The 134,317-nt window shown below is 47.0% G+C and overlaps 2 protein-coding genes across 6 annotated transcripts; one reads left to right on the forward strand and one right to left on the reverse strand.

The window, feature by feature from the left end:
* The first annotated feature begins 364 nt into the window (after nucleotides 1-364).
* On the forward strand, nucleotides 365-41,832 carry SERBP1 (SERPINE1 mRNA binding protein 1). Of its 5 annotated transcripts, none has more exons than XM_040360744.1 (8): nucleotides 365-721; nucleotides 14,429-14,627; nucleotides 19,493-19,636; nucleotides 19,736-19,807; nucleotides 31,297-31,371; nucleotides 35,172-35,355; nucleotides 37,123-37,350; nucleotides 40,476-41,832. In XM_040360744.1, exons 1-8 carry the CDS (start codon nucleotides 469-471, stop codon nucleotides 40,530-40,532), a joined length of 1,212 nt encoding a protein of 403 aa, XP_040216678.1. In that variant the 5' UTR covers nucleotides 365-468; the 3' UTR covers nucleotides 40,533-41,832. The 5 variants fall into 5 exon arrangements, with proteins under 5 accessions (XP_040216678.1, XP_040216673.1, XP_040216675.1 ...); XM_040360739.1 differs by having other exon boundaries at nucleotides 366-721; nucleotides 19,724-19,807; nucleotides 35,172-35,394; XM_040360741.1 differs by having other exon boundaries at nucleotides 366-721; nucleotides 19,724-19,807; nucleotides 35,172-35,370.
* An 11,516-nt stretch (nucleotides 41,833-53,348) lies between these two features.
* IL12RB2 (interleukin 12 receptor subunit beta 2) lies at nucleotides 53,349-115,543 on the reverse strand. The gene is made up of 16 exons (XM_040360745.1): nucleotides 115,346-115,543; nucleotides 109,131-109,272; nucleotides 105,013-105,267; nucleotides 96,022-96,142; nucleotides 92,262-92,437; nucleotides 87,826-87,965; nucleotides 84,380-84,527; nucleotides 77,519-77,598; nucleotides 75,366-75,582; nucleotides 69,749-69,946; nucleotides 64,356-64,457; nucleotides 63,730-63,888; nucleotides 63,214-63,351; nucleotides 61,612-61,702; nucleotides 57,507-57,606; nucleotides 53,349-53,866 (listed from the first exon to the last, which is right to left on the reverse strand). Exons 2-16 carry the CDS (start codon nucleotides 109,204-109,206, stop codon nucleotides 53,423-53,425), a joined length of 2,445 nt encoding a protein of 814 aa, XP_040216679.1. The 5' UTR covers nucleotides 109,207-109,272; nucleotides 115,346-115,543; the 3' UTR covers nucleotides 53,349-53,422.
* Nucleotides 115,544-134,317: the final 18,774 nt, after the last annotated feature.

Genomic DNA, 134,317 nt, shown 5'->3' on the forward strand with positions numbered 1-134,317 from the left:
AGCACTATCAGGGCCTGTGCACACAGGAGTTTGTGTTGCGTTGGTGACATGTTGGCCTCATGACTTCCATAGTGACCTTGTCCCACCTCCACACTTGTTCCTGTCACCTCATGTCATGAGCTGAGGTACTTCTATATATTGGTTGGGAGGGGAGAGGGCTCCTGCCTGTCCTCCCCCCTCCCCCAATGTATCTCCTCAGCTTTCCCTCATGTCACTGACAGGCAGCACAACACACAGCGCACAATGCGGCCGCGGTGAACGCCGGGAGTTGTAGTGCGGGGCGCCGCCCACACCCACTGCGCGCACCTCTCCCCCGCCTACGACTCCCGTCACCCCCCGCGCGCCCATGTCCCGGATGTCCCCAGCGCCGGAAGAGAAGACAACCTCTTTCCCGGCCATCTTTCAAGCGAGCTGCGCGCTCCGGGCCCTCGCCGTAATCTGAGGACATCCGACAGGACAGGGGCCAAAATGCCCGGTCATCTGCAAGAAGGCTTCGGCTGCGTCGTCACTAATCGTTTCGACCAGCTATTCGATGATGAAACCGACCCGTTCGAGGTGCTGAAGGCGGCCGAGAACAAGAAGAAGGAGGCGGGGGGAGCCCAGGCCAAGACCGCCGCCCAGGCCGCCAAACAGCCCAAGAAGGAGTCCCAGAAGGACCGCAGGAACCCTCTGCCCGACAAGAAGGAGGAGGCCGTGCCGCCTGTGGCCCTCAAGAAAGAAGGTGAGCGGGAGGAGGGGCCCGCCTCGTGCCAAGGGCCACCGGGGTCCCGTGCTGTCCGGGGAGGGGGGGCCGAGGACTTCCTGACGCGAGACCCCCTTCGTGCTGGGGCCCCCTGGCGTTGTCTGGGGGATCCCCCTATACCCGCTGCACGTGTGGCCCCTCGTGTGTCCGAGGGCCACACTTCAGCACCACGTGCACCTCCTGAGTATAGCTGCACCCCAATGTGTGTTGTCCGTGGTGGGGCCCCTGGGCGCCCTGCCAGTGTGCACTGTCCATGGTGGGGCCCCTGGGCGCCCTGCCAGTGTTCACTGTCCATGGTGGGGCCCCTGGGCGCCCTGCCAGTGTGACCCTCTGTGCACAGTCCATAGTGACCCCTGGCACTTCAAGGGAACCCTTTCCCTGCTACACGTGTGTCCCCTTAATCCACCCCCCCCATGCTGAGGGCCCCATAGCACCATGTGGGGTCCCCTGGAAGCTGCTAGTGCCCCTTTGAATATAGCTGCACCTGTGAGGTACTGTCCATAGTGGGGCCCCTAGCACTACAAAGGGAACCTTTCCCTGCTGTCCATGTATCCCCCTTAATTTAGCCTCTGTCCCCCCCCCACCCAATGTCTTGCCCCCAGGCTGAGGGCCACATATCAGAACCATGTGCACCCCCTGGTGGTGAGGCCCCTAGCACTATAAGGGGAACCTCCCCCTGCACACACATGTCCCCAAAATCCAGCCCCCCCATGTCTTGACTCCAAGCTGAGAGCCTATAGGGGAACACTTCCCCCTGCTGCACATGTACCCCCTTAATTTATTGCCCCACCCATGTCTTGATCACAGGCTGAGGGCCACATATCAGAACCATGTGCACCCCCCTGATGGTGAGGCCCCTGGCACTATAAGAGGAACATTCTGCTGCACATGTGTCCCCTTAATCCAGCCCCCCAATGTCTTGACCATGTGTACCCCCTGATGGTGGGGCCCTGGCACTATAAGGGGAACCTTCTGCTGCACATGTGTCCCCTTAATCCAGCCCCCCCCCCGTGTCTTGACCATGTGTACCCCCCGATGGTGAGGCCCCTGGCACTATAAGGGGAACCTTCTCCTGCTGCACATGTGTCCCCTTAATCCAGCCCCCCCCCAATGTCTTGACCATGTGTACCCCCCGATGGTGGGGCCCTGGCACTATAAGGGGAACCTTCTCCTGCTGCACATGTGTCCCCTTAATCCACCCCCAATGTCTTGACCCCAGGCTGAGGTCCTATAAGGGGAACCGTTCCCACTGCTGCACATGTACCCCCTTAATTTAGCCCCCCATGTCTTAATCACAGGCTGAGGTCCACATATCGGGACATGTGCACCCCCCGATGTTGGGGCCTCTGGCACTCCTTTCCCCTGCTGCAAATGTATCCCCTTAATCCACCTCCGATGGTGAGGTTTCTGGAAGCTCTGCTGTGCCCCTCTGGGTATAGATGCACCCCTGTGTGCTCTGTCCATAGTGGGGCCCCTGGAAGCTCCACTCACGCCCCATGGCTTGGAGAACTTCATAGACCAGAGACCACCTAGTACCAGTTTGCCCTTCTAAATATAGGCTGCTAATAAAACAAGAAACTCCAACTTATCTTGATGTCAACTTTATTGTCAGAAGGGTCAGACAGATGCAGGCGATGGTAGACGTGTTTCACAGGCGATGGCTTGCTTGTTCACCTGCCATACCCTATGGCTTGGAGGGCTTTCTAGGCCAGTGTGCCCCTCTAAATAAAGATGCACCTCAGTCTCCATGGTGGGGCAATGTAAGCCCTGCAAACACCCTACGACTTGCAGGACTTCCTAGATAAGAGATCACCTAGGACCGGTGTGCCCCTCTGAACAAAGCTGCTCACATTTAAAGGCACGACGCAGGGAAGATCCCCTGGTGTCAGTGTGCCCCTCTGTGCGCAATCTCTATGGTGGGGCCCCCTGTAAGCTCTGCTCACACCCTACTGCTTGGAGGACTTCCTTAATCGTGTGCCCCTCTGTGGGGCACCTGCAATCTGCTCACACGTAAAGGCCTAGATGCAGGAAAGATCCCCTGGTGTCAGTGTGCCCCTTGGAATATAGTGACACCTCTGTTCACATTCTACCTAGAGCAGGGGAGACAAGTGTGCGCCCCTCTGAACATGTCAGCCATCTCTATGGGCCGCTGAGTTGCGCTTCCACCCAAAGGCTTGGAGTGCTTACTACAAGATCCATTAGTGGCAGTGTGCCCCTCTGAATATAGCTGCATCTGTGTCTTGTGCTCACAGTGCAGAGGTCCTCTAGTGCCCGTGTGCCCCTCTGAATAAAGCTGCTGTGCTTTGTTTCTGTAGTGACATCATGGCCCTGTAGTACACAGGCCCGGGTCTGTCTATGTAAGTTACTATTATAGGTTGTCTCTTAGTTGTGCTCATGATGGGGGGGGATACTAAATGTGGATGTGCATTTGTTATCAATGTACTGGGGGCTCTCTTGCTTGTACTCATGCTGTGGGGGAGGGGTTCACTGAATGTATGCAGCACTTTTATAGTGTCACCATATTGGGGTCCTAGTTCCCTGTACTCATTCTGTGGGGGGAGGGGTTTACTGAATGTATGCAGCACTTTTGGTGTCACCATATTGGGGTCCTTGTTCCTGGGACTTATGCTATGGGGGAGGGGTAGTGAATAGGAGTGCATCTCTATCAGTTGTATTCATGCTCTGGGGGGAGGGGTAGTAGTAGCCCAATATCGGTGCTCTGGTGGAGCTTTGACAACCCCCTTCCCCTCCCCCATGCTAATTGAGGGAACTCCTCCATTGCTTTGAGTTGGGTGTCCGATTAAATGTATGCATGTTGAGGCTCTCCTCCCATCCCCCGAAGGTGGTGGGGAGGGGGGTGGTAATGGGATGCTGCTATCTTTTGGCAATAGAAAAGCCTGGCATGGTAGAAATGAGAACTGCCCTTGTCATCGTTCCATTCTAGATGATACCATGCTGATCCTTGGGGGGGGGGGGGGGGGGGGGGGGGTTACTATAGTGAGAGTCGCTGACCCAAAATAAATGAGACACTGAAGTCCATTCTAGATAACGCAGACTTTTTGCAGGTCAGCAACTCGCTGATTGGTGAAGCTGTAGGGTCAGCAAACTACTATGAAGTAGATAATGGCAGTTGTCTGATGCTGGGGGGAGGGGTCCATTAAAGCCTTATCAGAATTCTACACCCTGTATAAGGTCACACCTGTTTGGCTCCTCAATACTTCTCTGCCAGAAGTTTTAGTTCAGTGTCGGCTCTACAGCCTCAGGGACTTTCCCGAAGTAAAGTGCTTATTGTGGCCCTATGGATTTCCAGTAGCTCCACCCACTGTCAGTTCTACTTTCACTTAGAGGGGGGTGTTTTCTACAGCAGAGGCCTGCATTCAAATTTGTTTCTTGTATCTGTTTGAGGGACCCCCTCATGGCTCCCCACTGGTGGGGCCCACAGACCTCATGCATGTTTTTGTATTTCAAAGCTTCTAACTTCAGCTTGTTCAATTAAACTTTGATAATGAAACCTGGAAGCTGATTGTTTTCTAGGCAGAAGTCCGCCTGATTTTGCACTCTCCAGTTTTAGTAAATAAACCTTGTTGTGTGTCCCATGTAATGTCTAATTGTTGGGTTGTAAACGGCTGACCCTGGGGAAAGGGACACCCCCCACACACATGTATCCAGACCCCCTTTTATATGTCCTCTGTGGCCTATACAGGTGATCAGTTGTTTTTAGCATCAGTGTCTTGGTAGTTTATGGCATTGCTGTGGTCAGCATGGAATGGGGTAAGTATATTCCAGAAGTGAGGATTAGTGTAGGACAGTGGTCTCCAAACTGTGGGCTTGGGGCTGGATGCAGCCCTTTGCTTTTTAAAGAGGAGGTCCACCTTAAAAAGAAAAACAAATACATAAACATGCTCTTTAAAAAATGTTAAACATTTAAAAAAATATATATTTACCCAAAATGCCTGTTGCTAGGCAGTTTTCTTAATCTGCCACTTCCTATGCCGCGACACTCTTCCACCTTTGTCTTCTGGGACCGACACAGGTCCCAGTAGACAGCTGCCTATTTACAAAGTGCCGCGTGACTCGTGTTTTGGGAAACGGACAGTGAAGCCGCAAGCCTCCACTGCCCGTTTCCCTTGGCGAGGATGGCGGCGCCGGCACGCGATCCGAAGAATGGATTGGCCTCGGGGGGGGGGGGGGGCGACATCGCGGGCGCCCAGGACAGGTAAATGTCCTTATTAAAAGTTAGCTGTTACAGTGTTTGTAGCTGCTGATTTATATATAAATAAAAATTGCGGCTGGAACACCGCTTTAATCTGGCCTTTGAGGCATTATTGCAGCCACTGACCCCAACAATGGGGCACTATTCCTCCCAACAACAAACTATTTCTCCCCCTGATACCAAAGATTGGGCATTGTTTACTCCCACGGGCCACAGTCCAGCCCGCTAAAGTCTGAAGGACAGTAAACTGGCCCTTTCTGTAGAAAGTGTGGAGACCCCTGGTGTAGGAGTTGGGATGGGTTCTCGTCAGAAGTCTAATATGAATGAAGTTTGCCCCGCTGTCACCCATTGTATACATTGTACAAAGTGCCCTCTGGGGCATGAACCTCTACAGTGCATAACACAGGATACAAAGTATTCCTCCAGAGTAACGGATCTCCTATAACACTGATGTGAGGTGGATAGTGATTGGTAGGACATTGTTAGTTCTGGAAGAATACTTTGTATCCAGTGTTATGCAGAGTGCAGGTTGATGTATAGAAGGACACAATGTTGTGCAGTAGATCAGGTGACACTTCAGTAGATGGGAGGATGTGATCGGTGAGCTTCTATTATATTCTAAGTAGGAAGATGTTGTGTACATTACCAGGGATGGGCACACAATCCTATACTGGATGAATTCTGTGTTATGCTTTGGGGGGTGGCGTGCATGGTATGTGTGGGATAAGCCAGGAGTCAGAAATTATAGTAAGAAAAATTGTGTTTTTGGTGCTCAGATACAGTGAATACACTTTAAGGCTCGCTACAATACAATCAACTCTGTGGTACCAAAACTACATAATAGGGGGCCCTACCTCAGCTAGCCTATGGGGGCCCTACCTCAGCTAGCCTATGGGGGCCCTACCTCAGCTAGCCTATGGGGGCCCTACCTCAGCTAGCCTATGGGGGCCCTACCTCAGCTAGCCTATGGGGGCCCTACCTCAGCTAGCCTATGGGGGCCCTACCTCAGCTAGCCTATGGGGGCCCTACCTCAGCTAGCCTATGGGGGCCCTACCTCAGCTAGCCTATGGGGGCCCTACCTCTACATACATGTTGACAGATGAATATCAGATTGTATAGTCGGTCTAAAAGCTATATTGTGCTGGATATGTTTCTACACCAAATGTAAGTATAGAGGAGAACCAAGCTCTTTGCCTGGAATATTAAAAATTAAATGTTTAGTACCTGCAAACTCCCCCATCCATGTCTCCGCGCTTTATTTTGATGAGAAAACATAACATTTCTGTCCGTGGCCATCTTAAATAAGGGCAAATAATCCATGTAGCATTTGCTTCCTGGAGCCCATCTGCCCTTAGCTCAAGCATGCAAGCAGGAGTGTTTGGCTAAAAAAAAAAACACTCCTCCCCCAAAATCTCCTGTGATGTGAGACGACATTTGCCTAGCCAAAAAACAGGAAGAAATTAAGAAAAAGTTGAAAACCAATATGATCTACTTTCCTATTTATTTACTAATGCTAGCAGCATGAAGAGTATAAACGTAAGCAATGTTGATTGGGAGAGTAAAGTTCCAGCCATGCATGGAGCAAATTTCTGCAGGGACTGTGGGATACACTTTGATCCATGAATGAGCTGTGAGGTTGTACAGAATTAGAATCTATTGTCCTATTTGATTCTCCATCAGTACTGTAGGCTATAGCAAGGAACATTGCATACACAAGAAAAGCAGTGTTCTGACTATGAGAGACTCTAATGGTTAATGACTGGCCTCCACTCCGGGTTCAAACGTCCCCTCACTCATCACAAACACTTGAATCGGAAGAACCGACACTCCGGAATCCATCCGCATGCTTTATTCAGATAAAACCAACTGCTACTTTGTAACTTGGTTTTATCTGAATAATGCCCCTTTCACACTTGTGTGACGTTTGACAGATTCCCAATGATAACCATTCATATCTGTGCAACTTCACAGTAGTCCCTGTACTGCTTTGGTCCATAGACCTCAAGTTTACACAGGCATTCCCTGAAATGTTGACAATGTGAAAGGAGCCTAAAGCATATAGATGGATTCCAAAGTGCTGGTTCTTCTTCCAATTCATAGTTTTTCCTTTAAAATAATAACAAACCTATTATACTTGCCTCACCAGCACTCCTGGCTACCCTGTCAAGTGCCCCCACAGCAGACTGCTTGCTCTATGGGGGCACCTGAGCCGCTGCTATTGTGTCCATTTAGACACAGTCGCGGTTAGGCCCCACTCCCTCTCTTGCTTGGCTGGCTGACTGACAGCAGGGGAAGCCAATGGCACTGCTGTTGTCTCAGCCAATCAGGAGAGAGTCTGAGGCATTCGTGCAACGTTACTGGATAGAGATGTGCTTGAGTATTTGGGGGGGCTGCTGCTGCATACAGAAGGTTTTTTATCTTTCTGTATAAAGCCCCTCCCTTTCACACTGAGGAGTTTTTCAGGCGGTACAGCGCTAAAAATAACGCTGCTATACCGCCTGAAAAACTCCTTCACTGCCTACTCAATGTGAAAGCCCGAGGGCCTTCACACTGAGGCGATGCGCTGGCGGGAGAGAAAAAAAATCACCTGTCAGCATCATATTTGGAGCGGTGAGAGGAGCGGCGTGTATACCACTCCTTCCCATTTAAAACTGGGAACCGCAGCTATACCGCCACCGCGGCTCCCGTCCCAGTCTGAAAGGGGCCTAAAGATAAAAAAAAAGTGTCTGCCTTTACAACCACTTTAACATTGAATGCGGCAGACCCCCGTGCGCCACGTAGTTGATGGTAGATCTCAGGGCCGCCACACACATCACAATCTGCTAAGCCTTGGTCGACACTGTCACGGCTTGTCATGAGAGTTCCATGTTGTATGACAAGTCACGCCCCATTAACAGCAATGGAACGTTCTAATTGGTGTGATTCAAGTCGCTCTGACTTAGAAAACATCCTGCACTACTTTTGGTGCAACTTCAACACAACTTGCTTTGACCTCTGATAAGTCACATGGAAGCGGCGATGATGGCTTGCAGGGATTTCAAAGTCATGGTAGTGTGAGCAGGGGGGGTGGTTCACACCGAGCCTGCACAGCGCGTACACGCATGCCCTGCAATTTCATTGTAAATGTGCTAAAAATCGCAACTGGCTTGCATGGTACAAAAGGTAGGTGATCCAGGGGTGTCATTTACTTTCTTTTGACACCCAGTGCAGATCACAAATAGCGTGCGCTTTGCATGCAGTCCGATTCGCTGGCCCCGGCCTGATGGCTTCCACCATTATGTAGTACAAGGCCGGGTCTGATTGTATTAGGAGGACCACCTACCTCATCTACCCAAAGTTGGTTATTTAGTTGATCGATTGCTGTAGCCATATTGCATTGTTTTTTTGCTGAATCTAAAGTAGATTGTATGGTTGGGCTGTAATGTGTATGGTCACCTAAAGAAGATTGTACAATCGGATAGCACTGTGTGTGGTATTGGGGGGGGGGGGTGATTGGCTATCGTGGGAAATGGTCAGGATGCATCAGGCTGTGGTGGGAGAGATTTGCACATGGTATGTGTGATGGGAAATCTAATATCGGAGTTGTCACCAGAACATAAATAGGAGTGGGATCTTCCAATAGGGATAATAATATTCCCTTCACTTGGGAAGAGTTCCCTTCTTCCTGTTGTGACTACAAGACCGGAAGTGAAGGGAAATCACCCCTGTGAGACAAAGGAGCAAAGCTGATGTGTTGCCACCATTCCAGACCTGACATGCAGGATCGCCCTCCATTGTATGCAGACATTGAATCCGGGGTTTTAGTGCGCAGCTGCGGTAAAGGGGGAAGGGAGCGTTTCCTATATCCGGTGTAGTTACCGATCGGACCCCGCATGTTGAGCGATGGCGGCCGCCTCGGTCGGTGTATTGCGATCCCCCTAGCACGTGTTCCCGCACACCGCCCCGCGTACCACGCTTGGATCGTGCGGCGCTTCCGGGAGAGGGCGCGGCGCCGGGCACGTGGTGCTGTCAACGGGGAGGGCGGAGCGAGGCTTATGGCGGGAGATGGGCCGCTTACCACGAGGTGGAGGAGGGGCCCGGCTTGTCATCCATCGCGGGAAGGGAGCCTCAGTACGGGGGAGGGGCTTGTTTATCTCGGCCATGTGACTCGTGCAGCGTCTCGCTGTGAAGGCGGCCTGTGCGCACATGTCTGTATGGAGTGTGCAGAGCATGCTGGGACTTGTAGTTCCACAGAGATATAGATATATGCATGTAGTGCTTAAATGAATACCATTGTAAATACAATGACTGCTCCCTTTTTACATATGAATGTCAGATCAGTTCTTGACTCAAGAGCTTACAGTTTAGTCTTAAAGTGACACAACCTTTTTTTTTTTTTTTTTTTTTTTTTATTTCATCCTTTGTATATTCTGATTACTGATAAGCAGCAGCTTTCTGTTTACATTCCCTCCAGCAATGACCTTTTCCACCATCACATCGGAGCAATGTGTCGGCATGCTTGTATTCTCCATGTAACACAGTGACAACGCAGAACAATTGGAGACTGGAATAGATTGTTGTCACCTTATATTAGGAAGTGTCTGAACAAGGCAGGACTATTGACCTTGAAACTCTTTCAATAATATATGAAAGCCTGTGATTAGGTCTAGTTATTGGGTATATAAATACTTAAAATTATTTATATATATATATATATATATATATCACACACACACACACATGTAAATATATATATATATATATATATATATATATATATATATATATATATATATATATATATATATATAGTGGCGAGGGGTTAAAACCTCAGTCAGGGTTTTACTGCTAGCAACAAATCATCCGGTGACCTGACCCTTTCCTCCAGGCTGGCAGTGCCAATAATGGTGCCCCATTACAGCTCAGAAGAGGTCAGCACTCAGCCAGTAGATCCCCATGCCTTTTTAATGAGGTCATATTGCAACAATAATTGCAGAATCCGTTTTTATAAACAGTCTCAGCCTGTCACCCTAATTATTATTATTATTATTATACAGGTTAAATATATATAACAGTTTAGTTTGCACAGTGTTTTTACAATATTAGGCTGGGTTCACATTGATGCGAATTGGATGCATTTTTCTCTGCATCCATTCCGCGTGACTGGCTCTCAATGGAGCCAGTGTTCTGTCGATTGGTGAAGATCATCGGATAATGCCTCCGATCTGCACATGTGCAGTACGCAACGTCGCTCCAGCTGACGTGACATCAACACTGCGCATGCACAGTTCATATGAGGCATTATACGACAATCGGCAGAGGCAGAATCCTCCACCTACCAGACCTGTCACCGATACATGGGCACTTCCTGTGCACAGAACGCTGCCCCGCTCTCTATTCTATAGATCACATGTACAGAGTTCACATCCTGCCCAGGCGGACTCTCCACGTGTTTGTAGGACTACAGGTCCCAGCATCCCTTGCCCCACTAGTATTGCTCATGCTGGGATTTGTAGTCCCTGAAGGTCAACTTCCTCTGCGAGACGAGAAGCATAGAGAACCCGGCAGGGGTGGATGTGGCCCTGTGCAGGGAGCGGGGCCCCACATTGGTGGTGGTTTTGTCATTGTGGATTTCCGTGCCTTGGCTGATCATTGCATGCATTCACCAGAAGCGGTCTGCCATGCAGAGAGTGGTGGGTAAAAGGTGTGAAATAGCCTGGCTGTGTTGGCAGTAAGGCTGGGGAAAAAAATCGATTTTGAATCAAGTTGCGAGGGCAAAAATCGATTCAGGTTTTGACCAAATAGATTTTTTTTTTATTTATCTCCCCCCCCCCCCCCCCCCCCATAGAACCGGCGCACCGGACTAGGCCGAAACCACGGCCTCGCCTAAAAAATCCTGCTTGCTGCTATCCTGGGAAAAGGCCGCAAGGTCAGACGCCGCTCGCAGCCTTTTCCCAGGATTGCTGCGGGCAGGATGTTTTAGGCGAGGCCGCAGCTTTGGCCTAGTTCGTGGCCGTTTTCCAGGATCGCAAAAGACTAGGCTGGAGCCGCGGCCTCGCTTAAAAACTTAGGACCGGCGCAGTGTCCATGAAGAAAAAAAACTTCTTTTTTTTTTTTTAAACCGCAGATTTTTTTGGGAGGCCAAAATTGCCCATCTCTAGTTGGCAGTGGCATCACTAGGGTTGGTGTCACCTGCTGTGGTGAAATTTTGGGAGAGGGGGGGGGGGGGTTTGGCACCAAATTTTACCACACCAGGTGACACCAACTCTAGTGATGCCACTGCCAGCTAGAGCTGGGCGATTTTGGCCCCCCAAAAAATCTGCGATTTAAAAAAAAAAAAAAAAAAAATCTTGATTCGTATCAAGGTTTTTTTTATGTTTGTTTTTTTCCCCTGATGGACACTGCGCCGGTCCTTAGGTTTTAGGCAAGGCTAAAGCTGCGGCCCCGGCCTAGTCCGTTGCGATCCTGGGAAAAGGCTGTGGACTGACGGCTAGTATGGGGAACTTCTCCCTGTACTGCTGTCACAGGGAGTGAGAGGATCGGGCAGCAGTTGCAGCATTGGGAACTGAAAGTGAGCGGATAAACATTTTAAATGGTCATTATAACAGGAATAGAGGGGAAATCTTCCGATGTGGACGCTGGCTCCTGTGACATCTGTGTTTAGAGTACTAAAAGGGAATTTTGGGACTTTTTATGAAGCCATATAAAGTCACAACTTGTTCTGTTTTCTTATCTGTCTTTAGAAGGGATTGTACTGTAAAGAGATCCTTTCACTTCCTGATGAGTCTACAAGACAGGAAGTGAGGAAAAGTCTCCCTAACAAGATAGAGATGGCAAAAATAAACGGACCGCTGTTTTAACACCCGCTCAGTCAGAAATTGGAAAAGTTTTTTTTTTTTTTTTTTTTTTTTTTTCTTCTTCGGATAATTTAAAGCCATTTACAGTACTCTTTGAGCTTGTGTTAATCTTGTGCTTTCTAAGAATGTCACAATGATTGTGTATTGCCAGTGACAGAACGCTTTCTCAATGCTGGAGAAGCAGTGATGGATTTACTATGCGGCTTGTTGGGCTGTCTCGGCGTCTAAACAGATGAAGAAGCCCCTGTCACTGTTTTCATGGGTGTGGTAGCCATTGTTCGCCGTATAACATGTCTGGTGTAATTGCCGGCTCTTTTTTTGTGGCCGCACCCAGGTATAAAAGTATAAAGCAGTAATTGTGAGCTGAGAAGGATGATACCTAATAAAGTTTAATTTCTTATTCACATTAAAGTTTTAGGGCTGTGGATGGAATTGGTTATTTGAGCTATAAATGGCATGCAGTAGCTGAAGCCGTGTTTGCCCCACTTTATGGCTCCCAGCAGCTGCTGTCAGAGCCGGTTCAGCAGTCGTAGTACCGAGTGTCTATTCTTGGTGTGTTGTGGGAGCTCAGGGTGTGCTGTCAATCACCAAGTCTTGCATGGTTTCCACCCTGGGGCCCTTTCAAGATGTTGGTGACCTTACTTTGCCCAAGTACCTCAGTATATTCAGCAGTGGGTCCCCGTTCTTTTGAGTCAAATGGCAGTCTGATTTTTGGATTCTATTTCCGGAAAGCCAACAGTAAAGCTAAACTTTTTGGTTTAAAACTTTACATTAAAGAGGAAGTAAACCCTGACGGGTTTTACTTGCTCGCTGCAAAGCCTGCAAATTAAAAGCATAATGGGTTAGTATGCATCTCATACTAGCCCATTATGTGCCACTTGCCTGAAAAAGAATCCAGCGATGTCCCCAGTGTAGGCAGCGTCCATCTTCTGGCCCCTCTTCCTTCTGGGCCACGGACTCTGGCGCTGTGGTTCGCTGGAGCCGTGTGACGTCACTCCCGCGCATGCGCACAGGAGCCGTGATTAACGGCACAGGCTAGGGAATAAATGGCACTTAGTTTTGTTTCTTCCTCGTGCATGCACTGTTGGAATTTTCGGCGGACTACAAGTGAAATATCTCCTAAACGGCGCAAGTTTCGGAGATATTTCCACTACCTATAGGCAAGCCTTATTCTAGGCTTACCTATAGGTAGAAGTCCAAAAAGTGGGTTTACAACTACTTTAGGAGGTTGTTTTACTAAAACTGGAGAGTGTAATCCCTGGGTCACACTCGAGTGTTTTGACATGGCAATGGCGCCGTCCTAATTGGTGCGACGCTGCACCGATTTCAAAAAGTCAATTCTGTACTACTTTTCGGCCCGCAATTTACATTGACATCTGTGCAGAAGCCTGCACAGATGTCGCTAAAATCGGGACTGACAAGCGGGAGTGAAATCGTGCGAGTTCAGCTGAACTCGCTCATTGTGGACCTGGGCTGAAATCTGGAGCAGCTGTGCATGGTAGCCAATCGGCTACCATGCACAGCTGCACCAGATTTTGCACTCTCTAGTTTTAGACCACTTTCACACTGAGGTGCTTTTTACACTAAAAAAAGCTCCTGAAAACTGCTTCCCTTTAATATCAATGGATGCTTTCACACTGGGGCGGTGCTCTGGCAGGACGGTGAAAAAAGTCCTGCAAGCAGCATGTTTGGAGCACTTAAAAAAGCTCCTCCAAAAACGCCCCTGTCCATTGAAATTAATTGGAAGCACCTGAAAAGTGCAGCAAAATTGTTTTTTTTTTTTTTTTTTTTAGTCACATGACCATAAAAAAAAGCCAAACAGCTAAACACCCCAAAAGTGCTGCAAAAACGTCCAATGTTTTATGCCCCATACTTCTAACATCTGTAAGAGCTTTAATAAAAAACTTACTGGGCCACTAGGTAAAAAAAAAATCGAAAAACGGATGTGGCCACCACATCTGAAGCCTCATACACACGATCAGACTTTTCCGTGGATGTTTGTCCAAAGGGCGTTGGCTGTGAACTTGTAAAGCATGGCAGGACTTTTTCAGCCAACTTTCACCAAATGGTGCATTTTTTTTTTTTTTTTTTTTTAAGCTCTTTACCACCACCCTTTGGGCAACTTCTGCTATTGTTTGATGTTTAGCATTGGTTCTGAGCATGCGTCTTTGTACTTTAGTCGATGAACTTATGTACACGCAATCGAATTTTGCTCCATCGGACATTTGTTGCCGGAAAAGTTTGTCTGTTTTCACAGCAAACATTTGTCCGATGAAAAACCAAAAAAAAAATTCTGCGGTGCAAATGGGATTTGCAGTTGCTGGCCTCCTGAAAATGCCTGGCTTTTTTTTTTGGTACTCGGGCAGCGTATACAAATCATAATAAAGTGGGAACTCCGAATCTGAATTCTTGTGTGCAGAGACTGTACTGGAGTCATGGGATGAGCAGGAAATTATACAACTGGGCTTTCATCAAACAGTAATCTTCCACTTTAGTTTGCATCTAATGCTTTGCTGATGGGCCCCTGGCTGCTCGTTACACCTGCTTGTTGAGAAGCATAATGTTCTTTTATCACATGCTCTATTTATGTCGGCTGCACCATTGACATTCTAAAACGTGCTGTTTTGTGTATGGCAGGAATCAGGAGGGTCGGTAGGAGACCTGACCAGCAGCAACAACCAACACCACCACCACAGCAGCCAACTTCACAGGCCCCCCTGGGCGAAGGGAAGCCCATCGACAGAAGGCAAACAGACAGGCGGCCTCCTCGTGAACGTCGTTTTGAGAAACCAGCTGAAGAGAAGGGTGAAGGAGGAGGGGAATTTCCTGTGGACAGGTAAGACTTGTGCTTCTGGTTAAAAAAAAAAAAAGTCAACACTGCTATATGAGTAAATGTCATAAAAGGTTAAAGGATACGTTCACTTTAAAAAAAAAAAAAAATGCATGTATTTGCAGGTTAAAAAAAAAGATCATTTACATTTTTTTTGAAAACCTGTAAAGCATGGCACCAGTGATCAGAAGATTGCTGTTGCCATGCTTTACAGGCTCCAAAAAAAATAGATGCACATTATTTTGTATTTATTTTTTTACCTGCAGATTGTTTGGTGCCATGCAGGTTTTCCTGCAGATCTTTCTGTACATCCCATATGGGCAGGCATGTACACTGACAGGGAGTATCAATGAACTACCATGGTGCTCCACAGCACTGAGATAATTCATTAACTACAAGCTGACAGCCGCAAAGAATGTCGGGGTTCATTTACACTCAGAGCTTTGTGAATGAATGACGCAACAGAGATTTAAAAGTGACCACTAGTATGGGGGAACTTCTCCCTATACCCTCATCACAGGGAAAGGTGTGCAGTGGCTGCAGTAGTGGGAACATGTAACCTGTTTCAAAGGTAAACTTATCCTTTATAAGTGAATTCTGCTTCAGGAAAATTATTTTTGTTTGTAGGGCTGCAACTAACGATTATTTTCATAATCGATTAGTTGACCGATTTTATTGTTTCGATTAATCGGATAATGGCCTTAAAAAAAAAAAAATAGCATTTTTTATTTTTTTTTGGTCCAATTTGTTGTTGGGCAGATTAAAAAACACAAATTTCCGCAAAAACACATTACATGCTTTTCTGCAGCTTCTCCATTGAAGTATATTGAACCAAAAAAACCAAAATGGCACCGTAGGCCGGTTCACACTGGGGCGACTTGGGATCCGACTTGAAGTCGCCTCAAGTCGTCCCAAGTCGCGCTGTCGAGAAAAACAATGCAAGTGAATGGCAGCGGTTTTAATACACACGACTCGAGTCGCTCCGACTTCAAAAGAAGTTCCTGTACTATTTCAATCCGACTTGTAGGCGATTTGTACCCATTGATTTCAATGGAAGTCGCCTCCAAGTCTGATCACTGTCTTAACTGAAGCGACTTTCCAGGAAGATGACATACATTTCTCAGGCAAACCTCTCCCTCCCCCTCCCTCCCCTAGAGCTGATTGTTGTTTGGCCACTGGAAAGTCTCCTGTCATGGAGACGACTTCAAGTCGTGTTGTAAATCGCCCCAGATCGCCCTGTGGTTCATGCTCAAGTCGTGTAGGAGTTGCCTCTGAAAGTCGCGCTGGAAGTCGTGTCGCCCTAGTGTGAACCGACTCTAAAAGTAATATTTAAAGTAGCGATTTGCTTTTTTGTACTATAAAGGGCTAATTTTAGTTTTTTTAACCCCATTATGTTACTGGCCGATTAATCGATTATGAAAATTGTAATCGATTAATTTCATAATCAAATAGTTTTTTTTCGGGCCCTATTTGCATAACATCTTAAAAGCTTTTAATCCGATATATTGTTTGAAAAATGTAGCATTAATGGTGTTTTTTTTTACTTGTGGCATAAAATCCTTCTTTTTTTTTTTTTTTGTTCATAAAATGCAGCCTAATGAATGTTCCTGTACATTATTTCACTTTGCCTCCCTAGCAGTAGTAGAGTATTGTATCGTGTTAGCCTTTGATTAATTCAGAATGTCTGGCATTTAAAAAAGTTAGCTAATATAGGATATTGCTTAAAGGAGAAGTATAGCCAAAGCTTGTTTGGCTGTACTTCTCCTTTGGATCACGGGAGTGCAGTTCATTCTGCACTTCTGTAAATCGGTTTCTGCAGAGAGCGGCCTGAAGTTTGTTGGCGGCTTCGCGACCATGGAGTCGGGATCCGCCCATATCCCTTGACTGACACCGCTATCTGCAAGCTGCTGAGAGCCTGAGCCAGCCGCTCTTGTCCCCTCCACAGCCCAGTGCTCCATTGAGCGAGGAGGGGCAGGGCAGACAGACTGTGAGAACTGAGCAATTGGCAGTGTTCGATCGCTTGGTTCTCAGTGTTGGAGGCACCAGGGGACAGATGCTGCATCCCCCTAGTTTTAAGTATGAAGAATCTTTAAAAAAAAAAAAAAAGTAAGCTTTTTAGGTGTGCCTTGGATCCCATTTCATCCTTTGACAATTGCATTATGAGTAAAGGAGCCTGGAAAGCTTGCATCTTTAGGTTGAATTATATTAAAATTTAATCGTTTTCAAGTAAAGCAATAGGAGGTACAGAATAAAGAAGGAAAAAGGGGGGGTGTGTGGGGAGAGATAAGGAGCAGTAGTAAACTAATACCACAAGACATTACGTAACATTGACATACAGTGGAACCATGGTTTAAGAGTAATGCGTTTAACGACTGTTTTGAGTAACGAGCATCCATACTCAGTTTCCGGACCTTTCCAAGGGTTTTACGAGTTTAGCCGAGCTGTCCCTGAGTTTTGCCAAGGCTCCCCGATACCCCCCCCCTAAGGCCACATGCGATATTGCATGCCATAGAAGTCCATGCGGAACTATTTATCTTTGTTTCCAATGACTTCTATGGGGAAACTCACTTTGATATGCGAGTGCTTCGGATTACAAGCATTCTCCTGGAAGGGATTATACTCGTAATCCAAGGTTCCGCTGTATACAAGTGTGAGCAACAGTGCTCAAAATTGCAATCCGTGCCAAAAACAGCCTTGATGCCTGTGTAAGCAGATGCAGAAGTTATTGAAAGCTTGCATCTTTAATAACTAAAGCGATCCAATGAAGGGTTTTGCTTCAAACTTTGCCGTCACACATGCCAAATTCACTATGTTTCCATAACACAATAGTTTTGTTCCTTTTAATCCTGTGGCAAGACTTCCAACACTGTCACAAATAATTGCGGCCTTGCATCGGCTGCAGTAATCTTATAGTGTGATGTAGCCGCAGCATTGGGCAATGCATTAATCGTCAAACCTCACACAGCACTACTCTGCTCGTTTTGTGCCTCGTAAATGCGTCATTAGGATTAGCCACCCCCACAAGTCTATAAATTAATCCCAGTGACATGCTTCTCCAGGAAGCCAAACGCAAGAGATCGAGGAAATGTTGTTTCATGAGAAACTTCCCAGGCTTCCAGATATGTTTTAGCACTGTATAGCCTGCCCAACATTGCCTAGTGAATTGGGGGTTTGGATCTGAACTCCCAGCAACATTAAATAATCAATTTGTTGAGGGAAGTGACTTATTTTAGGAACTATAAGAGACATTTGTTGGCAGTGGGGGAAAAAACAAACTCAAATACAAGCATATACCATCTCATGTTTCTCGTTTTCCCCCCATCGATACACAAAATAAAAATTTTCAATCAAACAATTTTGTTTTCAAGGAATACATCTTGAGACCCAGTGATGTCTGCTGGTCTGTGCTTCGAGTCTGATCAGAGGGGCCGGTAGGCTCCTGTAAGCGCAGCACCATGCATCCGATCTTTCATGATTGTTTGTTTTATGAAAGAGCATATGCCTGCCATCTCTTTAAAGATGGGTGCTGCAGACAAAAGCTGTGTAGTCTGTTAATCATTTGTCTGAGCATGGATGTCGAGCATTTGTTCTGAACTATATCACTCCATCAAATAATAGCTGACAGATGTGAGAAACAATGACCACATTGATCAGGCGAGGAGGAGATTGATGATTGAAGTGGTTAGGCAGGAAATTAAGGTTGGCTCGTGAATTCTGCTGCAGCTTCAAAGGGTTAGATTATGGAGACGAGTCAGTGGTGCTCCAGGTGAGCAGAGATGGGGAGAAAGAGGATACAAATCCATAAGAGATCCCCCTATGGCCCCTTTCACACGGACGTGACAGATGACAGGTCTGTCTCTGCACACTGTGCAGGGAACGACCTTTCAGAGTACCGCTCTCCCCTATGGGGGATTTGATGACGACGGACCGTAGAGTCCGTTGTCATCCGGTCCGCCCATATGAAAGGGGCCTTAAGGGGTAGTATTCAGTTGTACATATGGGAAAAGTGTAAGGTTGCTGGGTAACCCATCCTAGGGTCAATTAACCTATTGCATGTGGAGAATGACTGTCTCCAGGCAGTAAGTGTGGGTGGTAGGACTTGATGTTTGCCAGGGTTTTCCAGAAATGCTTGCATCATGCTAGGTTGCAATCGGATCCATTGAACAATTGTAAAAAAAAAAGATAAAGCCACAAAATAATTATAAAACAGAAAAAGGTTACATAGGTTGAAAAGACACAGGTCCATCTAGTTCAACCATTTAAAAAAAATAAAGTTCTTCCAAGTGGATTCTTCAAGAAGGTTGGTATTGATCATAAAAACGCCCCAACGTGTTTAATGGGCACTTTGTCAGGGAAAAAATGTACAGTACACTTCAATAGGTGGGGGGTCTGTGTGCGTTCCTTTAGCCCAGAGTATAGCTAAAGTATTTGTTTTTTTTTTTGTTACCAACCACCTTGAAGAATCCACTTGGCAGCGCCTTTTTCACTGAATGGCAGTCCCTGCAGATTGTAGAGGTGCAGGTTTGCAGGGCATGGAGAGTAATCGATTTCAACAAGGGAGAGGACTTGCTACAAGTGTGGAAAGAGAATGTTAAGATTGAGGCACAGCTTTATATCTAGCCTTTCAAAAATAGCTGTATTTTAAGAAAAATGGTACTGAAGGTTAAAACAAAAAAAAATGTACGCCTTACTCTATTCATTATAGTATGTGAATCGATTATTACAGTTGGCCCATTACCAGCAGGACAGTAAGTATCCAATGCATTTTTTGCAATGGGATTCTATTTTGCTTTTTTTTTTCTCTCTCAAATGGTAGAAGAGTAGCTTTAACAAATTTTTTGTATACAATTATTTTCATCTTTCCCCTCCAGGCCTATTGGCGAAAGACCTCCCCGTGGTCGTGGTGGCCCCGGTGGAAGGGGACGTGGCGGCCGTGGACGTGGCATAGGCAGAGGTGATGGCTTTGACTCTCGTGGCAAACGTGAATTTGACAGGCATAGCGGAAGCGACCGAGCGTAAGTGGATTTTGCTTTGTTTTTGTTTTGTTGTTCTGTTCCCGATACTCCTTCTCAAACACTGACAATGTAACTCATTTTTGTTAGTTCTTCTTTCAGTGGCCCGAAGCATGAAGACAAGAGGGGAGGCAGCGGATCTCACAACTGGGGCAATGTTAAGGATGAAATGAGGTTGGTTGTAGTGGCTTGCGGTTACCCTTTCTTCCTTCTGCTTTACACTGGGTGGAGATTTTTACGTTTTTGTAAAAATACTTTGGGGTTGCAGCAGGGGTAAAGAATAGACCAGTTTTGGTGTGGTGTGTGTTTTTTTTTTTTTGGTGTGTGGTGGTGGATAATTACCCTTACATAATTAAAGGGTCACTAAAGGAAAACACTTTTTTTGCTGAAATGACTGTTTACAGGGTATAGAGACATAATAGTTAACTGATTCCTTTTAAAAACTATTAAAAATAGATAAAAATCAATCATATAATGTGCCTCTAGTTTCACTTTCGTTTTTGCAGCTAGCTTAGTTTTTGCATGCAATTTAAAGTGGAGGTACACCCGGAAATAACGTTTTTTAACCTTAGATTGATGCTCATTTTGTCTAGGGGAATCGGCTAGTTGTTTTAAAATCGAAGCTGTACTTACCGTTGTAGAGAGCGATCTTCTCCGCCGCTTCTGGGTATGGGCTGCGGGAATGGGCGTTCCTATTTTGATTGACAGTCTTCCGTCGGTCGCATTCATCGCGTCACGATTTTCCGAAAGTAGCCGAACGTCGGTGCGCAGTATAGAGCCGCACCGACGTTCGGCTACTCGTGACGCGATGGATGCGACCATCGGAAGACTGTCAATCAAGAAGGAACACCCAGTCCCGAAGACCCATACCCGGAAGCGGCGGAGAAGATCGCTCTCTACAACGGTAAGTACAGCTTCGATTTTAAAACAACTAGCCGATTCCCCTAGACAAAATGAGCATCAATCTAAGGGTAAAACAGTTTTTATGGGTGAACTCCCGCTTTAATGCCTCTGTGCTGGACAGAGCCATAGAGAGTGATGGTTAGGAAAACAAAATTAGAATCTCCCAGTACTGTGGTGATCAGGAAACAGACAACCAGGAAGTGTCCAGAACAGAGCAGAATTACAGCAACATGAGAGCAAAAACGAACAATGAGGACATGAAACCAGGACTGCAGTAAGGTAAAGGAAGCTATTTAGCTAAAAATAAAAATTCCATTAGTGACCCTTTAAGTGTACGTTTTCGGTGGATTAGCTGCTATAACTATCACCAGGTTATGTTTTCACTTATAGTGGACCTTTCCCTAAAAATCGTCAGTTTGACTCTCTAAAAGAGATTCACTAGAACAGCTTTTCATATGAGCAATTAATAAAAATGATAATTGCATAGTACAGGTCCTGATTAGAAGCAGCAGTGTGCTTCTTGCTTGACAGTGCCTTAGGTGCACTCTGTTGTAGCATCATAGGACTATCATGAAGGGAGGGGTTGTCTAAGAATAGCTGTCGCCACTGAAGGCTGCATCCATCTTGGCATCTTCCTTCACGATCCGCGGACTTCGGCTGTGTGACTGCCTGGAGCGGCTGTTCCTTCAGAGCGCATGCGCAGGTGATGTCATCGTATAAAGTAAATATCTCCCAAATGGTGCAAGTTCCGGAGGTAAGCCTTACTATAGACTTGCCTATTGGTACAAACAATACATGGACATTTTGCTTCCTTTTAAGTGTAAGAAAAGCTGGAGATCTGCTTTAAAATAAGGCACATTGGGGGTTATTTAGGAAAGGCAAATCTACTTTGCACTACAAGTACAGTTGCTGTAAATGAGGGGAGGATCTGCTGATTTTATTACCCACTCACGTGCAAGCTGAAATGCTGCTTGTTTTCCTTGCATGCCCCCCTCTGATCTACAGCGCATGCACTTGTAGTGCAAAGTGGCTTTGCCTTTAGTAAATAACCCCCCATTGTTTGCTTATAGAAATGTTTAGGACTGGAGGCACACAATTGATCACAACAGGGGATCTGGCTTTAAGCACACCTATACTTCCACAATGGCACCATTTTTAATTTTTTTCCATTCAATATGTCCTACTGCAGAGCATATCTGCTGGAGGCTAGAAAGGCTCAAAATCACAGTGAGTGGGAAGTAGCCACAGTTGTGTATTAAATGAAACGTTATGAGAAAAACAAATGTAGGAGGCTTCAAGTGCTAACCCACCCTTCTCACAATGCTAGTCACCTGGCAGATGTGAATTTCTTGCTTTTAAAACAATGGCGTCACTGGCCCAGAACAAATATACTGATAAGGACTTCTGAATTTCTTTCATTTTAATACATTTTAGGCCAGTGGGTGAGCAGAACAGAGTACATAAAAAAGCAGTGCAGCACTATAAACAAAACACACAGAAAATAAAATAAAATGGCAAGTCCAAAAATTGATCAGAGTGAAGAAAGGGTTAAACTGACTCCTGGGACCTCACTGAGGTGTTCAGATGCAAACTCCTTAAACCACAGCAAAACGGGTATCCTTAAATAGAAGTACAAGCCGCTCACCTGAACGGATGGACCTGTGTGTGAGCAGCAGGTCAAATGCGCTGTCCCTCAAATGAGGGGGGGGGGGGGTGAAGTAAAGCAGTGCCTCCTCGAATGATCCCCTTCTCCAAAAGACTCCAGATGATGGATGGTCATCCGATAAGCTTTCACGTGGAATGGAGTCATAGAAAGGTATAAAGCAGACACATAGTGCTCTCCGTATGATCACAGTAACAATAAATTTATTAAAAAGATGGGGTACTCACAAATAAAGCACTATATCCTAGTGCAGGGGTCTCCAAACATTTTAAACAAAGGGCCGGATTCAGACTTTAGAAGGGCCGGATTGTGGCCAGCAGGATTAGAAATGGTCTTGGCATCAGTGGGAGTAAACATCACCACATTTGGTATGGGGGGGGGGGGGGAATAGTGCCCCATTGTTGGAAGAAAAGAGCCCTCATTATTTGTGATGGTGGGAGAAATGGTGCTCCATTTTTGGTGTCAGATGGCATTGTAGTGTCTTGTATCAGTAGGAGGAATAGTGCCCCAAGGGCCGGGTAAAGGCAAGCAAAGGGCCACATCCGGCCCTCGGGCCGCAGTTTGGAGACCACTGTCCTAGTGCATGGAAAATGAGCATATAACAATAAAAAGACCAGGTAGGTGGCGGTCCTGACATCGAATAAAAGCCCCCCGCACGTGTATCGTCCAAAGGCACAGGACTTCTTCAACGGATATGGGGGATTCAATATATATAACAGCAGGACCCAATTAGGTCAATTAGAAAACCCCCCCGCCCCCCCCCCCCCCCCCAAATAAGGGAACACCCATCTCGGAATGTTTTAAAAACAAGACCATCACAGCTATGATGGAGAACTACATAGTACAAACAGACTGACCACAAAAGTATCATACAACTGTAAGCAGAAAAACAATGTTCTAATGTACACAGACAGCCCTCAAGTAGTTAAAGTGAGCAGAACAGCCAAGAAAAACATCACTCCAGTATCTGTATGTTAGAGCTGACAGTAGGCTCTCTTGTAATAGCCATCAGAGCAACTTACTGGGATTCCCACCTCCTTCCACGGCTTTCCAGTCCCACTGGGAGACCCAAGCAACCAGCCGTTGCAATCGCCACCTGGCAGGACAGCCGAGCAAAGCCAGGATCAGTTTTGCTCGGCTGTTCATAATGGTATACTGGAAACGATGACATGACATCACTCTGCAAGCATCAGCGCCAGTTTTAAAAAATCTAAAGTACAGGTGTCAAACACAAGGCCCGCGGGCCGAATCCGGCCCTCCAGGCCATTTAATGTGGCCCTTGCAGCTACTGGTCCTCCTCCAGACCCTGTACTTTCTGCTTTTAAGCAATGTATCCCGTTTCTTCCCAGCAGCAGCATAAGGAAAGGGGTGTGCACTGTGATATAAGGGAGAGTGGGGGGGACTCAACTTCTGAAGGTGGGGTGGCTCTTGACATCTTATGTAAAGGGAAGGGGATGCGCTGGACATCTAATCTTACAGATACAACCGGCCCTTTTGAGGGAAATCATTATGCTAATGCGGCCCACGATGAAATTGAGTTTGACACCCCTGATCTAAAGCATTAAACGCTGATCTTGGTGTTTTTGAATGCTTTTAATTGCAGAGGATAGATTTGGAGTCGTAGAGACCCCAGATCTCTCCATAAAGAGTACCTGCCATGTGCCTATTGCTGTCACAAGGATGTTTACATTCAATAAAAGTGCTAAAAAAAAATTAAAGCAACAGTTTAAAAAAAATTGATTTAAATAAAAATTAAAGGGCCTCTGTCCTCTCATGCTCGCATGCACACAAACGGCGATCAATCCACATGCGAGTTATCACCGCGAATCTCCAATGATGGGCAGTAATTCTAGTACCAGACCTCACCTGTAAATCTAAAGTGGTAACCTGTAAAGGCTTTTTAAAGCCACAAACGACATACAATTTATGTAGTTTGTTGCTGTTGCACAGGGGTGCACAATTTTATCAAGCGGCTGGGGTGGGATGAGTTTTGGGGGAATCTGTTCTGTTTTTAGTCTTGCCGAGGGCAACACAAAAAAACAAAAAAAAACACTGATGGAAAGTAAAGAATCCATTGCCAGTATCTGAGCATTGCAGTTGGCCTTTCTATGTTGGTGGCATTTTTGCTCTGCTTGTGCCCTGTAGCATTCCATGTGTTTCTGCTGGTGTTGGTGGCACCCTGAAGTCTGCAGTGTTGGGCTGATAAGCACTGGCTGTGTAGCATGATAAGCTTTCCCCCCATATTAAGCCTGTTGAAGAGAATCTGTTGGCAGCTATAGACAAGTTATCTAGTATGAAAATATGGCTGTCTCTCTCTCCTGGTGAAGCATCCAGTGGAAAAAAAATTGTGTTCACTGTACTATTTAGTGTGATACAGAAACTCAATCACATCTGTATTGCACAATTATAAAGAAATATTTATGAAAGTCACATTATGCAATGACTTGGAAAGTAAATGGGCAGTGCTGGACCCTTTTGTGTCCTCTTAATGGTATTTATATCGGTAGTAGTATTAGTACAGGTTACCTGGTCACGGGGCTGGCAACTTTTACCCTCCAGAGGATTCCCATAGTATTCTTGGCTTGTAGAGCCTCGGCACAGATTACCAGTCCAAATGGTATTACTTCCATAAAGGGTCAGGTAGATGATCCAGAGGTAGCCAATGCATTTCAGGGGCCCACACTTGCCCCTTTCATCAGTGCTTATAGAGAAGCTCCAGTCTTCCCCCAATGTTTTTAAAGCTAGCTGCTACAAATACTGTAGCTGCTGACTTTTTTAATATAATTACATTTACTTGTCCACGGATCCAGTGGTGTCGGCTCCCGAGTCGATTCTTCAATCAGCTTTGGGTGCAGGCTCCGTCATCTTTACAATGCCACCAGGCTTCACAGCCCGTTTCCTACTGTGCTTGTGTGAGTTGCACTGTTTTCTGAATGGTCCCACCATCTTTTAGGACCTGTGTGTGTGCCAGAAGACAGCAGGGAGGGAGGAGGACGGGCCGGACATACTCTTGTATCGCTGTGGTGATCTTAATTGAAAGTGAGAGTGGTAAACCCCCCACCAAAGTGCCAAATGTGTCACTGGAGAGGGAGAGGGTGCAAACAAGCAGAGCTTCCCCTTTTGGGTGGAGCTCTGCTTTAAAGATAAGAGACAAAGTATATGCTAGACCAGCAGCTGATGAGTCCTGTGCATATCATACCGGTCAAACTACTGTTGGCCGGTATTTCTTGTGCAACATCACTGGATCAAAATGGTGGTGATGGGAGCAGCAGCACACAGAAGCATTTTTATCTTAAAGCGGGGGTTCACCCTAAACGATTTTCTAACATTACATCCAGCTCACTGTCTACATTGACAGTATGCCGTTTTTTTTTTTTTTGCTATACATGCCTCGTACAGCTGATTTCTTCCCCGGCTTCCAGGTCGGGACTCCCACGGGAGTGGGCGTTCCTATCCAGCAGGTGATTGACGTGATGATGAAAACGACCTCAACCCGTCGCATAAGGAGCGTCACGAGTTGCCGAACGTCGGTGCGCAGGCGCCGTATAGCGCCGACTCGCCGTTGGGCTTTTTTCGGCACTTCGTGACGCTCCTTATGCAACGGGTTGAGGTCGTTTTCGTCATCACGTCAATCACCTGCTGGATAGGAACGCCCACTCCCGCGGGAGTCCCGGCCCGGAAGCCGGGGAAGAAATTGGCTGTATGAGGTATGTACAGCAAAAACAAACGGCATACTGTCAATGTAGACAGTGAGCTGGATGTAATGTTAGAAAATCGTTTTTAGGGTGAACCCCCGCTTTAATGCCTTAAGATAAAAAAACCTGACTTTAGAATCACTTTGTCATCAGTGTTTACAGAAAAAAAGCACTGATGATTTAACACTATAGCCCCAATCTCCTGCCTCCTCCCCCCCCGGATGGACTAGAGCAGGGATATGTAATTAGCGGACTTCCAGCTGTTACAAAACTACAAGTCCCATCATGCCTCTGCCTCTGGGTGTCATGCTTGTGGCTGTCAGTCTTGCTATGCCTCATGGGACTTGTAGTTCTGCAACAGCTGGAGGTCTGCTAATGGCATATCCTTGGACTAGAGCAATTCTGGTTGGTCAGCGCCTGCACAGTGAGTCAGTCAGTCTGGTCCATCCTGGAAGCGATGCACAGAGAAGAGCAGGGATTTCAAATCCCCCTAGTCCACTGGATCAGCTGCATGGGATCTCGCTACCTATCAAGAGGCATGTACCATGGGGAAGGTTTAAAGTATTCCCCTTTTGCATTTCTTCTGTAAAGGTGAAAAAACTTGAGTCCATTAACATTGTTCCTATCTTTAAGCCCCAATGAAGTAGGACAATTTGTCCTGAAATGTTTGCTTCATCTTCTAACTGACCTTACATTGGAATAAAATTGTGTCTAGACTATTAGTCTGTGGTGTGGCACTTCAGTTATAGTAAAGCATATTTACCATTCACCTGTTCCCCAAAGAGCATGCACTCTCTTATCTGTCAGTCATACAGCTACTAGTGCCAGTTTATCGAGCAGTGTTTGGTTGGGTGTAAAGCACATAAAATGCAGGAATAAACTCTATGCAGGCAGTGAGTCTGGGAAGATGGGGAACCCAATGACTCAAGGCAATAGCGCTGCTCAAATAGCCCCTCTACTACCCATAGATTAAGGTCTCTTCTGTATAATGTGCATTTTTTTTTCTTTTATCTGCCGCATGAGCACAATTTATAAATTGGGAAGTAATGTGCTGCAATTGCACCACACCCAGAGTGTCATTCAGAGATAATTTCACATGAAGCAGTCGAGTAGATACTTTTCTGTAGTGTGTGTGTTTTTGGGAAGGTGCTGGACTTTGTTGGGATTGTCCTGTGGTTGTGATTGGCAGTTTTTTTGTATAGGTTGGTCTAGATCATGATCTTTTACAAATCGGGGGTAATTTCAAAATTAATTTTTAATGAATCCCTATATGGGGTTACCTTGAGGCTGGGTTCACACTGCCGTGGTGCGGAGCGGCTCAACGGCAGGGTTCCAGGGTGTCCTTTTTCGGACCTGAAATGCACCAGAAGACGCACAGGACTCCTGTGCAATTTGCACCACAGCCTTCTCCATTGAGAGTTAGTTGGTCAGTCTCCTGAAGTGGATGTGGAAATCCACATCCAATTGGCAATAGTGGGAACCCAGTCTCGGGCTGCATTCACACGAGAGTGGCAATTTACTGGCGTGTTTTTTTTTGTTTTGTTTTTAATTTTGAGTGTTTTTAGAAGTGTATTAACAACAAGTTTTTTAAGGCTTCATTCACAACTCGGCGTTTTGAATCGTGGGCAGATGTGTCGATTCCGCAATTTTATAGCGCACAGGTGTGAATGAGAAAATGCAGAATGCACATTTGAGGTTCAATTATTTTGGCATCTAAAATCGCGGCGCACCACATCGCATGAAGCTTGTCACCCCCAAGAAAATTCAGGAGCTACTTTTGGGTGACCTGCTTCATGAGATGCGGTTTGCAGCGTGACAGTCTCGGCAGAACCGCATCGTGATTTTAGGTGCCATTCATTTGGATGGCATCTTGAATGTGCCTGCTGCGATTTTCTGATTCCCCCCCGCGCGGAATTGTGGCAAATCTGCCCGTGTTTCAAAACGCTGAGGTGTGGATACAGTCTTGCCGTGTCAGGCGTTTTTGTTTAGCCAATAAAAAGCACTCATGGAGGAGAGTAGGGGTGGAGAGCTGCTGTTTGAGCAGAAAATTAGTGGCCAAACGCTCATGTCGCACATTTTCAGGCATTCCTATTGAAGTCTATGGGCCCAATCTGACAAAAAAAACTCAGTTTTTTGGACGGGCATTTTGCTTCAGACAGAACGCTCGGATGTGAACAGCGGCCATTAAAATGAATGGGATTTGACTTGAGTGTTTTCAGAGTTACAATCTGCAAGCAAAAAATCTCCTTGGGTGTGAACAGGGCCCCTCCGATGGCTGCATGTGAAAACGGATGCAGGAATAGATGGCAAGTCAGGGTCCGAATCTGCTGATTGGACAAGCGTTTGAACATCCACTCATGTGTTATCTATGCAATTTTAAACACTGCTATGGTGCTCAGACACACACACAGGGATGTCCTCTTTTCTCTACCTGACAACAAGAAACTATTTGGTAATCTGTTCATGCAGACAAAGGAATCTGTGGGCAGATCCCAACTTTATTGTTATGATCTTGCCCATGCCTGGACCGCCTCTGTGATGTCGGCAGACAGCGGACTTCAGCCCCCTGTCTGCTGAAAACGGGTCACAGGAGTGCAAATCGATCTGCACTCCTGTGATCCAGAGGAGTACAGCCAAATGAGATTTGGTTTTACTTCTCTTTTTAAAAATACATTGGGGTTGATTTACTAAAGGTAAATAGTCTGAACGGCAAGTGCAGTTGCTCTAGATCTGAAAGGAACAGGCAAGGAATAGATCAGGGATATTCAATTAGCGGACCTCCAGTTGTTGCAGAACTGCAAGTCCCATGAGGTATAGCAAGACTCGGACAGCCGCAAGCATGGCACCCAGAGGCATGATGGGACTTATAGTTTTGCAACATCTGGAGGTCCGCTAATTGCATATACCTGGATTAGATGATGGAACCAGCAGAGCCTCCTCTAGAGATTTAGAGCCACTACACATGAAACACAAGAGGGCCCTGCTCATTAGAGCTTACAATCTAATGACGAGACTGCAGTTTAACATTGCCAGTGGTGATCACATTGTGAATACCTATTCATAGCCTTTAAAAGGCTCCATAGCTATTCATAGCCCATAAAAGTGATTGGGATCTTGTTGACATGAAAGCTGATCGCCAGCTGTAAAAAAATCAATACCAAGCTCCCAGCAGCAGCCATGAGCTTGTTTTTAACCCTTGAATACAGGATGTTTAGAAATGCACCTTAGTAGACAAAGGAGGTCAAAGCCCAACTCCAGGAATTACAAAAAAAAACACTTCCCATTGCAGTGGGGGAGGGGGGTTGTTCGTTTAGGACAGGGGCCCCACTGCAAGGATTAAATGCTTATCACTAGAGTTTGAGGAGTAAAATGCACTACCACCTCTTCTAAAAGCACTTGTTGTGTCTGTTTAGTGGCACTCTGAGTTGTCGAAGAAGAGGAGATAAATGCACTGCTTTTGGGTGAAGAGTTGGCCACATGTGCCGTACTGCTTCAATCGGTGGTGTGACATTTTCTAGGCCAGCATTTTTAATTGCTAGTGCACAGGCCTGTAGGTTGCTTGAAGGTTGGGGGACTTGTATTGGTGGTTACAAACCTCATCAACAGTACATCAAATTTTCTTCATGAGCAAAAAGTTGTTCTGCTCTACCCTGGATGCCCATGATGCAGTTATGGTGGGAGTGCCTTACCCTTCCGCCTCTATTGGTATGAGACAGCTCCAGGAGCACCGTGTGTGAACATGAACCATTTTACCAGGGTCCTTCTTTCTTTTTTTCTTTTTTTTTTAATCGGATAATTTTTTTATTAACACGCAACCTTTTTTCCATTACACTACATGAAACAAATAAAGTATTAGTGGACACTTGGGTAACAATGTGGAATGACCGTAAATTCCAATCTGTCATTTTGTTCCTACAAATAATAAACATAACACTACATTCAGATACAAATATGATAGTATACTTGAGCAACTGTGAGTGTAGGTCTTTGATCCCAGGGTCCTTCTGAATGGATAGAGGACATGGCAGAAGGACATTCTAGGGCAGTGGTTCTCAACCTGGGGGTCGGGACCCCCTCGGGGGTCAAATTAAGATTTGCCAGGGGTCACCAAACCCCAGGCTGTTCCTGAAGCGCGCACCACTCTCCCAGCCTTTTCATGGCCGCCCACTCAGCCTATTTGCAGCTGCCCAGTTCACGGCATGGGTGGGGGCGGAGACTAGGGGTCAGCTGACTGGTGAGGAATGTGAAGTGGGAGGGGCTGGAGGAGACCCTATCTCCTAATTTCAGCATAGGGGGTCACTGCTGCGAGACACCACAAAGCCAGAGACACAGTGAGTTACATTGCCTGTGATTATATTTGCCATTAAAAATCCTCACTACAGTTCTCAGATCAGCAGATTTGATCAAGAACACCTAAATGGGCTGATCAGAACTCCCCCCAGCACTGCTAATTTTCCCATTCCCCCCACCCCTTTAACAAGGAGTAAGAGAAGGTATGAAAAGAGAGAATGAATACATGGAAGGGAGAGGATAGAGGGGGAGAAACAAAGAAAAAGGGAGAGAAAGAATAAGAGAGCGAGGAAGAAAGATGGATAAAGAGAGAGTTGGGGGAAAAAAACAAGAAATTGGGATAGCGAGAGATAAAGGGGAAAGAAAGGAGAACAAAGAGAAAGAGTAGTACATCCTAAAATTTGGAGTGGAAGGGACTCAGGGGGCGCTAAATGTCCGTGGGTTAGGGCTGCAAATTACTTGCCTTGGGTGCTGACAACCCACGCTACAAAAATAATTTTACTGTTGGGGGTCCCCACAACTTGGGAAATTTTATTAAGGGGTCACAGCACTAGAAAGGTTGAGAACCACTGTTCTAGGGGAAGGGGTTCTGCAAGGGTACCAACTCTGTACTTGCCAAATGCTGCAGAAATATCCCTCCACTGAACCTGGCTGCCACCATTTTAACTGGGCAGCTGAAGCTGCTCCCTGTTCACTTCCTGGATTTACAGACACACACCTCCAACCCTGCAGGTCTCATTGGCCCTCTTATGACTCATCCCCCCCTCCCTGGCAAAATTTGCAAGTGAGAGAGCTGTTCTTGATGTCACAAGCCTAGGCCAATGACCAGACAAATGGGAAGTGGGCTGTATAAGAGGTTTTACTGGCAGAAAAAAGAACTTTACTATACAAAGTTAAAACAAGGGCAGAAGATTTAATAGATGGAAAGTTGAAAAAAGGACTGAGAGTCTGCTTTAAGGTCTTGTGTGACCAGCTTTATTATGGCCAAATCAAAATACTGAAGCTCCTTTGTAGTCTTCTGGTCTGCCTATTACAGATGCAGAAAAAGCAATTTTTCTATTTTATTTAAAAAAATAAAAAAAAAATTGAAATTTCACCCCTTTAATTTTCAGCGAAATGGACCAGTCAACCGTCACTGAGGAACCAACTGAAACAGAGGATCAGCCCGTGGTGGACTCCGAGAACAAGTAAGTCTTAATGCTGAGATTTCATCTGCTTCTTAGGCAAAAAATAATTGCCATATGATGTTCAACTTGCAGGAATGTACTGATAAAGATTATATTATGGGCAAAACTTCGCTTTAAATCCAATAGATGAAAGGGGGTGGGCCAGGGACTGTTGGGCTGGGGAGGAAAGGGCTAGATCAGTATGGGTAGGAAAACTTGGGACGCCAGCTGGTATGAAACTACAAATCCTATGAGACATTGCAAGACTGACATCCACAGGCATTACTCCCAGAGGCATCAGCATGATGGTATTTGTTGTTCCATCACAACTGGAGTGCTGATGTTGCCCAAGTCTAGCCTAATCATGGATGTCCTCCAGCCAGGAAATTAAGTGGACTTTATCTGACTTGCTTCTAATGAAGCTCAGTGTCTAGTAATGCCAAAAAAAGTAATTTCAGTATGGGAGAAGAGCCTGAAAAACTGCAAGACTTGAGGTAAGGCTTACCTTGCCTAGCTCTGCACCTGTCTCCTGCCAGCTCTAACACTATGAACCGAGTAATCGAACGACACAAACTGCTCGGTTCTCACAGCGCCCTGAGCAGGAATCTGCTGACTGTCAGTCAGCAGCAGCTCTTTGGTTGGCCCCTCTCGCTCACTGGAGGGGGGCGGCAGTGGCCCGCTCAGACTCTCAGCAGCTCACTGAGCCAGGTTTCGGTCCAGGCATGTGAGTGAATCCCAACTTCATTGTTGCGATCTTGCCCGAGAATGGACTGGCTCTGTGATATCTGCCAACAGCAGGCTTCTGTGATCTGCACTCCTGTGATCCACAGGAGAAGTACAGCCAGATGAGCTTTGGTTGTACTTCTCCCTTTAAAGACATTGGGGTTGATTTACAAATAGTCTGTGCACCCACAGTTTCTCTAGATCTGAGTGGAACATACACGATAAACTGCATTTTTGCTTGCACATGATTAGATGATTGAAATCTGCCGCCCCCCCCCCCCCCCCCCCCTCATTGCTGCCCTAAACCGTCCTCATTGCTGCAGCGCTCCTTCTCCCACCCCCCCCCCCCTCATTGCTGCAGCGCTCCCTCTCACCCCTTCTCATTGCTGCTGCAGCGCTCCCTCTTATTGCTGCTGCAGCGCTCCCTCTCCCCCCTTCTCATTGCTGCTGCAGCGCTCCCTCTTCCCCCTTCTCATTGCTGCTGCAGCGCTCCCTCTTCCCCCTTCTCATTGCTGCTGCAGCGCTCCCTCTTCCCCCTTCTCATTGCTGCTGCAGCGCTCCCTCTTCCCCCTTCTCATTGCTGCTGCAGCGCTCCCTCTTCCCCCTTCTCATTGCTGCTGCAGCGCTCCCTCTCCCCCCCCCCCCCCTCGCTGCTGCAGCGCTCCCTCTCCCCCCCCCTCATTGCTGCTGCAGCGCTCCCTCTTCCCCCTTCTCATTGCTGCTGCAGCGCTCCCTCTCCCCCCTTCTCATTGCTGCTGCAGCGCTCCCTCTCCCCCCCCCCCCCCCTCGCTGCTGCAGCGCTCCCTCTCCCCCCCCCCCCCCCCCTCATTGCTGCTGCAGCGCTCCCTCTTCCCCCTTCTCATTGCTGCTGCAGCGCTCCCTCTCCCCCCTTCTCATTGCTGCTGCAGCGCTCCCTCTCCCCCTTCTCATTGCTGCTGCAGCGCTCCCTCTCCCCCCCCCCCCCTCGCTGCTGCAGCGCTCCCCCTCCCCCCCCCCCCTCATTGCTGCTGCAGCGCTCCCTCTCCCCCCTTCTCATTGCTGCTGCAGCGCTCCCTCTCCCCCCTTCTCATTGCTGCTGCAGCGCTCCCTCTCCCCCCCTTCTCATTGCTGCTGCAGCGCTCCCTCCCCCCCCCTTCTCATTGCTGCTGCAGCGCTCCCTCTCCCCCCCTTCTCATTGCTGCTGCAGCGCTCCCTCTCCCCCCCTTCTCATTGCTGCTGCAGCGCTCCCTCTCCCCCCCTTCTCATTGCTGCTGCAGCGCTCCCTCTCCCCCCCTTCTCATTGCTGCTGCAGCGCTCCCTCTCCCCCCCTTCTCATTGCTGCTGCAGCGCTCCCTCTCCCCCCCTTCTCATTGCTGCTGCAGCGCTCCCTCGTCCCCCTTCTCATTGCTGCTGCAGCGCTCCCTCTCCCCCCTTCTCATTGCTGCTGCAGCGCTCCCTCTCCCCCCTTCTCATTGTTGCTGCAGCGCTCCCTCTCCCCCCCCCCTCGCTGCTGCAGCGCTCCCTCTCCCCCCCCCCCCCCTCGCTGCTGCAGCGCTCCCTCTCCCCCCCCCCCCCCTCGCTGCTGCAGCGCTCCCTCTCCCCCCTTCTCATTGCTGCTGCAGCGCTCCCTCTCCCCCCTTCTCATTGCTGCTGCAGCGCTCCCTCTCCCCCCCCCCCTCATTGCTGCTGCAGCGCTCCCTCTTCCCCCTTCTCATTGCTGCTGCAGCGCTCCCTCTCCCCCCTTCTCATTGCTGCTGCAGCGCTCCCTCTTCCCCCTTCTCATTGCTGCTGCAGCGCTCCCTCTTCCCCCTTCTCATTGCTGCTGCAGCGCTCCCTCTCCCCCCTTCTCATTGCTGCTGCAGCGCTCCCTCTCCCCCCCCCCTCGCTGCTGCAGCGCTCCCTCTCCCCCCCCCCCCCTCATTGCTGCTGCAGCGCTCCCTCTTCCCCCTTCTCATTGCTGCTGCAGCGCTCCCTCTCCCCCCTTCTCATTGCTGCTGCAGCGCTCCCTCTTCCCCCTTCTCATTGCTGCTGCAGCGCTCCCTCTCCCCCCCCCCCTCGCTGCTGCAGCGCTCCCTCTCCCCCCCCCCCTCGCTGCTGCTGCAGCGCTCCCTCTCCCCCCCCCCCCTCGCTGCTGCTGCAGCGCTCCCTCTTCCCCCTTCTCATTGCTGCTGCAGCGCTCCCTCTCCCCCCCTTCTCATTGCTGCTGCAGCGCTCCCTCTCCCCCCCTTCTCATTGCTGCTGCAGCGCTCCCTCTCCCCCCTTCTCATTGCTGCTGCAGCGCTCCCTCTCCCCCCTTCTCATTGCTGCTGCAGCGCTCCCTCTCTCCCCTTCTCATTGCTGCTGCAGCGCTCCCTCTCCCCCCTTCTCATTGCTGCTGCAGCGCTCCCTCTCCCCCCCTTCTCATTGCTGCTGCAGCGCTCCCTCTCCCCCCCTTCTCATTGCTGCTGCAGCGCTCCCTCTCCCCCCCTTCTCATTGCTGCTGCAGCGCTCCCTCTCCCCCCCTTCTCATTGCTGCTGCAGCGCTCCCTCTCCCCCCCTTCTCATTGCTGCTGCAGCGCTCCCTCTCCCCCCCTTCTCATTGCTGCTGCAGCGCTCCCTCTCCCCCCCTTCTCATTGCTGCTGCAGCGCTCCCTCTCCCCCCTTCTCATTGCTGCTGCAGCGCTCCCTCTCCCCCCTTCTCATTGCTGCTGCAGCGCTCCCTCTCCCCCTTCTCATTGCTGCTGCAGCGCTCCCTCTCCCCCCTTCTCATTGCTTCTGCAGCGCTCCCTCTCCCCCCTTCTCATTGCTTCTGAAACGCTCCCTCTCCCCCCTTCTCATTGCTGCAGAGCACTCCCCTCACCCCCTCACTGCAAGGATTTAAATGCTTAACACTCCAGGATGAGGAGTAAGATGCAGTACCACCTCTTCCAAAAGCACTTGTTGTGTCTGTTTAGTGGCACTCTGAGTTGTCGAAGAAGAGGAGATAAATGCACTGCTTTTGGGTGAAGAGTTGGCGACATGTGCCGTACTGCTTCAATCGGTGGTGTGACATTTTCTAGGCCAGTATTTTTAATCTCTAGACAGATATCTTGTCTATAGTGTGTCCATTCTGTGCTTTAGCTGTGACTTTTGTGTTGAAGGGAAAATGAGGTGGAAGAAGGAGGACCCAAGGAAGAAGGACCCAAGGAAATGACCTTAGATGAATGGAAGGCAATGCAAGACAAAGCACGCGCCAAAGTTGAATTTAACATCCGAAAACCAAACGAAGGCGCTGACGGCCAGTGGAAAAAAGGTTTCGTTCTTCACAAATCTAAGAGTGAGGAGGTAATGAGCGAGGAGGTAATGATCTGTGCTACACATATGGTAGGCCTTCTGTTTTTTTATTACTTTGATTGCTGTGTGCTTACGGACAAGCTGCTCCGGAAGTCTGACATTCTGAAATGATTCTTCATAGGACTCAGGGCAGATTGCTACAATGCCAAAATGAAGCCGAATGAGATTCTAGCCAGGAGCAGCTTGTTCTAAATGCTTGCTTGTTTGTAGACATAGAAGATTTTGCATGAGGTGTCGGGCTTCCAATCTGCTTGTGCTATTCAGTTTAACCACTTGCCCACTGGGCACTTTCACCCCCTTCCTTCCCAGGCTAATTTTCAGCTTTCAGAGCTGTCGCATTTTGAATGACAATTGTGCGGTCATGCAACACTGTACCTAACATGAAATTTTAATCATTTTTTTCCCCCCACAAAGAGCTTTCTATTAGTGGTATTTCATCACCACTGGATTTTTTGCTAAACAAAAAACAGAAGATTTTGATTTTGATTTTTCATAGTTCGAAAATGTTAAATATATTTTCCCCCCTTAACTGGTGTGCACTGATGGGTGACACTGGTGGGCAAATGTTGGGACCGATGTCCCTTTAACAGAAGCTGTTTATCCGCTTTATTTTCTCCTCCCATTGTCGGCATGAGGGGGAGCCGATAACCTACTTCTGTTTACATCACGTGATCAGCTGTCATTGGCTGACAGCTGATTACCTGGTAAAGGGCCGCTGTGATTAGCCCTTTAGGCATCTTTCACACGATCGGCTGTTTCGATCCGCCTGTCTGTTTTTTTTTTTCTGTACGTTCCCATTGCAAGGATTTAAATGCTTAACACTTGATGAGTAATAAGATGCACCTCTTCTAAAAGCACTTGTTGTGTCTGTTTAGTGGCACTCTGAGTTGTCGAGGAAGAGGAGATAAATGCACTGCTTTTGGGTGAAGAGTTGGCGACGTGTGCCGTACTGCTTCAATCGGTGGTGTGACATTTTCTAGGCCAGTATTTTGTATGTCTAGACTGATATCTTGTCTATAGCAAGCCGTGTGCTATAGGGGCTCCCAAGCCAACGCTCTTGTTTCCAGTCACACATGGAGCTTGGCCCTGCTCTCTCCAGCTAATGAGGGGTAAGAACCGGGAGAGCTGCTGCTCTTGTGCACTTTTCTGGATCAAGATGGGGCTCAGGTAGATATTTGGGGGGAGGGGGTTTACCTTCATACATATACTGCAGTAAGGTAAAAAGAAAAACCTTTAGTCTTTACAGTTGGCACTATCCGATTTTGCATTTACAGAAGAAAACTGCTCAGATAAGTAGTCTTGTGATGGATTGCACATGGCAGGACATTGTTCATGCATAGGCGATCTGCCTACCTATAGACACAATGTAAAAGAGAAGTATAGAAAAGCTTGTTTGTACTTCTATGGGTCACAGGAGTGCAGCTCGTTTTGCTCTCCTGTGACCCGTTTTTAGCAGAGAGCGGACTGAAGTTCTCTGCTCGGGGAGCTGTCAGAACCGAGCCATCGTTGATGTTCGATTGGTTCTCGGTGATAGGGACGCCGTGGGACAGATGCAGCATCCGACCGATGCTGCATCCACTTGGGTAAGCATGATTCCCCCAAAAAAATAAAATCCCTTTACCTCTCTTGAATGGAATAGCCACTTATCAGAACCTCTTTCATAACCACTAACTGCTGAGACCAAATCTTACTCTAACCACATTGCAATGTACATTTTTTTGAGTAGATTGGATACATGACCACGTTTCGCTTTTCCAGGTTCACGCTGATACTGAAGGTTTGGATCACCATTTCCGTAAGCCTGCAAATGACATCACTTCCCAACTTGAGATTAATTTCGGAGATCTTGGCCGCCCCGGCCGCGGACGCGGTGGTGGAAGAGGTGGCCGCGGACGCGGTGGAAGGCCCAGCCGCGGCGGTAGAACCGATAAGGTCATTCAGCCGCCTGTGTGCTCGGACGTGGAGCCTGATCTGTGGAAACTAGAGGTAAATAAAAGATGCTTTATTACTTGCAAACTCATTGTATTCTCGCTGTCATTTCTTCTACTGCTGGGCAGAAAACTAAAGCATGCCCCTGACTGCTTTCCTCTATATTTCCACTTTTTCTTTGCTTATGTTGTCAAAATGCATAATATCTCACTTTTTTTTTTATTCTCTCAATTCTTTAATGTGTAATACATTTTTTGTTATATCTGCAATACCTAAACATTTTTCAATTTTTTTTACAAAAACCCACTGATCTTCCAGAAATCCTCAACTACGATCACACACAGTAATCTCCGCTTATATCTTCTGCTGCACTACAATTTATTTGCCCTTTGATATGGAGAGGGAGGTGTTCTGTAGTCCAGCAGAGAAGTCGTCTGACAAGCCTCTTTCACTGCAACTCAGGCAGTGTCTTGTCAGCCGAAACGGCAAGTTAGGAATCAATGGATTTCTGGCAGATCAGAAGGTATTTGCATTCACAGCATTTTTTAGAGACAGATTATTGGGGAAATATACATGTATAGTAGATGTACTGAATGTTTAAGACATTTGCTCAGATACTTTAAAAAATGTTTTTCATATACTGACCTACATCGCCTCCAGGCTTTGTTCCTGCTGGGACTTTTAGAACTTGGTCATGGCTGGGGTGTCCTATGGCTGGTATAATCCAATTGGTTCCTTTTCTCAGGAGCAGAATGCTTCTGTCTGTTGGTAGCAGCCACATGACCCTCCAGCAGAGGTTCTGAGTCGTAATACTGGAGTGGTGGTAGGGGAGCATGTCAAATCATTTTGATACGAAGGTCGTCATTGTTACAAATTATTTGATATTTTATAAAATCGTTCTCACTGCCATCATTGCAATGTTTGATGCATCTTGCCCATTGTGCTCCTCCACTCCCAGCTGCTATGTCCCTGTGCCTCTAAAGCCGGGTTCACATGTGTGGCTGCGGTTTGTAGTCCGGAGTCCAGTGCATTTCTGCTCACCTATTCAGGTGCAAATTGTTGCCTGAATTCGCACCTGAACCGGACCTAAAAACACACAGGACCCTTTTTTTTTAAAGCAAGCCACGGCTGTACAGGACCATTGAGCTTGCTCCTTTTGAGACCCATTCACATATGTGACTTGGATGCGGTTTAAAACGCATCCAATCCGCATATATGTGAAACAAGACTAAAGGGACACGTGATAGATGAACATATTACACAGGAGTGTCAGATGCTGAAGGTTTTGGAGGTTTTGCAAGTGAGCAAAGATAAAATGCAACTGAGGTGTCAATGGGAATTATTGATTGTGTTTCACAAGGCAGTTTTCTAACTTTTTTTTTTTCAGTCTGATGACCAAGTCTCTAAGGTCCCTTTCACATAAATGTTCCGATCTGGTCCACCTGTTTGTTTTTTTCAGGTGGGCCAGATCGGACCATCCATGGCTCTCAATGGAGTGGGTCTGCTGGCACCCGGGCTGCCAAAAACAGACGGATGAAATTCTGTTCCCTATCCATCTGGTGGGTTGGATGGAAATGCACAGGCAGTCCGTTTCCATCAGACCGCCCCTAGAGGAGAGTGGGCTGTGTTGACACGGACCTGTTATCCGCCTGCTCAGCGGAGTGATACCCCGCTGAGCAAGTGAATATGCTGGACTGAGTCCTCCACATGTGAAAGGGGCCTAGATGGTAAGCTGTATGTGACGGTAACAAAAGATTTGTTGACATGGAGGTCACAAACTCATTTAGGCTGCATTCACACCTTAGCGCGGCGTTTTGTACCGCGATTTGCCACGACAAATTGCAGCATTTTGTACCGCGATTTGCCGCGTCAAAACGCGTCGTTTTTTAACCTTGTTTTCGCTGGAGGGGTGATTTACACATTGTCGGCTATGCCGAACGCCGAAGCTGCCTGAAAAAAAAGGGTCAGGCACTTGTTTTGAGCTTCAGGCGTTCGGCGTGGAGATGTGAACCATCTCCATGGAGAACAATGTTAAATCACCCCTCCAGCGTATTTTAGGCTGCAATAGCGTTGGGCTTCAGGCGTTAAAACGCCTAGGTGTGAATGGAGCCTTATAGCAGGATTTGTATTAAATGACTGGCAGATTACTTTATAAAAAGTGCCATTTGGTTTGTCAGTTTGCTAGAAACATGCTCTGCTTTTATGGAACTGGGTTCAATTCTTGATTCAGTCTCATAATTGAAGAGGAATCCCCTCCATCCCCCAGCACAGTCACTTGGTGGCTAGCCCATCTGCCTTGCAGCACTGAGGTCTTTGGGTTGAATCCTGTCCAGGACATGATCTGCATAGTTTGGATATCCTTGTGCGTGGATTTCCTCCCACAGTCTAAAGTCAGTGATTAATTTTCTCCTCTCAGAATTGATCTTGGACAGGCCATACACGCGCAATTTTATTTCCCGCAGTCACGGGTTGCAAGAAAGTAATGCGCACGATTCCCCCATCAACAAAGACCGTTCTGACAGGGAAATCCCTCGTTCCGAGACACTGGGGCTGATTTACTAAAACTGGAGGGTGAAAAATCCTGGTGAAGTTCTGCATAGAAACCAATCGGCTTACAGGTTTTCGTGTCGAAGCTTAATTGAACAAGCTGAAGTTAGAAGCTGATTGGCCACCATGCACAGACAGCTGCACCAGATTTTTGCATTCTCCATGTTTAGTAAATCGCCCCCCATTGTCTGCTGCAGGTGGGGGAGGCCATGGAGAAGACCATGATTATCACTAGCGGGTAAAGCTAATTGTAAGAGAATCCGGCAGGCTGCTTGTACCCAAGTCGATCGATCAACTTGCTACTTTTAGCCTGCCCTTTAACCGGTTTGAATCTCAGCCGGTTCCTGCTGAACTGGCTGAGATTCGAACCATACATGGCCTTGGTGTGTGCATGCATGTGGGATGGGGATTGTGAGATACTGGGGGGCAGGTACCAATGTAAATGTACAGTATGTAAATGCTGCATAAATTGTTGTCACTATATACATGTCTGTAGTAAGCTGGGCCCTGACATGTAATGATAATGCTGATGTTTTTATATATTATTGCAGTCTATTAGGCCTATTTGCATTCGCTATGTGCTTTTGCTGTCCACAACCCAATTCTGTATAACCATTATTCCTTTGTTCCTGCAGTCAAGCGTCTCTGTTCCCGACGTAGACGACCCCGAGGCTTTCCCAGCTCTGTCGTAAACTGGATGTCTAAAGTCCACCCCTGGTGCCCTCGTGGCTCCCCTTTCTACGAGGCTTGCATGCTTAAGGATCCTAAACAACTACAAATTTAAGAGACTGTCGATCATACCATTCACACCTATGGACTGAATTTTATCTGTTTTAAACAAATGGACTTCTCTCGCTACACAGGAGCAACCATACGGTAGTTGAGTTTTGTATTTAGATACGTACTGGTAGCAAGGGACGTTTTCATAATTTTTTCCAGAGATTCAGCATTCTTCATGGATACTTTTTTTGTATGGCTGCTTGAAAATATGCGTTTCCGAACTTGAAATATAGGTGTGGACAGTGTGTACCAGTTAACGTTTTCACTTCATCTGTGTTTTTATTCCTAAACTTTATTTTTTTTTTCAGGCTTTAGTTTCTTGTATAACATAGAATGTATTTTTTATTTTATTTTTGGAATTGGTTTCAGTTTTAAGTCTTGTCACCTACCCGGCTTCTTTTTCTTACAAACCAAAAACGTATTGGCCGTTATAACTGATATACCTAATTTCAATTTGGGAAGGTCATTTATTTTTTAGCATTTAGCGGTTGGTACTGGTGATGGTGATCTTTAATATCCTTAATACCGGGGGTGGACAAATTCCTGTAGGATTCCAAGCACCACCCAATAACGGGCTTTCACCGATTTACCCACAGAAGAGGCTGAGAAAGCCCCCATTTGTAATCTGTAGGTGTTCTGGGGGGGGCCTGGCTTTTCCTAGGATTTGTCAACAAATTGCCAGCTTCCGTGCTTGCTTTCGTGTGGCGCAGTCCTGCAGCTTGTCCTTTTTTTTAATACTACTTTCTTTCTGCCGCCAATAGCTGTAAAATGCGAATCGTAACCAACAATGGAGCAGGACGAGCGTTGTAAAAGAAATGTTTTTACATTTTTATTTTTATTTTCGAAGATGGCCGCACCAATGATTCCTAACTGGCAGCCTGTAAACAATTCTTGCTGTTGTAAAAAAAAAATAAAGAAACGCTGCAGCCCTTGTATTAGGAAATGGGTTGTATGAGGAGCACTGGGGTGGAACGTTAATCCATTTAAGGCAGATTACGGGGCTTCACATTACAAATCCCAGCATGCCCTGGTAGAAAATGCAGTTCCCTCGTAACAGCTTTTGAGGGCACACTATTGCCTGGAGTGCTTGAAAGCCCTCTTTTAAAGTGGAATAACTTATATCATGTTAATGGTGGGAGGTGGGGGGGATTGTGTTTTTTGACATGGAACACCTCTCCTCCATATCAGTTTGAAATAAAAAAAAAAACACAATCTGATTTTTCTCCTTTTTTCGGTTTCACTGGTTGACAACTGAATGTTCCCTTTTGCAGGGGATATTACACAAGTCTTGCTCCCCTTAGGGTTTATTTTTTTATAGATTATTTAAATTGTTCCTACGATTTAAACAAAAAAACTGACCACTTTGAAAGCAAAAAAAAAAAAGATGCGACAGGATTATCTAAAGTTTAAAAAAAAAAATACACAAAAAGAATAAAAAAGAAAAGCATAAAAAAAAAAGTTGTCCACAGTGTTTGTTAGGATAAGATTGTCATTTTATTTAATATTCTTTTTACACTTTTTAGCAGGCTTTGAAATTTGTAGGTTCTTATCTAAGTAGGTAAATTGAAGACAAATATTATTGCCCTATTTTTATAAAAAAAAAAAAAACGTTGTACAGTCGACAAAATATCAAACTGGTGTGTACCGAGAAAAGGGAGGAGGGCTAGGCTGTCTGCTCCCGGCATACTTGTGGCGAGGGGGGGTACACTGTTAGTTGTACATGGTCTTTCCAGCATTGGCATGTCGGTAGCAATCTGTTCAATATTTTTTTTTTTTGACCGACCGGCCGTGATGAAATTATTTTGTATCAGATATAATTTACTTTGAATCTACAAACCAGATGTATTATAAACTTCTGCACATTAACCTTATAGATGAAATAAGCCTTCACGAAAAGGGAGGCAAGTTTTTCAGTGGTGTATGTCTTGTTTAGGGTAGGTTGGGGTATTTTTGGTGCAGTTAAGTAAAGATGTGCTCCCCCTGGGATAATAAAAGTACGCTTTGTAAGTAAGAAATGGATTCCAAAAATCTTCACCAAGAAGCTAAAAAAAAAAAAACGAGGTGGTTGATAATTCAGGTAACTGTTGCATTACTTGATTCAATGTGCATGCACTTCTGCTGGGTGACACGGCCATTATAAGCCTAAAATTCAAATTAAGATTTATGTAAGAGGGATCCTTTTACCAAAATGCATGTAGGACCGGTCTGCCGCCTTTGGAATGTTACTGAGACCAGGAGCTGGCGATGACGGCTCATCTCTGTGCTGGGGGGTACACAATGAGCACGCTTCCAGGACAAAACTACGACACCTGCATGGAATAAGGCCCATGGCTATGTTGACACATGGCCAAGGGAGAAGGGATTAGTGTAGGTAAAACCAAAATCTATCTGTTTGGCATCTTGTCTCACTGTATAATGTTGAAACGTGTTCACAAATAAGAAGAAAAAAAAAATCTTACCTGGAGATCCTGTCAGTAAAAATTTCCTGTTGCAGGTAGACAATGCTATACCACTGACCGCTCCTAAAATTGAGTTTAGAAGCTTTAGGGCTCTTTCACATGGGTGGGCCTGTTCAGGTCCGCCTGACAGTTTTTTTGGGCGGACCTGAAGGGGCGCTCCGTGCTCCTCCATGGAGCCGCGGATGTCAGCGATGACATCCGACCCGCTCCGATCCACCAAAGTGTGAAGGAGGAAAAACCTACTTTTCCATCAGTCTATCAGAACGGGTGAACACGGACCGATGGTCCGTGTTCATCCGATCCCCCCCATAGGGGAGAGCGGAGAAAAGACAGGGCGGTCCCTGCACAGTGTGCGGGGACTGCCCTGTCAGCGGTGATCATCGGAGCGATCCCCGCTGAGCATTACTGATCTGCCCCGTGTGAAAGGGGCCTTTGGGTTTTTATTTTTTAGCCATAGCTCTTAAACTCAACAAAAAAACTGTGTCAATGTACATATAGGCTTTTAGCAGAGTTTAGGTGCTGCCCCATTTTAAGTGAGCTTCAACCTCCCTCTCCTGCACACGGAAGAATCGCATTCAGGGTGGGAACCTTTTTGACCGTCGGCAAAAGCAAAATGTGAAAAACCATGCCGCGATTTTGATGCGGTAAATGTAGGCCAGTGTACATGAAGCCCAATGCAGGCCATACAATTTCACCCCATGCTGGTAATTTTTTTTTTCTTGTGCTCTTGTACATCTTTTATGATTGTTTGTTTGTCTCACACGATTCTCCCATAAACGAAAGCTTAGAATTTTTTTTGTTTTTCCAAACACTTCCAACACGTCTGATCACTCAAATTTGATGGTCGCATGAAAATAGTCTGTTGTTGTGGCCCCAGAATGGTGTAAAATTTTGAACGAAAATTCTTGGATAAGATTTTCGAAGGACAAGTTGTTTGCAATTCGACCCTTGTATGGCTGGCCTTAGAGCGCACACCGCTGCTTTTAATTGGCTGTTTACCAGTCCTTTGTAAGGGCACACATGGAAAAGTTGATGGTGCTGATTCCAAGGCAGTGGTTTACTTTTGTCGACTTGCAACAGGAAGTGCTATTACTGCCAGGATTTCTAGGTAAGAATCAAAGCAGAAATCCAGGAATTTGGAAACTTTGCAGAAAGTGCAGGCACCCTATGAGTTAAGTTTAATTGCATGTATGTCCCCTTGAGGGACTTTTCGCAATAAGCTTTTGACAGGTATATTGCGGAGTGCAAAAAGGATACACTGGACACTCAGGCAATGAGAGAGGATAGAAGCACGCAGAGCAGCGTTGCCTGCCCATTTACAGAAGCCTTTGTATTTTGTGAATGAGTTCACATAATACAAAGGCTTCTGTGAAGGGGCAGGCATAGCAGCTCTAGTGACTCGGCTCCTTGAAGTGGAAGGTAAACCCTTCTATCGGTTTCAGCCAAGGAAGCTACCACCTTGGCCTCTTTTTAATCTTCAACTGCCATGATGCGGCATATGTGGTCAGTTGGGATACCAGCCATTGGATGGTTTGACAGCACAACCAATGTGACAGCTACATTGCCAGCATGTGCTGGAAATGTATTTTTTACTTTAATCTATGGGTTTACGTCTGCTTTGAGGAACTGAGACCACAATGAGTGGTGTCAGAGCTCCAGAAGTGATCTTCCTGGAGTATAATAAACCTGTCGGATGGGAATATCGGAGATAAGTCCAGGAGGCGGCAGGCACTGCCTTAAACTTCAACTCCATGGTATGTCTGCGGATTTTATAAAGTACCTGAATTTCTAGAATCTGGCTTTAGGAAAACTATATACATTGAGTCATGATGCCATCAATATCTAAAAAAAATAGGTTTACTGGCACTTGGACACATGTGCAGTGCAAGGGTCTGCCTGCTTGCATGTATTATTAGGTAGAGGACCGTCACACTTTGCGTTGATGAGTTTAAAAGAGATTGTATAAATATTTTACAACAAAGGTGCATGGCCAGCTTTAGGGTGTCTATACAAAGCTGATAAGTTAAACTGATCTTCTCTTGTATTAATTTGGATGTAAAAGGATTTACTAGAGTAGTATAAGGTTCCCAATTTATCAAACGCAGTGTTTTTTGTTTTACATGCTGGAAAAGCGTTACGTGAAGTTTGCTCGAATGTTACAGGATCACATTAAGCAGCACATGGTTCAGGTGCGGAGTGACGACGCCGGTCACCCTGTTTTACTACAGGTCAGGAAGTTAGCTCCAGGAATTTTATCTCCCATCATTTTGGTTCTACGCTCCTGGAACATGTGTGCATTTTGTTTTCTTTGGTTTTATGGCCTGATGTAAAAAAACACACTGATCTGTGTGATGGCCGAAAGCTACAACAAATTCACTTGAACAATTTATTTTTATTTTTCCCTACCGTTTTTGAAGCCTGATAATCTCGGTGTGAAGATGAGAAACGCCCTCTCTGCAAATAAAATGTATTTGAATGGTGGGCAAAAAAAAACAAAACCCATCTGGCTCAGTCTGTGTTTCATAGTTGTAAATTTGCCTCTAAAGTCCATTATATGTGTGAACTGAAACTGTGAAGCCAATCTGTCTTTGGTGGATGCTTATTGAATTAAAGGTTAATTTTCATGCTCTCACCGGTCTCATGAGAGATACTGTTGGCAGCTTTTATTTTTACCTCTCAAAACAAGAAAACAATCTAACTTTCAGGGAAGGCTAAATAAAATAAAAATAGAATAAGCATCATGGGAAGGAAGAACCTCAAACTCAACACCGCAAGTACAATAGAGATACCGGAACATGCGGCACACTTCTAAACCCTCCAAATGTTGGCCTGGGTCCTCCTGTCAAGCAAAGCTCTTCCTAAGCCTACATTTAGGCCGGTGCTAATTGTATCATCGGGAATTGGGTTCCTGCTGCGGTTAAAGCGGATCTTCACTGTATCTGAGCAACAAAAAAACATGAATACATTTTTACAATTCAAAGCAAAATCCCATCCATTTATGTCTGATTTATTTTGTTGAGAATTCACTTTGAACCCCCCCCCCCCCCCCCCCCTAGCTTTTCTGGCCATCTTTGATTAATGTAGCATTTACTTCCTGGAAGCCATCTTTAGTGCATGCATGCAGGAGAGAGTAGGCTTAGCTGAGAAAACCCCCCCCTGAAGACTCCCTGGGGTGTATGACATCATTTGCCCAGGCAAGTAAACAGGAAGCAAGCTGAAGACAGAAAAAGTCCAGGTTCACACTTGTGAATTTGATGCGGGTGCATGGCATCCTAATTGTCAGGACAAGTCATTAGGGGGAGAGAGTACATGGAGTTCTCAAAAACATTTTTTCATAAGTGATCATTCTCTCTGTTCTCGGGTGCAGAAGAGCTGGGGAAGGAGGAATAGCAGTTCACTGAACTTTCCAGTGAATGGCTGTGCAGGAGGGGAGAGTACATGGAGTTCCCAACATAGAGAACTGACCACCGTGTGTTCCCCTGCCTGATGTGGTCAGTTTTTAATAGGAAAGCAGAGGGGACAGGCAGGAACATTGAGGATTTTACATAAAATAAGCAATACAAAGTGAACAGGAGACTTTCTCATACAAGTACATGGTACAGCAGTCACGGATCAGGGATATGAAATGCTGGGGATAACAAACAATCACTGGTGTGAATGTAGCTTAAAGGAAATGAAGCTTGTGCTGCCTCCTGCACATTCCCTTTGAACTGGTAAGACTGCTCCTTGTTGAGGATTGCTCAGGGATGGGATTTTAGCAGCAAACTCCACCACTTAGTGTAAAGTCTCATATACACGATCAGACTTCCATTGGACCTTTCTGTGGATTTTGCTCCGAAGGGTGTTGTCCGTGAACTTGGTATGCATACACACGGCAGGACTTTTTCAGCCCTCAAACATGAACGTAGTGACGTAATAGATGTACTACGTGACTTTTTTCTGTTCTTTACCGCCACCCTTTGGGCAACTTGTGCTATTGTTGTCTGATCTTTAGCATTGGTTCTGAGCATGCGTGTTTGGACTTTAGTCCGATGGACTTGTGTGTACGGGTCTTAAAGGGGTTGTAAAGGAAACCTTTTTTTTTTTCATAATAAGCATCCTTTACCTGCAGTGATTCCTCTTTTCACTTCCTCATTGTTCGTTGTTGCTCTATTTCTTCTCTGTTCTGTTCACTTCCTGATTGTTACTCACCACCGTGAAGGGAGGCTTTACTGCGGTGGTCAGTAACTTGCTCACCCCCTCCTGGGAACATCTGTGCGGCAGGACGCTCTCTATGTGTTAGAGACGTCAAGGAGGTGTGAATTACTGGGCGTGCCGCAATGCATACTGGAAAATATAGTTCTTACATGATCGAGCGCCGCAAACCAGGAAGTGAATGACAGAACAGAAACTAGAACGCCGGAGGTGATATGAAGGAATTTAATAGGTATTTACTCGTTTTTTGTTAACAGAATCGTTACACTATTCTGTCTGTCTACCTTGCAGACATTAATTTTAGGCAAACTTTTTCCTTTACAACTCCTTTAAGTATCAGAACTTGGCCTTGTATTTTGGAGGGTTTGGGAGGCTGTTATGTATGCACTAACCTGCAGCAAATTAGCAAAACAGATTTTTCTCTTCCTTTCATGGACGGACACAGCAGCCTTTGACCTTAGGGTTATGCACCTTCCTTCCAGGAGAGTTAGGCAGAAAAACATCACTTTAAATGTTAACAACACTTTCCTCATTACAGCTCCTCCCAGGGGGCATGGTCCCCTGGGTATAACCCACACTCTGCCTCAGCAGCTCCAGTTTTTTTTCTGCCTAATGTCAGGAGAGGACATGGCCTTCTGGAGTCCCTGTACTCTGGAATTTTTTTGCGATTTTTTTTTTTTGCGTTTGTTTTGTTCCTGCATTTTTTGAATCCTGAGACTCTTCTATCAACTGCCGACTGGGTGACAAGCTGGGTCTAGACTCTTGTAGTCCCCCCATGTTCGGCCATCGAGCGTGTGTCGGCCCCCAGCTCTGGGTCGTCCACGACAGGCCCCATTGCTCCAGGGGCGGCCGGGGAACTACATGTTCCAGGGCACACATATGACCGATCTCTATGGCCTTGTCACAGTGTGTCTGGCCGACAGCCATGCTGTTGAGTGGACGTTGGTTCTGTCCGGACTGCCTCCAGCCGGTGGTCGCAGGACGGGTAAGTAGGCCCCTTGCCCTGGCAAGGCGGTATGGCTGGTGCTTCCCTGGGGAGGTAGACTGAGGGTCCGCCCTGCTTTCCTCTCCCCCTTCCCCATGCTGGGTGGCGGCTGTGAGGGGGGGGCCCTCCTGGGGTCTTATCGCCACCAGGGACCGTGTGTTGCAGGGTGCTGTGAATTTTTTACATTTGGGGGTGCTGCTGTGTGTGGTGTTGTGTCACTGGGTTTTTAAACTGCGTTTGGCCGCCATTTTGCCGCGGATGCGGTTTACATGGTCGACAGCCATTTTCTTGTAGCCTGCATGGTGCTTTTTACCTCAGACGGCGGTCATCTTGGAAAAGTCTTGGCCTCTAGTGCCTGAAATAGCGCTGCTAAAGCCCGCAAATCATCCCTGAGGGACAGACAGCGCAGCCAGCACTTCTCAGCGTTTTCAGCTCACACTGCAACCGGGTGGGGTGGTGAGTTCCCTCGGGGCCCCTGCCTTCTGTTTCTGCAGCCGGGAGGTGACCGGTGGGTTGTTCTGCTTTGCAGTACTAGGGTGGCACAGCGGTGGGGCATCATGGAGCCTGAACCAGGAGCTTCTACCCCAGCAATGCCTGAGTTAACCCTTAGTGCCCCTGCTGCATCTGTTGAGGCAATGACGGCTGTCCTTGAGGCGTTTCTCGCCAGGATTGAAGCGACATGTGGCCAGAAGGGGGGTAAAAAGCGCCCCCTCTCTGAGCCTGCTTCTGGGGATGTCTTTGACACAGAATCACACCCTGCTATTGCTTCTGGCTCTGGTTCTGTCATGTCAGATGATGCGGACTTAACCCACGCGGACAGTGAGGATGACTCTGCTTCAGGGTCAGTGAATGATAAGGAATTTGTTGGAGCTCTTATTTCTGCGGTGCGTGATACTCAGAAACTTGAGGATTTGGCGGAGGCATCGGATGTGCCAGTCCCTTTTGAGTTCCGCAAGCCGCACCGCACAAGTGTTTCCTTGTATTCCATATTTGAACAAATTGTTATACAAGGAATGGGATACGCAGCAGAAAGTTTTTGCTCTTCCAAAATACTTTGCGACCCGTTATCCCTTTGAGGAGGACTTTTAAAAAAAAGTGTGTCTCTCCTCCGTCAGTGGACCCTCCCGTGTCGAGATTGAGCAAAGCCACCACGTTGCCGGTGGAAGGGGCTCCCGCCTTTAAGGACCCCCGTAGACAGGAAGGTGGAGGCTGTGGCCCGCTCCATGTTCACAGTAGTGGGGTCGGCAGTAAGACCGGTTTTGGCCGGGAATCTGGTGTCGTTGACACTGACCGAACGGGCAAAGTTTTTGCTACAGGAGCTGGAGGCGCAGGATGCTTCCGAGACCTGTAAAAACCTGGCTGGAGTTTGTCTGTGAGTCGGCCCTGAATACGCTCCCCTTGCTTTCAAGGGCCTACGTGGTGGTACTACGCCGCCTTGTGTGGCTGAAGTGCTGGTCTGCGGACCAGTCCTCCAAGAAGGCCTTGGAGGATTTACCCTTTAAGGGTGAATGGCTTTTTGGGGCGTCCCTGGATGACATCATAAAGGATGCCACAGGTGGTAAGAGCACACTGCTCCCCCAGTCTGGGAAGGGCAAGGAGCCTCGCCGTAAGTTTTCAAGGTGCTAAGACCCCCGCTGCAGGGCAGAAACGCACCTGGTACCGCAAGCCTGCTTCTGCATGAAGGTCTGCCCGTGTCTCGGGTGGCGGGCCGGCTTCGCGGCTCGGTGGAGGTCTCTTCTTTCCGACCGTTGGGTTTACGAAGTAGTTTCCTCGGGGTACAAGATGGAGTTTCTCTCTTGTCCACCGAACTGATTTTTTCCTTCCAACCTCCAGCTTCCTCTGGATCGCCGGAAGGATCTGTCGGGGGCTGTCCAGGATCTTCTGGTCAGGGGAGTGATTGTGCCAGTCCCCTCAACGAAATGGTTTCAGGGGTTTTACTTCAATCTGTTTGTAGTCCCCAAAAAGGAAGGGGTCTGTCCAATCCTGGACCTCAAGGCCCTCAATTGTTTTGTCAAAGTGCAAAAATTCGGGATGGAGTCGATTCGCTCGGTGATAGCAGCGCTCCATCAGAGGGACTTCATGGCGTCCTTGGATGTTCCCATATGCACAAAGCACCAGAGGTTTCTGCGCTTTGCGATCGGGGAGGACCATTTTCAATTTGTGGCCCTCCCGTTCGGCACCACAGGTTTTCACCAAAGTGCTCGCCCCGATACTAGCCCTGCTGAGGCAGCCCGGGATCGTTATCGGATATCTGGACGACCTTCTCCTGAGAGCTTCCTCAGGCTCAGAATTAGAAAAGGACGTGTCTATCACGTGTCAGCCTCTCTAAGAGTTTGGCTGGCTTCTGAATATCCAGAAGTCAGTGTTAGTTCCGGCTCAGCGACTGGAATACCTGGGGCTAGTCCTGGATTCTGCGGAGGCGAGAGTTTTTCTCCCAACAGAGAAACTTCAGACACTGCAATCAGCGGTGCATCAGTTGTCGACCTAGAAGTGGTCATCTCTTCGATTCTGCATGAGGGTTCTGGGTCTGATGGTGGCCTCTTTCGAGGCAGTTCCGTATGCCCAATTCCACACCCGAGTGTTACAGAAGGAAACTGTCACGTTGGCACAAGCTCCCTTCGTCTCTGGATTACCAGATTCAGTTGAGTCATCTGGTCAAGTCTTCCCTGGTGTGGTGGCTGACGTCTCCGGTGCTTCGGACCGGGATGTTGTTTCTGCCGTGCCATTGGACAGTGGTCACGACGGATGCCAGCTTCTCCGGTTGGGGGGGCACCCAGTCAGCCCAGGGGCGCTGGACTCAGGAGGAGGTCTCGCCTGCCAATCAATGTACTGGAGCTCCGAGCAATCAAGCTGTGCCTTGCCAGGTGGTCCCTGGATCTGCAGGGCTGACCGGTCAGGATCCAGTCCGACAACGCCACGGCCGTGGCATAGGTCAATCATCAGGGAGGCACACAGCTCAGCGACGGAGGTCGCGCACATCCTTCGGTGGGCTGAAAGGTCCGTTCCGGCTCTATTGGCCGTGTACATTCCGAGAGTACAGAATTGGCAAGCCGACTACCAAAGTCGCCAAACACTGGACTAAGGAAAGTGGTCGCTCCACCCGGAGGTGTTTCAGAGTCTGTGCTGAAAATGGGGCACTCCAGACGTGGACTTTCTAGCGTCCCGTCTCAAATCGGAAGGTGCCACGGTTCGTGGCCAGGTCGAAGGACCCGTGGGCGCATGCGTTGGTGGCACCTTGGGGGCCACTATCTCCTAATTTACGCCTTCCCTCCTCTGAAGCTTCTTCCTCGCCTGCTGTGCAGAGTCCAACAATCCCGATCGCCCCAGATTGGCCGTGCCGCTCCTGGTGGAGCCCCCTGAGAGAAGATCTTCTGTCGCAGGGTCCGATCTTCCACCCTGCTTTAACGGCGTGGCTGTTGGGAGTCAGGTGCTGAAGGACCGGGGCCTATCAGGCTCGGTAGTTTCTACCATGCTGCGTGCACGGAAGTCTACTTCAAGGAAGATTTACCATTGTACGTGGAAGGCCTACATCTCTGTGTGAGGAGATTAGATGGCACCCCCCCCCCCCCCGTACATATGTGGTGTCCCGGATTCTGCTGTTCTTACAGCGAGGAGTGGACCAGGGTCTCGCCTTGAGTATGGTTAAGAGTCAGATTTCGGCTCTAGCTGTCTACTTTCAGCGACCCTTGGCAGCGCACTCCTTGGTGCGTACGTTTGTGCAGGGGGTCCGGCATGTGGCTCCTCCTGTGCGCCATCCACTGCCCCCATGGGACTTGAATTGAGTTCTTTTGGCGGTTAAAGACGCTCCCTTTGAGGACATTCCAAAGATCCCTTTGTTGACTCTGTCCCAGAAGGTGGTTTTTCTGGTGCCAATTACATCGATCAGACGGGTGTCTGAACTGGCGGCCTTGTCCGGCAAGGCTCCTTACTTGGTCATCCATGAGGATAAGGTGGTGCTGCGGCCGCAGCCGTCTTGTCTCCCCAAGGTTGTTTCGACTTTCCACATTAATGAGGACATTGTGTTACCATCCTTATGTCCTCGGCCGAAGAACCCTAAGGAGGCCACTTTACATTCCCTGGATGTGGTTCGGGCCCTACGTGTGTACTTATCTGCTACGGCTCCGTTCCGGAAGTCTGACTCACTGTTCGTGTCGGTGAACGGTCCTAAAAAAGGTCTGGCGGTCTCGTCGGCCACCATTTCTAGGTGGATCAGACAGGTTGTGCTTCAGGCCTATGCCCTGAAGGGGCGGGCGCCTCCCTTTCAGGTTATGGCGCATTCGACCAGGGCGATCGGTGCCTTTTGGGCTTTCCGTCATCAAGCCTCTGTGTTACAGGTGTGTAAGGCAGCGACCTGGTCGTCAATCCACACCTCAAAATTTTACAAGGTGGATGTGAGTGCATCATCGGATGCCTCCTTCGGCCGCAAGGTGTTACAGGCGGCAGTTTAAGGTTGGAGTTCCTCCGTTGAGTAACTCCGGTTTTGTTTGGGGGTGTAGCTTGGTTTGCTGTGTTGTTTTCCCACCCCTCAAATTTTTTGATACTGCTTGGGGACGTCCCTAAGGTCAAAGAGAAAATAGGATTTTTGTACTCGCCGTAAAATCCATTTCTCTGAGTTCATGGATGGACACAGCACCCACCCCTCCTTTGTTTGTACTGCTTGTTACGAACTGGAGCTGAGGTTTGCTGAGGTAAGCTGAGCTGTTCTCTGGCCTTTTCCGTGTGTTCCCGAGGCTCTCAGGCGCCCCCCACCCTCTGGCCGCATGCGGTATTGCATGCCATTGAAGTCGATGCAGAACAAGTTATTTTCGTTTCCATTGACTTCAATGGGGAAACTTGCTTTGATATGCAAGTACTTTGGATTACGAGCATTCTCCTGGAATGGATTATGCTCGTAATCCTAGGTTCCACTGTACTAAAATGCTCCCTGATAACATTGCTTCAAATGAGACTGCAGAAAGCATAGGAGCTTGCTGGATTTCCGTCAGGATCAGTCTTTTTTTTTTTTTTGCACTTATCAATTGGACATAAGAAAACACTTAATGAACCAAAAGAGAGCAAATAAAAAAAGTTCACTGTTAGAGTTTACATGTAGTTTAAGGATTTTTTATGAAGTAATCCCTAAATAGCAATTAGAGTCTTTTTATAGTAAATTCATAAATCATCGTCAGGAAAAGTCAATCCTTACAGTGTCCAGTTTAATTGTTCCTGAAGCCATAACCCAGGAAGGCAGGTGGAACTGTGAGTGGAAGAGGTCCTCTTCACTCTTATCCTTGTACACAGTCAGAATGTTTTTGGGCAAATAGTCCACGGCAATAACGTGATTGACCAAGTAGTCCGATGTTTGCACCTTCGTCTCTCCTGTTGCTTGAAAGGCTATTGACTTGTACAGGTTCTGCTCTGCTTGATGCAAGCTGGGCTGTAGAATCTCTGTGTCTTCCTGAAGGTGGACATCTTTCTCCTGGTAACTTACAGTCTGTAGAGGGGTAATGGTGTATGTTGGGCAATAATGAAACTCCTCTTCACTGCTCAGCACCTCGATTTCCAACGTCTCTGCTTCATCACAGTCGGAGGTGCTGGAGGCATGGCTGGGGAAGCTCATGAGTTCATTCTAGAAAAGAGAGAAATATCAATTCCATTATTTTGGCTGTCAATTGACTTCAAACTTAGTACAAAGGTTTGTGGTGCTGATTTAAGTCCAGTAGACATGTGCGCCGTCAATAAATTTGTTTAATTTCGTTCCGTTCTGTTTCGTATTAGATGGAAATTCGTGTTCGAAATTCAATTTGGATTTGTTTCGTACGAAATGTGAATTTTCGTTGGATTCATTAACTTTTTCGTAACAATTACGAACATTCGTTATGATGAATTTAAAAAGCAAAAAATACCTTTCTCAATATGGCAGTCATCGACTCATTATGCTCATTATGAGGGACTCCGTTAACCGCTTAATCACCGCCCTATAGACGAAAGACGTCTACAAGGCGGTTCCTTAACTCTGGGAGGACGTCCATGGGGCGCGCACACGGGAATGTCTGTGACCGTCACGGATCACGGTAAATCGCCGCTGATGGCGGCGGTTTACCACGTGATCGCTCTGTCCAATGACGGAGCGATCACTTGTAAACAAACCGGCGTCATGTGATGATGCCGGTTCCTCACTCCCCTCTCTGTACCGAACGGTACAGTGTGAGAGGAGAGGGGAGGGAGCGGATGCAGCACGAGTGCTGTGGGCTGGATCTGTGACGAATGCAGTCACAGATCCAGCCATCCATCCATCCCTACATGTTCAGCTATCCCTGCCCATACTCTGCAATACCCCACAATACTCTGCAATACCCCACAATACTCTGCAATACCCCACACTACTCTGCAATACCCCACACTACTCTGCAATACCCTGCAATGTCGCCTATGGGGATTTTTAAGTAGCAAAGTTTGGCGCCATTTCACAAGCGTGTGCAATTTTGATGGGTGACATGTTGGGTATCTATTTACTCGGCGTAACTTCATCTTTGACATTATGCAAAAGAATGAAGAAAAAATACAAAATTTGCTAAATTTTATAACAGAAACAAAGATAAATTCATTTTTTTTCTACAGAATTTTCTGTCTTTTTTCTCTTATAGCGCAAAAAATAAAAAACTGATTAAATAGCACCAAAAGAAAGCTCTATTTGTGTGAAAAAAAGGACGAAAATTTCATTTGGGTACAATGTTGTATGACTAATTAATTGTCATTCAAATTGTGAGAGCACCGAAAGCTGAAAATTGGTCTGGTTATTAAGTGGGTTTACGTGCCTTAAGTGGTTAAGCCCCCGTTTTACTTACCTGACCCCTCGAAAGTCCCGTGCTCTGTCCCGAGATCCTCTTCGCCGCTCAGCCTGGCCGCTGATTGGCTAGAGCGGATGGATTGAGAGCAGCGCAGCCATTGGCTGGCGCTGCTGTCAATCACATCCAGTGATGCAGCAGGGCGGGGCCGAATGATACAGTGAGCGGCTTTGGCCGCTCACTGTATCACAGGAGCGTGCCTGCAAGGACTCATCACCATGCGAGCTTTCTTGCAAGAATGTGAAGAGTTCTTGCGGGGAGGACCAGAGACAGCCGCCGAGGGACCCCAGAAGATGTGGATCTGGGACACTCTGTGCAAAACCAACTGCACAGTGGAGGTAAGTATAACATGTTTGTTATTTTAAAGAAAATTTGTTTTTTTTTCCTTTAGTGACCCTTTAATTCGTATTCGAAATTCAATTTGGATCCGTACGAAAGTTCGTTAGGTTTGTAACAATTATGAACATTCATTATGAGGGGCTCCCACCATCCCTGTGCTGAGCTCATTATGAGGTGCTCCCACCATCCCTGTGCTGAGCTCATTATGAGGGGCTCCCACCATCCCTGCGCTGTGCTCATTATGAGGGGCTCCCACCATCCCTGCGCTGTGCTCATTATGAGGTGCTCCCACCATCCCTGTGCTGAGCTCATTATGAGGGGCTCCCACCATCCCTGCGCTGTGCTCATTATGAGGGGCTCCCACCATCCCTGCGCTGTGCTCATTATGAGGTGCTCCCACCATCCCTGCGCTGTGCTCATTATGAGAGGCATCCACCATCCCTGTGCTGTGCTCATTATGAGGGGCTCCCACCATCCCTGTGCTGTGCTCATTATGAGGGGCTCCCACCATCCCTGTGCTGTGCTCATTATGAGGGGCTCCCACCATCCCTGTGCTGTGCTCATTATGAGGGGCTCCCACCATCCCTGTGCTGTGCACATTATGAGGGGCTCCCACCATCCCTGTGCTGTGCTCATTATGAGGGGCTCCCACCATCCCTGTGCTGTGCTGACTTCCTGGGTTTTTAACTTCATCATAACGAATAATCGTAATTATTATGACAATAATAAAACAATATTAACAACATCCTTATTTTGTCCAATTCTGAATCTCCCATCGACTACCAGTTACCAGTCTGAGCAGTCTCCCACTCCCGAAACTAAATTTGTCAACGAAATTTCATATAAAATTCGTAAGAAATAGAAATTAGTATTTTGGATGCTTACGGATGTACGAATTTTTGGAAATTTGTACAAAACGAATCGCACATGTCTAAAGTGCAGCCTTATGTTAACCACTTGCCGACCCCGCTATAGCCGAACGATGGCTAAAGCGCGGCAGTCCAGTTCTGGGAGTCCATCATATGATGTCCTCCCGTGACGAGGCTGATCACAGATTGAGATGAAGAGCCAATCAGCGGCTCTTTACCACGTGATCAGCTGTGTCCAATCACAACTGCTCACAATGTAAACAGAAGCCTGCTTTTATGCCTCATACACACGATCAGTTTTCCGCTGGGAAAACCGAGAACCTGCTTGGTAGCTTTTTTCCCCTACATACGGCCGGTTTTTCTCGCGGAAAAACATCCGTGAGGGCTTTGGTCGGGTAATCCGGCCGTGTATTCATGCTCCCAGTGTCATCTTAAGAGCATTATAGGCCCCCGGGCAATACGGTGCACTGGGGCCCTGTCTACACGATCACGCACGAGAATTTACTGACAAAAATCATAAAATTTACTGGCAGAACCACATTTTTTACTGCCACTGCAAAAAAAGTAGACTGAGTTCCCCCTTGCATTGTAAGGGGGAATCCTGCAGACTCTGATGTAAAGGGGAACTCTGATGTGGGGGGCACTCTGGTGACCAGAGACGACCTTCCGTAGAGTAAATATACTAAGGTAAGGGGGTCACTAATATAGGAGGGGGATCCTTTATATCAGTGCCCCCTTACATTTTTGCATTCACTCCCCCCTTACATCAGCAACCCCCCCGCACTCGTGGAGGACCGTTTCTTCTCTGTGATTTCCGCAAACTGAGCATGGTCAGTTCTAACCCGTCACTCGCCACAATTTTTTACTGGGGTTGCTGGGCAGCCGGTGGGGCCCCCCAGGCAAGCAGGGCCCCCGGGCAACTGCCCAGCGTGCCCAATGGAAAAGATGGCCCTGCATGCTCCACCGTAGGCTTTCCCCATAGAAAAACTGCATACAGAAGGTTTTATTTTTGCCATCAAGCATAGAATGCATGAAGGTAAAAAACCTTGTGCCTTTACAACCACTTTAAAGAGCGGTAAGAGTGACAGCATAGGTTGCAGAATAGGCAAGTGTTATTTTCTTTCATTTCCAGTCTTTACTCTAGTGTCAATCACTTTAAAACCTGGTAATGTTCTAATGTGTGGAAAATCTCATGCATGTTCTCTGTACGCACCTTGTTGGAGATGCACTCCTTTGCCCACTCGCAATTGGCTGGATCGGGGATGGCTTTGGTGCATAAATTTGGTAGAATTTTTGAGAGCAACATAAGTAACCTGGAATAAAAAAATAAAATTACTATTAACTCCACAACCAACATTTATAAGATCTAAAAAGGTCACCGTAAAAAGTCAGGTGCCATCACACTTCAGCTGCCACAGCCAAATGGAAGATTGCCTTTAGTAAAATTTCACAGTGTAGAAATTACAATATATTGGGGGGTATTTACTAAAACTGGTGCACTCAGAATCTGGTGCAGTTGTACATACCGCGTTTCCCCTGAAAATAAGACCTATTGTGATTTTCTAGGATAATGCAATAAAAGCCCTACCCTGAAAATAAGCCCTAGTTAAAAGCCTTGTAAAATCATGTAATCCACGCTGTAAAAGGATTATATGATGTCCAGTGTGTCTTTTTGTAACATTATTGTAGAAAATACCTTATTTACAGTCCCGCTGGCCGCTCATATGACTCGCCGAAGCTCTCCTCCTCTCCTGCCACCTGACGTTAGCAGGCCATTCCCTCTGCAGTGCTCAGGGCGGGGCTGACGACAGCGGGGATCTCTGCCCCTCCCTCTGCAGTGCTTGGAGCGGGGCTGACGACAGCGGGGATCTCTGCCCCTCCCTCTGTAGTGCTTGGAGCGGGGCTGACGACAGCGGGGATCTCTGTCCCTCCCTCTGCAGTGCTTGGAGCGGGGCTGACGACAGCGGGGATCTCTGCCCCTCCCTCTGCAGTGCTTGGAGCGGGGCTGACGACAGCGGGGATCTCTGCCCCTCCCTCTGTAGTGCTTGGAGCGGGGCTGACGACAGCGGGGATCTCTGCCCCTCCCTCTGCAGTGCTTGGAGCGGGGCTGACGACAGCGGGGATCTCTGCCCCTCCCTCTGCAGTGCTTGGAGCGGGGCTGACGACAGCGGGGATCTCTGCCCCTCCCTCTGCAGTGCTTGGAGCGGGGCTGACGACAGCGAGGATCTCTGCCCCTCCCTCTGCAGTGCTTGGAGCGGGGCTGACGACAGCGGGGATCTCTGCCCCTCCCTCTGCAGTGCTTGGAGCGGGGCTGACGACAGCGGGGATCTCTGCCCCTCCCTCTGCAGTGCTTGGAGCGGGGCTGACGACAGCGGGGATCTCTGCCCCTCCCTCTGCAGTGCTTGGAGCGGGGCTGACGACAGCGAGGATCTCTGCCCCTCCCTCTGCAGTGCTTGGAGTGGGGCTGACGACAGCGGGGATCTCTGCCCCTCCCTCTGCAGTGCTTGGAGCGGGGCTGACGACAGCGTGGATCTCGGCCCCTCCCTCTGCAGTGCTTGGAGTGGGGCTGACGACAGTGGGGATCTTGGCCCCTCCCTCTGCAGTGCTCGGAGTGGGGCGCTCGGCCCCTCCCTCAGCAGTACTCGGAGCATGGCTAACGACAGCTGGGATCTCGGCCTCTCTCAGCAATTCTCGGAGCAGGGCTGACATCAGCGGGGATCTCGGCCCTTCTCTCAGCAATGCTCAAAACGAGGCATAAATAAGACATCCCCTGAAAATAAGCCCTAATGCGTTTTTTTGTAGTCAAAATTATTATAAGACCCAGTCTTATTTTCGGGGGGAAAACGATAGTAACCAGCTTCTAACTTCAATTAAGCTTTGCCAATAAAACCTGGAAGCTAATTGGTTACTATGCACAGCTGCACCAGATTTCATGTGAACCCGTTTTAATAAAATTCCCCCCACGGGATAGCCTCCTGATCATTGTAACAGCCAAATCAGTGATCACAATTTTGGGAAGCCCATGCAACATCTTGGGTTGCAATTTTTTTTTGTAAAAGGCCAGCAGGCGGGGGTTAAAGTGGATGTAAACCCTCACATATACCCAGTGAAGTGAACAGCCTCAGATGATACACAGGGATGAAACAAATCTCCCTACATAAGTTTTACATGTATATCTGCTATCTTCAGCTTTATATACTTAGCTAGATTCAGAGAGGGTGTCCTAACTTTGCGGCGGCGTAGCGTATCGTGTTTACACTATGCTGCCGTAAGTTAGCGAGGCAAGTACATGATTCACAAAGTACTTGCCTGCTAAGTTACGGCGGCGTAGCGTAAATTGGGCGGGCGTAATGGCGCCTAATTCAAATTTAGCTGCGGGGGCGTGTTTTATGTTAATGGGGCTTGACCTGACGTGATTGGCGTTTTTTTGGAACAGCGCATGCGCCGTCCGCCTACATATCCCAGTGTGCATTGCGGCAACATACGCCGCACGGGCCTATTGGTTTCGACGTGGACGTAAATGACGTAAATCCCTATTCACGGACGAATTACGTAAATGACGTAAAATTTTCGAATTTCGACGCGGGAACGGCGGCCATACTTTAACATTACTATTCCACCTATTTGATGGAATAACTTTAGGCCTGCTAATGCGTTACGTAAACGGCGTATCTGTACTGCGTCGGCCGGGCGTACGTTCGTGAATAGGCGTATCTAGTGATTTAAATATTCTACGCCGACCGCAATGGAAGCGCCACCTAGCGGCCAGCCTAAATATTGCACCCTAAGATAGGACGGCGCAAGCTGTCGTATCTTAGATAGGTTTAAGTGTATCTCTGTTTGAGAATACACTTAAACTTAGGTCGGCGCAGATTCCGAGTTAGGTCGGCGTATCTACTGATACGCCGGCCTAACTCTATGTGAATCTAGCTAACTGTTTAGAAAGTTCAGATCGTGTTAGAATTTTCTCTTCCTGTTCCAGCAGGAGAAGGAGAGTCTTGCCATACATTGTGAGACAGCTGATTGGCAGAAAGGCACACACCTCCTCTCCTCATAGGCAGAGACTGGCAGAGCTGTGCTGTCAATTGACTAGCTGTCAGCTAATCTATTTAGAGCACCCGCCCTGAGACAAATTTCAGGCTGGTTTTATCACGTGTCAGAGAATTTGTCAGAAGTTATCATGCTGATAATAGAAGAACGGAGCAGGAGAAAGCCATGGGTCTTAGGGCTTTGGAGAGAGATAAGAAAACACTGCAGATATATGTGCCCAGCTCAATTTTCAGGAATCGGGTTTACATCCACTTTAACCACTTCCGGACCGCCGCATGTACATATACGTCGGCAGAATGGCACGGACAGGCACATTGGCGTACCTGTACGTCCCTGCCTAGACGTGGGTTGGGGGTCCGATCGGGACCCCCCCGGTACATGCGGCAGTTCCCGTGGCTTCAGGAGCGATCCGGGATGAGGGCGCGGCTATTCGTTTCTAGCCGCCCCCTCGCGATCGCTCCCCGGAGCTGAAGAACGGGGGGAGCCGTATGTAAATACGGCTTCCCCGTGCCTTACTGTGGTGGCTGCATCGATCGAGTGTTCCCTTTATAGGGAGACTCGATCGATGACGTCAGACCTACAGCCACACCCCCCTACAGTTGTAAACACACACTAGGTGAACTCTAACTCCTTCAGCGCCCCCGTGGTTAACTCCCAAACTGCAACTGTCATTTTCACAATAAACAATGACAATGGTCCCAAAAATGTGTAAAAATTGTCCGAAGTGTCCGCCATAATGTCGCAGTCACGAAAAAAATCGCTGATCGCCGCCATTAGTAGTAAAAAAAAATTAAATAAATAAAACTATCCCCTATTTTGTAAACGCTATAAATTTTGCGCAAACCAATCGATAAACGCTTATTGCGATTTTTTTTTACCAAAAATAGGTAGAAGTATCGGCCTAAACTGAGGAAAAAATAAAAATTTATATATGTTTTTGGGGGATATTTATTATAGCAAAGAGTAAAAAATATTGCATTTTTTTTCAAAATTGTCGCTCTATTTTTGTTTATAGTGCAAAAAATAAAAACCGCCGAGGTGATCAAATACCACCAAAAGAAAGCTCTATTTGTGGGGAAAAAAGGACGCCAATTTTGTTTGGGAGCCACGTCGCACGACCGCGCAATTGTCAGTTAAAGCGACGCAGTGCCGAATTGTAAAAACCCCTTGGGTCATTTAGCAGCATATTGGTCCGGTCCTTAAGTGGTTAAGGAAAAACTGAAAGATAAGTATAAAAAAAAAAAAAAGAAATGCATATCAATGCCTACCTTTGCTTTACTCTTAGGAGAAGGAACAGAAAAGATGCTAATACAAGTACAGCAAGAAACGCGTAAACGATCACATATTCATCTTGCGGAACTGAAAAACAAAGAGAAAGCAGAATGTAATCTTCGATGTCACCACAGACATGAGATATCACAGCAACAGATTCCCATTAACTGGCTGCATACTTTATTTCAGGTCTGTGGTAGAAAAAGGAAGTAAAGTCAATGGATGAGCATGACAGCCAGAGAACAAAGTAAACAAATAGAAATGTCTGTACAGTATTTGTATTCAGTTAGGGAAACTCTCCGGATCGAGGATGTCCTTGGAAACTCAGAACAATTGGCAACTACTATGTCTTATCTCAGAGCAAGTGTTTAACCACTTAAGGACCGCCTCCTGCACATATACGTCGGCAGAATGGCACATGTACGTACAAGTACGTCCTGTACTAGTACCCAGCCGTGGGTGACGGGCTCCCGCGACCCAGTCCGAAGCTCCGGGACCCGCGGAACCGATCGCCGCTGGAGTCCCGCGATCGCTCCCCGGAGCTGAAGAACGGGGAGAGCCGTGTGTAAACACACCTTCCCCGTTCTTCACTGTGGTGGCAGCATCGATCGTGTGATCCCTTTTATAGGGAGACACAATCGATGACGTCACACCTACAGCCACACCCCGCTACAGTTGTAAACACATTTCAGGTCACACATAACCCCATCAGCGCCCCCTGTGGTTAACTCCCAAACTGCAACTGTCATTTTCACAGTAAACAATGCAATTTTTAATGCATTTTTTGCTGTGAAAATGAAAATGGTCCCAAAAATGTGTCAAAATTGTCCGATGTGTCCGCCATAATGTCGCAATCACGAAAAAAATTGCTGATCGTCGCCATTAGTAGTAAAACATTTTTTTTTATAAAAATGCAATAAAACTATCCCCTATTTTGTAAACGCAATACATTTTGTGCAAACCAATCGATAAACGCTTATTGCGATTTTTTTTACCAAAAATATGTAGAAGGATACGTATCGGCCTAAACTGAGGAAAAAAAAAGTTTTTTTTATATATTTTTGGGGGATATTTATTATAACAAAAAGTAAAAAATATTGCATTTTTTTCAAAATTGTCGCTCTATTTTTGTTTATAGCGCAAAAAATAAAAACAGCAAAGGTGATCAAATACCACCAAAAGAAAGCTCTATTTGTGGGGAAAAAGAGGACGTCAATTTTGTTTGGAAACCACGTTGCACGACCGCGCAATTGTCAGTTAAAGCGACGCAGTGCCGAATCGCAAAAAGGGGCAAGGTCCTTTAGCTGCATTTTGGTCTTAAGTGGTTAAAGTACACCAAACACCAGATCTACTTTTCCATGTGAAGTGTATGTATGCTAAGTAATTTGTAAAGCCGGGTACACACTACAAGTGGGTTGAATGAAAAAAAAAAAAAAACTCACAGCTCCGGTCGGAGCTGCTGTACTAACAACTCGATATTAGTACATCAATCTCCCCTGCTGAGCTATTGTGTCCTGACAGGGAGGACAGCCCCGCCCTTCGCCAGGGCCGGTGAGTGTATATCACCATTGGAATATTTTTTTCTAACATGTTCTTACCATCTACTGTAAAATACATTTCCTGTCTGGAGGTGGTCTCTCCGGCTCCATTGGAGTAGGTCATCCACAGCACATACTTCCCATTCATACTTCCCTTCTCAATCTCATACTGTTTATTCTGCGATTGATTGTACAATACTGAAAAAAAGTAAAAAATAATTTTAGACCTTCTTAACATTGCAAAATTCGATTTTTTTTATTTTTTATTCCTTGAACAGGTCCCTTATTCCTCCTTTTTATACAGTCTTCCATATTTGTGCAGCTGGGAGCCGCTGTTTTCTTCCTATAAAGAAATGGCTCTTGCGCTTGCGACACGTGGCGCCAGTATATGCCGTCTCCCTGGTGCCCTGGTGCCAAGGAACAGCGCATTTTTCCATAGGAACTGATGATGTCACTGAATATATTTGAAAGTGAGCAAGACAAAAGTACAAGGACAGCCTCTACCCTTTCCAGAGCTTTTGTCTCTGTAGGTCTTGGCCAATGGGTCACTTTGCCCAACCCCCGGCCTGTACTTACTTTTAACCTCTTTGGTCAAACTCGACGTTCGATCCTTCAGGTAGATGCTGTAATGACGGATACATCCCATTTGTTTTTCTGGTGGAATTCCCCTCCAGGTGACCAGTATGGGGCCATGTTTGTTTACATTGACGTCTATTTCTAGAGTAGCCTCAGGAGCTGGGGACAGACAGGAGGTGACAGGAGATAAGAGATCACAAAATATATGGACACCAATGACAATCAGAATGAAGGTTTATTTAAGAGCATCAGAGTGAGCCTGTAAAACTAAAATATTGGCTCCACCTGCCCAAAGTGGATACCTTGGGAGCAAATATAAAAGACTAATGCAGCTCTGTAATCATTAACCACTTCGCATTCCAGCCAATTTCTGGCACTTCGCTTCTACATGTAAAAAATTACTTAGAACCCCCAAACATTATACAGTGGAACCTTGGATTGAAAAAAAAAAACAGCTTATTTGCTTGCCCCTGATTGGATGATGGAAGTCAGCAGAGCTTTTGCTCATTTACTAAGCTCTGAAGCAACTGCCCTTTGCAAAATGCACAATCTATTTGCCTTAGGTAAACCAACCTCTCTATGTCTAGCATAACATATACAGTAGAGGATAGGATGAGAGGTGGTACCTTTTTCTTGTGTTGAGGCCATTATCATTCCAGGGACTCCCACTCTCCCTTCCTGCAGAAAGTAGACCCGGAACTGATAACATATGTAAGGCTTATAGTGTCCTGCATAAAGGAAAACTCTTGGTAAATTGCTTGAATAGATCTTTACTGGGCAATATGGCACATGTAACAGTTTATACTTAGAGTGTCACTAAACCACATCATAAAAACTATCAATTAATGGTGTAATTAGGGCTGTTACTGATTAAAATGTTCAATTAATCTTTTTTTTTTTAAATTGATTAATCGACTAATTTTGATTATTATAACCGTAATGTCCACACATCTCCCCCGTAATGTCCACATTTCCCTCGTAATATCCACATCTCCCCCGTAATGTCCACATCTCCCCCTAATGTCCACATCCCCCTCGTAATATTCACATCTCCCCCGTAATGTTCACATCTCCCCCCGTAATGTCCACATCTCCCCCGTAATATCCACATCTCCCCCGTAATGTCCACATCTCCCCCGTAATATCCACATCTCCCCCGTAATATCCACATCTCCCCCGTAATATCCACATCTCCCCCGTAATATCCACATCTCCCCCGTAATGTCCACATCTCCCCTGTAATAGCCACATCTCCCCCAGTAATGTTCACATCTCCCCCCGTAATGTCCACATCTCCCCCGTAATATCCACATCTCCCCCATAATATCCACATCTCCCCCGTAATATCCACATCTCCCCCGTAATATCCACATCTCCCCCGTAATATCCACATCTCCCCCGTAATGTCCACATCTCCCCTGTAATAGCCACATCTCCCCCAGTAATGTTCACATCTCCCCCCGTAATGTCCACATCTCCCCCGTAATATCCACATCTCCCTCCGTAATATCCACATCTCCCCCGTAATAGCCACATCTCCCCCAGTAATATCCACATCTCCCCAGTAATGTCTACATCTCCCCCGTAATAGCCACATCTCCCCCAGTAATATCCACATCTCCCCAGTAATGTCCACATTTCCCCCAGTAATGTCGACATCTCCCCCCGTAATGTTCACATCTCCCCCCGTAATGTCCACATCTCCCCCGTAATATCCACATCTCCCCCAGTAATGTCCACATCTCCCTCCGTAATATCCACATCTCCCCCGTAATATCCACATCTCCCCAGTAATGTCCACATCTCCCCCGTAATGTCCACATCTCCCCCAGTAATGTCCACATCTCCCCCGTAATGTCCACATCTCCCCCGTAATGTCCACATCTCCCCCGTAATGTCCACATCTCCCCCGTAATGTCCACATCTCCCCCAGTAATGTCCACATCTCCCCCGTAATGTCCACATCTCCCCCGTAATATCCACATCTCCCCCATAATATCCACATCTCCCCCGTAATATCCACATCTCCCCCGTAATATCCACATCTCCCCCAGTAATGTCCACATCTCCCTCCGTAATATCCACATCTCCCCCGTAATAGCCACATCTCCCCCAGTAATATCCACATCTCCCCCGTAATGTCTACATCTCCCCAGTAATCTCCACATCTCCCCCAGTAATCTCCACATCTCCCCCAGTACAGAGGCGTTGCTAGGGGGGTGCGGGCCGCACCGGGTGACACCCACTAGAGGGTTGACACCATCCCGATTTAAAAAAAAAAAAAAAAATTTTTTTTTTTTTAGCTGACATGTGTGGGGGGCCGCCCCCCCCCCGCGACTGCAGTGATGAGCGCCGCGGAATCGGAGCGCCGATCGCCGCGGTACAAGAGGAGGGGGGGTTGCGGGGTGACACCGCAGCACCATCCATCCCCTCCTCTCACAGCCACGGGCTGTTAGCGGTGCTCGGCAGTCGGCACACAGGCACAGCCCCCTCCTCTCTGTTTGTGTGTACAGAGGGGGAGGGGCCGAGGGGACCTTCTGTCCATGTGCTGTGGCGCTGCCTGCGATGATCTGAGGTACTGAATGCGAAGGGGGGGTGTTTGCACCTGGGGGGATTTCACTGAAGGGGGGGTGTTTGCACTGAGGGGGGGGGTTGTACTAAGGGGGTGTTTGCACTGAGGGGGTTTTCACTAAGGGGGGTTTGCACTGGGGGGTTGTACTAAGGGGGGGGGTTTGCACTGGGGGGTTGCACCGAGGGGGTTTGCACTGAGGGGGAGGTTGCACAAAGGGGGGGGTGTCTGCACTGAAGGGGGTCTGTGTAACATGCAGGGGTCCAGAGGTGCAGGTGGCTGTGTAATGTAAAAGGGGTGCAGTGATGCAGGGTGCTGTGTAATGTAAAAGGGTCCAGAGGTGCAGGGGGCTATGAGATGTAAAGGGGGCCAGTGATGCAGGGTGCTGTGTAATGTAAAGGGGTCCAGTGATGCAGGGTGCTTAGTAATGTAAAGGGGTCCAGAGGTGCAGGGTGCTGTGTAATGTAAAAGGGTCCAGACCAGAGGTGCAGTGTGCTGTGTAATGTAAAGGGGTGCAGAGGGCTGTGTAGTGTAAAAGGGTCCAGAGGTGCAGGGGGCTATGTGATGTAAAGGGGTGCAGAGGTGCAGGGGGTTGTGTAATGTATAGGGGTCCAGTGATGCAGGGTGCTATGAGATGTAAAGGGGTCCAGTGATGCAGGGTGCTGTGTAATGTAAAGGGGTCCAGTGATGCAGGGTGCTGTGTAATGTAAAGGGGTCCAGAGGTGCAGGGTGCTGTGTAATGTAAAAGGGTCCAGAGGTGAAGGGGTCTGTGAGATGTAAAGGGGTCCAGTGATACAGGGTGCTGTGTAATTTTAAAGGGGTCCAGAGGTGCAGGGGGCTGTGTAATGTAAAGGGGTCCAGTGATGCAGGGGGCTGTGTAATGTAAAGGGGTCCAGTGATGCAGGGTGCTGTGTAATGTAAAGGGGGCCAGTGATGCAGGGTGCTGTGTAATGTAAAGGGGGCCAGTGATGCAGGGTGCTGTGCAATGTAAAGTGATCCAAAGGGGCAGTTGTGGAGAGGGGTACACAGTAGTAACAAAAAGATACACATCTCCGGAGCGACTCTGGTGCGAATTTCACAGGAGTCCTGTGCGTCTTCTGGTCCATTTCAGGTCCGAATTCCGCCCAAAATTCATGCTGAAATTGGCCATGAAACGGTAAACGGGGACGCACCGGACCCTTGCTGTGAGCCACTCCGTGCGGCAGCGTACGCCCAGCCTAAAGCTGAATTCCAGGTATGGCCATTTTTACTTGAACCAATGTAAGTATATACCATACCAATGGGGTCTTTCACGAGACTTAGGTCTAGGTCCACAATATGTGCGTATACGTGTTCTCGTTATGGGTACAGCCGCCCGCTCATTTGCACGGGTTGCCGTACACGTGAGAAACGCAGGTAAAGAATTCCCAAACACCTTTTCTAAAAACTCACTGCATAGAACTGTGCTGCGCGGAACCACATGGTGCTGCGGCACCACGCAGTTTCAGCACATGGAATTGTGATGCTTTTTCCAATGCATAGGGGTGCCATTGAGAATAACGAGGAACCCTGCACATCTGCTAAAGAGGAGCGTGCTTTGCCTGCAGGTCGGGACCGCGCGCTATTTTGTACACGTTCCCAGCCTGCACTTATGTGTACCTGGATCCTGATGGGAAAGGGTCAACCCCTCCACACAAGTGATCATAGGATTTAGCCAAGAGGTAATTAAGGAAAGCCTGGTTGTCATTCCTGACCTCTCCTTCTAATAACTTTAGTTGCCAGCTGCCATGCTGAGTCTAGGGGCCAGATTCTGGTAGAGCGCCGCATCTTTGCGGCGGCGTAACGTATCTCATTTACGTTACGCCGCCGCAAGTTTTACGGGCAAGTGCTTGATTCACAAAGCACTTGCCTGTAAAGTTGCGGCGGCGTAACGTAAATCCTCCGGCGAAAGCCCGCCTAATCCAAATGATCCGGGTAGGGGGTGTGGATCATTTAAATTAGGCGCGTTCCCACGCCGAACGTACTGCGCATGCGCCGTCCCTAAAATTTCCCGATGTGCATTGCGCTAAATGACATCGCAAGGACGTCATTGGTTTCGACGTTAACGTAAATGGCGTCCAGCACCATTCACGGACGACTTACGCAAACAACGTAAATTTTCAAATTTCGACGCGGGAACGACGGCCATACTTAACATTGACTGCGCCTCATATACCCAGGGGCAACTTAACGCGTCGCAAATCTTACGTAAACATCGTAACTTCACTGCGTCGGTCGGGCGTACGTTTGGGAATTTGCGTATTTTGCTAATTTGCATACTCGATCGGGAAAACGACGTCGGCGACACCTAGCGGCGAAAAAAAAAATGCATTTAAGATCCGACAGCGTAAGAGCCTTACGCCTGTCGGATCTAATGGTTATCTATGCGTAACTGATTCTATGAATCAGGCGCATTGATACGACGGGCGGACTCAGAGATACGACGGCGTATCAGGCGATACGCCAGCGTATCTCTTTTGAGAATCTGGCCCTAGGTTTTCAGTGCTCTAAAATACTGACATAGACCAAGGCCCAGATTCTTAAAGGACTTACGACGGCGCAGCGCCATGTACGCCGTCGTAAGTCCTAATCTGGCCCGTCGTATCTATGCGACTGATTCTTAGAATCAGTTACGCATAGATATCCATTAGATCCGACAGGCGTAAGTCTCTTACGCCGTCGGATCGTAACTGCAATTTTATTTTTGCCCGCTAGGTGGCGCTTCCGTCGATTTCCGCGTCGAGTATGCAAATTAGCTAGATACGCGAATTCCCAAACGTACGCGCGGCCGACGCAGTAAAGTTACGACGTTTACGTTAGGCTTTTCCCGGTGTAATGTTGCCCCTGCTATATGGTGGCCTAAGTGCGGCGCAACAATGTTAAGTATGGCCGTCGTTCCCACGTTGAAATTTTAAAAAGTTACGTTGTTTGCGTAAGTCGTCAAGTGAATGGGGCTGGACGTCATTTACGTTCACATCGAAACCAATGACGTCCTTGCGACGTCATTTGGAGCAATGCACACTGGGATATTTTAGGGACGGCGCATGCGCAGTTCGTTCGGCGCAGGGACTCGCTTCATTTAAATGATACACGCCCCCTACCCGCCGAATTTGAATTCCGCCGCGTGATTTACGCTACGCCGCCGCAACTTTACAGGCAAGTGCTTTGTGAATAAAGCACTTGCCTGAAAAACTTGCGGCGGCGTAGCGTAAATCGGATACGCCGCGGCATAGATACGCCAGTCTACGAGAATCTGGCCCCAAGTACACAGATCAGGAGATAGGACTTCTTTTTTTGAGCTCAGGCACTTGGCCTGGGCTGGAACTGCATGGCAATAACCTCAATCCACTGCATGAGAATAGAATGTTGCATTCTCCCATTTACAGTATAGAAAGGGCTCCACCTAGTGGGCAAAAAATATACTGAATTCACCTGATAATGTTACTTTTTGTTCAAACTTGGGCACTTTCACCCAGTCGGTTTGGTTTAGCTTGTCCTCTGTAGGATCTTCCCATTCTACAATCTGATCCCAACCCAAATCTTCATTTCCTGTTGGCAGGTCCCAGGTGAGGGTTACACCGTTGCTTGCGCCATTAGTCGTGGCAACGACATTTATAGGCGGAAGTAAACCTAAAAGAAAGAATAAAAAGTCAGGCTTTGCACATTTCAAAAATGAAAACAACCGTGTTACACAAAGTAATTTAATTCCATTGGCCTGGATTCAAGAAGCAATTGCGCCTGTGTAACCATAATTTTCACAGCGCAATTGCTTACTTGCCCCGGCGTAACAAAAGCTCCTGATTCAGGAACCTCGTTACGCCGACTGCAGCCTAAGATATGCGCGGCATAAGGCTCTTATGCCCGCATATCTTATGCTGCATTCTTGCGATGGCCGCTAGGTGGCGTTCCCGTAGTGGTCAGCGTAGAGTACGCAAATTGCATACTCACGCCGATTCACAACCGTACGCGCGCCCGGCGTTCGCATTTTACGTCGTTTGCGTTCGTCGGTTTCTGCGTAAGGCTGCTCATGCTATTAGCAGGAGCAGCCAATGCTAAGTATACCCGTCGTTCCCGCGTCGCGATTTTTGAAAAGTACGTTGTTTGCGTAAGTGAATCGTGAATGGCACTGGACGCCATTTACGTTCACGTTGAAGCAAATGACGTCCTTGCGACGTCATTTACCGCAATGCACGTCGGGAAAGTTTCCCGACGGAGCATGCGCACTACGTTCGGCGCGGGAACGCGCCTAATTTAAATGATCCACGCTCCCTACGGGATCATTTAAATTACGCGCGCTTACGCCGGCCAGTTTTACGGAGCGCCCGTGCAAATTACGGAGCTACTGCTTCGTGAATGAAGCGTAGCGCAAGTAATTTACGGAGGCGTAGCGTAAAAACGGTACGCTGCGCCTCCGTAAGAGTGCGCAGCCCTACCTGAATCTACCCCATTGTGTTTTGTGAGTAAATTGAAAGGAGTAGTCGGTGATGCCAGCACATGCATGCCACAACCTGGAGCTGTGTCTGATAGAGGGATTAGAGTGTAAGAAAACTTTCTCACAAATGAAAGTAAGCAAGATAGGTGGACTAGACCTACTTAGCATGTAAGCAGATGGATGGTAATTTTTTTTTTTAATTCTCTTGTTTTTTTAGTCATATTTATGATTGGATTTCTGTGTTAGAATGTTGCACTGTTTAGTTGTAATTTTCCCTTGAGAAAATCACGTGACCTATGACGCAACGCATCGGGAGGAGCCAGTGATGTCACTCCGGTGCTCTGTTACACAGGAGGTGCAGTGAGGAGGAGTAAGCTGTCCACAAGCCTGATCGTTACTAAACGTTTAGACTATTCAACTTATGTGAGTGCATTAATCTATCATATAAGTCAATGTTGATCTATCAATCTTGCGCAATGTTATTTATCCTTTTCCATTTGAGAACCACTATACACGGAGAAGCTAAGAATTTATGAAAGACCATCCTCTGAATTCAGATCCGATCGTAACCTGTTTAGTTGAACAGTGAAATTTATTTGCTTTGCTTGGAAGGTGAGCGGGCAATCCACACACAGGTGGTGGTGAACTTTTATATATGTTTATGTTCACGGAGGAGTTTATTCACATTTTTTGATGTTTTACTCATGTATTTAAAAGGGCACTGTGCAATATTATTAATAGGTTGTTTTTAGCTCACTATTATATCTATAGATCTATTTAGTTGTGCTTGCCCTGCCGAGGTGGTACTCTCTGGGAGGTAAGGGTTAAATCTGCTAGCCAGGTTTTCCCGGGCTTTTTGGGGAAGTCCCACCCTCTGCTAGGGAAAACACATACAAAATTGAGGGAACCACCTCTTAGGGGCGCTGTAGTTAGTAAAACGACTGACGGTACGATTCCAGGTCTCCCAATTTAAGGGAGGTGGCCTATTAGTGGCCCTGCCGGGAGGTATCGGATTAACCATCGGGACCTTGCTTTGTGCACTGGTCCAAATCATTTGGTGGAGGGGGGATTATGGTGTGGGGTTGTTTTTTAGGGGGTGGGTTTGGCCCCTTAGTTCCAGTGAAGGGAACTCTTAAGGTGTCAGCATACCAAGACATTTTGGACAATTTCATGCTCCCAACTTTGTGGGAACAGTTTGGGGACGGCCCCTTCCTGTTCCAACATGACTGCACACCAGAGCACAAAGCAACATGCATGCTGCGACCTGGAGGTGTGTCTAATAGAGGATATTAAAGTGTAAGGAAACTTTCTCACAAGTGAAAGGAAGAGAGATAGGTGGACTAGACGTGGACTAGACCTACTTAGCATTAGATATGTGCATTCCCGTTCGTACGAATGTTATTTTCGTACGAAAATGTTCATTTTCGTACCCGCAGAATAATGTGTACATACGAAAAAATGAAAGCACCAAAATACGAAAACGACGGGATTACGAATGAGCCGCATAACGAACAACCGCAAATACGAATGAACGATCCGACGAAAATACGACAAAACGAAAACGGCAAAAGAACGAAAATGACATCTATAACAAAAGACTTGCATTCTGTATTTTGTTTGAATCCTTGTTCTGTTCGTATTTTGATTTTCAGTCGTATGTTCATATGACATCTAACAAAAGATTTTCATTCTGTATTTTGTTTGAATCCTTTTTCTGTTTGTATGTTCATATGACATCTTATAACAAAAGATTTGTATTCTGTATTCTGAATTCCTTCTTTCTGTTCGTAATTTGGTTTCAAAATACAGAATGCAAATCTTTTGTTATAAGATGTAATTTTCGTTTTTTTGAATGGACAGTGAGTGTAGTTAGTTAGTGAAGCAGCTTCTCTTTTGTGCTGAGTACAGTAAAGCCAAATAAACTTTTCTGTGGATTTTCGTCTGAAGGGAGATCAGTTGGCTAGACTTTTGAACCTGGAACCCAAAAATGGTTTTCTGATGGAGTTTAAAAACGAACGAACGTTCGGTAAAACGATCGTTTTTATGTTTGTTGTTAAAAAAGTCTGGCCAAGTGTATGGGGCTTAACAATAGTTAATATGGATGAGCCGCGTGTTGAAAGTGCCGCGAATCCCGCGATATATTTACGAAAGTACAAAATGACGAAAATTCACGAAAATTATTGTCTAACAAGTAACGAACATGAATTAAACAGAATAACGAACCATCCCGCATGTACGAAAATAAAACGGTAACCAAAATACGAAAAGCTCGGAATACGAAAAAAATCGCGTCTTACGAAAAACGAACGGGAACGAACAGGAAAACGGGCGTCTTACGAAAAACGAACGGGAACTAACCTACGGAACGATACGAAATAATTCTCTATTGTTTTTTTAGTGATTTTTATGATTAGAGTTCTGTGTTAGAATGTTGCACTGATTAGTTGTGCTTGTCCTGCCGAGGTGGTACTCTCTGGGAGGTAAGGGTTAACTCTGCTAGCCAGGTTTTCCCGGGCTTTTTGGGGAAGTACCACCCTCTGCTACGTTACACCGCCGCAAGTTTTCAGTTTTAGTGCCCGATCCACAAAGCATTTACCTAGCGGCGGTGTATCGTAAACACGTCCGGCGCAAGGCGGTCCAAATCGAATGGGGCGGATACCATTTAAATTAGGCGCGCTCCCGCGCCGGACCTACTGCGCATGCTCCGTTTCGAAATTCCCGCCATGCTTTGCGCGAACTGGCGTCATTTTTTCGATCGGCGACGTGCGTAGCGTACATCCGTATTCCCGGACGTCTTACGCAAACTACGTGAAATTTTAAATTTCGACGCGGAAACGACGGCCATACTTTATACAGCAATACGTTTGCTGTGTAAAGTTAAGGCACCCAAAACGACGACTAACTTTGCGACGGGAAACTAGACTAGCGGCGATGTAGCGGACGCGAAAAACCGTCGTGGATCGCTGTAACTAATAATTTGCATACCCGACGCTGGTTTACGACGCAAACTCCCCCCAGCGGCGGCCGCGGTACTGCATCCTAAGATCCGACAGTGTAAAACAATTACACCTGTTGGATCTTATGGATATCTATGCGTAACTGGTTCTATGAATCAGTCGCATAGATACTCTGAGAGATACGACGGAGTATCTCCGCTGTGAATCTGGCCCGGAGGGATTAAGCATTGGGACCTTGCTTTGTGCTCTGGTCCAAATCATTTGGTGGAGGGGGGATTATGGTGTGGGGTTGTTTTTCAGGGGTTGGGCTTGGCCCCTTAGTTCCAGTGAAGGGAACTCCTAAGGCGTCAGCATACCAAGACATTTTGGACAATTTCATGCTCCCAACTTTGTGGGAACAGTTTGTGGACGGCCCCTTCCTGTTCCTACATGACTGAGCACCAGTGCACAAAACAAGGTCCATAAAGACATGGATGAGTGATTTTGGGGTGGAGGAACTTGACTGGCCTGTGCAGAGTCCTGACCTAAACCAGATAGAACACCTTTGGGATAAATTAGAGTGGAGAATGTGAGCCAGACCTTCTCGTCCAACATCAGTGCCTGACCTCACAATTGCGCTTCTGGAAGAATGGTCAAACATTCCCATAGACACACTCCTAAACCTTGTGGACGGCCTTCCCAGAAGAGTTGAAGCTGTTATAGCTGCAAAGGGCGGAGCCAACTCAATATTGAACCCTACAGACTAAGACTGGGATGCCATTAAAGTTCATGTGCATTTAAAGACAATACTTTTGGTAATATAGTGTATGAAATTCATTGTTGGGAGTTTACATAGGCCCAGATTCTGAAAGGGCTTACGACGGCGCAACGCAATGTACGCCGTCGTAAGTCCTAATCTGGGCCGTCGTATCTATGCGATTGATTCTTAGAATCAGTTACGCATAGATAACCATTAGATCTGACAGGCGTAAGTCTCTTACTCTGTCGGATCTTAAATGCATTTTTTTTTTCGCTGCTAGGTGTCGCCTCCGACGTTTTCCCCCGTCGAGTATGCAAATTAGCAAAATACGCGAATTCCCGAACGTACGCGCGGTCGAAGCAGCGAAGTTACGACGTTTAGGTTAGATTTGCGACGCGTAAAGTTGCCCCTGCTATATGAGGGGCAACCAATGTTAAGTATGGCCGTCGTTCCGGCGTCGAAATTTAAAAATTTACGTCGTTTGTGTAAGTCGTCCGTGAATGGGGCTGGACGCCATTTACGTTCACGTCGAAACCAATGACGTCCTTGCGACGTCATTTAGCCCAATGCACGTCGGGAAATTTTAGGGACGGCGCATGCGCAGTACGTTCGGCGCGGGAACGCGCCTAATTTAAATGCTCTACGCCCCCTACCCGGCTCATTTGAATTAGGTGGGCTTGCGCCGGGGGATTTACGCTACGCCGCCGCAACTTTACAGGCAAGTTCTTTGTGAATAAAGCACTTGCCTGTAAAACTTGCGGCGGCGTAACGTAAATGACATACGTTACGCCGCCGCAGTTTTACGCCCATCTACGAGAATCTGGGTCACTGACTTTAAGCAATGCTCCAGCCTGGGGAGGGGAGAGGAGTACAGATGTCGCTGGGCGCACACAGGCACGTATTGCTGGGAACTGCAGTTACCTGAAAGGTCCCGACCAGTGACTCTGCTCAGTGTGGGAGTTGAGTTTCCTTTTGAGTTGTGCGCTGACACAGCAATGACGTACTCGCCCGCCTCAATGTCTTTGCTGAACCATGTGTCTGTGGTGTTGTGAATGGATGCCGGGCTGCTCTGATCCACCCGCTGAAATGCCACTTGATAAAACCGAATGTGACCTCTGACCTCTGAGGCATTCATACGCTGCAAAAAAAAACAAAAAAGAAACGTTTTAACCAAATGCTGCCTGTGGCAATTTTTTTTTATTTTTCACATCCATGTTAAAATCAGCATTTTTTTGCTAGAAAATTACTTGGAACTGCCGAATATTATATATTTTCTGAAAGCAGAGGCCCTGGAGGGGAAAATGCATTTGGTTATGTTGCACGATATTTGCACAGCCATTTACCAAATGCATATTTTTCCAGAACGATACGCTAAACTGAATTTCAGTGCACACAAACTTCAAATAATACTCAATTTTGGGGATGCATCGAGTAAATAGATACCAAACATGCAGGGCCACCATCATGGAATTATGGGGCCCCTTACGCAGCTTCAGGCATGGGCCTTTACAATGAATAGAAGAAATAAAGAAAAATATATATAAAAAAAGGGGGGGTAGCCATCCCTGGGGACCTCTGAGCCCTTTAATAAAAAAAAAAAAAAAAAAAATATATATATATATATATATATATATATATATATATATATATATATATATAGTATTTATCGGCGTATACCGCGCACTTTATGGCCCTGAAAATCAGGGCAAAATCGTGGGTGCGCAGTATACGCCGATACCGCTTTCCCGCGCCGAGTTTGAATACTGCGCCGACATATACCGAGCGCAGTACACTCGTGTACTGTCGGGCAGTCTCGGGTCCTCTCGCGCTGACGTCCTGGACGTACAGGATGTCAGCGCGAGAGTAGCCGAGCCTGCCCGACAATACACGAGTGTACTGCGCTCTGTATATGTCGGCGCAGTATTCAAATTCGGCGCGGGAAACGAGCGGGGAGGACGCGAGGACGCCGCAGAAGGACGCCGGACCCAACGAAGAGGACACCCGAAGCCGCAGACGGCTGCCGGACCCGACGAGGCCGCCGATAGACGCCGCGCAAGACACCAAAACTGTAAGTACAAAAAACATTTTTCCACAGGAATTCGGGGCAACTTTAGGGGTGCGCGCTATACGCGGGAGCGCGCTATACCCTGATAAATACGGTATATGTATAAATAAAATAAAAAATAGAAAAAGAAATTACAAAAAAGGGGGGTTGCCATCCGGGACCTCTGGGCCCTTTAATAAAAAATAAATAAAAATAAATATATATAAAAAATAAATAAAAATAAACATTTATAAAATAAAAAAAGGGGGGGGGGGTTGCCATCAAGGGCCCTGGGGACCTCTGGGGCCCTTTAATAAAAAAAAAAAATAGATAAACAAAAATAAAAAATAGATAAACAAAAATAAAAAATAGATAAACAAAAATAAAAAATAGATAAACAAAAATAAAAAATAAAAGAAATAACAAAATATATAAAAAAAAAATTGGTTTTTTTTTAATAAAAAAAGGGGGGTTGTCATCCAGGGCCCTGGGGATGTCCGGGGCCCTGGGGACCTCCGGACCCCTAAAAAAAAAATTGTCCCTTTAAAAAAAAAAAAAAAAATACAAATATATATTAAAAAAAAAATCTTTTTATAAAAAAAAAAAGGGGATTGCCATCTGGGGGCCTCCGGGCCCCTGGGTCCCTCCGGACCCCTTTTAAAGGGGGGTTGCCATCCAGGCTCCTTACAGGTGTACTGCCTGTACCCCCCGATGGCGGCCCTGTGGGGCCCCTTACACAGCTTCAGGCATGGGCCCCCTGGAGCAGAGAAGGGGCTGCCGCAAATTCAGAAGCGGGGGGTGCTGCCGCTAATTCAGAAAATTGAGATAGGGGGGATAAGGAAAAATATATATATATAAAAATAAATGGCCGGGCCATGTTTCATAGTTACGCCCCTACCTGACAGGTTTTGTTTATATAAATGTGGCCGTTCCGGATAAACCTGTTAGTTGTACCTGAGGGCAGGTTTAGGAGAATAAATCACTTTTCTAGTAGCAGTTCTGTACACTATGGAGCTGAGCCCCTCCTTACCTTCCAGTAAAGTGTGACAGTCCATGTTTTCTCTGTGATTTTGCACAATTTGTACCACACTTCTAGCTTTCCACGTGGCCCTAGATGAAAAGAAATAAGAGAAATGTGTATGCGGGGTTTAGAATGACCTCGGACGTCTATCAATGGGGTTTTAGTAACATACCACGCCGAGCTCAAGCAACAGGGTAGTGTGCATCGTGATATGTTGGGGTCTCTGGGTGTAAAGTAGATGGAAGCCCCGAGTGCCATTTCCTTTGCAAAAGCCCTTTATGTCACCAACAATTGGCATTTTTAAAAGAAATTACTTAATTTTACCTTTATTTTTATTCTTTGTTGTAAAAGAGCACTGCTGATCCTCTGCAGCACCTTTGCGGCTACTTCCTGCCTCCCTGCACCCCATTGAGTGCTGCATGGCATTTCTCAGGGCAGTTTACTGATAATGACAACATGTCTGTGTAATGCGTGCTGTAATGTCCCCTTGTAGTCTCCATCTAGGGCAGGGCTCGACAAATCCCGGGCGCCAGGTCGCCATGGCGACTAGAATTTTTTTTGGTGAGCTGGTGCCATCTGGTGGTGAGCCATTGGTATTACAAGTTATTACCACCAGATGTGTGAGCTGGCGCCATCTGGTGGTGGCCATTGGTATTACAAGTTAAGCATTACAAGTTAAACAGCAATTCTAATGTCATTTTTCACTGCCATCTTCTTCCCTCTAATTAGAACCCCCAAACATTATATATATTTTTTATCCTAACACCCTAGAGAATAAAATGGCGATTGTTGCAATACTTTCTGTCACGCCGTATTTGCGCAGCGGTCTTACAAGCGCACTTTTTTGGGAAAAAATTCCACTTTTTTTAATTAAAAAATAAGACAACAGTAAAGTTATCCCCATTTTTTTTATATTATGAAAGATAATGTTACGCCGAGTAAATTCATACCCAACATGTCACGCTTCAAAATTGCGTCCGCTCGTGGAATGCCGACAAACTTTTACCCTTTAAAATCTTCATAGGCGACGTTTAAAAAAATCTACAGGTTGCATGTTTTGAGTGACAGAGGAGGTCTAGAGCTAGAATTATTGCTCTCGCTCTACCAATCGCAGCGATACCTCACATGTGTGGTTTGAACACCGTTTACATATGCGGGCGCTGCTCACGTATGCGTTCACTTCGGGACGGGGTGCGTTTTCTGGCTCCTAACTTTTTTAGCTGACTCCTAGATTCCAAGCAAATTTGTCAAACCCTGACTCCATCAGAAGCCCGTGTGATGGGTGGCACCACAAGAGCACAACGGGGAGACAGGGACAGAGTGTGGTCACCCAATAACAGGAAGTATAACACCCGAAAGCCGAGGACACATATATGCGTACGCTCGGCGCGAAAGGGTTAAGGCTTACATGTAGGTGCTGCAAATATCTCCTAAACCTCCACGGTTTAGGAGATATTTACAATAAAGCCGTGTCTACGGCGCATGTGCACTTTAGAAAGGGCAGGTCGAGCCGTTTCTAAAGGGGTCATGCCGTGACTGGTGGCTCCCACGTGCATGCGTGGGCGTGGCGTCACGGGACTCCGGCCAGTCACAGAGCCGGAGTTTGCGCCCCCGAAAAGCAGAGGGGTGAAGATGGACGCTCGCTGCCAGTGGGGACAGCTGTGGCATCGCAGGCTTCGGTTTCAAGTAAGTGACACATAATGAGCTACTATGTGATGCATAGTAGCCCATTATGCTTTACCTTTGCAGGGAAATAAAGAGGAAGTAAAAGCCATCAGGGTTTACTTCCTCTTTAAAAGCGGAACTAAACCCTCCTACTGTTTTCAGCCAAGGCAGCTGCCACATAAACCTTTATTTCATCTTCAACTGCTATGTACTGCACATGTGATCAGTTACCACTTAAACACAAAGGGCCAGATTCACAGTGGACTTACGACGGCGTATCTCCACGTAAGTCGTAAGTCGTAAGTCCGAATCCGAGCCGTCGTATCTATGCGCCTGATTCTTAGAATCAGTTACGCATAGATTTGGCCAAGATACGAGCGGCGTAAGTCTCCTACGCCGTCGTATCTTGGGTGTATATTTACGCTGGCCGCAAGGGGGCGCTTCCGTAGATTTACGCGTCAAATATGTAAATTAGGTAGATACGCCGATTCACAAACGTACTTGCGCCCGCTACGCCGTTTACGTTAGGCTTACGTCCGGCGTAAAGTTACCCCTGCTATATGAGGCGCAGCCAATGCAAAGTATGGACGTCGGCAAGCGTATCTTTTTACTTCGTTTACGTAAGTCGTACGTGAATGGGGCTGTGCGTAGGTTACGTTCACGTCACAGGCATTGGGCCTGGCGTATCTGATGGAGTAAATTCGATGTGATATTGAGCATGCGCGGGCATGCGCCGTTCGCTAGGCGCGTCATTTACGTGGGGTCACGATTCATTTACATACAACACGCCCCCTACCAGCCTATTTTGAATTAGGCGGGCTTACGCCGGCCAATTTACGCTACGCCGCCGCAACTTACGGAACAAGTGCTTTGTGAATACGGTACTTGCCTGTCCAAGTTGCGGAGGCGTAGCGTAAATAGGATACGCTACGCCCGCACAAAGATGTCTCTATACCCTGTAAACAGTAATTTCAGCAAAAACAAGAGAGGAGAGGAGGTGAGCGCTGCGGGAAGGGAGAGACAGAGGAGCGGAGGGGGGGAGGCGGTCCGCTGTCACTGAAGCCGGCCCTCTGAGCCATCGGCCCGCCGGGAAACTCCCTGTAGTCCCAATGGCCAGTCCATCCCTGGTGAGAACCGACCCATCGGCGATGTTCGGTGGCTCAGTTCTCAGTCCAGAGATGCCGGGGGACAGCTGCAGCATTGGTCTGATGCAGCATCCGCCTAGGTAAGTATGATTAGCAAAAAAGAACAAACCCGTACTTCTCTTTGAAGGAAATGTGCAAAAAAAGTCAAGTCAAATGAAACTTCAAAGGTTTTCACACCTCTATAAAACAGCTTTACCAAGAACCGAACATGTTTCTTGAAACCAATGAATAACAGAGTGTATTGTGATGGTTCAGCTATAAAAATAGCAAGCGTGCACGTACTTTTACACCTTGTAAGGTGAATGTTGCGGTGAGGGATAGACACGTTTGTTTACACAGAGACTTGTTCCTCTGGCTGCATTGTATGTAATAGCTAGTAGTAGTTAGTCCCATGTAACTGGTCTTGCTCTGTATTGTTGAGGACTTTTTTGCAGCTCATTTAAGTAGCTTCATTGGTTGTAGACTAGTTATAGACCGAGGGCCAGATTCACGTAGCTCGGCGCATCTTTGTGCCGGCGTAGCACATCTCATATGCGCTAAGCCGACGTAACTCTGAGAGGCAAGAGCAGTATTCACAAAGCACTCGCTCCCTTTGTTGCGCCAGCGTAACGTAAATTGGTTGGCGCAAGCCCGCCTAATTCAAAGCAGGAAGGTAGTGGGCGTGATACATTTAAATTAACCGTGACCCCATGCAAATGAAGGGTCGAACGAACAGCGCATGCGCACGCATGCTCAGAATCACGTTGAATTTACTCCCTAAGGCCCCGTACACACGAGAGGATATCCGCTGGAAACGGACCGTTTCCAGCGGATAAATCCTCTGGCGGATTTGGATCTGATGGCTGTACACACCATCAGATCGAAATCCGCGCGGAATACATCTGCGGTGACGTGTCGCGTCGTCGCCACGACGATGACGCGGCGACGTGCGTGACGCTGGAAGGTAAATACTTCCACGCATGCGTCGAATCATTACGACGCATGCGAGGGAGGGTAGCGGACGGACTGATCCGGTGAGTCTGTACAGACGACCGGATCAGTCCGCTGGACAGGATTCAAGCGGATAGATTTCTTAGCATGCTAAGAAATTTTTATCCGCTGGGAATCCGTCGGCTGGATTTTTATCCGCCGGGAAATGTCCGCTCGGACGTACACACGACCGGATCTGTCTGCTGGAACTGATCCGCGGATCAATCCCAGCGGATAGATCCGGTCGTCTGTTCGAGGCCTAAGATACGACGGCTTAATGCCTACGACATGAACATAACCTACGCCCAGCCCCATTCACGTACGACTTACGTCAACGACGTAAAATACGACGGCTGTTCCGACGTCCATACCCTAACATGACTTACACCTGCTTTATGAGGCATAATGTTACGCCGGACGTCTGCCTTACGTAAACGGCGTAGATTACAGCGACGGGCGTAAGTACGTTCGTGAATCGGCGTATCTCGCTCATTTACATATTTGACGCGCAAATCAATGGAAGCGCCCCTTGCGGCCAGCGTAAATATGCGCACAAGATACGACGGCGTAGGAGACTTACGTCGGTCGGATGGAGCCAAAATTCAGGCATATCTTATTTCAAGCATCAGGCGCATAGATACGACGGCGCATCAGTGCACTTACGTGGCGTATCAGAAGATACGTTGGCGTAAGTGCTTTCTGAATCTGGCCCCATGAGTGTACTACTACTTCAATTAATCTAAATACCTTGGGCGTCCTTGCTCTCCACCTCCTTCCCTCATAGGCCCCTGGCTACATTTACCAGCAGTAGGTTGGAAAGTGTTCAGTGTATCCATATCCTGTGTAAATTGATGCTCACAGAGCAGCACAATGTAAATGAGAGTTAGAACCGGTTCACACAGGGGTGACCTAGGATCCGACTTCAGGTCGCCCCTAGTCGTGCTGCATGAAGAAATCAATGTAAGTGAATGGAGCCGTCTTAATGTACACTACTGCAGTCGCTCCGACTTGAAAAAAGGTTCCTGTACCACTTCAATCCGACTTGTAGGCGACTTGTATCCATTGATTTCAATGGAAGTCGCTTCCAAGTCAGATCCCCGTTCACAGTGAGTTGTAAAGGAATTTTTTTTTTTGCTGAAATGACTGTTTACAGGGTATAGAGACATAAGAGTTAACGGATTCCTTTTAAAAATGATTAAAAATAGATAAAAATCAATCATATAATGTACCTGCAGTTTTGTTTTTGCATGTTGTTTCCTGCTTCTGTGATGTACAGAGCCACAGAGCCAATACAGGGCAGTGATGGTTTGGAAAATTAAACTGATTGGTGCTGTGGGGTTTAAGACACACAGGCCCGGATTCAGAAACGAGATACGACGGCGTATCTCCTGATACGCCGTCGTATCTCTGAGTGCGGGCCGTCGTATCTATGCGCCTGATTCAGAGAATCAGTTACGCATAGAGTGGAAAAATCCACAAAACAAGATACGCCTGAAGCTGTGCTAGATCCGACTGGCGTACGTCTTAGTACGCCGTCGGATCTAAGGTGCATATTTTCGCTGGCCGCTAGGTGGCGTTTCCGTTGAATTCCGCATTGAGTATGCAAATTAGCTAGATACGGCGATCCACGAACGTACGTCCGGTGCATTGCCACGAAATGAGATTTGCCATGGACTGAGATGGTCCGCCTCCATCACATCCTATTGGCTCACTCCTGTCACGTGACATATTTAAACGTCAAGTATCGACGCAAACATCAGTCTCAGCTAGGCTATCATAGGGAGAGGATCTCCTCTCCCTGTGATAGCTGAAGCTGCACGGAGCTGGTGCACGGAGCTCGCTGTCATGCCTCCCCGCGAGTGCGATAGATCCACAGCGCTATCGGGATCCCAATGCACCTAATAGCGTAGACTCGTGCATGCGTATAGCACTTTTCACAGATTAGAAAATACTTTAGAACACCCAACGCTATTTGCGTAGTGCTGCGCCTGCGCACTACTACTTTACCTGCACCCGATGCTGTACTTTCTGTTCCCCGTTCCCTGAGCCTTAACGGGGGACAGGGAGTAGAGCTGCGGGCGCGGGGTGTAGTTAGCGCTGTCGGGAGGCACGCTGACAGCGCTATCGGGCATTGGGATCCCGATAGCGCTGTGGATCTATCGCGCTCGCGGGGAGGCATGACAGCGAGCTCCGTGCACCAGCTCCGTGCAGCTTCAGCTATCACAGGGAGAGGAGATCCTCTCCCTATGATAGCCTAGCTGAGACTGATGTTTGCGTCGATACTTGACGTTTAAATATGTCACGTGACAGGAGTGAGCCAATAGGATGTGATGGAGGCGGACCATCTCATTTCATGGCAAATCTCATCTCGTGGCAATGCACCGGCCGGCGCATTTTTTTACGTAGTTTCCGTAAGGCTTTTTTCGGCGTATAGTTACCCCTGCTATATGAGGCGTACTCAATGTTAAGTATGGCCGTCGTTCCCGCGTCAAATTTTGAATTTTTTACGTCGCTTGCGTAAGTCATTCGCGAATAGGGATTTGCGTAGAATGACGTTCACGTCGTAAGCATTGGCTTGTTGCGGGTTAATTTCGAGCATGCGCACTGGGATACCCCCACAGACGGCGCATGCGCCGTTAAAAAAAACGTCATTTGCGTTGGGTCAAGACGTATTTACATAAAACATGCCCCCATCACATCCATATGAATTGTGCGCCCTTACTCCGCCAAAGTTACATTACGCCACTGTAACTTACGGCGCGAATTCTTTGAGGATACAAAAAAAAAGCTGTAAGTTACGGTGGTGTAGTGTATCAGAGATACGCTACGCCGGACGGATAGAAGCGCCGCACTTCGTGGATCTGGCCCATTGGGTCAGTAGAAAAGCCAGGAAATTTGCTTTTTCAGGATGAGTTCACCGGTGGAAGATCCCTCATTATTTTATGACACTGCACTTTAACAAGTAGATGTACCTAGTTAGGCAGGTACTGGATATAAATGACAGTATGGTAGTTTTTGTAATGTGTTTGTATTGTTTGGAAGTGTTATAAGGTAGAATTCCCCATTAGACATAAACTATAAATGTACTCACTGCTCTCTGGCGTCTCCCAGGTCACAAGCTGGCTCCAGTCACTCCATATTCCCCGTCCATACCGGTATTTGCAGGCAGCCTGGAGGTGATACTGAGTCATTGGGTGGAGATGATAGAAGGAGAAGCTTCTATTAATTAAGCTTTCTACCTAAAATGAAATATTAACACTGGAATTATGAGTCTATAGTGGTACAACTTCAACCATAAGCAGCCTGAACATTTCATATAATCACCATAAGCAGTAAGGGGCTTAAACAGTCTCTTCCCTAAAAGTATTATAAACCTTCCTACCTGCACCTTGTGCTTGTCACCTGTAAAAAATGTGCATTGATAATGATAATGATAATGTTGTTTCATGGTGCCATTTGTTGCTCTGCATGTACAGCCTATAATAGAGTAAGTCTTCACATCCCTGTGTCAGCCATTTTTGTTTGTTTTAAAACATCATGGCCCGGATTCACAGAGCACATTACGCCACCGTAGCGCAAACCAATGTACGCCACGCCGACGCAGCGCAGAGAGGCAAGCATGAAATTCAGGAAGCCAGTGCTCCCCACGCTGCGTCGGCTTCGAAGGCGCAGGCCGGCGTAGGTGGAAGTGGGCTTGACCCATGCAAACCCATGCAAATGAGGCGTGACCCCATGCAAATGATGGTCCGAGCGCCAGACAAGAACGTTTAACGAACTGCGCATGCGTCGTGCCGTGGACGCATCCCCCTGCGCATGCTCACAACCACGTCGGAACAACTGCCTAAGATACGCCGGATCACTCCCTACGCCATGAATGTATTCTACGCCCAGCCAGACTCACGTCCAACGTAAACTATGTACAATTCGCCGGCTTGTACTCCTCGGTGCAGACCTTTGCATGTCTGCTGCTGGGTTAGAACTCCTTTATATGGCTTAACTTTACGCCGGACGTACAACTTACGCACACCACTCGTAGCCTGCGTCGGACGCACGTTCGTTCTTGAATCGCCGTATTTTCCTCATTTGCATATTTGAATGGCTGATCAATGGGAGCGCCACCATGCGTCCAGCCTAAATATATGGCCGGCGTAGGCAAGTTACGTCGGCAGGATTAAGCCTATTTTTAGGCGTATCTTAGTTTGTGGGTCCGGCGCACAGATACGACAGCGCATATTTGCACTTACGTGGCGTATCTTGAGATACGTGCTTTGTGAATCCGGGCCAAGGTATGCAGCACATGTTAATACATAACCTCTGTCTGTAGTCTGGGAAGTTACTGACACTTCTTATGAAGAAACTATGAAGAAACTACATATCCCGCAATCATTAGGTCTCTCAGTCTAATGCTCTGCAGGTGAGAGCTAAACAGTAATTTGATCGGACACAGACACAAGCAGGCAGCGCAATTAACAGAGAGCTCACTATGCAGCCTTTCATCACAGAACTCCCACATTTGTGATTAGCACAAAGGAAATGGCAAAGCATGGACTGGATGCTGCGTAGCCTGGAACAAGAAGTTGTCTTGTCCCTTTAGCAAATAGGAAGAAGCTAGGTGAAAACATGGACACAGGGGAATCAATCATCCATGACACCACAAACTGCAGCAGCAACATGTGACAGTACTGAAAACTGAACAATGGCCTGGGTAGGAAGGGGGTGTAAGTGCCTTATAGGCAAGTGGTTAAGGGTTAATAAGGTATTAAACAGAGGAACATTAAATTAAAAAATATATTTTTTTACTTGACAGGTTCCTTTAACTGACTATATCTGCAGATCTATGTTATCCCTTTGATCTGTAGATGAATAAACAGGAAGATACAAAAAAAAAAAAACAATGTTTCTTTTTATCCCTCTGTTTTAGTGCTGAGCAATGTTGTTAATAAACATTGCCCGGCTGCTCTTTTTGACAGCTCCAATTGCCGGTGCTCTCCCCCATCGGATAGGGTCCGGCCTGGACTGCGCAGGCGCAATCAGAGCCAACGGAAATCTCAGAGGCTGAACAGCTGTTCGTCAGCTGTAGAAGGAGCATGCGCAATAAACACGGTGCTCGCTCCCGATACTTGAAGCTGGTTATACACGCCGCTCGCTCTATACAGCAAGGGGCCATGTTTATTGCGCATGCTCCATCTACAGCCGACAAACAGCTGTTTATTCTCAATGATTTCCGTCGGCTCCGATTGCGCATGCGCTGCGCATGCGCTGCGCAGTCGAGGCCGGACCCTGTCCGATAGGGGAACAATCTCGAAAAAACACCGGGACTTCAGTTTACACTTCAGCCATCAGTGGGGGAACCCCACTGATAGCTGAATGAGTCATTGGTTGCTTAGGAAACAGTGGCCCTGCTCCTTAACAACCAATAATTCCTGGCCCGGATTCAGAGAGCAATTGCGCCTGCGTAACCATAGTTACGCAGCGCAATTGCTTACTTGCCCGGGCGTAACGTGTGTTCTGTATTCAGAAAGCTCGTTACGCCGACTGCAGCCTAAGATATGCGTGGCATAAGGCTCTTATGCCCGCATATCTTAGGCTGCATTCTTGCGATGGCTGCTAGGGGGCGTTCCCGTTGTGGTCAGCGTATAGTATGCAAATTGCATACTAACGCCGATTCACAACGTTACGCGAGCCCTGCGTACGCAGTTTACGCCGTTTGCGTACGGCGTTTTTTTGCGTAAGGCTGCCCCTTCTATAGCAGGGGCAGCCAATGCTAAAGTATACCCGTCGTTCCCGCGTCGCGAAATTTGAAATTTAGGTAGTTTGCGTAAGTGAATCGTGAATGGTGCTGGACGCCATTTACGTTCACGTTAAAGCAAATGACGTCCTTGCGACGTCATTTGCCGCAATGCACGTCGGGAAAGTTTCCCGACGGAGCATGCGCACTACGCTCGGCGCGGGAACGCGCCTAATTTAAATGATTCCCGCCCCCTACGGGATCATTTAAATTGCGCGCGCTTGCGCCGGGCATTTTGCCGGAGCGCCCTCGCAATTTACGGAGCTACTGCTCCGTGAATCGAGGGTAGCGCAAAACGGTGCCCTGCGCCTACGTAAAAAATGCGCATATCTTACTGAATCTACCCCCCTGGCTTTTTCTTTTTTACATTTCAGCTGTCAGTGGGGGAATACCACTGACAGCTGAAAGAACCGAACCTGAAAGTATCAGTTTCAGGTATGGGAGCATTTGTACATCATGCAAATTCTTAGTATCAGCACCGATATTGGCATCAGTGCAACCCTAGTACATACTGTATATTACCGATTCTCCAAGGGTATGCAAACTTTTGAGCACAACTGTAGATGTATTTCAACTGTGGATTTACATGTTTGCCTGCAGTTAGGCTTTAGGGCCAAATAACTTCCATCCACAGTGAAAGTCTTCCCTTAGTTTACAGTAGGGCTGTTGTTAGAGGCCTCTCTGTTTATTTAAATAGGTCAAAAATTATGGTTTTTTTTCACCCTGGAAAGTCCCATAAACACAATTACCTCTTGCCAGTCTCCCTTATTGTTGGCTTGATATCTTAGGCGGATGTGCTGTATATCCCCGTCTGGGTGAATGGTCACAGAGCACTCATCCGATGTCTGGTCACAGTCGATGGTTATGTTGGTTGGTGGATGTGGTTTCACTGAGGGAAAAAGAAAAAACAGTTCTAATGTGGCTGAGAGTCAAGTACGGAAATTTGCTGAGTCAAGGGAAATTCTGGTGTAAATCGTGTGTATAGGTTTAGTGCGGGCACTCTGCAAATATTGTTCAAATTGTCTTTATTTCTAGCAAGCAATAGCAGTGATTAAATTGTTTGTGTCCTGGCCAAGCTGTGATATGAGTGTTGTAGGAATGTACAGGGACTCTTCTAAGTTTGGTTTTGAAATGCTTGTCTGAAGAGCGTGCCCTATAGAAGGCTTTGACAAAGCATTTAAAAGGGTACTAAGGGGCAGGGGCATTGCCAGGTCTACAAAAGATCTGTGACTAGAGCCCATAGCAGCGAAGTAAAGAAAGTCATACCCTTGGGCGGGCAATGGCATACACATGTATATAATATACGTGTGTGTGTGTATATATAAAATATTGTTACATATCTGAGTGAGGATCCCCCTTACATCAGGGTCCCTAGAGAGTCTCCCCACTTACATCAGGGTCCCCAGAGAGCCTTCCCTATTACATCAGGGTCCCCAGAGAACCCCCCCCCCTTACATCAGGGTCCCCAGAGAGCCTCCCCACTTACATCAGGGTCCCCAGAGAGCCTCCCCACTTACATCAGGGTCCCCAGAGAGCCTTCCCTATTACATCAGGGTCCCCAGAGAACCCCCCCCCCTTACATCAGGGTTCCCAGAGAGCCCCTTTCTTACATTATGGTTCCCAGAGAGCCCCTTTCTTACATCATGGTCCCCAGAGAGCCCCCCCCCCTTACATCAGGGTTCCCAGAGAGCCCCTTTCTTACATTATGGTCCCCAGAGAGCCTCCCCCTTACATCAGGGTTCCCAGAGAGACCCTTTTTTACATCATGATCCCCAGAAAGCCTCCCCCTTACACCGGGTCCCCAGATAGCCTCTTCCTTACATCAGGGTCCCCAGATAGCCTCCCCCTTACATTGGGGTCCCCAGAGTGCCTCCCCCTTACATCAGGGTCCCCAGAGAGCCTCTTCCTTACATCAGGGTCCCCAGAGAGCCTCTTCCTTACATCAGGGTCCCCAGAGAGCCTCTTCCTTACATCAGGGTCCCCAGAGAGCCTCCCCCTTACATCAGGGTCCCCAGAGAGCCTCCCCCTTACATCAGGGTCCCCAGAGAGCCTTCCCTTACATCAAGGTCCCCAGAGAACCCCACACTTACATCAGGTTCCCCAGAGCCCTCCTCATTACATCAGGGTCCCCAGAGAGCCCCCCTTACATCAGGGTCCCCAGAGAGCCCCTCTCCTCACATCAGGGTCCCCAGGGAGCCCCTTCCTTACATCAGGGTCTCCAGAGAGCCCCTCCCCCTTACATCAGGGTCCCCAGAGAGCCTTCCCTTACATCAGGGAGCCCCTTTTACACCAGGGTCCCCAGAGAGCCCCCCCCCCTCCTTACATCAGGGTCCCCAGAGAGCCCCCCTGCTTGTCTGCAGCCATTATAAAAATAAATTGGTTAGCTGAGGGCCAGGGGAAGCATTCATCGATGTTCTCTCCTTTTTGGTTAATTCTCCTTTAAGGGGGTGTGGCAGGGGGTGTTTCCTATGCCTACATGCGTTTGCTAGTAGGTGTCCCTCATTCCCATCTGAAAATGTTGGGAGGTTTGCATACAGTATTCACTGCCAAAGTCCAATTTCTGGATTACGTGCAGGAAACAGGGCTCAAGGAATTCCCCTTTAAATTACCTTTACTGTGAAGAAAAAAAAAATATATATATATATATATATATATATATATATATACACACACAGGGCTGGCCAGAAAACAGGAAACTGTGCACAGCCTTCTCAGTTAGACAACTACCTTTGACTCTTCCTGCCTCTGACCACAAAAGGTCCATACAGAGAAACGAAAGTTAGCATTATATACAAGCCAGTGAGCAAGACTTCTCATATGCAGGGTCCTAATTACTTTTTATTTACACCCTCCTCTTATACACTCATCCTACACAGGACCACCTCTCATAGAGGCTTCATTTCTTCTCTATGTACTCATTGGTCATATTACAGTGAAAATAATCTTGGATGAGCTGCTTAGGGTTAAACGGTGTGGGCATAGCTTCCAACTGTCTCTGATTTTGAGGGACTGTCCCTGATTGGGAATAATGTCCCTCTGTCCCTCATTCCTCCTCATTTGTCCCTCATTTTGGTCTGATCTATATAGTTGTACTGTATATAAAATGCACTTTTTATCTATCAAAAAGTGTTTCCCAGAGCTAAACCTTTCATCCAATTTCCAAATTGCTGTATTTGTCAATTTTAAAAGCCATTAGAAAGGAATAGTAGTGGTAAAAAAGCCCTTGTGGGTTTAACTGGCCTTTTTTTGGGGTTAATTCTCCTTTAAGGGGGTGTGGCAGGGGGCGTTTTCAATGCCTACATACGTTTTCTAGTAGGTGTCCCTCATTCCAATCATAAAATGTTGGGAGGTGTGGGTGTGGGTGCGAAGCAGGGACGTCTTTAAGGCAAGGCAAAATGGGAAGCTGCCCTGGGCCCTGTCATTGTTGTGGGGCCCAAAGCAGCTGCCTCATACTTGCCAACTATCTCAGTTTAAATTACCTTGTCCCTTGAAGTTTTAGTCCTTTGATGTGTCCTGATTTCTCAGTGTGAAGTGCTGCTACTGATGCTGCCCAGCTCTGCTATTGTTGTGTAGAGATGACTCACCTGCAGACCCTGTGTTTACATGTAAATAACCATCATTTATATGTAAATAACAGGAGCATTCATATGTAAATAGCCGAGGTCGGCAGCATTCATATGTAAATAAAGACAGCATTCATATGTATATTGTAACGGACCTATGAACTATTCTGCCTACAGAGGACTGCATGACTGGTTACTGAGCTCAAAGGGTTAATTGTAGAGGGACTTTTTCACTGCTAAATGCTAATTGACGCTCTGTTGTGTATTATCAGTTAACAGCCTCTTGCCAGGTGTATGCTAACGTGATAATCTGTGAGTGTATATTGTTCTAAAGGTTAATTGAATTCTATTGAGAAAGGAATGTGCCCGGCCAGGTCATGTTAAGTAGATCTCGGTGCCGGAACGTCTAGAGACTGATTGATTCAAGGAGATCATTGTGTTTGAGTTCTGGTAATGAAGAAATGTTCATAATTAGCTCAAAGAAGGTGATTGAAGCTTCCCCACGGTGTGATGTGTGGGTGGGGACAGTTTGATTGTTCATGTGCCTTGAATACTGTATAAAATCTCAGAGTGAACCATTAAAAATCAGTCCTGCTTGACTCTGCAAACGTAGCCCGTCTCGTTTCTTGAAAGGGCGTTCGATGGGATATACCGGCGGTACCTGCATATCGCAGCTTGCCAGGGAAAAGGACTTCTCCAACGGCTGATACCCTCTCACTAGCCCGGGTAGCCGTTACATATATCATGCCCCTCGGTGAAGTGATGATGTGCTGTAACCTTTACTATATAGTAATCTCTAGCAACCACCAATCAACAAGAAGAAATCATGTGCTGTAACCTCTAGCAACTAATCAGTGAGCCGTAATGTGTGCTGTAACCTCTAGCAACCAGTCAGTAAGTGGTAATGATATGCTGTAACCTCTGGCAACCAATCACAATCACTGCCTGATCTGATACAGTAAACTGATTTTAAGTCTAGCTGATATTTATTGTAAGTCTCAGAGCAGGTGGAGAGCAAAATTGCATGGGGGGGGCCCCGAAGAACATTTTTGCCCATGGTCCACAGTCGCTCACTGGATCCCCATCGCTGGTTCAGATGCTCCGGGCCAACATGGTCCCAGAACCAGGAACACCGCGTGGCACGCACGCCCCCGGTAGGCCATAGCGCCGGGGCGCAGTGATGTGGCCACCCTAAAGGTGGGTGCCATACTGGACGAAGAAGAACCCAGAACCAATGGCGTCTGTCCCATAAATACCTCTCCCCAGCATGCACAGCGAGGACAAACCCTTGTGATTGGCTGCTGGGAAAGCACCCAAACCTCGGCTCCACTGCTGCCACCTGCAGTACCGGGGCTGGAAGAACACCCCGATACAGCAGAATGACCCACAGCACAGCCAAGCTGAGACAGAGACCCTATTCTCACATCTAACAATCAGTATCAGAGTCTAACTACACTCTGATCTACCCTTAAATTTGACTACCACCAGTACTTTAAAGTACATAGGCTCTACAATTAAAACATCATAAACCCCCAAATGGTCACCAGATGCCCCCCCCCCCCCCCAACAAAAATTTGAAATCTAAACAGCCACATGCCAAAATTCCATCAATTGTCACCCACCTATATCATAGAAAGTGAAGTTATAGAGCTGTGAAGTGTTCTTTCCCAGCGGGTTAGAGGTCACCACCAAAGCCGTGTATTCTCCTCCAGGATTGGCTGCCACGGGCAGGGTCAGTAAATTGGTCCCAGTCTGGCAGCTCTCCAAAACACTCTCCGTAATCTTTTTCTGTCTCATCCTGCAGGATATAAATATTGTACATAGGTAGGAAGAATAACTCATGTGGCGCCCTCCAGGGGTGGCATGAGGAAAGGGCCACACAGCGTCACCAGAAAACGTGGCCTTGGAGCATTGGCATTGTGATTGGGTTTTAATCTTTTGTTTCCTATGGAATAGTGACAGGATAATATATTGGATACCATATGACTATTACATCTAAACTCTAGGCGAGACACAGATGAGTGTAAAACCTAATTGAATGTATTACTAAAATGCAAGCAATATACCTGAACTTGACCTGTACTCAGCCTCTGACAGACCCTGTACAGCAATGATGGAGTGTGAGTGGAAGAAGCAACACAAGGAGCCAATCAGCTTATGTGCTGACAAGGAGCATGCTGAATGGAGGAGAGAGCACAATAAGACCCCTTTCACCCTGAGGCACTTTTCAGGTGCTCTCATGCTAAAAAAGCGCCTGAAAAGCTCACAAAGACCTATTTCCATTCAAATCCATGAATGTTTTCACACTGGGGCAGTGCACTGGCAGAGCGGTGAAAAAACTACCCTCTCCATTGAAATGAATGGAAAACTCTTCAAAAGCACCTGAAAAGCTCTTCAAAAGCACTCAGGGCCAGATTCTCGTAGAATCCGCGGCGGCGTAACGTAAGCCATTTACACCACGCCGCCGCAATTTACTGGAGCAAGTGCCGTATTCTCAAAGCACTTGCTCCGTAATTTGCGGCGGCGTAGTGTAAATGGCCCGGCGTAAGGCCGCGTAATTCAAAAGGGGGCGGCTTGCATTTAAATTAAGCGCGCCCCCGCGCCGATCGAACTGCGCATGCGTCGGCCGTAAAAATAGCCCAGTGCGCATGCTCCAGCTCACGACGGAAAATGTCACGTAAATGACATGTTTACGTAAATGACGTGAGCGTCATTTACGTAAAGCCCTATTCGCAAACGACGGAAAAAGACGACGCTGTCCCGACGCCATACTTAACATGGCATACGACGGACCTTCGTAAACGTACCCCTCATATAGCAGGGGTAAGTTTACACTTACGGAAACGACGTAAACGACGTCGAGGCGGTGCAAAAACGTATGGGAATCGGCGTATCAGGCTCATTTGCATAGACAAATGAGAAATCGTCGTAAACGCCATCTAGCGGCCAGCGTGGAATTACATCTAAGATCCGACGCTGTAAGTGACTTACGCCAGTTGGATATACGCCGTATCTATGCGTAAATTATTCTAAGAATCACTCGCATAGATACCCAGGCTCAGAAACAGAGATACGACGGTGTATCTGGAGATACACCGTCGTATCTCTTTTGAGAATCTGGCCCGTAGTGTTTTACTGGCAGTTTAGAAGAGCCTCAGTGTGAAAGGGGCCTAACAGAGAGAGAGGAGCTCATCACTATGCTACTTCTCCTCTCACTGGAAGGGGAAGGTCCAGGATGACCTGGGCTCAGAGAAGGTGGGTTGAATGATGTGGCCTTCAAACCGAGGACATCTAGCAGCAATAAAAAAGCACTGCTGGAGAAATTCTCTGGATTGAAGGTTAATATCAATGCAATTTTTGTTTTTAATGTGCTTTTCAGTTTTATCTTATTTTTGGTTGCTTTAACTAGTTGCCGACCAGCCGTCGCAGTTCTACCGCGGCAGGTCGGCTCTCCTGCGCGAGAGCCCGTAGCTCTACGTCGCCTCGCGAAGCGGCCACTAGGGGAGCGTGCACGCCCTGCTCGCTCCTGACTCCCATGCGCGTCCCCGGCGGTCGCAATCACCGCCGGGCATCCGCGATTGCTTGTTACAGAGCGAGGACCGGGAGCTGTGTGTGTGTAAACACACAGCTCCCGGTCCTGTCGGGGGAGAAATGCCTGACCGTCTGTTCATACAATGTATGAACAGCGATCTGTCATTTCGCCTAGTGAGTCCACCCCCCCCCCCCTACAGTTAGAACACACCCAGGGAACATACTTAACCCCTTCCCCGCCCCCTAGTGTTAACCCCTTCCCTGCCAGTGGCATTTTTATAATAATCAATGCATTTTTATAGCATTGATCGCTATGAAAATGCCAATGGTCCCAAAAATGTGTCAAAAGTGTCCGAAGTGTCCGCCATAATGTCGCAGTACCGGAAAAAAAAAAAAACGCTGATCACCGCCATTACTAGTAAAAAAAAAATATTAATAAAAATGCCATAAAACTACCCCCTATTTTGTAAACGCTATAACTTTTGCGCAAACCAATCAATAAACGCTTATTGCGATTTTTTTAACGAAAAATAGGTAGAAGAATACGTATCGGCCTAAACTGAGAAAATAATATGTTTTTTTTATATATTTTTGGGGGATATTTATTATGGCAAAAAGTAAAAAATATTCATTTTTTTCAAAATTGTCGCTCTATTTTTGTTTATAGCGCAAAAACTAAAAACCGCAGAGGTGATCAAATACAACCATAAGAAAGCTCTATTTGTGGGAAAAAAAGGACGCCAATTTTGTTTGGGAGCCACGTCGCACGACTGCGCAATTGTCAGTTAAAGCGACGCAGTGCCGAATCGCAAAAAGTGCTCTGGTCTTTGACCAGCAATATGGTCCAGGGGTTAACTGGTTAATTCAAGAAAGTACACACTATACAGGAATATGCTTTGTTCATATTTCAAGTCTGAGGTTTACAACCACTTAAGGACCAGCCAACGCAGTTATACTGCGTCACGTTAGCTCCCCTGGGCGAATTTGTCGTCGGCCACTTTCAGAGCTCTATGTAAACAGACAGATCTTTGTTCTGTCAGGGGAGGGGAGACAGATCTGCTGCTCCTAAAGATTAGGAACATTGATCTGTCTCCTCCTCCAGGCAGTCCCCTCCCCCACAGTTAGAACACACATAAGGGAACACATTTAACCCCTTGATCTTCCCCTAGTGTTAATCTCTTCCTTGGCTATTTTAGCTCTGGTCAATTGTCCAAAAAAAAAAGTGTCAAAAGTGTCCAAACTGTCTGCCGCAATGTTGCAATCCCATTAAAAATCGCTAATCGCCGCCATTACTAGTAAAAAAAAAAATGTTTATAATAAAAATGCCATAAATCTATCCCATAGTTTGTAGACGCTATAACTTGTGTGCAAACTGCAAACCAATCAATATACGCTTATTGCGATTTTTTTCTACCAAAAATATGTAGAATAATACATTTCGGTCTAAACTGATGAAGAAATTTGGATTTTTTAATTATTTTTTTGGGGATATTTATTTTAGCAAAAAGTAAAAAATTGTGATTTGTTTTTTTTAAAATTGTTGCTCTATTTTTGTTTATAGTGCAAAAAAAAAAAAAAAAAACCCTGCTGAGGTGATCAAATACCACCAAAAGAAAGCTCTATTTGTGGGAAAAAGGACGTCAAGTTTGTTTGGTTACAGCGCCGCATGACCGCGCAATTGTCAGTTAAAGCGACGCAGTATCGCAAAAAATTGTCTGGTCATTAAGGGGGTAAATACTTTCGGTCCTTAAGTGGTTAAGGCATTCAGTGACCGCTCACCACACTCAAGGATGTTATAAAGACTTTGAATGTACTATATAAATGAATACATTATATAAGCAGATACTCAACTGCAATTGCAAGGTGCAGCTATTGGGGAGGCCGCTAGGTCTCTTCAGCTCCCACAAGCAGGAAACATTTCCAGATTCTCCTTGCTGTTCACATGAGATGATTCTTGGTTGATCCGGAGGGACTGAAAAGCAAGGCTTAATTGTACAGTATGTCTGGGAAAAACACAATAAATAAAAATATCAAATACACACACTGGGCCAGATTCACGTAGAATCGCGGCGGCATAACGTATCCTAGATACGTTACACCGCCGCAATTTTTCATCGCAAGTGCCTGATTCACCAAGCACTTGCGATGAAAACTACGCCGGCGGCCTCCGGCGCAAGGCGGGCCAATTTAAATGTGCCCTTGTAGTTTGCACTCGTAGTGCAAAGTGGATTTTCCTTTTCGTAAATAACCCCCATTGCATCTAAGCAAATGCAAAATGCTATCCTGTGTCATGGCAGCAGGGGCCACCTGCATCCTAGCAACCAAGGATGCTAGTTGTGTGGAATCGCCTGCGTCTTAAGTTCTCGCTGTACGCATGAAAGTGTTAGCAGAAACGATGTGTGTGTACAGTGTATGGACAAGATTTTAGGTAGGATCTTCCTGTTAGTAAGATCCTACGTAAAATCCTACCACTGTGTGCATGAGCCCTGAGGCCTTGTTTACACTTGTGGTTGGGGGAGATGGGAGAAACATGTGCCTGAGCTTCATTTTTTCCTCCCAACCATGCGACCTTACACTACAAAGGCAGCGAATGGGGTTGTACACATGCTGTGGCCCGAAACTTATCTCAGTGTCACCATTGGTGGACAATACCACCTGCCAAACACAACCCATACAACTGAACGAAGCCATGCCACAACCACCCCCTAGTGTGTGGAGATTTATGGTTCAAACAGGCGGTGAGGAGGCAACATATTGGCTCCTCACCGCCCTGTCACAAGCCCTCCTGAAAAACAATCGACTGCCGATAACTATTCAGAGGATGAAGCCAGTGTAAACAAGCCCCATAGGTGTGGTAATCTTATCTTTGAGCATTTCCACTACTAGATGTGTGCAAAGTAAAAGTAAAATAATAAGGTCAGTGGTCCAATAAGTATCTCAAGATGGCTGCTGATGTGTATGTGGGCCATGACCACAGGAAACGCTGGTCTGTACATATCCTGAGGTGAGCCACACATGTGGACAACACTTGGAACCTGTCCTGCCTGCAGAGGCCCTGTTTGTTTGTTTGTTTATGTCAGTACTAGGCCTTTGGCTGAGGAAAGCACAAATATCTGTGCTAGGGTTGTCACCCAACCTGTATTTTTCTGGCCTCTGAGGTAAAATTAAGGCCTACACCGAATGGTATTAATAGGAAAGAGATAACTAAACTGGCATGTCGTATCAGAAAAGGTTGAAACTTTATGTGTTGCCAATAGCAACCATTTAACCTTTTCTTCTAAGGCATCGGAATGGAAAGTTAAAAACATGTTGGTTGCCAGGGACATTCTTACTTTAGAGCCTTTCAAAGACAACTAAGAAAACAAATGTGAATTTGCTAACTTTATTTACAATATGAGGCCTGGACAATAAAGTAAACAGGTAGTAACCCATAGCAACCAGATACCACTGACACCTCATTGGTTGCTATGGAAGTTGTAACCTCCTTTATAATCTCTTTCCTAACAACAATGACAATGCCTCCCATTGATATGGCTCTCCTACCGGCAAGGTGAGTATCAGCGGTTTGGGGGAGCTTTACAGAAACACTATGGGCCAGATTCACAAAAGAGATACGACGGCGTATCTCCTGATACGCCGTCGTATCTCTGTTTCTAACTATGCGACTGATTCATAGAATCAATTATACATCAGACAGGAGGCTCATATCTTATGCATTATCTTTCTTTAATAATGCCCATAGCAGAAATACAGTAAACATTTATTGTAACTTAAAAAATTCAAAGAACTACCCTTCCCAGCAGTCCCTGGGCCAGTGTAGCCCCTCCCAGACCGTAGCCTATATAAGGGACTGTCTGAGGTAACCTATTCCTCTTTCTTTCTGCTCATAGCCAGAACTCAGATAAGTACATTACTCTATGTTTATAATTTTTATGTAGGCTTGCTTGTTATTTGGTTATCAGCAGCCTTTTTAATTTGTGTAGATCCTAATGTCACATCGTCTTTCCACAGGGTGCTGGGGATCCCCCCCCCCCTCCCACCCCGGCTTTTATTACAGCTACGGAGGTTTTTCCCTCCTCCGCTATTCCCTTCAACTTCCACCTGTATCTGTATATACCCTCTGATCCCCTCAGACCTTCATCTGTGTGTTGTTCTATCAACCTTCTGTCTTATGAAGCACAACTGGTATTTCTAAAAATGATAAAAGTTTTTGCTGTATCCTCTGATGTGTACATCTTACAGTCATTGGGCTTCTTTATTTGTTTATTTTACAATATACCGCTGCTTTGCTTCTTTTGTTTCCCCCCGGTGCGCTCTGCACACTGCTCGTTTTCTGACTGGAGGTAGGACGGCGCCATTTTAACATCTCAGCGCCTTTTCTCCTACCTCCCTTCTTCTCCTTCTCCTCAGAGCGTCTCATCTCTGAGGGGGGCGTAGCGGTGAGGATCTCCCTGCACCAATCGCGCTATTGTCGCGAATCGACGGCGCCATTGCTGCGGACCTGTCCTTGGGACCCCATCCTCCGTGTGCTAGACCGTCTCTCCCCATCGCCGCCACGCCAGGGTGCGGGCGGCTGTATGGTTGGAACTCTGTGTAGATCTCACCGAGCCTCACGTCTAGCTCCCCTTGTGGTGGGGAATATCTCCCCTCATCTAACTTCTGTCACTCACACCTAGCTGGTGGGGAATTCCTCCCCTCCCCTGCTTCTGTCACTCCTTCACCTTCAGTTACATTAACATCAGTTCTTGTTCTGGGAATTTATTCCCCTGTAGTCTATTCTACATATAATGAATATATTAATACATGTAAATAAATAATAAATTTAAATAATTATACGAATGAATAAATTATTGACTTATTAAATAAATATAAATAAATCAATGAACATAAATGTCTATAAATAAATAATTTATACAATCTATATGATTGAATAAATAAATAAATATATAAATATATATATAAACAAATTTAAAATATAAACTATTAAACTATACTTTATATATAATTGAATAATTAAATATATATATATAAACAAATTATAACAATAATTGAATGAATTATAGAAATTACTATACAAGTTATAGTACATAACTTCCGTATCTTCCTGTGCTGCACGGCCGTGCTGTCCGCAGACAGCTGACTCTTCTCCTGTGGCTGGCGACAGGTCCTTTACTCCCTACTGGTGCCACTGAAGTGGTGGACGCAGCCCTGGAAGGCCCTACCTACCTCAGTGCTGCACTGGTTCCTTAACTGGTCGGTAGGTCCGTCCAGACTACCAGGGCATCGGTTGTTCCAACCCACATGCACCCCTATGTCCGGATCTCCCGGCAAGGATATAACGCCCCTGAGTAGGGCATGGCGTCCCGTATGCGCCATCACATTAATGTGGCCTCCGTCTCCCCGGCAGGGGAAGTAATTAACATGCCCCAGGCAGTACCCTCCCAGGACTGTCGACCCATTGACTCCCCGACTGGGGAAGTAAATAACATACCCCAGGCAGTACCCTCCCAGGACTGCCGACCCTCTGACTCCCCGGCAGGGGAAGTACATAACATGCCCCAGGCAGTACCTTCCCAGGACTGCCGACCCACGGACTCCCCGGCAGGGGAAGTAAATAACATGCCCCAGGCAGTACCTTCCCAGGACTGCCGACCCACGGACTCCCCGGCAGGGGAAGTAAATAACATGCCCCAGGCAGTACCCTCCCAGGCCTGCCGACCCACTGCCTTCCCAGACTCCAATCGACCCCCGAGCCTCGGGGAGATGCACATGCAGAGGCAGCGATCCGCTAGACGGACTGAGCCAGACTCCTCGTGGACTCTTCCAGAGTCGTCCGCGGAGTACGAGGCGGCTAACACCTTTGAGTCTGAGGATGAAAATGATGATGATAATGATGATGATTATGTAAGCAGTGGGCACATGGCGCTCCATGACGACGCCAACCCTAGGTCCCAGGGTAAAACCTTATTGGACTCTTGTGGAGTACCATTTTCGATCAGGAGGTGATTGGCCACCCACACTCCGGTGACTGGGCACCTCTACCTGAGGTGATCCAATAGATCGAATGCTGGACCCGGAGATCGATCGGTACGCTAACCGGACAAGTTGAGGGTGGAATACTCACCCTTCCATTACCAAATACGGTGGTGCTCACTCCAGAGGTGGATCCCATAATCATTCAGTATTCCAGGAAGGGAATAGAGAGGGCCTTTGGGACCTCACAGTACTGGGTCTTAGATCTCTGGACCTATCACCTAACCCTACGCCTTAGTGAGCAGGCTACCGCCTCTGTAAGCCGGTTGACCTAGCACAATGGGATCACGCTAATTGATGATATCTTTAAGAAGGTAGGACAAATGGAGTTATATTACCAGGCGTATACCTGGTTCACCATCCCATTCGGTTTTTCAAACCTAAACACCGTCCTAATGGACAACAGGTTGCTAGACCTTGGACCAAACAGCCGATAGTAGAGATGGACCCGCTCTCTTTGAACTTCCTCAACAACATCTTCCCGATCAGGAAGAAGAAAGGCGGTTTTTCGTCCGGTGGGAGCTTGAGAAATCTCACCAACTTACTGCCCTGTGGAACAAGGGTGAGGTTGAACATCTACTTGAACGACCTACTTCTAATGGCTGGTTCCCCTCGCCTAGCGAGCGAACACGCCTCCTGGATGGTCGGATCGCTTCGCGATCTGGGACTCCTCATAGATCACGAACACCTATTATCTCCCCATTTCAGGAGATAGAGTTTTTGGGGTTCTTGGTGGACACCAACCGAGCGACCCTTCGGCTACCCATACCCAATTAGCCGCCATCCGCAAAGACATCAGTATCATGCTGGGCAGCAGCGGGTGTCCTTACGCGGACTGACTCGCTTAGTCGGCCTGTTCCCGGTGTCAATCCAGGCCACTCTCCAGCCCCTCTTCACTGTCGAACCCTCCAGAGACTCGAGACTACATCTTCGCTAGGGGATTCGCTATACAAACTAAGTGAAGCCATGGGGGACCTACGGTAGTGGTTACGTCATGCCGTCAAACGGAACGGCGAGACATTTTCAACTCCTCACCGGATTTCGTCATAGGGTCGGATACCAGCCGCCTCGGCTGGGGTGCTCGGTGCAGTCCCTCGTCCTCCGGTAGGACGTGGTCCGCAGAGAACCCTCGGCTGCACATCAACACGTGCACCCCTGACGGCCTTTTTTGCCATCGGAAGTCTGTTGCCACGCACGTCCATCTGCTGTGTGCTATTGCGTTCAGACAACGTACCCGCAGTCCGGTACGTCGATCGCTTGGTGGGCCCCTGATCCAGAATCCTAGCGGATCTAGTAAGACTTCGGGCACTTCTGCCTGGAATGCAACATCGTCCCGATTGCGGGATATGCCACAGACTATCCCTATAGGGTGGCAGATTGGATTCTCGTTACCTGACCGATTCCAACGATTGGCGACCGCTCCGGTCAGGGTCCCTGATCCTCGCTCACTTCGCGGATCCTTCTCTATGGACCTGTTCGTTCCCCGTATCAACCACCAGTTTCCGCGCTCTTACAACCGGAGGCCGGATCCGGAGGCGCACCATGTGGACGCCCTCCACCAAACGTGGTCACAAGGGACACATTACGCGTTCCCCTGTTCCCGGTGACCCTCAGGGTCCTCCTTCACTTAGCGAGCCGGAGGGCATCAGTCGTGCGGTTCACTCCGTGGTGGCCGACGCAGCCATGGTTTCCCCTCCTTCTGAGGATGACGGTGGAACTCCCCAGGTTGTTTCCTCATTCCCCCCACCTCCTCGCTGGTCCGAACGGGGATCTGCACCCTCTACTCACGAAGCACATCCTACCTCTCCTCACATGGTTAGTATCGGGGTTCCGGTCGCAGACTACGACCTTTCGGGAACAGCTAGGGATTCCCTGCCTTGGACTGGGCCCCGGGACTAGATCGGCATCTCGATCTACCTGGGGACTCTGGGTTACTTGGTGTGATCAACGACGGGTCGACCCCGTTCAAGCGCCAGGGTCTGTAATAGCCAATTATCGGACGGACTCTTTGGATCCGTTGGTGTGTCAATTTTGAAGGCGTTAAGTTTAAATCGCCCAATGTACCAGCACACTTGGGATTTTTCCAAGGTCATGATCATGTTCTCGGGCTGGGGGACGTTGACACTCTGTTTTGAGGTTACTGTCTTTCGAGCTTACTGTCTTCTTGTGTCTGATTTCCATCATCGTGGGTCAGACGTCAAGGCTTTGGACATATCCAGGCGTCATTCCTCGCCTCAGAGACTCAAGTCTTTTTCCGTCGTGCGTTGGACCAGACGGTACTTCGATCGGTTTTCTACCCGTTCTTCCCCGCACATCCACAACTGTATGTGGTCCGCTGTCTACAGACTTATATGTCCTTGACAGCCTAGCTGCGATCTTCGCAAGTCTTTCATTCCTCGTTTCCTACGTTAATCCTCTCCTCCCGGTTTCCTCTGTGACTTACTATAGCGGCGGACTGTTGTCAGCGACCGCTTTTCCGCCAATCCCGCTTTGAACAGGAGGTACACATATCTATGTCAGTGTTGTGGATTATTTTGATTGTTATTGGTCATATGCATTGTTATAGCTTTGAACTTGCATAAGATATGAGCCTCCTGTCTGATGTATAATTCGAGATTTTCCTAGCTTGTGACGGAAAATATTAATTATATGAAGACAGGAGGCGAGTATCTTCCCTCCCAACCCAACCCTGTCACGAGGTTGTCTCTCTCTCGTTCTAGACTGATGAACCACGCACCCTGCAAGTCGGAGGCTGGTACGCCCCGGGAGTTCGTTTTCACTATCCCCGTTGGGATTGCTGTCCGTTTCGATCCATGGGTTTAGTTCACCGCAGATGGAGGTTCCTACTGCGTTCCAGATCCGGAGTCGGGATGCCGTTGACTGAATCCGTTGGTCCATGTTCCGGAGGACAACTGACCGGTCGGCTCCGAATGGTTTGGGTTTCCTATAGTCCCCGTTGGGATGAAGCTGGTCCGGATGAAGTTGGTCCGTGTTGGCCTTGTCCTTCGTTTCCTCCAGATTCGGATGTTGTGTTCCGGTCGGAAGGTTCCCGGCAGCCGCGGAGATGTCTAATTGGACTTTCGGTTCCTGTTTACACTAATTCGCATGAAGAAAGAGGAATAGGTTACCTCAGACAGTCCCTTATATAGGCTACGGTCTGGGAGGGGCTACACTGGCCCAGGGACTGCTGGGAAGGGTAGTTCTTTGAATTTTTTAAGTTACAATAAATGTTTACTGTATTTCTGCTATGGGCATTATTAAAGAAAGATAATGCATAAGATACTCGCCTCCTGTCTTCATATAATTAATATTTTCCGTCACAAGCTAGGAAAATCTCGAATTACGCATAGATAGGCAGAAAATCTGAGAGGTGTAGTGGACTTACACTGTCGGATCTTAGGATGCAGTACCGCGGCCGCCGCTGGGGGGAGTTCACGTCATAAACCAGCGTCGGGTATGCAAATTAGGAGTTGCGGCGATCCACAAAGCTTTTTCCCGTCGTTACGTCGTCGCGAGTGTTAGATTTCCGTCGCAAAGATAGTGCACCTTTAACATGGTGTAAAAGTACTCCACCATGTTAAAGTATGCCTGTCTTTCCCACGTCGCTTTTGAATTATTTTTACATTTTTTCATTTTCCCGGCGTAACTCTTTTTTCACGTCGCGATTCACAAAACGTCAGCGCGTCGTAATTTCGCTTAAAGCACGTCGGGAAATTTGCGACGGGAGGATGCGCAGTACGTACGGCGCGGGAGCGCGCCTAATTTAAATGGTACCTCTGCCCCATTTGAATTGGGCCGCCTTGCGCCGGACCTGTTTACGATACACCGCCGCAAATTTCCAGGTATGTGCTTTGTGGATCGGGCACTAAATCGGAAAAATTGCGGCGGTGTAACGTAAACCGGTTACGTAAAATTGCGACCGCTCTAAGTGAATCTGGCCCTATAATTTTAGGCCTTGTTCAGGCATATGCTTGTGCCAGGCCATGTTTACCTGCATGGGGACCTACAGGTATTCTGTGCATTCCCATGCAGGCAGTCCCATTCTGTTGGGAAGCCGTGGCTACATGAATACAGCCGCGGCGCTGCTCCCAGTTTGACATCAAGGTGGGAGCATGGCCCCCCGAATGCAGACAGTATGAGTTTGGGAACACATACCCGCACCAGCACAGATGTCAAATTAGGAGCAGCAGCTGTGTCCCAATTGACATCAATGGGTGGGGGGTGCATGAACACTAGGGATGGGCTCAGGCATATTCTAATCAATTGGTAAAAATGCAGATCAACCACCTGCTTTGGCCACCTGTGTGAAAGGAGCCTGATGCCCCATACACACGATCGGATTTTCCGTCAGAAAAACCTTGGATGGTTTTTCTGACGGAATTCCGCTCAAGCTTGGCTTGCATACACACGGTCACACAAAAGTTCTCTGAACTTTCGACCGCTAAGAACGCGGTGACGTACAACACTATGACGAGTCAAGAAAATTAAGTTCAATGCTTCCGAGCATGCGTCAAATTGTTTCCGAGCATGCGTCGGAATTGCTACAGACGATCGGAATTTTTTCCGTCGGAAAATTTGAGAACCAGCTCTCAAATTTTTGTTGGCGGAAATTCCGACAGGAAAAGTCCGATGGAGCCTACACACGGTCGGAATTTCCGACCAAAAGCCTACATCGGACTTTTCTTGTTGGGAATTCCGACCGTGTGTACGGGGCATTAGTGCGCTGTGATTCTGCGTTCTAGCACACAAAAAGCGCAATGGTGTAAGCAAGCCCTAAAGTGACAAAAACGTTCTGTGACGGGCACTTACATCCAAAATATATGTCAGCTCCACAGATCAGCTTGTCGGCAGCATTATTACAATTGTACGGTATCCTCCGGGGAGTAAAACTGGTGTCGGTAATGGTGATGGAATTCCCGTGTAGATTTTGCCATCTCTTATCACTGGCAATGATTTGGACACCTTGCTTGCCGTTGCTCTTTCGGGTACATGTAATGGTGATGATGGAGCCCACGTGGGCGATGTTGCTGGGTCTGATCTCCATATAAGCGTCGTCACAGATCTCTGCAAGCAACAGAATATTAAGGAGCCACTTAATTATTATTCAATTTTTTTTTCCTTTTACATTATTTAAAGGCTAGGTTCACCTTTAAAAAAAAATGTTCCTATGAATTAATGCAAGCCTGCCCAGTAGAATAAAGTGTTACTAAACCCACAACAGTAAAATCAGTCTGTATATGCAGTAAAGCATGCTTGTTATACTCACGGTAGAAGGGATTAATCCTCTGCATTGTATAAAAAGGCTGTTTGATCCTGTCTTCTCTGATCCTCCACTGTCCCCAATCCATCTCCTGATAGCACAGAGCCTTGGGGGAACCCTGCACATGCTCAGCTTGGTGTGTATTGCTAGATAGTTTATTTTTTTTCTTGGGAGGGTGCGTGTGATTAGCGCAGGGCAAATCAGCACTGTTCAGGCAGAGGGTCCTGCAGCCTCATAGGACAATCAGGGGAGAATGAAAAACTCCTCCTACAAGCTTTAACCAGACACTAATAGAAGTCACAAGACTGCTATATACTGCTGATGAGAATAGGTATTTAGCAGTTTATATTTACTAAAACAATTACATTTACATGTTCTGTGTACTGCGGGAGACCAGATATACAGTGCCTTGAAAAAGTATTCATACCCCTTGAAATGCAACACATTTTGTTACGTTACAACCAAAAGCGTAAATGTATTTTATTGGGATTTTATGTGATAGACCAACACAAAGTGGCACATAATTGTGCAGTAGAAGGAAAATGTTAAATGGTTTTCAAAATATTTTACATATAAATATGTGAAAAGTGTGGGGGGTACATTTGTATGGCGCCCCCCGGAGTCAATACTTTGTAGAACCCCCTTTCTCTGCAATTACAGCTGCAAGTCTTTTTGGGGGTGTCTCTACCAGCTTTGCATGTCTAGAGAGTGACATTTTTGTCCATTTCTTCTTGTAAAATAGCTCAAGCTTTGTCAGATTGGATGGAGAACGTCTGTGAACAGCAATTTTCAAGTTTCTCTGCGTTTCAGGAGGCATGGCAGCTCATTCAAATGATTGGGCTGCAGTGTCTGCGCAAAACGCGGCTCGCAGGGCCATATTAATGTGAACCTAGCAGGGCGGGGGTTTGGTAGTCCTATCTTCTTTCTGTTGTCCTGAAGCAGTGCAGTGAATTGTTGTCATGCAAATACAGGAGGGGTGTTGCTGAGCAGATCACCAAGTGAAAAAAGGGAAAAAAATCCTAAAAAGAAAACGAATGCAGTCACCACATCTATAACATTTTTGGGTTTGGATACACTTTAGGCTACTTTGAACAGGGGCATTTTTCAGGTGTTTATACGCTAAAAATAGCACCTGTAAAGCACCTCTCAAGTCACCCCAGTGTGAAAGCCAGAGACCGCACCGCTAGTGGCCGAATACCGCCCCAATTCCGACGGTATAGCGCTGCAAAAAATAGCGGCGCTATACCGCCACCACACATCCTGCCCCAGTGTGGGGCACTGCGCTGGCAGGGCGTCAAGAAAAGTCTTGCAAGCAGCTTCTTTGCAGTGCTTTAGGAGCATTAAATACACCGCTCCTAAAGCCCTCTTCCCATTGAGGGAGCTTTTTTTTTATGCCAAAGCGCCTGAAAAACGCCCCAGTGTGAAAGGGGTTTTAGCGGTGATTTACCAGCATTTTTCAGCCGCTGGCAGTGTGGAAGGGCTCTGAAAGCACTCGGGATTGCATTGGGATTGCAGATGAGGCTTCTTTCAGGCGCTTTACAGGCTTTTTTATTTAACGCCAAAGCGCATGAAAAACCCCTGAAAAACGCCCCAGTGTGAAAGGGGTCTTATTTTCCCCCACTAGGAGCCTGCAAATCATTGCAGTCAGGATGAGCAGATCGCGGGTGCAATTCAGGTCTCTTTGCAAACTGTCAGTGTAAGCTGTCTGCTTGTACCTTGTACGGGCAGGCGGGTACACACTGACAGAAAGCAATTTGAATTCTTCTGTATTTCCTTTTCAGCATGTAGGGTACAGAGCATGGCATTGGCACAAACGTAGCACTAAAGCAAATACAGAACATTATTATTAGCTGTACTTAGCAATGTCTATGGATCAACAGTTTAAAGCTGAACTCTGGACACAAACTTTCATTTAACCACTTGGTTACTGCCCCATAGTCAAATAACGTCCTGTTTTTAAAGATGGATATCTCGGTAACGGCAGCAGCTGCTGCCACAACCGAGGTATCCATCTTTAGTGCCAACGGTCCTGTAAACGATAACAGTGGTCTCCGCGGCGGATTCGCCGCAAGATCGCCGTTATCGGTGGCGGGAGAGGGCCCCCCCCTCCCGCCGCTCTCCCGCGCCCTCCGCCGCTTACCGGAGCCGTCGGTAGCGGCGGAGGCAATCGGGTCCGTTCGGCACCTGACTGGGGTTGCGAGTGAAGGAAAAATTTCCTTCACCCATCCCCATAGCTCTGCTGGGCGGAAGTGACGTCAAAACGTCAGTCCCGCCCAGCATCTTAAAGCAACATTTTTTTTTTTTGTCATTTGAAAAAATGACAGTTTCAAATTATTTATTTTTTTCTTGCATTTTAGTCTAAATATGAGATCTGAGGTCTTTTTGACCCCAGATCTCATATTTAAGAGGACCTGTCATGCTTTTTTCTATTACAAGGGATGTTTACATTCCTTGTAATAGGAATAAAAGTGATCATGTTTTTTATTTTTTATTTCAGTGTAAAAAAATTATAAACTAAATAAAAATAAATAAGAAAACACATTTTTTTTTTTTTTAAAACGCCCCATCCCGACGAGCTCGCGCACAGAAGGGAACGCATACGCGAGTAGCGCCCGCATATGAAAACGGTGTTCAAACCACACAAGTGAGGTATTGCCGCGATCGTTAGAGCGAGAGCAATAATTCTAGCCCTAGACCTACTCTGTCACTCAAAAAATGCAACCTGTAGAATTTTTTAAACGTCGCCTATCGAGATTTTTAAGGGTAAAAGTTTGACGCCATTCCACGAGCGGGCGCAATTTTTAAGCGTGACATGTTGGGTATCATTTTACTCGGCGTAACATTATCTTTCACAATATATAAAGAAAATTGGGCCAAATTTATTGCTGTCTTATTTTTTAATTCAAAAGAGTGTTTTTTTTCCAAAAAAAGTGCGCTTGTAAGACCGTTGCGCAAATACGGTGTGACAAAAAGTATTGCAATGACTGCCATTTTATTCTCTATGGTGTTAGAAAAAAAATATATATAATGTTTGGGGGTTTTAAGTAATTTTCTAGCAAAAAAAAATGTTTTAGTCTCGTAAACACCGAATCTGAAAAACAGGCTCGGTAATCAAGTGGTTAAATATATCCCTTAATAGCCACAAAGGACATAAATCCACCTTGTGTGCACCAAAGGCCTTTGCCAACCCAGGTACTACCTTGTAAAAGTAGCAGTGACATCATCACTGGGCTGTGCATAACCTGTGCAGAGAGCAGAGCTGTGGGAGGGACCTAGCAGGCTCCACCCACTACAGGCTGCCTGCAGAAACCTACAGGAGTGGCGGAGACAAGACCAGTCATCCTGCACAAGGAGAAAGAGCAGCAGTGAGTGGTGGGAGGGACCTAGCAGGCTCCACCAAACACAGGCTGGCTGCAGGAAACTACAGGAAGGGGCGGAGACAAGACCAGTCACCCTGCACAAGGAGAAAGAGCAGCAGTGAGCGGTCTTTATTACAGGAAGTCTCACACTGGATTTCTGCACAGATCTGAAAGAAATACACAAAGCTCACCGAGATTCAAGAAGAATACACACGAGGAATGTATTTAGATATTATTTGATGATCCCGGAGTTCAGCTTTAACGAAGGCGCTAATATCGAATTAAAATTGGATCCTTCTTTAACTGACCTGAATATGCGTTAATAAATTGACACAGTAGGGTGATGTTAAAGGCCGTCCAGTATATGAAAACTTGCTTCTCCATGAATGTAATATTAAAGATGGCTCATCGATACTCGGATGGTGCATACTGATCTTCTGCATAGGGACCCTGCAACAAAAATGATCGTTAGATCTAAACAGGAACAACATTTCGTTTTCTAGTACTGTGTATGATAAAAAGTTTTGTGGGGGATTTTTAACATGAAATACTGTTTTTCACCTTTTTTTTTTTTACAGGTAGCTGATCTCCTTCAACCTCTTTCAGCCACTTCCTGCCTACATGCATTTGCTCCCGTGGATATCATTGCTCTGAGCCGGCTTCCAAAGGTGGACCTTGCCTGTGTAATGTAAGTGAATCAGTGTTACAATAACATATATTAAAGCGGTTCTCCACCCTAAAGTGAAGTCCCGCTGATCGGAACCCTCCCCCCCTCCGGTGTCACATTTGACACCTTTCAGGGGGGAGGGGGGTGCAGATACCTGTCTAAAGACAGGTATTTGCACCCACTTCCGGCCCGGCATTCACGGGCAAAAGACGGGCATTCCGTCACATCCCGTCGCCCCCCCGTTGTGTGCTGGGAACACTCGGCTCCCAGCACACAGCGGGAGCCAATCGGCGGGCGCGGCGCGACTCGCGCATGCGCCGTAGGGAACCGGGCAGTGAAGCCGCAGCGCTTCACTTCCTGGTTCCCTCAGCGTGGATGGCGGGGGGAGCAGCAGAGTGACGCGCGATCGCTCATCCTCTGCTGCGATCGGTGCTGGATTCCAGGACAGGTAAGTGTCCTAATATTAAAAGTCAGCAGCTGCAGTATTTGTAGCTGCTGGCTTTTAATATTATTTTCCCATGGCACATCCGCTTTAATTTACTATTGTCACACAACTGGGTGGGCTCGGGGAGGACTGCTCTCCGCCCCGAGCCCACCCCTTTTTGAAGCCAATTAGATCCTTGGGCTCTAATCACGTGCTTAAAAAAAGAAAAAAACTCTGATTGGAATCCTGGCATCCGGCACCCTGCATGTAGATCAAGGGGCTGGACGCATGGATCGGGGGGGGGGGGCAGCATCTGTGCACCCACAGGCAGTGTTGCTCATCTTACTTTAAAAAAGTAATTAGTTACAGTTACAAATTACTTCTCCGAAAAACTAATTGCGTTAGTGACTCAATTACTACATTGAAAAAGTAATTAGTTACTCAGCAAAATAACTGACTTTTTTTTTGCCGGCGTATAAGACGACCCCCTGGGTACGGTAATCTCCAGCAACCAATCAACAAGAAGAAATCATGTGCTGTAACCTCTAGCAACTAATCATTGAGCCGCAATGTGTGCTGTAACCTCTAGCAACCAGTCAGTAAGTGGTAATGATATACTGTAACCTCTGGCAACCAATCGCAATCACTGCCTGATCTGATACAGTAAACTGATTTTAAGTCTCAGAGCAGGTGGAGAGCAAAATTGCATGCGGGGCCCCAAGAATTTTTTTGCCCAGGGTCCAATCAACATTAAAGACGGCCCTGATACCATCACTCTATCAACACCAACTAACTGATAAAGCTTGCATGAGCCAGCAATGTATATTTATTATCCTATCCATATATGACTATGATTTTTGGATTGGAATATTTTTTTGTGTAAATCTTGGAGGATTACATTTGATCTTTCATTGAAGAGAAGTGAAGAGGCGGCTGACGATGACACTATCACTGTCATATATTTTCCGTTGACACGCGAGTACTGTCTCCTCTTCATGTGGTTGAGACACGTATTTCTAGGACTGAGGATCCGGGTGTGCCAGCAATTTTCATTGTGAATAATAACGATATAGGGACTTTTTTTTTTTTTTTTCAGAATTTTGGGGAATTTTTGTAGGGTAATGTGGCTGTTGTTTTTCAGCAAGACAATGATCCCAAACTCAAAGAAAGAAAATAAAGCTGCTAGAATGGCTCAGCCAATCACCTGACTTAAATCTAATATAAAATCTATAGAAAGAACTAAAGATCAGAGTTCATAGAAGAGGCCCACGGTACCGTGAAGATTTGTGTGGAAGAATGGGCCAAAATCACACCTGAGCAACGCATGCAGGACAGCCATCACACATTTTGGGGCCCCTTACACTGGGGTGACCAGACTTTCCCGGTTTCTGGGGACAGTCCCCAGATTGAGGACACTGTCCCCGGACCAAGTCTGTCCCCGGATTGGATTTGAACAGGGGCAATTTCAAGGACAGTCGGTGCAAATAAAAAGTCAGAATTGCCCCCCCCCCCCCCGCTCTGCAGCTCCAACTAGCTTGTGTTTTTTCCCCCCATTATCTGTGCCCCTTTCTGATGATCATGTGCTGGTCAGAGCCAAGGGAATATTTTGTCAGTTTTGGGTGCATGCCTATTCAGCTCTGCTCCCCACCCAGTAGTAGTCGGGGTCCGAAGAGTAAGACTTAACGGGCTGTGAGGCGGACGGCTGCGGCGGCGGGCAGAGAGTCGATGATTGCTTCCATTTCTAAGGGGGGGGGGGGGGTGACGGTAATTCTTTTCAAAAAAAGTGTAATCTCTTCTCTCCTGACGTGAGATAATAAGTGGGGAGGGGGGCCCTGGGGACCATTGGGCCCCTTACAGGTGTAATACAAAAAATAAAATTAAAAAAACAAAAACAAACGGGAGGGGAGCCAGCCGGGCCTGTAAGGGGCCCTGGGGACCATCGGGCCCCTTACAGGTGTAATGCAAAAAAAAAATCGAAATAAAAAAGGGGAGGGGGGGCCTGACGAAAAATAAGTGTAATCTCTTCTCTCCTGACGCAAGATAATAATCCATTGGGCCCCTTACAGGTGTAATGCAAAAAAAATTAGAAATTAAAAAAAAAAAAGAAACAGGAGGGGGGCCAGCCAGGCCTGTAAGGGGCTCTGGGGACCATCGGGCCCCTTACAGGTGTAATGCAAAAAAAAAAAAAACGGGAGGGGGGCCAGCCAGGCCCCTTACAGGTGTAATGCCTGTACCCCCCTGATGGCGGCCCGGAATGCATGCGACTAGTTTCTCCATACAGGAGGCGTCTTGAAGCCGTCATTACCAGCAAAGGATTTTGTACCAAGTATTAACCACTTGCCCACCGCAGTACGAGAATATACGTCCTCGACTTTGTGCGGTGATATCTGAATGATGGGTGCAGCTACAGGCATCATTCAGATATCACCGTCTTCAGCCGGCGATTCTGTGCACAATAAGAACGATCAAAGCGGCAGTTCCGCCGCTTGATCGTTCTTATAGGCAGCGGGAGGGGACATAATGTTATATTATGTGTGAGGCGAGCTCTGTGTTCCAGCCATGTAGGAATGGATGGGTAGTGCTGCATGGAGGATGTTATATTATGTGTGGGGCGAGCTCTGTGTTCCAGACATGTAGGAATGGATGGGTAGTGCTGCATGGAGGATGTTATATTATGTGTGGGGCGAGCTCTGTGTTCCAGACATGTAGGAATGGATGGGTAGTGCTGCATGGAGGATGTTATATTATGTGTGGGGCGAGCTCTGTGTTCCAGACATGTAGGAATGGATGGGTGGTGTTGCATGGAGGATGTTATATTATGTGTGAGGTGAGCTCTGTGTTCCAGACATGTAGGAATGGATGGGTGGTGTTGCATGGAGGATGTTATATTATGTGTGAGGTGAGCTCTGTGTTCCAGACATGTAGGAATGGATGGGTAGTGCTGCATGGAGGATGTTATATTATGTGTGGGGCGAGCTCTGTGTTCCAGACATGTAGGAATGGATGGGTGGTGTTGCATGGAGGATGTTATATTATGTGTGGGGCGAGCTCTGTGTTCCAGACATGTAGGAATGGATGGGTGGTGTTGCATGGAGGATGTTATATTATGTGTGAGGTGAGCTCTGTGTTCCAGACATGTAGGAATGGATGGGTGGTGTTGCATGGAGGATGTTATATTATGTGTGGGGCGAGCTCTGTGTTCCAGACATGTAGGAATGGATGGGTGGTGTTGCATGGAGGATGTTATATTATGTGTGAGGCGAGCTCTGTGTTCCAGACATGTAGGAATGGATGGGTAGTGCTGCATGGAGGATGTTATATTATGTGTGGGGCGAGCTCTGTGTTCCAGACATGTAGGAATGGATGGGTGGTGTTGCATGGAGGATGTTATATTATGTGTGAGGTGAGCTCTGTGTTCCAGACATGTAGGAATGGATGGGTGGTGTTGCATGAAAAGCTATCATGCTGATCCCACAGCATGCTGATCCAACGTTCTGAGATGAGAAAGATGGGCAAAGTATAAAGTATGTAGGTGAAGGACACACCCTGCGATGCGATGAACCGTAAATAATAAATGCGCAAATAATGATTGGTTGGATCCATAAATTATTTTTTTCACCACAACATTTTCTTTATATCTGCATTTCAGATGAACAAATTCAATCATTCGGTGGTTGGATGTAAAGTTTTACTACAGTATAACACTTCTAGTAACTAAATAGTAGTTTTCTTTATAGAGGTCCATACATCAGACCAAAAATTGGGACAAATGAGAAGTAAAGAGGGACACTCCTTTCAAAACAGGGACAGTTGGGAGCTATAAAAGTAGTTTTGCTGATTAACCACTACACTACCGGCTCTATTGTTCTGACAGGATGTCATATGACGTCCTCGTCTATTAGAGCCACTAGGGGGCACGCGCGCACCCGCCAGTCGCATCCGCCAGCCATGCGCGCGCACCCCAGGGGCGGACTGACAACTCATGGGGGCCCCCGGGCAATAGAAGATTATGGGGCCCCTGGGCAATAGAAGATTATGGGGCCCCTCTGGCTTACAGATGGCACCACGCCAGGAGGCAGTGCAGAGGCAGGGCAGCTAAAATCTTGGGATATTCACATTAAAAGCATGTCAGTTTCGGACATATCAGGGACAGATCTAAAAAAAAACACAGATTTTTACATACTGTCCCTGGTTTTACTGAGCCTGGCAACCCTGATAGGGCCCCCTAGTGGCATGGGGCCCTCGGGCAGTGCCCGATTGACTCAATGGTCAGTCTGGCCCTGGCGCACCCACCGCGTTATTGGGAACACGATGTGCGTGCCCGCAGCCGTGATGGCCGCCCGGCACCCGCGATTGCCCAGTAACTAAGCAGGACCGTGGATCTCTGTGTAGAGATCCACGTCCTGTCAGGGAGAGAGGAGACCGATCCTGTGTCCCTTGTACATAGGGACACAGATCGGTCACCTCCCCCAGTCAGTCCCCTCCCCCCACAGTAAGAATCACCTTGCAGGGTACACATTTAACCCCTTCCTCACCCCCTAGTGTTTAACCCCTTCCCTGACAGTCACATTTATACAGTAATCAGTGCATATTTATAGCACTGTTTGCTGTATAAATGTGATTGGTCCCAAAAATGTGTCAAAAGTGTCCGATGTGTCCGCCATAATGTCACAGTCCCAATAAAAATCGCAGATCGCCGCCATTATTAGTAAAAAAAAAAAAAAAATCATAATTATGTCCCCTATTTTGTAGGCGCAATAATTTTTGCGCAAACCAGTCACTATACGCTTATTGCGATTTTTATTGGGATATTTATTATAGCAAAAAGTAAAAAATATAGTTTTTTTTCAAAATTGACGCTCTTTTTTTGTTTATAGCACAAAAAATAAAAACCACACAGGCGATCAAATACCACCAAAAGAAAGCTCTATTTGTGGGAAAAAAGGACGTCAATTTTGTTTGGGAGCCACGTCGCACAACCGCGCAATTGTCAGTTAAAGCGACGCAGTGCCGGAAGCTGAAATTTCGTCTGGGCAGGAAGGGGGTATATGTGCCCAGTAAGCAAGTGGTTAAATAACAAACATGTGATACTTACCTCCACTATGCAGTTCGTTTTGCACAGAGTGGCCCCAATCCTCCTGTTCTGGGGTCCCATGGCGGCTGTCTCGGCTCCTCCTCGCATTAGATAACCCCCTCTGGGAAGCTCTCCCCCGAAGGGGGTTACCTTGCGGGCGCGCTCCCGTGTCATACAATCGGCGTCCATAGCCGCCGAGCAATGGCAAATGCTTGTATTTTGCTATGGTTTCCTTCGTTGCATCCTGCGATTTCGATTGTTACTCACCAGGGCATTGGTCTGACAATTACCCATGGTGTGTAAAGTACCTACCTAGCATCATACTAAACCAAAAGGAGCAGGGAGTTACAGAACCTACCTGCAGATCCTGTTGCTGTAGGGAGAAGGTCATTGTTTCTCCAGCTTTCTGCATCAGGCGTGCATTTCATATGAACAGTGTGCATTACTTGTCTTCACACAAGTCATCCATCCAACCCAAGCACATGTACTATCCCTTCTACAACTCTGCGCTTGCAGCCTTCCTTGTGGTGCCGTCTGACAGCGAAGCTGAATATCAGCCCAGAAACCACAAACCAAACTCCGCCCCCCTGAGTACACAATCCTGCGATTCACAGTCATTTCAGGTTTATAGCTGTAATTTGTGGTCATGCCTCTAACAACAGCATGGTGCTGGAGCTTCTCACAGCATGAGGAGTCAAGGCCATTTATTCGGGATTTCGGCATTGCCTCCTGCAGAGGATTTGTGGTGGTGGGGGGTGCTCATGTAAGCCTGTCCTTAAGGCTGCATTCACACCTGAGCATAGCATCCTTGAGTGTTTTTTTGCCTGATGTTGGTGCATTTTTATGTGCGACTTGCGTGCGGTTTTGAGCTTTGGTATTTTTTTATTAGCTAATAGAGAAAACTATCATCTGTTGCAGTGTTCTCCAAACTGTGGCCCTTTGCTTGCTTTTATCCAGCCCTTGGGGCAATATTTCATCCTCTGACACCGACAACGGGGCATAATTCCCACCACTGATACTAACAAAGAGGCACAATTCCTCCCAATGACACCAGCAATAGGGCAAAGTTCCTCTCAATGACACCAACGATGGGGCACAGTTCCTCCCAGTGACACCAACAATGGGGCGTAATTCCCAACACTGACACTAACAAAGAGGCACAATTAGGGTTGCCACCTCATCCCTTTAAACCCGAACACATATGAATTACACAGGTTCTGAGGCTAATTTAATTTAGATAAGACACCAAGTGAGTTGAATTACCATCTTAATTAGCCACAGTGGTTGTAAGCCCAACCACACATCTTGCACCTACAGGTAAGCCTAGATTAAGACCCCTTTCAGACTGGGGCGGGAGCCGCGGTGGCAGTATAACGCCGCTAAAAATAGGGTTAATACCGCCCGCAATGCGCCTCTATAGAGGCGCATTGCGGGCGGTATTGCCGCGGTTTCCCATTGTTTTCAATGGGAAGGAGCGGTGAAGGAGTGGTATACATGCCGCTCAGGGGTCAAGTCCTGGGGGAAAAAGTGTGGGAACTCCCACCCAAGATCCACTCCACTCAAATCCCGTGATAACTCGCGGCAGACCTCCGCAATGTCTCCTGGGAACAATGACAAAAGCTCCCAGGAGACATTGCGGCATCGAGGAAGTGACGGAATACCCGCACACTACCCCGTGGAATCCATATACAGGAAGCGGCCAGTAACATAAAGGATTACTAAGGTTCGCCTGCCCCTGGCAGTGACTCGAGCTGGGCATCGCCGCTTAGTAAAGGATTGGCTCAGGCAGCTCAGCTGCTCTAGTCCTGCAAAGGGAACTGCGTTCCTGCTGTGAAAAAAGTGCAGGAACTCCGTTCCCACGCGTTCCCGCAGGACTTGAGCCCTGATGCCGCTCCTCTCACCGCTCCAAAGATGCTGCTGACAGGAGATTTTTTTGTCTCCCGCCAGCGCATCGCCTCAGTGTGAAAGCCCTCAGGCTTTCACATTGAGTCTGCAGTGAAGGAGTTTTTCAGGTGGGATAGCAGCGCTATTTTTAGCGCTGTACCGCCTGAAAAACTCCTCAATGTGAAAGGGGCCTAAGGCTTACCTGTAGGTGCAAGAAATATCTCCTAAACCTACACGGTTTAGGAGATACTTACAGTAATTACAGGTGCCGATTTCTACGGCAACGATGGGGCACAGTTCCTCCCAATGACACCAACGATGGGGCACAGTTCCTCCCAATGACACCAACGATGGGGCACAGTTCCTCCCAGTGACACCAACAATGGCGCATGATTTTTCCCACCCAATGATACAAAGGATCGGGCACAATTCCTCTCACTGACACCAAAGATGGGGCACTGTTTACTCCTACTGATGCTGGGACATTTTCTACTTCCAAGGGCTACAGTTCCGCCCCCTACAGTCTGAAGGGCAGAAAACTCTCCCTTTGTTTAGTAAGTTTGGAGACCCCTGATCTGTTGCATCATTTGTTGCTAGGTATTTCAGCTTTTCCCTTAGCTTTTATTTTATTTTATTATTATTATTTTAATTTGTTAGGGAAAGGGGTTCGAGTGTAAGGTTAGCTTAGGGTTAGGATTAGGAGTTGGGGTTAGGATTAGGGGTTATGGTGTCACATACCTTGGTTGGAGGCTGAGTTGACAAGAAGGCTTCCCTTGTGACTCTGGTCTGAGCACCCCTGAATGTGGTGACAGGGGTACAAGGCTCAAAGAAGCACGGGTACCAGTAGCTTGATAGCAGGTGACTGCCAGTCAGGGAGGTAGCCAAGGTGAGTCAACAGGGTGGTCAAAGGGTGCCCACATATCAGCGCACACTGGATATTAGCCTGAGCTCACCTGTGTGCTGGTCCACATATGGGAATGAGCAGTAGCTGCAGAAAAAATTAACATTAGCTGTACTAGCTTCCTGACATAGAATTATTTATTATTTTTGTTTGTTAGGGTGTTAATACTACTACTACAATTACTAATAATAATAATAATAATAATAATAAATAAATGTAAAATAAACACACAAATACATAAACACACAAATGATTAAACATAATCATAAATAAATAAATTCAATGAATGAACACAAACAATAACAACCCCTTACCCTTAAAAATAATAATACATAACTAAGCACCCTTACCCTAAAATAAATACAGTAAATACATTACTATTATTTATTTTTATTTTTATTTATTTATTTATTTATTTATTTATTATTATTATTTATAATATTTTATATTTTTTAAGGTTGAGGGTTAATTATAATTTATTTAGGTATTATTATATATTATTTTACTTATGAGGATTTTTAGTTATTCGTGAATTTAGTTAACATTATTATTATTTTATGTTTTACAATTTTTAATTTGAGCAGAAAATTGCTCACAAATGCACGTCAAAGCGCGTGAATGCGCACAAAAACGCATTCACGCATTTCTATGAATGCATTATGCCATTGGCAGCATGGGTGGCACTGTCTACAGCACAATATGGCATTGGCGGCATGGGTAGCACTGTCAGCAGGCAGCACATGCGTTATGGCATTAGCATCATGGGTGGCACTGTCTGCAGGTAGCAAATGCGTTATGCCTGCAGAGACCGTGCCACCCAATGCCGCTAATGTGCTGGAGACAGTGCCACCCATGCCATAATGTGCTGCAGACAGTGCCACCCATGCCATAATGTGCTGCAGACAGTGCCACCCATGCTACCAATGGCACTATGCCATTGGCGGCATGGGTAGCACTTTCTGCAGCACAATATGGCATCTGGGGAGGGGCCAGGGGCATAGCTGAAAGAGGGACCAAGGGCGGGACCAGGGGTGGAGCTGAAGGGGGCCCCCGTCAGGTAGGCTGTATGGGGCCCCATGATTTCTATCAGCGGCCCTGGGTCTGGAGACATGCTTGGCCAGCCCATCACCTTCACCCTCAGCTTCTTAAGCAAGGCAGTGGTCATCTTGGAGGTGTTTGGGGTCATTATGTTGGAAAACTGCCCTGTGGCCCAGTTTTCAAAGGGAGGGGATCATGCTCTGCTTTAGTGTGTCACAGTAAATGTTGACATTCATGGTTCCCTCAATGATCTGTAGCTCCCCAGTCCCGGCAGCACTCATGCAGCCCCAGACCATGACACTCCCACCACCATGCTTGACTGTAGGCGACACACTTGTCTTTGTCCTCCTGACCTGGTTGCCACCACACACGCCTGACACCATCTGACACCAATAAGTTTATCTTGGTCTCATCAGACCACAGGACATGGTTCCAGTAATCCATGTCCTTAGTCTGCTTGTCTTCAGCAAACTGTTTGCGGACTTTCTTGTGCATCATCTTTAGAAGAGGCTTCCTTCTGGGATGACAGCCATGCAGACCAATTTGATGCAGTGTGCGGCGTATGGTCTGAGCACTGACAGGCTAACCCCCCACCCCTTCAACCTCCGCAACAATGCTGGCAGCACTCATACGTCTATTTCCCAAAGACAACCTCTGGAAATGACGCTGAGTAAGTGCACTCAACTTCTTTGGTTGACCATGGCGAGGCCTGTTCTGAGGGGAACCTGTCCTGTTATACCGCTGTATGGTCTTGACCACCGTGCTGCAGCTCAGTTTCAGGGTCTTGGCAATCTTCTTATAGCCTAGGCCATCTTTATGTAGAGCAACAATTCTTTTTTTCAGATCCTCAGAGAGTTCTTTGCCATGAGGTGCCATGTTGAACTTCCAGTGACCAGTATGAGAGAGTGAGAGCGATAACACCAAATTTAACACACCTGCTCCCCATTCACACCTGAGACCTTGTAACACTAATGAGTCACATGAGGGAAAATGGCTAATTGGGCCCAATTTGGACATTTTCACTTAGGGGTGTACTCACTTTTGTTGCCAGTGGTTTAGACATTAATGGCTGTGTGTTGAGTTATTTTGAGGGGACAGCAAATTTACACTGTTATACAATCTGTACACTCACTACTTTACATTGTAGCAAAGTGTCATTTCTTCAGTGTTGTCACATGAAAAGATACAAGAAAATTTTTACAAAAATGTAAGGGGTGTACTCACTTTTGCGAGATACGGTATATATACAGTGTGTGTATATATATATATATATATATATATATATATAATCATTTTCCTGTGTGTGTTTCCTATTTTCTGTCCTCCCTAGAAGTAAAAAATCTGGTTTGTTTCTGCTTGTACTATTATATGTTATATGCTTATGTACACTTAATGTTACATTTTGTTTTCTCCTAGTTCCATATGTGGCATTGTAGTTGCATGGATATACACAAACGTTCCACAAGGTCCTGAGGAAGCGGACTTTTCAGCGAAATGCGTATACCATAATACAGCAACCATTGTGCACCCCAAGCTGGGCTGGTTGTCGATTGTGACTTCAAAAAATCCAGTAATGTCATTTTGGTTTTATTATGTTATTGTTTTTAGTATTTATACCAATAAAATGGGTTGATATTTTTAAATGAGTTTGTTCTACTATTGGAGGCATATAATAAGTCCCACAATTATGTTCTTTAAAGGGGTTGTAAAGGTATTTTTTTCCCCCCTAAATAGCTTCCTTTACCTTAGTGCAGTCCTCCTTCACTTACCTCATCCTTCCATTTTGCTTTTAAATGTCCTTATTTCTTCTGAGAAATCCTCACTTCCTGTTCTTCTGTCTGTAACTCCACACAGTAATGCAAGGCTTTCTCCCTGGTGTGGAGTGTCGTGCTCGCCCCCTCCTTTGGACTACAGGAGAGTCAGGACGCTCTCTGCGTTGCTGATAGAGAAAGGAGCTGTGTGTTAAGCCCCATACACACTATCAGTTTTCCTTCAGGTTTTTCTCTTCAGGTTTACCAAAACCATGTAGTGCAAGAGCCTGCTTGATTGCATACAAAATGAAACTCTAAGGCCCCGTACACACGACCGAACATGTCTGCTGAAACTGGTCCGCAGACCAGTTTCAGCGGACATGTTCGGTCGTCTGTACATCCGACCTGACAATTTTCCGGCGGATCGGACAGGTTTCCAGCGGACAAATGTTTCTTAGCATGCTAAGAAACATGTCCGCTGGAAGCCTGTCCGCCGGACATGTTCGGTCGTCTGTACAGACTCACCGGACATGTCCGCTCGGGCCGAAAGCCCTCGCATGCGTCAAAGTGATTCGACGCATGCGTGGAAGCATTGACGTTCCAGGGAGAAAGCCTCGCATTACTGTGTGGAGTTACAGACAGAAGAACAGGAAGTGAGGATTTCTCAGAAGAAATAAGGACATTTAAAAGCAAAATGGAAGGATGAGGTAAGTGAAGGAGGATGGCACTAAGGTAAAGGAAGCTATTTAGGGGGAAAAAAAAAATCCTTTACAACACCTTTAAGGCCCCGTACACACGAGAGGATCCATCCGCTGGAATTGATCCGCGGACCGGCTCCAGCGGATAGATCTCCTGGTGTGTACAATCCAGCGGATCTGTTTCCGCGGATTTTTATCCCCTGGGATGGATTTCCAGCGAATAAAAATTTGAAGACATGCTTTCAAATCTATCCGCTTGAATCCATCCCAACGGATTGATCCGCTGGTCTGTACAGACTCACCGGATCAATCCGTCCGAATGAATCCCCCGCATGCGTCGTAATGATTCGACGCATGCGTGGAATTCCTTATATGACAGCGTCGCGCACCTCGCCGCGTCATCATCGCGGCGACGGCGCGACACGTCATCGCGATGGGATTTCGGCGCGGATTTCGATCCGATGGTGAGTACACTCCATCGGATCAAAATCCTCGGAAATCCTCGAGAGGATTTATCCGCGAAAACGGTCCAGTGGACCGTATCCGCGGATAAATCCTCTCGTGTGTACTAGGCCTAAGAGTTTTGTAAAATTGTTAAGGGAATTATGCCTCCTTTGGTAAATTGATATGAGGATCACCAGACATATATTTTTTCTGCACTGACACTATCGCATGTGAAAATTTGATATGCAGGAGTGGTGCACGGATCCAAATGCAGACACTGTACACTTGCTCCTGCCCGCATGTTGGCATGTTGGTGGGTGCACAGTGTCTGCGATTGTGTCCATGCACCTGCTGTGTCTGCATCCACTTCTATTGGCTACCAGGCTGCCTGCATGCCGTTCCGAAGCGGATTTATACGCAGCAGACAGTGGCTCGGATTGGAGGACAGGTCTGATCATCTGAATGAGCGCTTAGCAAAAAAAATAAAAAATGTCACTGAACCGAAGACACCAATGTGAAAGGACCCCGAAGAACTATAGCTTCCCTTTAAAAAATAGGAACCTGTGCACACAGTGGGATGTTTTGACACAAAGAAAGGTTCACTTCACTAACGGCTCTTTCACACAGGTGTTGAACTCTGCAGCAGTGATATTAAAGGAGAAGTCCAGTTTGAGCTTTTAAGGCTGGGCTTCTCCTCTGGGTCACAGGAGTGCAATTCGTTTTGCACTCCTGTGACCCGTTGTCAGCGGAGAGCGGTCCGAAGTCCGCTCTCCGCTGACGTCACTGCCATCAGTCGAGACGTGCGACATCCCAACTTCCAACAAGTCTGGATCCGCCAGCTGCCTTGATTGATAGCAGTCTTAGCGAGCCGCTGAGACAGTCTCTCCCCACCCCTCCACAGCTCAGCGCTCCAGTAAGCGTGAAGAAGCAGAGAGGAGAGACGCTGACTGATAGTCAGCAACCTTTCTCTCGGGGAGAAGTGAGAACCGAGCCATCGGCGGTGTTCGGTGGCTTGGTTCTCAGTGCAAAGACTGCAGCATCGGTCTGATGCCCCATCCACCGAGGTAAGTATAAAAAAAAAACTGAAAACCCATACTTCTCTTTTAAAGGTAATGTTTAAAAACATGTTGTACTTACTTCCTCTGTGCAGTGGTTTTGCACAGAGCAGCCCCAATCCTCCTCCTCTGGGATCCCCGCCAGTGCTTCTGGCCCCTCCCTCCTGCCGAGTTGCCCCCACAGCAAGCAGCTTGCTATGGGGGCACTCAAGCAGACTTGCTCCTGAGCAGCTGCTCTGCGTGTCCATTCACAGAGCTGTGGCTCGGCCCAATGGTTGTCTCATCCAATAAGGAGGGAGAATCCCTGGAGAGCCGAGGCTCTTGCGCACATCGTTAGATCGCGATAGGTCTTCAGGTAAGTATTATGGGGGCTGAAGGGGCTTCTGCATTCAGATTTTTTTCCTAAATGCATGGAATGCATTAAGATAAAAAAAATCCTGCCTTTAGAACCACTTTAACCACTTAAGACCTGGACCTTTAGGCAGCTAAAGGACCTGTCCAGTTTTTGCGATTCGGCACTGCGTCCCTTTAACTGACAATTGCGCGGTCATGCGACGTGGCTCCCAAACAAAATTGGCGTCCTTTTTTCCCCACAAATAGATCTTTCTTTTGGTGGTATTTGATCACCTCTGCGGTTTTTATTTTTTGCACTATAAACAAAAATAAAGCGACAATTTTGAAAAAAATGAAATATTTTTTACCTTTTGCTATAATAAATATCCCCCAATAATATATAAAAAAAAATGTTTTTTTCCTCAGTTTAGGCCGATACGTATTCTTCTACCTATTTTTGGTAAAAAAAAAATCGCAATAAGCGTTTAGCGATTGGTTTGCGCAACATTTATAGCGTTTACAAAATAGGGGATAGTTTTATTGCATTATTATAAAAAAAAATTTTTTTACTACTAATGGCGGCGATCAGCGATTTTTTTCGTGACTGCGACATTATGGCGGACACTTCGAACAATTTTGACACATTTTTGGGACCATTGGCATTTCCACAGCAAAAAATGCAATAAAAATGCACTGTTTACTGTGAAAATGACAATTGCAGTTTGGGAGTTAAACACAAGGGGGCGCTGAAGGGGTTAAGTGTGACCTCATTTGTGTTTCTAACTGTAGGGGGGTGTGGCTGTATAACTATAAAAGGGAACACACGATCGATGATGGCGCCACAGTGAAGAACGGGGAAGCTGTGTTTACACACAGCTCTCCCCGTTCTTCAGCTCTGGGGACCGATCGCGGGACTCCAGCGGCGATCGGGTCCCGCGGTCACGGAGCTTCGGACCGAGTCACGGGCGCGTGCCCGCGACCCACGGCTGGGCACTTAAAGAGGACGTACCTGTGCGTGCTTGTGCCCAGCCGTGCCATTCTGCCGACGTATATGTGCAGGAGGCGGTGCTTAAGCGGTTAATGTGCATTATTGCACCTAGAGTGTTAATTAGCGTTTTAGTTGTGTTTCACAAGCGTTCATGCTTCATCAGGCTATGCTCCTCACACGCCCTGTGAGATGTATTTGTTTCATTTTTAAAAGGCTAAAATGGGAAATTATCACTTTTGACACTGTCCGCTGAAATTTTTTTTATTAAAAGCCAGCAGCTATAAATACTGCAGCTGCTAACTTTTAATATTAGGACACTTACCTGTCCTGGAGTCCAGCGCCGTCCACAGCAGAGGACGAGCGATCGCTCGTCACTCTGCTTCCCCCGCCATTCTCAGTGAGAGTCTCCTCAGCTGTGTGCTGTTAGGTTTCACTGATGCTGCTCTGTGCTCGGGATCGGGTCCTCCAGAAAGGGCGCCATCTTCTGAAACTGCCCAATGGGGAAGAATTACCTCTGACCGTCTCATTGCCGAATACTGAGAGTCCGGACACCGCGGGGAATACACCGTGATCGGCAACTCCGTAGCAGATGATGAAGTCCCCCCATCCTCTCTGGTTCTGATCGAGAACGTCCAGGACAGCCACCCTCCTGAGATGTTAAACCTCTTGGTGGAGAACATAAGTGAGAAGGTTGAGGACACCGACTTCTATGTGGAGATAATTCCAGAGATCCGATCTGCTGTTGTCACCTTCACATGTGATATCGCTGGATGAGCCTGAGAGAGTGCCGGAAGTTCTTCCCTGGGAACCTGTCTCCCCCTGCATTCCTGTGAGTCCATCATACTAAAGGCCGCGGCTGGGCTATAGCCGATTGCATATCAAGCTTGCTTATTATTTGGAATTGAAATTGGATTTTTGATTCTTTTTTTATTATTTATTATTGTTTATTATTTTTATTGGCGCAGCTTTATTTTCTTTGTATTTCTGGTTCTGTGTATCGCACGCAAGCTGCTGCCTTTTATGTTGAGTTTTATGCATTTATTTATTTTTTGTTTGTAATTAGGGCAGTTTTTCCTGTTTTCCAACCCCACCCCATAATCTCCCCTCCACCAAATGATTTGGACCAGTGCACAAATTAAGGTCCATAAAGACCAGGATGAGTGAGTTTGGGGTGGAGGACCTTGACTGGCCTTCAGAGTCCTGACCTCAACCCCCCCTATGGATCACCTTTGGGATCAATCAGAGCAGAGACTGCAAGCAAGGCCTTCTCATCTACAACAGTGCCTGACCTCACAAATGCTAAACCTTGTGGACGGCCTTCCCAGAAGAGTTGAAGCTGTTATAGCTGCAAAGGGCGGGGCCAACTCAATATTGAACCCTATGGACTAAGACTGGAATGCCATTAAAGTTCATGTAAAGGCAGGTGTCCCAATACTTTTGGTAAAATAGTGTACTTTAAATTGCTCAAAAACAAAACCTTTAAATCCACTAATAACGTTCGTGCTAAGACCTGCATTGAGTATATGGTACACATAAGAGGATATACATCCAGGTGAGGAAGTTTATAAGTCACCTATAAAGGGTACTGAAACCAAGAGGTGGTTAAGAGGTAAAAGTAAACAATGTGTTCACGTGTGACAGGCAACATGAAAATGGAAGTTGAACACCAGCAAGAAATTTCGTTTGGACACAACATGGAAGGCTTGGAGCCTTTCTCTGTGTTTTATTGTTGTCTGCGTTCCTGTCGGGGAGAATCATTCTCACTTCTTGTTGCTACTTTATTTCATCAAATGCCCCGTACACACGATCGGTTTTCCCGCCAGAAAAAAAACAATGGTTTTCCTGACGGAATTCCTCTCAAGCCTGCCTTGCATACACACGGTCACACAAAAGTTTGGTGAACTTTTGACTGCCAAGAACGCAGTGACGTAAAAGACTACAAGGAGCCAAGAAAATGAAGTGTGCGTCGAATTGTTACCGAGCATGCGTAGGAATTTTGCGTGTCGGGATTTGTACACAAGATCAGAAATTCTGAACAGTTTTTTTCCTGCTGGGGAAAAAAAGAGATCCCGGCCCTTTTTTTTTCTGTTTGAAAAAGTCTGATGGCGCATACACACGGTCGGGATTCCCGGTCAAAAGCTCTCGTCTGACTTTTTCCGACGGGAAAACCGGTCGTGTGTACGGGGCATAAGCAGAACTGGGTCAAGCAAAGATTCATACCCCCATGAATTTGTAAATAGTGGTTTCCCCTAAATCTGTCAGTATGTCACCAGTGTTAATTTTGGCAGCAAATTTCGATTTAGTTTTAGTCTTTAGCCTGGTACACACAATATGATTTTCTGCGGACAAAAGCGTAGGGCCTTTGTCCGAAGGGCGTTGGCCAGGAACTTGTCTTGCATACAAACGGCAAAGAATTGTTGGCCAACAACTAGAAAACGACATGGTTTTTCAGCTCTTTGGCGCCACCCTTTGGGCAACTTCTGCTAATGTTGTGTTATGGTTAGCATTGCTTCTGAGCATGCGTGTTTGTACTTTTGTCTGAAAGACTTCTGTACACATGATCGGATAATCTGAAAACACACATTTGTTGTCGGAAAATTTTAAAGCATGCACTGAAAATGAATGGAGAGGAGACAGAGGCTCCTCTCCATTCACAAACATAGACATCGTATTTACAGAAGGTTACAATGTTTCAGTTATGTGAATGACTGACTCTGTTCATACAGAAAAGGAAGAAGGAGGACATGGAGAGGGACAGCAGAACGGAGGGGGACATGGAAGAAAACAGGAGGGGGACAGCAGCAGAACAGAGGGGGCAGCAGCAGGGGGACATGGAAAAAGAACGAAGGGGGACACGGAAAAAGAACGGAGGGGGACAGCAGCAGAACGGAGGGGGACACGGAGTAAGAACGGAGGGGGACACGGAGTAAGAACGGAGGGGGACAGCAGCAGAATGGAGGGGGACACGGAGTAAGAACGGAGGGGGACAGCAGCAGAATGGAGGGGGACACGGAGTAAGAACGGAGGGGGACAGCAGCAGAATGGAGGGGGACACGGAGTAAGAACGGAGGGGGACAGCAGCAGAACGGAGGGGGACACGGAGTAAGAATGGAGGGGGACATGGAGGGAGACTGGAGGAGGATGTGGGGACAGTCATCGGTGATCGTGTGTGGGGGAGTTACAAGCACGCGATTACCGCTGTATAGATTTCACTAAAGCAACTGAAAGCAGCGGGGGGAGAAGCTTGTAACTTCCCCACGAATCGTTCACCACTGACTGTCCAGGTATCAGGTGAAGCATCGGAGCATTTCCCTGAGTACAAGGTCGCGATGTCCGCCAGGTACCCGCGATCGGTAATGACAGAGCAGGGACGTGGAGCTCTGTGTGTAAACACAGAGCTCCACGTCCTGTCAGGGGAGAGAGGAGACCGATCTGTGTCCCTTGTACATAGGGACACAGATCGGTCACCTCCCCCAGTCACCCCTCTCCCCCCAGAGTTAGAACACAATACAGGTACACATTTAACCCCTTCCTCACCCCCTAGTGTTAACCCCTTCAATGCCAGTCACATTTATACAGTAATTTTTTCAAAATTGTTGCTTTTTTTGTTTATAGCGCAAAAAATAAAAACCACAGAGGTGATCAAATACCACCAAAAGAAAGCTCTATTTGTGGGGAAAAAAAGGGCGTCAATTTTGTTTGGGAGCCACGTCGCATGACCACGCAATTGTCAGTTAAAGCGACGCAGTGCCGGAAGCTGAAATTTCACCTGGGCAGGAGGGGGGTATATGTGCCCAGTAAGCAAGTGGTTAAAGTTTTCTGCACAACATTTAGACAAGCCTGTGAAATATTGGGAGATTAGGTCAGATGAGACCAAAATTGAACTCTTTGGATGCCGTAATACACACCATGTTTGGAGGTCAAATGGCACATCATCCCAAAACACCCCCCATACCAACAGTGAGGTTTGGAGGTGGGAGCATCATGGTGGGGGCGGGCTGTTTTCCAGCATGCGGTACTGGCAAACTTCATATGATTGAAGGAAAGATGAATGGAAAAATTTACCAAGACATTCTTGATAAAAATCTCCCGCCATCTACCAGGATGATTAAGATGAATCGAGGGAGGAGATTTCTGCAATCAATGATCCCAAACTCAAGGCCAAGGAAACTTTCAATTGATTGATTTTATTTTTTATTAAAGGGCCAATTTTTTTTTTTTTTAGAGGTCGGGAGGTCCCCAGGGGCCCGGAGCCTGAAGCTGTGTAAGGGGCCCCATAATTCCCGATGACGGCCCTGGAAAGAACTAAAGATCAGAGTTCATAGAAGAGGCCCACTGAACCTTCAAGATTTGAGGCCTGTGTGTGTGGAAGAATGGGCCAAAATCACACCTAAGCAACGCATGCGACTAGTTCCTCCATACAGGAGGCGTCTTGAAGCCGTCATTACCAACAAAGGATTTTCTACCAAGTATTAAAGCGGTCCTCCACCCTAAAGTGGAGTCCCGCTGATCGGAACCCTCCCCCCCTCCGGTGTCACATTTGACACCTTTCAGGGGGGAGGGGGGTGCAGACACCTGTCTAAAGACAGGTATTTGCACCCACTTCCGGCCACACGATACGGGCGAAAGACGGGCATTCCGTCACATCCCGTCTGTCGCCCGTTGTGTGCTGGGAACACTCGGCTCCCAGCACACAGCGTGTGAGCCAATCGGCGGGCGCAGCGCGACTCGCGCATGCGCCGTAGGGAACCGGGCAGTGAAGCCGCAGCGCTTCACTTCCTGGTTCCCTCAGCGTGGATGGCGGGGGGAGCAGCAGAGTGACGAGCGATCGCTCGTGCTCTGCTGCGATCGGCGCTGGACTCCAGGACAGGTAAGTGTCCTAATATTAAAAGTCAGCAGCTGCAGTATTTGTAGCTGCTGACTTTTAATATTTTGTTCCCATGGCACATCCGCTTTAAATACATTTCAGTTAGAGGGTTCAATACTTTTTCCCTGTGTCATTCCATTTTATTACACAAAACTTAATTTCTGAACTTATTTGTTTTGGTTTCTTTGTATGTATGGATTGCATGGGCTGTTACTGACGTGGTGAAAACTCCATGGCAATAGCACCTTTATAAATATATTTACCTAGAAAAATGGTGACGCGTTCAATACTTATTTTACCCGCTGTAAAGGGCTAATTATTGCTAGCAAACTAAAAGCTCAAAGCTGTGGTTTTTGCACCTTGCACTTCATCTATTTCTTTCTCGCCTTCTATTAAATGTAAAAAAAAAGGAAATAAAGGGTCACACTTATGCCTTTTGGTAACGTGCAGTAAAATGTGTGAATGGAACGCCCAGTGTCGGGACAAGGTCATCCAATTACCAGCGTGAAGAAGGTAAACTGAGCACTGATTGCTGTATAAATGTTAATGGTCCCAAAATAGCGTCAAAAGTGTCCGATTTTTCCGCCGTAATGTCACAGTCGCGATAAAAACCGCTGATCGCCGCCATTTCTAGTAAAAAAAAAAAAATTATTAATAAAAATGCCATAAAACTATCCCCTATTTTTATAGATACTATAACTTTTGCGCAAACCAATCAATAAACACCTATTGCGATTTTTTACCAAAAGTATGTAGAAGAATACTTATCGGCCTAAACTGAGAAAAAAAAAAAGCTTTTTATATATGTTTTAGGAATATTTATTATAGCAAAAAGTAAAAAATATTGCTTTTTTTTCAAAATTGTCGCTCTATTTTTCTTAATAGCGCAAAAAATAAAAACCGCAGAGGTGATCAAATATCACCAAAAGAAAGCTCTATTTGTGGGAAAAAAAGCATGTAAATTTTGTTTGGGAGCCACGTCGCACGCCTGCGCAATTGTCAGTTAAAGCAACGCAGTGCCGTATCGCAAAAAGTGCTCTGGTCATTTGGCTTGGCAGCCAAATCCTCCGGGGCTGAAGTGGTTAATCATCCCTCAGATAAAGAAATGGGTGGGGCTAATAGTGGCACGTGCAGAGCACATGCACGTGCAATTTTGCCAAAATGTTTGTAATGTTTGTGGCATACACTGAAATAGTGCCAATGGTTGTGGTACAGCAAACTGAATAGTTTCAAATAGATGCACAAATATGGGGCTAACAGTGGCAAAGGAAATTTCTGCTACATATTTTTAGTAAAAAGAAATCCCAATAAGCGTATATATTTATTGCTTTGCGCAAAAGTTATTGCGTTTACAAACTACGGGATATATTTATGGAATTTTTTTAATTTTAATAGTAATGGCGGCGATCAGGGATTTTTAGCGGGCCTGCGACATTGCGGCAGACAAATCTGACACTAAGTGACACTTTTTGGGGACCAGTGACACCAATACATTCACCAGGGCTAAAAAAAAATGTTTCTGTATAAATGACACTGGTAGGTAAGGGGGTAACATCAGGGGCAATCAAAAGGTTAATTGTGTCCTCTGGGAGTGCTTTCTTACTGTGGGGGATGTGCTTTGACTAAAGGAAAAGAGAGATCCGTGTTTCTGCTTAGCAGGAACACAAGATCTCCATTTTCCCCTCCGGCAGAACAGCGATCTACCTTGTTTACATAGGCCGCTCTGCCCCTCCTCAGAACGATCGGTGGATTCCATCAGACATCACGTCCACCTGACCCACTGATTGGCTCCCGCTGTGATTGGACGGGTATATGATTTTGTGTCGCAGTATATCTGCGTGGGGCGGTCCATAAGTGGTTAAATAACAAACACGTCTATACTTACCTGCTCTGTGCAACCAAGGTACCAAGGTACCAGCCTCTTGCATGGCCCACTCCAGGATAGGTCCTCCCCTGGCTTCCTTCATCAAGTGGCTTCCCCCCCGCAGGACGGACAGCACAGGATCACCTTTTGCAAGGCAGGCCCCAGCCAGACTACTGGGCACATAAACAAAGTCACAGCCCCGGGCCAACGTGGTCCCGGAACCAGGATTCAGGACATGCACCTCAGGCCAGGCAGACCACGAGGCGTGTGGGACGACAGACCCCGCACTAATGGCGTCTGTCCCTTAAGTACCCCTCCCCAGCATGCCCAGCGAGCAACCACTCCCACTGATTCGCTACCGAGGGGAATACCCAATACACCTTGACCTTGCTGCTGCCACCCTTGGCCTGGGGTGGTAATGACACCCCCAGGCGAACAATGGTGGAACCCTCAACACAGCCATGGCTGGAACAGAGGCTAAATTTGCCATTAATCTAAATTTGCCAAATAACAGCTCAGACCCCCACTAAATTTAAAGCAGCGCCTAATTAACAGGAGCAGGGCGCTACACAAGCATAAATGAACGATTCCGGAATGCTCTGCTACAGGATTTGGTACCGGCACACTGTAAGGTTTCGTAGACTACGATGTATCCTCCAATAAAGTTACCAGGCCTCTCCCAAAGTACCAGCCTTCCACTCGGTCCTTTCCGGGACAGGTCCTCCCCTGGTTTCCTCCATTGAGCTGCTTCTTCTTGCAGGACAGACAGCACAGGATCACCTTCAAAGCGTAGGCCCCAGTCATGACAACTGGGCCTACCTGGCAGGAACGCAGCCTTGGGCCAGCATGGCCCGAGGCTAAAAGTTATACAGCACATACCTCGCGCCACGAGGTGAAAAAGGGCAGTGGAAAATGGCGTCTGCCCCTTAAGTATCCTTCCCCAGCATGCCCAGCGGGGAGACCACTCCCACTGGGCTGTTTCCGGAGAAAGACACCCAATACACCCTGACCTGCTTGAGTTCCAACATTGGCCTGTGGTGGTAACGCCACCTATTGGCAAACAAAGGGAAATCCCTCCAAGCACAGCCAAAGACGGAACAGAGGCTGATTTAGCCTTAATTAACAAAGTCTGAGCTAATTATCAGCTCAGACACCCGCTAAATTTGAACATAGCGCCTGGTCATCAGAAGCGGGGCGCTACACTTATATTGCATTTGCAAAAGGCTTGACCCCAGTCTCCAACTCCTTTAGCATGTTTGCAGCATCTGACCATGTCCTGCGCCATGTCTGCAGTCTCTAGTAGCCATTTCTTGTAACAAGACCATAGTGTTTGACTGTTTTCTGTTGCATGTATGCAGTTTCTGACAACTTTTACTAAATCATATATGTGGCCCTTGAGTGATGTCAGGGACCACACTTGAGGCCCCCATATATCAAGAAATGGAACCACCACTGGTCAAAGGCCTCACTTCTCTATCCAAAAAAATAAATATGGTGTTGGCGAGAAATCCACGTGTACAGCCAACCTTTGCCCTTGGCTCCACCAATAATAGGGGGCACCCTGCAGTAAATGAATAATGATGGCCTCTTGAGCCCCTTAGGGAAAGAGAGCAGGGCTGTCTTAATGAGAGGGCACTGCCCAGGGGCCCCAGCTGCACGGGGGCCCCTACACTTTCACCAAAGCAGCTGGTCCTTGAGCCCATGAAAATTGAGCCCACTGAAATTGGGGGCCCGATGGTGGCACTGAGAGTGATAGATACACAGGGGAGGCAGTCTGTCTCCTACCTACTTGATGTCTGTTTACCTGCACTGTCATCGTTGTAGGGGCCCCAGAGCATTTCTTTGCCCAGGGGCCCATGATGCTATTAGGATGGCCCTGAAAGAGAGCCTTGACTGATGGGGGCATGGCCAGGTACTGGACAAGGTGGTGGTCACGTAAGGATTGGTTAGTTTGGGGGGATGGGTTGGGCCTGAGCTCAGGTAAAAGGGATCGCCCCAGGGAATTCTGGGTCTTTTTGGAAACGTGCTGGGAAGAGCTGCCCACCCTCCCGCCCCATTTTTTGTTATGGTATGTCACAGCTTGCTGCGGTTTTCTTGACCTTGCCAGCAGAAAATGGCCGTAGTGGGCCATGCCCTTTATGGACACCGAAAGTAGGCGGCCTGTCCAGCTCTTATGGTAAGGACAGGCCCCTCCCCCCTTTTGGAATTGTGTGCTCACAGTACAACTGTGACTGGCACTGGTTATAAAATGTTGAATGTTGAAAACGTTATGTTTGCTTTTAATAAAGCTGTGGAAGGTTTATGTACATCATTTTGTAGTAAGGGGTACCTGGGATCATTGCGCCTCAGCAGTCATGTAGTACATTCCTATTTGCAGGGGTGTATTTAGGTTTTGTGCTGCCCTAGGCCTGACTAAACTCGTGCACCCCCTAATTTAAATATGACCCACCCCTTCCTGTCAAGGCCACACCCCTTGCGGTTTAAGACCCACCCTGAAATTTTCAAGTGGGGACACTAGTTCTGATGGCCTTGGGGGGAGGGGGTTATGGATTCCCTTAATTTGCATAGATTTCCTCCCACTTCCTGTTTGGCTATGGGGCATGAAGTGAAGGGAAATCTCTGCATGGGACAGGGATGGTAAAAAATAAGAAGCGAATGCCAACCGCCCACATACTGGAAGCAGTGCGCCGATTTATGGGGGTGCTAAACTAATTTGCCCAACAGTGTAGCTCAAGCCGGCGGGGACACTGTCCGTGCTGCCCCCCCTGCAAAGTGCTGCCCTAGGCCTGGGCCTTGTTGGCCTAGGCCAGGATACAGCAATGCCTATTTGTGTATGTATTATGCCATGAAATTGCTGCATTGTTGCAGCTTTTGCATCTCATTTGCGAGGTGTACCACTTCCTTCCTGAGCTGCCCAAAAAAAAAGACTCTCAAATTAGACCTTTCTTTTAACTTGCGACGCATTCCGTTCCTTTTTCATCTACGTCTTGTGACCGCAAAACATTTGTTTTCACTTGCGTATTTACTTTGGGTTTCACAGTTGTTGCTGCTCTTTGGTTTCTTGTAAAAGGCTCACACGTCTCATTAATAAAACAGGAGAAGGTTTGTCATGATCACAGAAAGGTAAGTTAAAGACAAGAACCGGCAAATATAAAAAATATTGTTTAAGTTTGATTTATACATCCCTTGTAAAGTCATACAATCATTATCTAATGCGGCAAATAAAATTACATTTGAAAAAATGTTTTCCACACCAAGTGAAATTTGTAGTAATTTACATTTTAATTCAAAGTGTATGTAAATCGTAATAATTACCATATTTTCTATTATTTCGATCTGTTTAATATATCACTGAAAGTATAGTATCTGATCACAGGGCTCCCGATAAGGGGGTACCACCAGTCCTCCTGTACAGGTCCGGCCAGCAGGGGGAATCAAATGGGCACGGAGGGTGATTGAGGCAGCAGGGAAGGGGGGAGGAGGGGCAATTACAGGAACCGATCCCCT

Source organism: Rana temporaria, chromosome 7 (genome assembly GCF_905171775.1).
Source record: "Rana temporaria chromosome 7, aRanTem1.1, whole genome shotgun sequence".
NCBI classification, from domain to species: Eukaryota; Metazoa; Chordata; class Amphibia; order Anura; family Ranidae; genus Rana; species Rana temporaria.

Coding starts and splice junctions, on each gene's coding strand:
- SERBP1 (XM_040360739.1), top strand. CDS start 469: ATGCCCGGTCATCTGCAAGAAGGCTTCGGCTGCGTCGTCACTAATCGT. Junction 19,637..19,723: donor CATAGCGGAAGCGACCGAGC/GTAAGTGGATTT, acceptor CATTTTTGTTAG/TTCTTCTTTCAGTGGCCCGA. Junction 19,808..31,296: donor AATGTTAAGGATGAAATGAG/GTTGGTTGTAGT, acceptor TTTAATTTTCAG/CGAAATGGACCAGTCAACCG.
- IL12RB2 (XM_040360745.1), bottom strand. CDS start 109,206: ATGGAGAAGCAAGTTTTCATATACTGGACGGCCTTTAACATCACCCTA. Junction 63,889..64,355: donor GGCCTCAACACAAGAAAAAG/GTACCACCTCTC, acceptor GTCTGTCCCCAG/CTCCTGAGGCTACTCTAGAA. Junction 53,867..57,506: donor AGGAGTGCATCTCCAACAAG/GTGCGTACAGAG, acceptor TCTCTTTTCTAG/AATGAACTCATGAGCTTCCC.